The 114,940-nt window shown below is 49.2% G+C and overlaps 2 protein-coding genes and 1 non-coding gene across 5 annotated transcripts; 1 reads left to right on the plus strand and 2 right to left on the minus strand.

Annotated features, from left to right (window-relative positions):
* Positions 1-1,047: 1,047 nt before the first annotated feature.
* Positions 1,048-31,388, minus strand: SDR42E2 (short chain dehydrogenase/reductase family 42E, member 2). Its single transcript, XM_047780333.1, has 12 exons — positions 31,055-31,388; positions 28,185-28,988; positions 27,332-27,427; positions 24,866-24,923; positions 24,035-24,153; positions 23,286-23,361; positions 15,960-16,042; positions 13,417-13,554; positions 12,837-12,902; positions 9,572-9,635; positions 6,310-6,383; positions 1,048-2,325 (listed from the first exon to the last, which is right to left on the minus strand). Exons 2-12 carry the CDS (start codon positions 28,950-28,952, stop codon positions 2,086-2,088), a joined length of 1,782 nt encoding a protein of 593 aa, XP_047636289.1. The 5' UTR covers positions 28,953-28,988; positions 31,055-31,388; the 3' UTR covers positions 1,048-2,085.
* Positions 31,389-35,479: 4,091 nt separating this feature from the next.
* On the minus strand, positions 35,480-104,419 carry VWA3A (von Willebrand factor A domain containing 3A). Of its 3 annotated transcripts, XM_047780334.1 has the most exons (35): positions 104,287-104,418; positions 103,201-103,285; positions 100,052-100,139; positions 99,042-99,165; positions 93,688-93,812; positions 93,514-93,591; positions 90,807-90,861; positions 86,929-87,027; positions 85,222-85,328; positions 80,084-80,209; positions 79,674-79,782; positions 79,385-79,450; positions 76,417-76,542; positions 73,326-73,461; positions 73,114-73,217; positions 70,377-70,457; positions 69,579-69,673; positions 67,472-67,591; positions 62,224-62,298; positions 61,882-62,026; positions 59,871-60,066; positions 57,410-57,480; positions 54,096-54,248; positions 52,591-52,681; positions 50,887-50,997; positions 50,237-50,334; positions 48,866-49,015; positions 46,673-46,781; positions 45,574-45,718; positions 43,905-44,049; positions 42,760-42,911; positions 40,526-40,649; positions 37,273-37,370; positions 37,054-37,116; positions 35,480-36,225 (listed from the first exon to the last, which is right to left on the minus strand). In XM_047780334.1, the coding sequence occupies exons 3-34, from the start codon at positions 100,111-100,113 to the stop codon at positions 37,068-37,070; spliced, it is 3,525 nt and encodes a 1,174-aa protein (XP_047636290.1). In that variant the 5' UTR covers positions 100,114-100,139; positions 103,201-103,285; positions 104,287-104,418; the 3' UTR covers positions 35,480-36,225; positions 37,054-37,067. The 3 variants fall into 3 exon arrangements, with proteins under 3 accessions (XP_047636290.1, XP_047636291.1, XP_047636292.1); XM_047780335.1 differs by lacking the exon at positions 79,385-79,450 and having other exon boundaries at positions 104,287-104,419; XM_047780336.1 differs by lacking the exons at positions 40,526-40,649; positions 42,760-42,911.
* On the plus strand, positions 63,672-63,773 carry LOC125128508 (U6 spliceosomal RNA). The gene has a single exon (XR_007135221.1). It is a non-coding gene; the product is annotated as a U6 spliceosomal RNA (small nuclear RNA).
* Positions 104,420-114,940: the final 10,521 nt, after the last annotated feature.

The following is a 114,940-nucleotide window of genomic DNA, read 5'->3' on the forward strand; positions in this document are numbered from 1 at the left end:
TTTTAGGGCCACACTCGTGGCATATGGAGATTCCCAGGCTAAGGGTCCAACTGATTGGAGCTGTAGCTGCCACTGCCAGCCTACACCACAGCCAGAGCAATGCAGGATCCGAGCCACGTCTGCGACCTACACCACAGCTCATGGCAACGCTGGATCCTTAACCCACTGAGCAAGGCCACGGATCAAATCTGCATCCTTGTGGATGCTAGTCAGATTCATTAACCACTGAGCCACGACGGGAACTCCCACAAAGTTTCTTTCTTTTTTTTTTTTTCTACCAAGTTTAATTGTTCAGCATAGAACACACCTGGCCATGGCCACCTTGGGCCTAATTAACACATTTGTTCCTATCACAGGTTTCTTTAAGCCTGTGAGTTTCCTTCTCTGTTAGGATCCATGGTTTTATCAACCAGTTCCACGTGTTCACATGATGATATACACGCCGACGTAATTACACACTAGTATTTTAGTATCCACAGTTGATACCAAGACCATAGGAAGGCACTGTTTCTGTGGCAAGCAGGGCTGGATTAAGAAATTTTATGGTTTCAACATTAAAGATTATCTGCTGGCCCCCTCATTAACAAACAGAAGCAATACTAAACCATAAAATATCACCAAGAAATTTCTAATAATTCCCATTATAACTATATTGGTACTTTTTCTTTCAAGAGATCCAATTCTTTTCTAAAAAGGTCTTTTTTTGAGATTTAATTGATATGCAACATTAGTTTCAGGTGTACAACACAATTTTTCCCTCCATGTACATCTTGTAAAATGATTACAATGTCTAGTTAGCTTTCATCACCTCGCAAAGTTGCAATTATGTTTCTTGTGATAAAAACTCAAGATCTACTTTCAGCAACTTTCGTATATACAGTACAGTATTATTAGCTATAATGACCAGGCTGTACATTATACCCCTATGATTTATTTACTGAAGTGGAAGTTTGTATCTTTTGACCACCCTAAAAATTCTCCCCTTTAAAATGATTTTTATTTTTTTCCATTATAGCTGATTTACAGTCAATTTCACCCAGTCACACATACATATATACTCTTTTTTCTCACATTATCTTGCTTTTTTCCCTCTTTTCTGATGTCCCTTCTAGTACCGAAGTCTGTGCTTACTAATCCCCAGACTCATATACGGGAAGCCCAAAAAGGCCAAGTTGGGCTGGGCAGAAGCCTGGTTCTCAGGTATCCTTCCAACCCCGGTTATAAACGCATGAGACTGCATGAGTGAGCGAACCCAAGACATAAGCATAGCAGTGGATCAAACGCAATGCTCCGAGAATGGGTCTAATCCAAGATCCCGAGACTATCTCAGGACAAGCCCAGAGAAACTCAGGCAGATCTCAGGACAAGCCCCAAGAGCTAGGGCAGTGAAGAAGCTCGGTGTCCCTAGAAAGAGAGCAGTGAGAGAAAACTTGCAAAGTTAGCCTAGCCTGCAGAAGCCGCGGCAGCCGGGACGCAAGAACTCACCCAGGAGGTGTGGCCGGAGGGGGTGGAGCCATAAGGGAGGGGCGTGGCTAGGGCCGAAACTCAAGTAGGCGAGCGGAAGGACCCAACCAAGAGGAAGGGGTTAAGCCAGTTTCCAAAGCAGAAGCCAAGGGACGGCGGGAGGGGGCTCAGATGTGTTGGCAGAGCTAGGAAGAGGGCGGAGCCAGAGTGGGGGTGAACCCGGGGTCGGGGCACACCTGGGCAGGGACGCGGAGAAGGCCTAGAAGGCAGAGGAGGCTATGAGGCTAGGAACTTCTCCTTGGCATCTCAACCAGGCCAGAGGGAAACCAAGACACGGGCCAGGGCAGACCAAGGCTCGGAGGTTAGGAGGGAAACCCAGACGCGGGGGGCGTGACCACGGCTCCAAAGGCGGGGCATGGGCCGGTCAAAGCCCAGTGGGCGTGACAGGGGCGGGGTCAGAACGCGGGGGGCGGGGACAATACCCAGGAAGTGGAGCCGGGGCAGAGGGCTGGGCGGGGACCAGTCCAGGACTCGGGGGCGGGCTCAAATCTCGGGGGCTGAGTAGGGCTGGATCCAGGTCGCCAAGATGAGGCAGGGGCAAGGACAGGCCGGCGACGACGATCAGACAACGGACGGCTGCAGGGCCAGGAAGTGCAGGGCCAGGGCGAGCAGGCCGAGGAGCAGCAGCAGCCCAAGCAGCAGCCGCAGGAGCGTCCTCGCCGTAGAGCTGTGGGTCCGCCCGGCCGTGGATTGCACGTATCGGTCCACCACGTCGGCGAAGCTGAACTTGTCCGGCGCGTAGCCAAGCTGGGCGCGGGCCTTGGCGATCTGGAAGGTGTGCGTCACGGTCACGCTGCGCACCTGCGGGGAGAGGCGGGACAGCGGGGGGGCGGGACTAATGGGCCTCTGAAGCAAGTTCCACCTTGCTTCACGAGAAGGCACGAGAGCCGTGAGATTTCCCTTAGTCTCACAGCGATTTAAAAGGACCCCGGAGCTGGCCCTCATCAGGGAGGACCTCTTTTCTATCACCTGCATTTTCCTTGAGGGCGCTGCCTGCAAAATGCCTTTTCTATATCTTCCCAGCCTACTGAACTCCTCGGTATCCCCAAAGGAAAGGCTCCACTCTGTACTCCCCTCCCCCTGCCTAGCAGGATGCTGGGGCTCTGGAGGCCCTCTAAGCATTCGGTCTGCGGTGCAGCTTTCCGGTAAAATGTCTCCAGGAAACGCCCTTGGCTTTTCAGCCCATAGCCCCAGACCAGTCTGGCCAGTCAGGCCCCAGGGTGCAACCTTTTCGCCCTCGCTGAGAAGAATTCAAAGAGCGGAAATGGTTACTCTGCAGGGTTTGAGCTGCGTTTTCCGCTGCCAGATGGCCTGAGGCCCACAGGCTTCAAAGGTAGTACTTGCGCCTGGAGTGGGCTACATCCTTTCTGGGCCGTATCTCATTTACTTTTGTGAAGTGGTACAGAGAGGTTAAGTGACTTGCCCAGGGTCCCACAGAGGAGTCAGATTCGAGTCCATGCCCATCCCTGCTATGTTGGAACTGGGAAGGATACCCTCCTACCAGTTTCATCAGTTTCATTTCTTCCCTTGTTCCTCAGCCAGACACTGGGAAGGAGTCACTAGCTGCTAGATTCTCCCATGGCCCTGAAACAGCCCCTGGGGTTGGATGCTTGTATGGGAGAGAAAAGGAGTGGAAAGTTCTTGTTCCTTTTAGCCTCAGTAAGTTCAGGGCTTTGGAGGTTCAGCTGTAAACTAGAAATGCAGGGTCCTAGGACACAGTGTTTTCAGAGCTCAGGCTTAGATGTCACCTTCTTTGGGAAGCCTCCCTAACTATCTCCGAATTAGTTTCAGTGGCATATGGAGGTTCCCAGGCTAGGATAGGAATAGGAGCTGAGCTGTAGCTGCTGGCTTACGCCACAACCACAGCAACGCCAGATCTGAGCAGCATCTGTGACCTACACTACAGCTCACGGCAACGCTGGATCCTTAACTCACTAAGCAAGGCCAGGCATCGAACCTGCATCCTCATGGATACTAGTCAGATTTATTTCTGCTGAGCCATGATAGGAACTCCTCCCCTTCTGTATATTCTGAAGTTCTTCATAAATTCCCCCAGTACAGCCCAGAATGATAGTGTGTTGAATTTCCCAGTGACTGGACTGTCTTCCCCTTTGGACTGTGAGATCATTGGGGTAAGGGCTGTCTTGCCTCCATTCCTCAGCACAATGCCTGGCACAGAGTAGATACATACATACACTGAAAAAAAGGCTATGAAGACAAACTGTGGAAGTCTGGCTGCTATGTCAGAGGCTGACCAGCAGAGGGCTCCTGAGCCACAGTGCCCAGAAACTTCGCAGCTAGTTAGGGATTCTCTGACGGTGCATTGCACAAGAAAACTCCTAAGTGACAGGAGAGGGGTGCCGACCACAATTCAGCAGCACCTTGGCAGCTCTATCTTATGTATGATTCCTGACATTTTACAAGCTACTAGTTAAGTTCGCAATCATTTAGGTCTGGGTTCAAATCTCAGTGCTGCTACATCAGTACATGGTCATGGTCAGGTTATTTCAACCCACGTGTTTCATTTCCTCCTCTGTACGTGGAGGTGGTAAGAGAACGGACAGTGTACAGGAGTCATGAAGATTAAATGAAATAAACACAGTGCCTGGCATTTCCTCACCACTCAATAGATGAGTGTGAAGCCAATTCCAGAATGGTGGGACCTGGGACAAGTCACTGACTTTTCTAGTGCTCAGTTTCTCACCATTCAACGAGATCATAAGCTTTTTGCCCTTCCTAACTTAGCAGAGCATCAGGGAGAAGCCCCATCAGAGAGGGGATTAGAAGGGTTTTGCAAATAACACCAAACACCACTTGTTTTCCTGTCTACAATCTGCATGGAAACATCCTCTCTTTGAAACTGTATTTGCAAATGGAAAACTGTCATTATTACTTGAGAACAGTGTTTGAACACACTAGGTACTTAATATAAACTTATTTACTTACTTTTTTTTTGTCTTTTTTCAGGGTCACACCTGCGGCATATGGAGGTTCCCAGGCTAGGGGTCCAATCAGAGCTACAGCTGCTGGCCTACACCAGAGCCACAGCAACGCCGGATCTGAGCCGCGTCTGCAACCTACACCACAGCCTACGACAACGCCAGATCCTCAACCCACTAAGTAAGGCCAGGGATCGAACCCGCAATCTCGTGGTTCCTAGTCGGATTCGTTTCCGCTGTGCCACGATGGGAACTCCAATATAAAATTATTTAGTGAGCAGGATCTGTGAGCCTAGACCCAACAGGTTGTGTTGTGTGTGTGTGTGGTTGGGTGTGGTGACATTCTAAAAAGTGAATATCACTGAACTTGCCTTTGGGAGCTTCCCGTCTGGCTGGGAAGACGAGCTGCTTGTGAATGAAATGACAGTGATGAGCTTATACATGGAATCTAAAATAGGACACATATGGGAGTTCCTATGTTGGCTCAGAGGAAAACGAATCTGACTAACATCCTCGAGGATGCAGGTTCCATCTCTGGCCTCGCTCAGGTGGGTTAAGGATCTAGCACTGCCATGAGCTGTGGTGTAGGCTGCAGAGGTGGCTTAGATCCCAAGTTGCTGAGGCTGTGGTGTAGGCCAGCAGCTATAGCTCTGATTCGACCCCTAGTCTGGGAACCTCTGTATGCTGGGGCTATGACCCTAAAAAGACAAAATAATAATAATCTAAAATAGGACACAGATGAACCTATTTACAAAACAGAAGAAAACAGAGAACAGATTTGTGGTTGCCAAGAGAGAGGGGAGGAGGGATGATGCAAACTATTTTCTATAGGATGGATACACAACAAGGTCGCACTGCGTAGCACAGGAAACTATAGTCAATGTCCTGTGATCAACCATAATGGAAAAGAATTTGAAAAAGAATGTATAACTAAATCACTTTGCTGTGCAGCAGAAATGATCACATTCTAAATCAACTATACTTAATAAAATTTTTTTAAAAAGGACTTCCCATCGTGGCTCCGTGGGTTAAGGACCCAACACAGTGTCTGTGAAAATGCAGGCTCAATCTCTGACCTCGCTCAGGGAGTTAAGGATCCAGCATTGCTGCCAGCTGCAGCCAAGGTTGCGGATGGGCTCAGATCCAGCGCAGGAAGGCAAGTGAGGGGCACCAGGGCCCAGGGGCTCCCCTCACGGCAGCCTACTTACCTCGCTTCGGTGTTGCTGTGGCTGTGGCACAGGCTGGCAGCTGCAGCTCCGGTTCGACCTTTAGCAAGGGAACTTCCATATGCTGCAGGTGTGGCCATAAAAAGAAAAAAAAAAGGAGTTCCCGTCGTGGCGCAGTGGTTAACGAATACGACTAGGAACCATGAGGTCGCAGGTTCGATCCCTGGCCTTGCTCAGTGGGTTAAGGATCTGGTGTTGCTGTGAGCTGTGGTGTAGGTTACAGATGCAGCTCGGATCCCACGTTGCTGTGGCTGTGGTGTAGGCCATGGGGTACAGCTCCGATTGGACCCCTAGCCTGGGAACCTCCATATGCCGCAGGAGCGGGCTTAGAAAAGGCCAAAAAAAAAAAAAGAAAGAGATGACAGGGATGAGGGATGGGTTTGGAGCTGTCACCCTTCAGACCCAGAGAGCACAGCCTAAAGAAAAGACAAGCTGAGAGATGTTATAAAGCATCTGGTATGAGTGCGGGGGTCCCCATGGGAGGTTCTGAAACCTCTGACAAGCATCCAGTTACTGTGTCAAAAGGTGAGGGGCTATGACCATGGGGGAGTGGAGAAGGCGCAGGAAGGTAATCGAGGGGCACCAGGGCCCAGGGGCTCCCCTTGCGGCAGCCCACTTACCTCGCTCCGGGTGAGCAGCGGTGGGAGGCTACAGATGGGCCTCAGGGCCAGATGCAAATACTCCATCACTGTGGCTGTGTGGGGAGAGAGGGTCAGTGACCAGGAGGTCTGCACTATGCAAACTCCAGGGACACTCTCAGGGACAAATCAGTTGGGGGCATCATTTGCTTTGCCAGGGGGACTCTCCACTTTGCAAACATTTCCTGTCCTTGGATTCCTTTAAATCAGCAGTTCTCAGCACACCCTGGGGTGTCCTGTCTGCCAGCCACATGCATCACAAAGAACTTGTTCTTTATATTAAAGGGCTGACATTTTAAAATAAATTCAGGAGTTCCCTTTGTGGCTCAGTGAAAACGAATCTGACTAGTATCCATGAGGATGCAGGTTTGATCCCCGGCCTTGCAGGGGCCTATCCTGTCCCTGGCTGGTTAAGGATCCCGCATCGCCCTGAGCTATGGTGTAGGTTGCAGACGTGGCTTGGATCTGGCGTTGCTGTGGCCGTGGTGTAGGCCGGCAGCTGCAGCTCCCATTGGACCCCTAGCCTGGGAACTTCCATATGCTGCACGTGCAGACCTAAAAAGACAAAAATAAATAAATAAAATAAATTCATAGTCACTCATGATGGAGCAGGATAATGTGAGAAAAAAGAACGTACACATGTATGTATAACTGGGTCCCCTTGCTGTACAGTAGAAATTGACAGAACACTGTAAACCAGCTATAGTGGAAGAAATAAAAATTATTAAAAAAAATTAGGAGTTCCCGTCGTGGCACAGTGGTTAACGAATCCAACTAGGAACCATGAGGTTGCTGGTTCGGTCCCTGCCCTTGCTCAGTGGGTTAACGATCCGGCGTTGCCGTGAGCTGTGGTGTAGGTCGCAGATGCGGCTCGGATCCTGCGTTGCTGTGGCTCTGACGTAGGCCGGTGGCTACAGCTCCGATTCAACCCCTAGCCTGGGAACCTCCATATGCCGCAGGAGCGGCCCAAAGAAATAGCAAAAAGACCAAAAAAAAAAAAATTAAAATCAATAAAATAAATTCAGATTCACAGTGATTTCTATAATCATGTCTCTCATTCACTTCTACTTCGAGATGCTCTCTTAAGTCAGAGAGAAAAGCCGCTGGGGCCGTGAAGCTGTACACTGGATCACTTTTTTTTTTTTTTTTTTGCCTCGCCTGCGGCACGTGAAAGTTCCCAGATCAGGGATTAAACCCAAGCCACAGCAGTAACAATGCTGGATCTTTAACCTGCTGAGCCACCAGGGAATTCCTGGACAACAGGTTTCTTTTTCTTTTTCTTTTTTTTTCTTTTTTTTGGCTGCCCTATGACATCTGGAGTTCCCTGGGCTAGGGGACAGATCCAAGCCATAGCTGGACCTATGGTACATCTGTGACAATGCTGGATCCTTTAACACACTGTGCTAAACCAGGGATCAGACCTGCGTCCTGGTGTGCAGATCCCGCTGCACCACAGTGGGAACTTCTGGACCAGTTTTTGTTTGTTTGTTTGTTTGTTTTTTGTATTTTTTTGTATTTTAGGGCCTCACCTGCAGCATAGAGAAGTTCAGGGCCAGGGGTTGAATTGGAGCTGCAGCTGCCCACTGACACCACAGCCACAGCAACGCAGGATCCAAGCTGCATCTGCAACCTACACTGCCGCTCACGGCAACGCCGCTGGATTGTTAACCTACTGAGCAAGGCCAGGGACTGAACCCACATCCTTATGCATACTAGTTGGGTTCGCTTCCACTGAGCCACAATGGCAGCTCCTGGACCACTTTTTAAAATGCTCCTGCTTCTCCCATTTACTTGCTTCCCCGGAAGCTGAAGCAGTTGACCTGGGGTGTGGCTGTATTTTTATATTTTAAAAGCTCCCAGGTGATTCCAATGAGCAGCCCAGGTTAAGCGGCACTGAGTTATAGTTTGCTCCCAGGGAACTGAGAATTTGTAGATAATCCTCCAAAGCTGCCAGAGCCTCTGGCTGATCTTTTCTCAGCTGGGGGTCAGGGAGTGTCAATCATGGTGGCCATGCTGTGCACCAGAAGTCATCCTGCATGGGCACCCTGAGGGACAAAAGTTTGCAACCCCTGCTTCCTTCCTTGTTTGCTTTTCAGGGCTGCACCCGAGGCATATGCACGTTCCCAGGCTAGGGGTCGAATTGGAACTGCACCTACCAGACTATACCACAGCCACAGCAACACCAGATCAGAGCTGTGTCTGTGACCTACACCACAGCTGGTGGCAATGCCAGATCCCCCACCCACTGAGCACGGCCAGGGATCGAACCCGCATCCTCACAGATACTAGCTGGATTTGTTTCAGCTCAGCCACAATGAGAACTCCCTGAACTCCTGCTTTAACTGGCAGGGATCAATGCATTTAAAATGCACGATTCAGGAGCTCCCTGGTGGTTCAGCAGGTTAAGAACCTGGTGTTGTCTTAGCTGTGGTGCCTGTTCGATCCCTGGTCCAGGACTTTCTGAGTGCCACAGGCACGCAGATATACCTTTATCAAGAGATTTATCCTATCCAGCTAAGGTTTCCCAGGAACACAGCTATCTGTGACTTGGGACCACCTGTCCCTTCAGGCAGACTATCACTCCATGCCCGCAGGAGTCAGCCAAGCCCAGAGTAAATTCTGCCTCTTTCTTTGTCTCCTATCTGTCTTTCTCACTGTGGCTCCATAGGTTTCAGAGGTTCAGTTGCCTCATCTTTACAATCACACCCACTTTGCAAACAAACAGGATACAGATTAAACAGGGCCAGAACTAGGTCAAGGAGAGTGAGGTACCTTGGGTGCAATTTTTTTTTTTGTCTTTCATCCTTTTAGGGTTGCATCCGCAGCATATGGAGGTTCCTAGGCTAGGTGTCTAATCGGAGCTGTAGCTGCCGGCCTAAACCAGAGCCACAGCAATGCCAGATTTGAGCTGTGTCTGCGACCTACACCACAGCTCACGGCAACACCGTATCCCTAATCCACTGAGCGAGACCAGGGATTGAACCTGTGTCCTCATAGATGCTAGTCAGATTCGTTTCTGCTGAGCCATGACAGGAAGCCCTTGGGTGCAAAATTTAAGGAGGCACTTGCTCTCAGGGCTGGGCAAGACTGGGCTTGGAGCATTGACTCCTAAGAGTGAGGAGTTCCTTCAATTTTGTGTCTGCAGTGCCTCACCTCAACCAGGTCCTGGCCCTGGGCTTACAACGAGACAGTGTATGTACACCTGGCACATAGAGGGTTTTCATGCACACCCTGCTTTCCTTACCTGACAGGTAAACCCAGGAAGTAGGCACCTGGATCCAGGGCTGGCTGTGACCCAGTTTCTCAAACTGCAAGGAAACATGGTTTGAGGGAGGACAGGTCCTTCAGGGGCTGGTGTGGAAAACCACAGGCTGCCTTCATCCCGAGGCCAGCGGAGGCGCCTCTTGACCCCTCCTCACCTGCCCACCCAAGGGGGCAGACCCCACAGCCAGCCCCAATTTAGGCCAGTCTGTAAATGAAATCCACACCATGACCTGGAAAACTCAAGTAGGAATTGACTACATAGGGTGGGTTTTAAACTTGGGATCATTCTCAGCCTTCAGTTATTTTATTTTTTTGATAGGCAAGAAGTAGATTTATTGGAGTTCCTGTGGTGGCTTAGTGGTTAACGAATCCAACTAGGAACCATGAGGTTGCAGGTTTGATCCCTGGCCTTGCTCAGTGGGTTAAGGATCCGGCATTGCCATGAGCTGTGGCATAGGCCGGCAGCTACAGCTCCAATTAGACCCCTAGCCTCGGGACTTCCATAAGCCAAGGGTGCAGACCTTTAAAAAAAAAAAAAAAAGAAGCAGATTTATTAAGATAGGACACTTGTGAGAGGTGCAAGCAGGTAGGCATGGAAGCTCTGCCTAGTTATTTTTTTTTTTTTAAGCAATTTTTTTCTGTCTTTTTATTTATTTATTTATGTTGTCTTTTCTAGGGCCACACCCGAGGCATATGGAAGTTCCTGGGCTAGGAGTCCATTCGGAGCTAAAGCCGCCAGCCACAGCAACTTGGGATCTGAGGTGTGTCTGTGACCTACACCACAGCTCACGGCAACACCAGAGCCTTAACCCACTGAGTGAGGCCAGGGATCGAACCCGCAACCTCATGGTTCCTAGTGGGATTCATTAACCACCGCACCACGATGGGAACTCCTTTTTTCTGTCTTTTTAGGGTTGAACTTTTGGCATATGGAGGTTCCCAGGCTATGGGTTGAGTGGGAGCTACAGCTGCTGGCATACACCACAGCCACAGCAACACCAGATCTGAGGCTCGTCTGCAGCTTACATCACAGCTCATGGCAGTGCTGGATCCTTACCCACTGAGCAAGGCCAGGGATTGAACCCACATCCTCATGGGTACTACTCAAAAAGACATGGAGTTCTCATTGAAGCTCAGCAGATTAAGGACCCGACTTGTCTCTGAAGATGCTGTAAGGTTAAATCCCTGGCCTTATTCAGTGGGTTCAAGATATGACATTGCCACAAGCTCATGGCGTAGGTTGCAGCTGAAGCTCTAATCCAATCCCTGGTGGTTGCAGCAGTAAAAAGGAAAAAAATAAATAAAACAAGTGCTGACAAGTATGTGGAGAAACTGGAAGCTTCTTCCATTGCTGATGGGAGGGTAAAATAGTGCAGCTATTTTTTTTTTTTTTTGTCTTTTTGCCATTTCTTGGGCCGCTTCCATGGCATATGGAGGTTCCCAGGCTAGGGGTCTAATTGGAACTGTAGCCTCCGGCCTACACCACAGCCACAGCAACTCGGGATCCGAGCTGCGTCTGCGACCTACACCACAGTTCATGGCAATGCCGGATCCTTCACCTGCTGAGCAAGGCCAGGGATCGAACCCACAACCTCATGGTTCCTACTTGGATTCCTTAACCACTGAGCCACAACAGGAACTCCAAAAAACCCTCATTTCTATCAACTGATGAATAGGTTAACAAAATGTCATATATCCTTTTGGGGCAATAAAAAAAAAAATGAAGTACTGACATGCCACATGCCACAACATGGGTGAAACTTGCAAACATCAGGCTTAATGAAAGAACCTAACACAAAGGGCTCATGTTGTATTATTCTATTTTTAGGAAATGTCTAGAACAGGCAAATCTATAGAAGCAGGACGTGGACGAGTGGTTGGAGTTGGACGGGTGAGAGGTAAATAGAAGTGACAGCTAAAGGGTATGATTTGGGGGGTTCTTTTTTGGGTGGGTGATGAAATGTTCTACTATGTGTAATGGTGATGGTTGCAAAACTTTCTTTTTTTGGCCACATCCTCCCTCGGCATGCAGAAATTCCCAGGCCAGGGATGGAACCACACCATAGCAGTGACAACGTGGGGTCCTTAACCTGCTGTGCCACAAGGGAACGCCACACAGCTCTTAATATACTAAACAAGTCAATGACTTGAATTTCCCCTTGTGGAGCAGGGGAAACAAATCTGACTAGGAACCATGAGGTTTCGGGTTCAAACCCTGGCCTCACTCAGTGAGTTAAGAATCCCGTGTTGCCGTGAGCTGTGGTGTAGGTTGCAGATGTGGCTTGGAGCCAGCATTGCTGTGGCTGTGGTGTAGGCCGGCAGCTACAGCTCCAATTAGACCCCCGGCCTGGGAACCTCCATATGCCTCAGGTGCAGCCCTAGAAAGCAAAACAAACAAACAAACAAAAATCATTGACTGGCATGTTTTCTTTTTTTTTTTGCCTTTTTTGTCTTTTTTGCTATTTTTTCTGCCGCTGCCGCGGCATATGGAGGTTCCCAGGCTAGGTAGGGGTCTAATCGGAGCTGTAGCCACCGGCCTACGCCAGAGCCACAGCAACGCGGGATCCGAGCCGTGTCTACAACCTACACCACAGCTCACGGCAACACCGGATCGTTAACCCACTGAGCAAGGGCAGGGACCGAACCAGCAACCTCATGGTTCCTAGTCGGATTCGTTAACCACTGCGCCACGACGGGAACTCCCAACTTGCATGTTTTCAATAGGTGAGTTGTATGGTCTATAAAACATCTCAATAAAACTGTAAAAAATTGACATGCAAGGGCCTGAATGCTCACGATGGATGCTCCAATGTGGGGCTTCTGGTCGACCCCTTCCAGGCAGGCCTGGCCTGAGACAGGGTCTGTAGGCTGTTGGGAGAGGCGGCCAGGGCTCTCGGAGGGGCTGCATTGAAGACATCCAAGGGCCAACACTTCTCCATGGGCTTTGTCTACGTGCTACTTACTTCGTTCAGGGCCACAAGCAAAACTCCAGAGAGTAAGAAGTCACATACATTGGGACACAGGCTTGGAGGGACTATGGCAAAGTGAGGAAGCTCACGGCCCCCCAAAGGGGCAGCCATGACCCAGCTCCAGCCAGTTCCAATGTCACCTGGTAGACAGTGTTGCCACTGCAGGTCTTTAATGGGAAATCTGGGTTTTTTTGGAAGCAAGAAAGGGGTGACAGGCAGAGAAGACATGGGGATCCCCAAATTCTCACTTGTCGGGGGCAGTGTCTGGGCACCTACCAGTGGGGCCATCCACTCGAAGAGGTTGACGCTTTCCCCGTCATTGATGTAGTACGCCTGCCCACTCTGGGGGGAGACCCGGGGAGGGGAATGGTCAGGCACACACCCACCGTCCGACCCCCACTGGCTCAGATGGCTTCCAGGAGCCGCCCCGACTCCTTCGTTCTCCTGAGCAGCCCTGGGAACAGACCTGGACAAGCCTCTTTGACCTCTAGGTCTGCCACATGGGCCCGCTGTGTGCCCTTGATGGAGTCTGGGAAATGGGAGGATAATAACAGGGCCTCCCCTTGGGCTGCTGTACAGATGGAGCGTGACAGTACAATGCTTAGCCTTTGGCGACGGTCATTGCGGAATCAACAACACCGACCTCACAGGGTCATTTCCAGGAGCTAATGATGCTCTGAAAGGACCACCCCCAACCCCCACCCCCCAGCTCCCCTGGGCCCACAGTCCCGCTAGGCAACTTGGGGAGACACACTGCGTGTGTGTGTGTGTGTGTGTGTGTGTCTGCGCGCGCGAGCACATGCACCAGGGGACGGGGGGCAGGCCTGCAGCCCTCGGGAAAGGTGGGGGGACTCACGGCCACGTAGCCCTTGGCAGCGGTGAGGGCCTCAGCAGCCAGCACGTGGGCCTGCGCCAGATTGCGCACGTGGACCCAGTTCATCCGTGTCCTGCGGTCCCCGAATCGGAACATGAACAGCCTCTTCTTGATGTGGCCCTGGTGGGGGGGGGGAGAGACACAGACCAAGCGGGGGGGGGGGCGCTTTATTTTATTTATTTTGGTCTTTTTTTTTGTCTTTTTAGGGCTGCACCCGCGGCATATGGAGGTTCCCAGGCTAGGGGTCCAACCAGAGCTACACCTGCTGGCCTACACCACAGCTACAGCAATGAGGGATCCAAGCCGAGTCTGCGATCTACACCACGTTCATGGCAATGTCGGATCCTTAACCCACTGAGCAAGGCCAGGGATCGAACCTGGAACCTCAAGGTTCCTAGTCGGATTTGTTTCTGCTGCACCACGATGGGAACTCCATTATTTTTTTTTCTTTTTGTCTTTTCAGGGCTGCATGGGGGCTTATGGAGCTTCCTAGACTAGGGGGTCCAATCAGAGCTGTAGCCGCTGGCCTACACCAGAGCTACAGCAACACGGGATCCAGCTGTGTCTGCGACCTACACCACAGCTCACGGCAATTCCGGATCCTTAACCCACTAAGTGAGGCCAGGGATTGAACCCGTGTCTTCATGGATACTAGTCAGGTTGGCTAACTGCTGAGCCATGATGGGAACTCCTGGGAGTGGCTTTAAATTCCATGTAGCTCCAGGCCAGAGGCATCTATCCCAGCCCCATGGATGGGATCAGATGCCTTCCCCACATTCCCCCCTTGCTTGCCGAACAGACAAGGTAGATTGATCCTGTCCTCATTCCCATTTGGTCGCTTCTCCCTCCCTAAGCCCACAGCACCAGGGCTCAGGCCCAATCCTGCAGCCACCTTCGGCTCTCCCATCCCTCACGCTCCACACCCAGCCCATCAGCAAACCCGGTGTCTCGGCTACTAATCTTCCACACCTCACTACCCTGACCACTGCCCGCCTCTCTCACCTGGACGCCAAAACAGCCTCCTAACTTGTCCCATTTCCACCCTTAGCTCAGTGGGCTGTTCCATTCAGCCAGGGGATCCTTTCAAATCCTTTCAAGTCAGAACACGTATCCCCTGTTCAGAATTTTCTGGGGCGCCCATCCCACCAGCTGGATGGCCGAGGAGGCCCTCTGCTCCCGACGCAGTTACCCTCTGCCTTGTGTCCCACCGACCCCTTTGCTCACTTAGCTCCAGCCACTCAGCCTCTTCCATAGAACGTGCCAGCAGGTTCCCACCTTGGAGCGCTGTTTTATTTATTTTTATTTTTTATTTTTTGAGGGCCACGCCCACGGCATATGGAAGTTCCCAGGCTAGGGGTCAAATCGGAGCTACAGCTGCCGGCCTAGACCACAGCCACAGCCAGCGCCAGATCTGAGCCATGTCTGTGACCTACACCACAGCTCATGATCCTTGACCCATTGAGCGAGCCAGGGAGCTCATGGAAATGCCAGCTCCTTGACCCGCTGAGTGAGGCCAGGGATTGAACCCACATCCTCATGGATACTAGTCAGATTCATTTTCTCTAAGCCACAACAGGAACCCCCCACCTTAGGGCTTTGGACTAGCCATTCCTCTGCCTGCAGGGCTCTCCCTCCAGCTACGTGCGTGATGCAACTGGGTGCCTCTTTCCAGGTGATGCTTGAAGTCCTTGCTTGAAGAGGCTCCCCTGACTGCCTGCACCCCCTGCTACCTCTCCCCACGCCACTTTTCCTCTTCCGCCACAGTCTCTGGGGCTTTTGAACACCCCTTGCCGTGTACCATGTTTATTACCTCTCTCCTCCCATGCAAATATATACCCCGCAGGGGCAGGAATCATCTGTTTTGTTCATGGAATCCTCCCCAAACCTGTAACGATTTTTCATTTCCAGGTTTGTGCCCAAGCTGTCTGCTCTACTTGGACCCCCTTCTCACTATCACCCCATTTCCTTGGTTAGTTTCTTCTCTATCCAAACAGCACAGGCATCACTTCTTCCAGGAAGCCCTCCTGGACCTTCCCCTGCCAGGCCCTCTGTGCTATGCTCCCATCTTCCCCCTTCTTCCCTCTACATAGCCCTTAGCATCCTGAACCTATGGCTATGGTGTCTGTCTCCCTGACCAGGCTGGGAGGAATTCGAAGACAGGATCTAGAATCCCCTGTAGTTAGATCCTGGCACGCGGTCTTCCCTGGGGAGAGGGTTTCTGGATGAAGACTCTGGCGCCAGCAGGATGAGATGAGATGGCCCATCCTTAGGGAGCCTACATCTGAGCAGGGCAATAGTTTCCTCTGCCTGTTTGGGGTCACAGCTCCATGTCTCCTTGACCAGTACCCAGGCCTGGCTGGCACAGGCTGAGAGCCCTGTCCCTGCTGGGCCTGATGGGGGCATGAGTTCTCCCAGAACTGAGGGTCCCCAACTCGGGACACTGCCCCACGACTGACATGTCCCCATTCACACACATATCAGCCAGGCTCCTCCCGTGCCTCTGGCCTGGGGCTGGGTCAACATACCGCCACGCGGGGCAGGTGCCTCTGTTCTTCAGGGCCATAGATGCCCGGGGGCCGGAGCACACAGGTCCGCAGAACGCCTCCTCCTATAACACAGCAGAGGGCGGTCAGGGGCCTGGGGAGGGGAGCAGGGAGAGGGACAGAAAGGCTGTCCACCTCTCCTGTTCCTCACCCGGACAGGTCCTAGGCATTTCCTCATTCCATGAATGACTCTCTCAGGCAATCAGTCATTCAACAAGCACTATTCAGAATCATCTCCCCCACTCCCACCCTGCAGCACTGGGCCCTGGGATGGATGCCGTGAAGAATCAAAGAGTGATGAGGAAGTGGTCCCTGCCTTCAGGATGCTCACAGGCAAGACCTAGACGCAGCCCATGAGGGTTTAACCAGCACTTGATGGACATAATCTCCTTCGACTCCCATGAGAGTCCTGTGGTGCCCATTTTACAGATGCACACAGACCCACAGGCCCTCGTGCCAATAGCTGTAGTTCCCTCCTTTTCCTGGTTATCAGGTAAGGACCATGATGGCTCTCAGAGAGGTCCTACTATGTGCTTGGCACTCTGGTCAACCTGGAATTTTGCCTTCAAGGCAACCCTAAGAGGTGGGAGCTGTTATCATCCCTGCTTTATGGATAAAAGAACCAAGGCTCAGAGAAGGGCTATGATTGGCCTAAGGGCACACAGCTCAGCCTAGTGGAGCTGAGATGGGACCAAAGCCCAGGCTCTTTGCTTTGATGCCTTGGGTGATAGACTACTAACAAAAAGACCCTTAGCTCTCTCAGCCTTGGTCTCCTCACCTGGAAAATGGGTGCTCTGTAACTGGCAGGAGCAGCTATACTTTCCAGAAAGCAACGGGGAAAGGAAAGGATAAGAGTCATCAGTGTGAGAGCTGGGGTCTGTTCCCCTGACTCTCCCTGCTCTGTGCCAGAGTCCCCAGACCAAGACAGAGCTTGCTCCGGGGCTTCCCAAATTCCCTGCTGAGGGGCCCCCACAAGTGGCAGTGGGAGCATGTCTCCCCCAGGAATCTGTGGTTACAACCTGGAAGGCTGCTCCAAATATATTCCTTTTAAGCCTGAAGAGAGCCTGCCAAAGTTTTTGGAGTTCCCATTGCAGGTCAATGGGTTAAGAACTGGACATAGCATCTGTGAGGATGCAGGATCCATCTCTGGCCTCACTCAGTGGGTTAAGCATCTGGTGTTGCCACAAGCTATGGCAGAGGTGGAAGATGCAGTTTGGATCCTGAGTTGCTGTGGCTGCGGTGTGGGCTGGCAGCTGCAGCTCTGATTTGACTCCTAGTCTGGGAACTTCCATATGCTGTGGGGGAAGCCCTAAAAAAAAAGGAAAAAAAGAAAAAACGCCTACAAATTTTTCAATTTATTCTCATAATCCATTTGTGTTTAAGATTAAAAAAAAATTTTTAGGAGTTCCCGTCATGGCTGAGTGGTTAAGGAATCCGACTAGGAACCATGAGATTGTGGGTTCGATCCCTGGCCTTGCTCAGTGAGTTAAGGATCCGGCGTTGCCATGAGCTGTCGTGTAGGTTGCAGATGTGGCTCAGATCCCGTGTTGCTGTGGCTCCGGTGTAGGCCGGCGGCTACAGCTTCGATTCGACCCCCTAGCCTGGGAACCTCCATATGCTGTGGGAGCGGCCCAAGAAATGGCAAAAAAGACAAAATAAATAAATAAATAGTAGGGGGTTTTTCATTTGTTTTGTTTTTGTTTGTTTCCTGTTTTGGGTTTTTTTTTTTTCTTTCCTGGCCTTGCGCATGGCATGTGGCAGTTCCTGGGCTGGGTATTGAACCCATGCCACAGCAGGGACCCAAGCCATTTTAGTGACAATGCTGGATCCTTAACCTGCTGTGCCACAAGGGAAAGCCAAGATTACATTTTTAAAAAGCTACTACGTGTAAATTATTTGACTCTCAACCCCAGCTCCTTAGCGGAGGTGGCGCCTCCTAGAAGACATCCTCTCTCCTAAGGCTCAGGCCCGCCACGTGGCAATGCTCCCAGCTTGGGCTCCCCAGAGTGTGTGTCATCCTCTGAGCCCAGAAGCTCACCTTCCTTTGGGGACCCTCTTCCCGTCTGCACCTGGTCTGGGGAGGGGGGAGCTGTCAGTCTAGATGCACCCCTCTCCCTGAGGTGGCAGCCACGGGACCCAAGCTGGGCCAAGGCCATGTTCCCATGCAGGAATGTGACTCTGAGTGTCACTGAATCTAAAATCCTAGGAGGGGGGCTCACCCCGAGGGACTGATCACAGTTCCTGCCTCCCAGGTCCCTGGAGCTGCCCCGCCTCTGTCCTTTTAAGCCCTGATGGTCATTTTTCTGGAATCTATGTCTAGAAGCTATCCCACATCCTTCCAGCATAAATTCCTCTTTCTCCATAAATTAGGCAAGACTGGCGTCTCTGGGCTTCAGCCAAATGCCCTGTTTCCTTTATGAGGACGTCCAGGGCCAAGCCTAAGGCTGAGGTGGCCAAGGTGGATTTAGTGGCAGAGGCCAGGGAGGCTTCGGAGGGCGGAGAGGCTTCCAAGGAAGCAGGGAAGGAGGAGGAGACCACAAGCCACAAGCCAAGAAGATGGGGGAGTTCCTGTTGTGGCTCAGTGGTAATGAACCCGACTAGGATCCATGAGGACATGGGTTCAATCCCTGGCCTCACTCGGTGGGTTAAGGATCCAGCATTGCTCTGAGCTGTGGTGTGGGCTGGTGGCTACCGCTCTGCTTTGACCCCTGACTTCCATTTGAAAGAAAGGACTCTGGGGTTTTTACTCTGTTACCTGATTAATGACCGAGCCTTTTGAGGACATTCCAAAACAGTATAGAGCCCTGTGGCCTACTTGGAAATCTGTATAGATAACATTTCAAGGGAGATAATCCTATTGGTTTTGACTAAATTTTGTTTGTTTGTTTTGCTTTTTAGGGCCGCACCGTGGCATATGGAGGTTCCCAGGCTAGGGGTCTCATCAGAGCTACAGCTATCAGCCTACACCACAGCCACAGCAACGAGGGATCCAAGCCGTGTCTGCGACCTAGGCCACAGCTCATGGCAATGCCAGATCCTTAACCCAGTGAGCAAGGCCAGGGATCGAACCCGCAACCTCATGGTTCCTAGTCCGATTTGCTTCTGCTGTGCCACCGTGGGAACTTTTTGACTGAATATTTATATAAACTTTTTTAAGAGATGAGCGATACAGCTAACCCTTATCTGTAAGTTTTGAATGTATGCTGTTTCTTCCCGTGTACAAAACCATTTTCCTACGGAAACAAACAACGAGGCCCAGTGTAGTGGATTGAACAGTGGCACCCTGAAAATATCCATCCACGTCCTGGAACCTGGGGACACTACCGTCTTTGGAAAAGGGGTCTTTGCAGATGTAATTAAGGATCTAAAAATAAGATGAAAAAGAAGTAAATAAAAATAAAAATGAGGAGTTCCCATCATGGTGCAGCATAAATGAATCTGACTAGGAACCATGAGGTTGCAGGTTTGATCCCTGGCCTTGCTCAGTGGGTTAAGGATGCAACGTCACTGTGAGCTGTGGCGTAGGTCGCAGACGTGGCTTGGATCCTGCGTTGCTGTGGCTCTGGTGTAGGCTGACAGCTGTAGCTCCGATTCAACCCCTAGCCTGGGAATCTCCATATGCCGAGGGTGCGGCCCTAAAAAGCAAACTAAAATAAAATAAAATATAAAAATGAGAGGAGCTTGGATTATCCAGACGAGCTCTAAATCCAATGTCAGGTATCCATATAAGAGGCCCACTGGGAAGACACACCTGGAGAAGGAAAGGCCAGGTAAAGACAGAGTCAGAGACTAGAGCGATGCAACCACACACTGAGAAAGGACCCCAAGCTTCTGAGGCCGCCAGAAGCTGGAAGAGTCGAGGAAGGTCTTTCCCTCTCCCCTTGCGCTTTTGGAGGCAGCGCAACCCCAGTGCCTCTCTGATTTCAGACATCTGTCTGTGAACTGCAGGAATTGCCAGAGAAGAAATTCCTATTGTTTTAAGCCACCAGGTTTATGGTCATTGTCCGGGTGGCCTCAGGACACGAACACACCCAGAGACAGGAGGATACAAGGTGTTCACACTGAGTTGGGGTCTGCATGTCTAAGGACTCTGCTCCAGGCACCAGGGTGCTCCAGGCCAGGTTAAAGGCAGAGCCTCAAGGACCAGCTAGATAGTAGAGACTGGAAGTCACCCAGGGTGACAGGGGCTCGACTCCTGGAAAGCAGGTATCAGGTGCACTTTCCTGTAAACAGCCTGCAGCTAATTGTAAACTCTGGGTCCCCTGGGCAGGGAGGTGGGGCTGGGGGTGGGGGAGGGAGGGTTGGTTGGGCTGCAGCTGACACTGGCCAGTGGGGCACTGGGCAGCCATGTCCCAGAGGGGCTGGGCCCAGGGTATCCATGACTCTCCTGACCAGGGAAAGCTGGGGATGCTTGTATAAATAATTCTCAGCCAGAGGATTAGGTGTCTGGCTTGCAGGCTGCTGGCCCAGCCAGGGGAGGCCGTGGTAGAGAAGAGAATTCAACTGCACGGGGTCAAGCTCCTGGGAAACACAGCTGGATGTTCCCATTGGGATGAGAGGTCCAGGTATAGACAGCCCCAGGGTGAGGGGCTGGGATGGGGAGGATTCTAGAGAAAAGAATTCACGCTCAGAGAACTATCAAGCCAGGGCTACAGGGCAGCACAATGGGTAAACCGGAGAGCTCCGGAGTTAGACTCCCCTAGGGGGTAGGGGGTTTTCAAATTCCACCTCTGCTACCTCATAGCTGTGTGACCTTGAGCTAAGTCAGTTACCCTCTCAGCCTCAGTTTTCTCTCCTGTAAATTTGGGATTTTCATTTCAAGCAAGCTTTGCTCTCCTAATCCACTTGGCTCTGGAGTTTAGACAGTGAGAAATCAAGTTTTCTGATTCTTTTTAGTTTCTTTTTTTTTTCTTTTTAGGGCCACATCTGCAACATATGGAAATTCTCAGGCTAGAGGTTGAATCAGAGCTGCAGCTGCCAGTCTACACCACAGCCACAGCAATGCCCAGCAACGCCAGATCCAAACTGCATCTGTAACCTACAACTGCAGGTCACAGCAACGCCAGATCCCTAACCCACTGAGCAGGGCCAGGGATCTAAACGGCATCCTCGTGGATACTAGCCGGGTTTGTAACCACTGAGCCACAGTGGGATCTCCTGATTCTTTTTAGTGTTTGAATTTCAGCAAACAGTGATAATTTGGATAGCAAGGAATTTATCTGAATCTATTTGATTCCTGAGTTTGGAAAGCAATGGTAGGTAAGGTTCTCACCTCATATGGACGCTGTGAAGAGTTATTGAGAGTTTTGCATGTAAAACTAGCACATAAAATAGGTCTTGCCATGTAATCAGCACTTAATAAACACCATTTATTTGTGTGGTTTTTTTTTGGGATTGAACCCACACCACAGCAGTGACAACTCCAGTCTTTAACCTGCTAGGCCACCAGGGAACTCCCCCCATACTTTTTTTTTGTTTTTTTGTTTTTAACAATACTCATCATTATTTTATTCTCACTCCAGCTCTTCGAGGTAAATTCCAATACCCACATTTTATTTTTTCTAAATTAAAGTATAGTTGATTTACAATGTTGTGCCAATTTCTGCTGTACAGCATAGGGACCCAGTCATAGGGTGTGTGTGTGTGTGTGTGTGTGTATACACATTCCTTTTCTCATATTATCTTCCATCATGTTCTATCCCAAGAGACTGGATATAGTTCCCTGAGTTGTACAGCAGGACCTCATTGCTTATTCATTCAAAATGTAATAGTTGGCATCTACTAACCCCAAACTCCCAGTCCAACCCATTTCCTTCCCCCTCCCCTTTGGCAACCACAAGCCTGCTCTCTGTGTCTGTGAGTCTGTTTCTGTTTTGTAGATGGATCCTATTTTCATGGATGAAAAATCTCAGACTAGGAGAGAATAAGGACACTGACCATGATCACATAGTTAAGAGGTGGTGGGGCCTGGATTTGAACTCAGTTCAGTCTGATGCCAGTACGTGGATGCCTAGCCACTGTGCCATGCTGCCACCTGTCCCTAGTCTACGATTATTTCTTTTTTTTGGGGGGGGGAGCTTTTTGCTTTTCTAGGGCTGCACCCACAGCATGTGGAGATTCCCAGGCTAGGGGTCTAATCGGAGCTACAGCTGCCACCCTATGCCACAGCCACAGCAACGCAGGATCCCTAACCCACTGAGTGAGGCCAGGGATCAAACCCGCAACCTCATGGTTCCTCGTGGGATTCATTAACCACCGAGCCATGACGGGAACTCCTAATTATTTCTTCTTCTTCTTCTTTTTTTTTTTTTTTCAAATGAGAGTTTCACTGTTCATTTCAGGTTCTCTCTCTCTCTCTCTCTTTTTATTTATTTATTTTTATTTTTTTATTTTTTTTTATTTTTATTTTTTTTGTCTTTTCGCCATTTCTTGGGCCGCTCGCATGGCATATGGAGGTTCCCAGGCTAGGGGTCGAATCGGAGCTGTAGCTGCCAGCCTACGCCAGAGCCACAGCAACACAGGATCCGAGCCGAGTCTGCAACCTACACCACAGCTCACGGCAACACCGGATCCTTAACCCACTGAGCAAGGGCAGGGACCGAACCCGAAACCTCATGGTTCTTAGTCGGATTTGTTAACCACTGCGCCAGGACGGGAACTCCTCTCTCTCTTTTTTTAATGAGAGTTTCAATGTTTATTTCAGGTTCTCTCTCTTTTTTTTTTTCTTGTTGTATTTTTTTCTTTTTTGCCACAGAGGCAGTATGTGGGAATTCCTGGGCCAGGGATTGAACCTACCCCTCACAGCAGCAACCAGAGCCATAGCAGTGAGAACGCAGGAGCCTCAACTGGCGAGGCCATCAGAGAACTCCCTGATTATTTCTGTCAATACAGGAAGAAGAAGCAATCCAGGCCAATTTTTCTGGGAGTTCCTGAAGGGCCCCTTACTTGCATGGCCCTTCCAAAGTGCTATATACCTCACTGCATATTCATACATCTGTACTCTTACATAGAGAGGGTCCCCCAAACTGGAGCCCCTTCTATGTGGCAGAAAAGAGAGCCAGACTTGGGCTGACCCATGCACTGCGACGGCAGAGATGGGGCCTGATGGTTTCCAGGCTGTATCCCTGGCGGGGGTGGGGGTGCTCAGAAGTAGTGGGATGAAGAATGTCCAAGGCCGAGGGGAAATGTCCTTTGGAAGGAAGCTGGGCCTTAGCAACATATCAGCTCAAAGCTAGAATCATGCACATGCCTCAGGGAGGCAGCAGGGGACATGCACACTGGCTGTGAGCCAGGCGCCCCAGTACCTACCTGGGAGAGGTGTCCCGTTGGCCATGAGGGTCAACTGGTCGGCGATGGCTTTGGTTCGGGAGTAGTGGTCCATGTGCTGCAGAGGACAGGGAGAACAGAGCCACCAGATGGGGGTCAGGGACATTGTCAGCAATGCCTGCCCAGCCCACCTGGCCCCAGGGCTGCACCTTTGTTTCAGACCACGTGGGGGTTCACTGCTGGGATCCCCACTGAGAAATAGCCACGTCCTGAACATCACTACCCCTCCTCTCCCTTTGGGTGGGAGCCACAGGGATAGAGAAGAGAGTTCAGAGCAGCAACAACAACCAGAGGCTCTTTGATTCGCCAGCTGCAATGCCTGCTCCGGGATGTGGATGCTGGATGCACGTCCGGTGGGTTGTTTACATGTCATCCTTTAATGCTCACATGGCATTTTCATATCCATCATCTCGCTTCCGGCTCTCCACGTCCCCATTGGGTGGTGTCATCACACCCAGCCAAAGAAGGAGAGCCTCCAAGCAGATTTGCTCAGGGGGGCCCCCAGTAGGAAGTGGCTTTGCCGGCTCAAGGCCAGGTCTGTGTGATTTCAAAGACCCTGCTGGCAAGACCGTCCAAAAGACAAGAGGCTTATGCCACCCGGTTTTGGGGACTCTTTCTTTCTGGGTCTCACCATGAGTGGTGAGGTCGACCTTGGCTCCGCCCAGCCCTACCCTCTGGACTGCGGGTCCCAGGTCCATGGGCCCCACCCACCTCTCCCGGGAGCCAGGTACCTTCTCCAGTGGGACATATGGCACAGAGTCCTCATCGCCCTGTTCTATGGGCTTTCCGCCAAACACGACATTGACGGAGCTGGTGTAGATGAGCCTTGGAACCCGCCGGCGGACGCAAACTGCAGCGACAGGTCACAGGGCAACACACACACACACACACACACACACACACACACACACACACACACACGGAGCTGATGTGAGCAGGAGGCTGGCTGAGGAGGTGCCCAGAGGGACCTCCTTGGGTGAATCCTCCTCCCAGCCTCCAGCCACACATCCTGGGTCTGCAGGGAAGGGCATCCTTCCCTTAACTTGGGCAGGGGTCAGGTCCCTGCTCCGTGGACCCCTGGGGGCCCAGCTGGCTCCCTCTTCCTTCTCAGTGTGGCTGTGGCCCCTGGACTACTTTGCCAGGGCCAGGTCTGAAGAGGTCTCACTCAGTGGGGACAGAGAGAAAACACATTCTAGAATCAGAGAGACAGACGGGATGCAGGACAAGGCAGGACATGCCCAGAGAGCCCAGATGGGGGGTATTCTATGGTGGCGCTTCGGCAGCTTTTCTTGCTCCCAACCCCTAAGCCCTCTGTGCAAACTCCGCTCCCAGTGTGTTTAGACATGGGGAGGCCACGTTGAGCCACCCATGCAGGGGCCTGGGCAGGCCTGCAGAATGGGAAGGATGTGCTGTCCCCAGGCCCTCTGCTGGGGAGGGCAGGGGGGAGGGCAGGAGCCTCCTGCCTCTGTCCCCCTGCCCTGTCCCCCAGAGCTGGGGCCAGGGCAGGAGTGGGAGAGGGACAGCAAAGCACACGGCAGGTCACACTCCCGCTGAGCGCCTACCATCAATCACTAGTTTGGTGCCTCCGACATTTATAGACTCAATCTGCTCTTTTTGCAGCTAAAAGACAAGACGGGGATTGGGAGAGTTGGGGTGCTGTCTCATGCCTTGGTGCTGAGGCTGTGAGCCTGGGTTTGGGTGGGGAAGGACGGGGGCTGCAGCTCAGAGCTGGGGACCCCAAAGGGCCCCTAGGCAGTGCAGGGTGGCCCTCGGCTCCTCTCTGCTACCATCTACCTGGGCCAGCCGGGGAGGTTCCATCCCCCATCTGGCCGTCCACTCCCTCATCGGAAAGTGAGGGCAAACCCCTTGGTGGGCCGGCAGGATTGAATAAGCCCCATGGGAGGACCTGGGAAAGGGCTTGACCCAGAAAAGAGACTCATATGTGTTGGATTGTTTCCTTGCTTGGGAAGAAGTCTCAGCTGCCTCATCTGTGAGACGGACACAGTAAATACTGTCTCTACCCAAGCCAGGGGCTGGGTGTGAAAAATAAAAACAACTAGGTTACAGGGAGAGCTGCTTCTGCATCAGAGACAGGGCAAAGCCTTTACATCTCACTTAATTTCTACAACCACATGAGGAGGTGGGCTCCATATTGATTTTTCTTTTTCTTTTTTTTCGTCTGTCTTTTTAGGGCCACACCCGCAGCATATGGAGGTTCCCAGGCTAGTGGGGTCTAATTGGAGCTGTAGCTGCTGGCCTACACCACAGCCACAGCAACACAGCATCTGAACTGCGTCTGCGACCTATACCACAGCTCACAGCAACACCGGATCCTTAATGCACTGAACAAGGCCAGGGATCGAACCTGGGACCTCATGGTTCCTAGTGGGATTCGTTTCCGCTGTGCCATGATGGGAACTCCTCTTTCTCTTTTTGTGGCCACAACCTGGACATATGGAAGTTCCTGGGTTAGAGGTCAAATTGGAGCTGCAGCTGCCAGCCTACTCCACAGCCACAGCAACACCGGATCCCAGCTGCATCTATGACCTACACTGAGACTTGAGGCAACACCAGATCCTTAAGCCACTGAGCAAAGCCAAGGATTGAACCTGCATCCTCATGGATACAATGTTTGGTTCTTTTTTTTTTTTTCTTTTTGTCTTATCTAGGGTCACTCTCGTGGCACATGGAGATTCCCAGGCTAGGGGTCTAATTGAGCTATAGCCACTGGCCTACGCCAGAGCCACAGCAACACGGATCCGAGCCGCGTCTGCAACCTACACCACAGCTCACAGCAACGCCGGATCCTTAACCCACTGAGCAAGGCCAGGGATGGAACCCGCAACCTCTTGGTTTCTAGTCAGATTCGTTAACCACTGTGCCACGACGGGAACTCCTACGATGTTAGGTTCTTAACCCACTGAGCCGCAATGGGAACTCCCCTATCGATTTCTAAACTATTTATTCTTGTTGTGGCTGTTTTTGTTTGACAGGTAATATAAGCACAAGGTTAAAAATAACACAAAACCGTGAAATGGGTATTCGGTGAAGAGGAAAATTTCCTTCCCCTCCTGATTCCAAGTCCCTCTTTTTCCTGCCCAGACATAACCACTGTTACCAGTCTCTGGATTTCTAGAGATAATCTGCACAACTTAACATCAGCACATATGATTTGTGACTGTATGGCTTTTTAAAAAGAAACAAAACAGTGCCAAACACTGTTTTTACACATTGGAAACTGTTCTGTTCTGGGCACATACTGAGTTACCTCGGGCTTTGGAATGGCTGCATAGAATTTCACTGTTGAGCTATATCACAATTTATTTAAAGAGTTCTCAACTGATGGGCATTTAGGTTATTTCCTGTCTTGTTATTCAAAACACTGCTGCAGGAGTTCCTGCCATGGCTCAGCGGTTAACGAATCTGAATTAGCATCCATGAGGACATAGGTTCCATCCCTGGCCTCACTCAGTGGGTTAAGGATTCGGCGTTGCCGTGAGCTGTGGTGTAAGTCGCAGATGTGGCTCAGATCCCGCATTGCTGTGGCTCTGGTGTAGACTGGCAGCTGCAGCTCTGATTGGACCCCTAGCCTGGGAAGCTCCATAGGCTGCTGGTGTGGCCCTAAAAAGCAAAAACAAAAAAACAAACAAACAAGAAACAAACCCACACCAAAACACTGCTGCATATATCTAAGTAAGTATAATTTCTGATTCAAAGGGTATTGTATGCTTTGATAGATACTGTTCCCTGTTCTCTGGAGAGGCTGTGACATGAGTACTAGTAGTGTCCTCAGGTTATAGATGAAGGAATGGAGGCTCAGAGAGGATAAGTTAACTTGTCCTAGTCACACAGCTAGAAAACAGCAGAACTGGCATTTGGTCTCACGGATGCAAATCGCAGGTGGGGTGTAGCCCCAATCCTTCTGGAGTAGTTGAAGAGAAGTAACGAACATGTGGGCATGAGGGGGGTGGGCAGAGCCGGGACCTGAACCCCACTCTAACTCCAGGCGCTGTGTGTGAGGGGCTCACCTTCTCAGCTCCCGACATTCCGTAGGAGGCCACGTGGAAGACACAGTCCACCCCTTCAAAGGCTCGGTGCAGGGCTTCTGCATCTCGGACATCAGCCTGAAACAGGGACGGAGGAGATGGTGGACACGGAGGTAGGAGGTCTGGGTCCAAGGCAATCCGAGGGAATGGCACCTGGCCAGGTCCCTGAGCCCTACCACCTCCCCTGGGCCCAGCATCCGCAGGGCCAGGATGGGCTATGGGGCAGGATTTACTACGAGTTCCCACTGGGCAGCATCATCAGTCCCATTTACTGAGCTAAGTCACAGAGGCTGTGCTCAGCCTTTTACATGCACTGACTCCTCAACTTCACACTGGACCCTTGTGTTTTTAAATTTTTTTTATTTATACCCATGGCATATGGAGATTCCCAGGCTAGGGGTCAAATCGGAGCTACAGATGCTGGCCTACACCACAGCCACAGCAACATGGGATCAGAGCCGCGTCTGCGACCTACACCACAGCTCACGGCAACGCCGGATCCTTAACCCACCGAGCAAGGGCAGGGATCGAACCCACAACCTCATGGGCCCTCATCAGATTCGTTTCTGCTGTGCCACGATGGGAAGTCCCACACAGGACCCTTGTGAAGGAGATACTGTTAGTTCGGTGGCTGGAGACACGAGGCTCAGAGGGGTGGTGCCCTGCGGCCATGGCTGCTCAGCTGGGAGCTGGAGTTGGGGCTTAAACAGTTTGACATCAGAGCCTGTGCTCTTCAGCACCAGCCACTGGTTGGTTACACACCAGACAATGTCCCCTGACTTCCACCACCAGCCTGCCCTCCCCCCAAGTCCCCCCAAGAGCTTTCTCACCACACCTGGATGAACTCGGTGCCTGGGCACAGCTCCCACTGGGGTCTGCAGAGGTCGAGCAGGATGACAGAAATGCCGCTCTTAGCTAAGCTGGAACCCAGGGTAAAGCCCAGGTAGCCTCCTCCTCCAGTCACCAGAACCTTCTGCCTGGAGGCCAGCACAGGTGTCACCTGAGTCTTCTGCTGTGGTGCTGGTGTCGGGGCTGTTATTGGCTCACTGGGTTCGTGCCCAGTCCCTGATCCCCGTCTGGGCCCAGGTAAGGGTGCAGCTCCAGAAGCAGGTACTGACCCAGCTGCTGGCCCAGGCCCCACAGCCAGACTGGGTCCTGGAGCAGGACCAGGCCCTGGCCCCAGCCCAAGCCCTGACACTGCTCCAGGCCCTGGCCCAGGTCCTGAAGCAGCACCAGGCCTTGATCCAGGTTCTAGAGCCACACCAGGCCCAGGCCCAGGCCCAGGCCCTGGAACAGTACCAGGCCCCAGAATAGCACCAGAACCTATGCCGGGGCCTGGAATAGTACCAGGCCCGGATCCAGGACCTGACACAGAACCAGGCCCCAGCCCAGGTCTGGACACAGCAACAGGCCCTGGTCCAGGTTCTAGAACCACACCAGGCCCCAGCGCAGGTCTGGACACAGCACCAGGTCCCAGCCTAGGCTCTGACTCAGGTCTGGGGGCCGAGACCTTGCCCCGGGCCTGGCAGACAGGGCAGCTCAGCTCCCCCTGCCCTGCAGCTTTGCAGGCCTCTGGGGAGGAGCCTGCTGGAGTGGGCTTCATCTTCTACTCAGCCATGGGGGCCCAGGATCTGTCCACCTGCAGGGAAAAATAAAAGAATGGATGTTGTAGAGTTGCTCAAGTCACGTGGATGATTAGATCCCTGGGGTCTTGGGGGAACGTCTGGTGGGAATTAGAGACCCTCTGAGTTCCCACTGTCTCTCTCCCTTTCAGAATCTTGAGAACTTCCAAGGTGGCTGCCGCCTTCCTCAGAGAGAGTCAGAGACAAGGCGGCCAGATTTTGGGTTTCATAGCTAGAGAAACCAACGCCCAAAGTCACACTGCCTGGCTGAGATTTACCCCAAGCATTCCTGACTGCTATACCAGCTCCTTAAAATCCAGGTTCCCATGCAGCACCAGAGGGCGACAGAACAAATCATGCCAAGGGGAACCCCACTTGACTTGGGGGTGGGGGGTAGTGGTGACTGCTTTCTGACAGGGAAATGGGGAGGGCTTCCTGGAGGAGGAGGAGAGAAGGACGAACAGGAGGAGGCAGAGGAGGAGAAGAATCCACAGGGCCCTGGAAACTTGCACAAGTGCCGTACCACCTCTGCCCTGGCCTCTGCCGCCTCTGGCTCTCCCAGGTCTGCCAGCAGTGCAGGTGGCTACCCAAGCCCACTGTGGGCTTCAAGACCTGGGCCTTGGGGGCCAGCCCTGAGGATCCTGTCTTCCTCACTGCAGACTTAAAGCAGGCCAGGCTGGCAGCCACTGTCACCATCATCTCACCTACTACCTCTTGCTCTATCTGAGGACAAGGCTGGGCCATTATCATCAGTAATAGCGGCATCTGTGTACGGTGGGCCTACTGTGTGCCAGGCTGAATGGATGCAGAGATAGGTAAACTCTGCCCTGTGTGACACATAGTGACTGTGAAAAAGAACAGGTGTAACTGAGAGACTGAATGACTGAGGAAGGAGCTCCCAGAGGTGTTGCTGGTGGTGGTTACGGGGACAGATAGAGGGTATCTTTTAGTCTCCTCTGTCACCGCCCTGCTCACCAAAGGTCTCAGTAGGGGATTCAGTCATGCCCTGTACAAGCACTAGCACTCAGGTTTACCCGGGAGGGGAGACACCCCAGATCTCAGTCAACACAGGAGGTAAATCTAACTCCCCCATTGGGAGGGACGATTGCAACCCCAAGGTGGAACCATCCATCCAAGCCCATGGGACTCTGTCCAGGGGGAAGAGTCTGTGGCACCAGAGCTGTCTTTTTTTTTTTTTTTTTTTCCCTTGTCTTTAAAGACTGCACCCACGGCTATGGAGGTTTCCAGGTTAGGGGGTTGAATCGGAGCTGTAGCTACTGTAGCCTACAGGATCCAAGCCGTGTCTGCAACATATATCACAGCTCACAACCAACATCCTTAATCCACTGAGCAGGGCCAGGGGTCAAACGCACGCAAGGATACTAGTCAAGGTTCATTAATCACTGAACCACCACAGGAACTCCCTAGAGCTGTCCTATCCTCATGAGGATACTTTCTGTGTCAAAGGCTGGGACCCTGCCTCAGGTCTCATTTGCTGGGTTTGCCCTTGGGCAAGGAGGTCTTTATGACCTCACCGTCTCAGTATCCACTGCTGTCAAATGGACCCACAAAACCCTGGCTGCCCGGTCCAGCTCACAGGTGGGTCCTGACCCTTGGCACGCATGCTCCAGAAGGGCCTGGATCACTGTAGTATCCGTGGACCCAGACCTGCGCTTGGCACAAAGCAGGCTGTCAGCAAACAGCCGCTGAATGAATGAAACCACTCAGAGCCAATGGGTACTTGCACTCGTCTGAGCCCAGGCGGAGCCGCAGTTAATCCCCCTGCCAGTCTTGTGCAGCAAGGCTACAGTTCCCAACATCCGGGGAGGGAGACTGAGGCTCAGAGAACATTTACCAGTTCTGATGGCGTCTCAGTGAGTGGCTAGGCCTGGATCCAGGTCGCCTGGGACCCAAAGCGTGGTTCCGTGAAAGAGCGTCAGGAACTACCCCGGGCGCGACCTCCTCTCGCGGGCGGCAGGACCGGGCCCCCCACTCCGAGAGCGAAGGGCCAGGCAGCTCGAGGACCGGTCCCCCTGCTTCCTCCCGCCCCGCGTCCGCCACCCCGCGCCCCGGCTGCACTCACCCGGCCCGGCTCCAGCGGCGCTACGTGCTCCCGGAGCGACGGTCTGTCTCCGCTCGGAGCCCAGCGCAGCCCGGCCGCCGCCTCGGGGCGGGGCCGCCGCCGCCTCGGGGCTCCGGGACCGCCCCACGCCCGCCCAGCGCCGTTTTCCTCGGTCCCCGTCGCCCTTCAAGCGTCGTCTCTAACGTGAGGACCTGCAGGCTCTTACAGAGGGGAAACTGAGGCCGGTCCAAGTGTGACATGGGTCGCGATGCTGATGGGGAAAGGGTCCAAGTCCTAGCCCGCATAGATGGCCTAGAACCCCAAGGAACTGTCTTTCTTTCTATACCCACCTATCCATCCATGTCCTCTCTTTAAAAAAAAAAAAAAAAAATTAATGTTCTGTCAATTTCTGCTGTACAGCAAAGTGACCCAGTCTCTCTCTCACACATATTCTGTTTCTCACATTATCCTCCCTCATGTTCCACTTATATCTGGAATCTAACCCTTGGCACAAACGAAGCTATCTACAGAAACAAACTCATGGACATGGAGAATAGCCCTGTGGTTGGGATCCACGTCCTCTCTCACACGGTCCTGTCTGTTCAGCCTGCCTCCTGCCTTCTTTCCTCCTGCCTTCCTTCCCTCCCACTTTCCTCCCTTTGATCTATTCACTATCCACCTATTTTTTCATCCATCTCTTTGTCTATTTATCTATCCTTCCACCAATTTTAAACTCTTTCTTGTCCATTCATCTGCTCATCCATCATTCGGTCTTTCCAGTTATCCATTCAGCCTTTCATCCATCCAATTCGCTCCATATATTTCTCTCCTCCCTTCCACTACCCAGCCATCTACCTGGCTTTCTTGCATCCTTCCACCCACTTCTGGGTTATTCATTATTCTCCAGGGCCATCATTCCACATTTAATCGGTGATTCTGCAGTGCTGTCCTTTCCCTTGCATAGGGGGCATCCACATGGATCACACCATCCCTGGAAAACTCATTCGAAAGTGGCAGGAGCAGAGGGGCTGGGATGCACCCAAGAGCGGGCACCACTGCTGTAGCAGAGCTATGGGAGCTGTGCTCCCAGACTCAGAGCATCAAGGGCTGGTTACTTTGGTTTAAAGAAGGCTGCTAGAGGAGTTCCCATCATAGCGCAGCGGAAACAAATCCAACTAGGAACCAAGAGGTTGTGGGTTGGATCCCTGGCCTCGTTCAGTGGGTTAAGGATCTGGCGTTGCCGTGAGCTGTGGTGTAGGTAGCAGACGAGGCTTGGATCCTGTGTGGCTGTGGCATAGGCTGGCAGCTGTAGCTCTGAATGGACCCCTAGCCTGGGAACTTTATATGCTGAGGGTGCAGCCCTAAAAAGAAAAAAAAAAAAAAGAAAGAAAGAAAGAAAGAAAAGAAAAAGAAAAAGAAGGCTATTAGAAAGACTTCACCTGTATGAATGTTCTCTGTGGGAATAGGTGGGTGTGAGAAAGAGAAAAAACTTAAGCCAGCATATGCTATGTGCCAGGTGGTAAGGTATTTTGCTTAAGTCTGTTTTAGCCCAAATTTAGAGACAGTCAAACTGGTCCAGAGAGATGAAAAGGGGCTCAAGAGCGTAGCAGGCGGCCATGGGGTCAGCCCTGTTTCTAAATCTTGTCCCTGCCACTTTCTTGTTGTGCATTTGAGCAGCTCCAAGGCTCAGTTTCCTCCTCCATAATCCAGAAGTGGTGGGTACCAGTTACACTGTTGTGAGGCTGGTGGCTAACAAGGTACCATATGCAGAATGCTGAGTATGGCGCCTGCCCACTTGGCATGCAACCAATGGTAGCTGTTATCATTAGATAAGAAATAGGGATTCAAACCCAGGTCCTGTGCTTCGCTGCTTTGCAAATCATGTCTCTGGGCTGTCTTAGTCACAAAGACCAGCCTCTTCCTCTCCCACCAGCAGGGCCAGAGGATCCACGGTCCCCAGGCCCAGCTGGCTGGTGTCGTCCTGCTAGGAGAAGCCTAGTTTACAACACAACTGTTGTAAGTTAAATGGTGGCCTCCCCCGACCCCCCACAAATTCATATGTTGACCTAACCCCAGGACCTCATCACATGACCCAAGTTGGAAACAGTGTCGTTACAGATGTAATTAAAGATAGAGGGACCAGGGGGAGTTCCAGTCATGGCTCAGTGGTTAACAAACCCGACTAGTATCCATGAGGATGCAGGTTTGATCCCTGGTCTTGCTCAGTGGGTTGAGGATCTATCATTGCCATGACCTGTGGTGTGGGTCGCAAATGCGGCTCAGATCTGGCATTCCTGTGGCTGTGGTATAGGCCGGCGGCTACAGCTCCGATTGGACCCGGAGCCTGGAAACCTCCATATGCCGCGGGTGTGGGCCCTAAAAAGACAAAAAAAAAAAAAAGTTACCAGGGATTGAACCTGTGCCACAGCAGGAACCCCAGTTGCTGTAGTGACACCACCAGATCTTTAACGCACCTGGGAACTCCCTAAATGTTCTTGTATGTGTCTTTTCTCAAATATGTGCACTCATTTCTTTTGGAGCAGAATTGCTGGCAGAGAGAAAGCATATTAGAGTAGGGCCCTTATAAAAAGGGGAAAGGTGGACCCAGACATCGTGCCAAGACTGGACATACGATGCCACAAGCCAAGGAACTGCTAGGTGCCAGGAGAAAGGCTGTGAACAGATCCCTACCAGTGCATTCAGAGGGAGCACGGCCCTGCTGGCTCCTTGATCTCAGACTTCCAGCCTCCAGAACTGGAGACGCTTCTGTTGTTTCAGCCACTCAGTCTCTTGCACTTTGTTATGACAGCTTGAGCAAAGTAAAGCAGCGACCACAGGCCATTTTCTCTGGGTGTAGAGACAGGATGCAGAGGGCAGCTGTCCAGAACAGGGACCAGACTGAGATCCACTGTGGTAAGGGCTGTGGTTCCTCTGTCTCCCTGGGCCAGTAGCCCCAGCTTGTCAGGCCTTAGTAAACTGTGTGTGCGTGTTTAACAATTTGATGGATTTTTACTCATGCAGACATCGATGTAACCACCAACCAGACCCAGACCGGTTCGAGCGTGCCCAGATGCCCCCAGAGTGGCCTCCACCCACAAAGTAACCAGTCTTCTCTCATCGACAGCAACAATGATAGTTTTGCCTATTCTGGAACTTCATATACATGAGTTTACACGTATATTCTCTTTTGTGTCTGGTTATTGTTCATAAGATTGATACATCTTGTTGAGCATAGTTGTAGTTCATTCTTTTCTTTTCTTTTGTCTTTTTAGGGCCACATCCGTGGCATATGGTGGTTCCCAGGCTAGGGGTCTAATTGGAGCTGTAGCTGCTGGCCTACACCACAGCCACAGCAACATCAGATCCAAGCCATATCTGTGACCTACATCACAGCTCACAGCAATGCCGGAAATCCTTAACCCACTGAGTGAGGCCAGAGATCGAACCTGCGTCCTCATGGCGGCTAGTTAGATTCGTTTCCGCTGAGCCACGATGGGAGCTCCTGTAGTTCATTCTTTTTAAGTTCATGCATAGTAGTCCATGGCACAAATACGTCACAATTTATTTGTCCATTCTACCAAGTAGTTTCCAATCTCTGGCTATTACGAATAAAGCTGCTATAAACATTTTTTTTTCCCATGCCCCCAGCATTCAGGAGTTCCAGGGCCAGGGATTGAACCTGTGTCACAGCAAAGACCCGAGCTGCTGCAGTGACAACACCAGATCTTTAACCCACCACACACCTGGGAACTCCCTAAATGTTCTTGTAGGTGTCTTTTGTCAAACATGTGCACTCATTTCTTTTGGAGGGGAACTGCTGGCAGAGAGAAAGTAATGTTTTACGTTAGTGAAAACTGCCAGTTTTCCAAAGTGGTCGGACCAATTTATACTGTCCCCACCCCCACCCCAGCAATGTGTGAAAGTTCCAATTTCTCCCTACCTCGATATTGTCGGTCTTTATTTTTAGCCATTCTGATGGGCGTATAGTGGTATCTCATTGTGGTTTAATTTGCATTTCACTGATTGATAGTGTTGTTGAGCCATATACACCCACGTTCATATACTTATTGTTCATTTCTTTTGTCCACTTAAGTTAGGATATTTTTCTTTTTCTGATTGATTTTGGAGTTCATCATATATCTAGATATGAGTCTTTTAATAAAGTTTTTTGGGGGGAATAGTTCTCTTGTGGTGTAGCAGGTTAAGGATCTGGCATTGTCACCGTAGCAGCTTGGGTCACTGCTCTGGCACAGGTTCCACCGCTGGCCCCAGAACTTCGGTATGCCTGGAGGGCTTCCATGACACAGGTCCTGGGGCCAGGGATCAAACCCGTGCCACAGCAGTGCCCCAGGCCACAGCAGTGACAACGCTGGATCCTTGACCCACAGAGGTACCAGGCAACCTGATAAAGTTTTATCTCACCAAAAATGTACACATACACACACACCAATGATCACAGCAGTTTAAAAATAACTTTGATTCTACTAATGAAATACAGTTGTTCTGGTTTTAGGAATGACTCCAGGTAACGTATTACATGATGTGTTCATTTCATATGTGCACAGTGGGGTGGCCCAACAGATCCAGCTTGACTTCCACATGCTTGAGCCAAGCATTCGCTCTGGACCAGGCTGCAGAGCCGACTTCAGTTCAGTTTGGTTGAACGGGGGGTGGGGAGGGTGAGGCTCACTTGTTCTTCTTCTTCCTCCAAGATGGTGCATCTGCGTTGCCTCCGTGGACCGGGGTGGTGGGAAATACACAGCAAGAGGACCAGAGCAGAAACAATGCCGCCTGACTGGTCTCCAGAGCTGAAGCTTCAGAACGAAGCTTATGCCCACTGTTTACTACGTGTCTGCCACATGGCAGGCTCTGGGGACCTAGAGAGGGTTAAGACACCAGCCTCATCCCTCAGGGAGCTCAGGCTCAAGGAGAAGAGTAAGATGAGGGAGCAAGGAAGCATGACACGGAGTGCTGAGTGCAGATAGTGTCACCTCTATAAAGAGGGATGTGAAGTCAGGATGCTGTGGGGTTAAAGCTGGAGGCCACCACTCTTGATGGGTCATAGGTGGAGCTGATGCCATCTGCACTGTGTCTCGATGGATGAGGAGGAGTCGCCAGGCAGAGGGTGGCAGAAGGACATTCCATGCAAAGGGGCTTGGTGCAGGACTTCTTGGCGAGTGACAGTCATGTGACTGGAATGTGGGGTGTGTTGGGGACGGGGTGGGAATGTTAGGGTGGACCCAGGGATAGAAAGCCTTCTCTCCCTCAGCTCCCAGGGAGCCCTGGTGTCTGGGATCGTGCTGATCCATGAGTTACTTTCCAGGGCACCCTGTCCTCAGGGCCAACATGTGCTCAGTGTGTGGTTCTCTGTAGGACAGCTCTTCAATTTATTTTAATTTTCTTTTTAAAGGCAGCAACCCAGGCTAGGGGTCAAATCAGAGCTGCAGCTGCTGGCCTATGCCACAGCCACAGCAATGCCAGCTCTGAGCTGCATCTGCAACCTACACCACAGCTCACGGCAACACCAGATCCTTCACCCACTGAGCGGAGCCAGGGATTGAACCCGAAACTTCAGGGACACTGCTATGTTGTGCTCTTAACCCACCGAGGCAAAATGGGAACTCCGGTCTTTCTTTTTTTTCTTTCTTTCTTTTTTTTTTTTTTTGCTACTTTAGGGCTGCACCCTCCCAGGCTAGGGGTCGAATCGGAGCTGCAGCCGCTGGCCTACCCCACAGCCAAAGCAACACAGGATCCAAGCCACATCTGCGACCTACACCACAGCTCAGAGCAACGCCAGATCCTTAAGCCACTAAGCGAGGCCAGGGATGGCACCTGCATCCTCATGGATCCTCGTTGGGCTCGTTAACCACTGCGCCAAAACGGGAACTCCACCCTGGCCTCTCTATTCAGAGGAAGCATTGTTTCTGACCCCTCCCTGCAGTCACTACTGTCCACAAAACAGAGCGTGTTGCCTGGCCCCTGACAGGCACTCAGAAGGTGAGTCCATCCCCTCCCCTTACCTGAAAGCACGTCTCTAAAAAGGAGCAACCTTTGGCTCGGTGTTTTTCTTCTGGAGCTGGGACCTAGTGAACGGGAAATGCAGGAAGATGGTCACCTGTCTGGCCCCGGGCGGGGGAAAAGCAGGGCAGGAACTCTTGGAGCCAGGGTGCTGATGAGGCCCAGAGCCTGGGTGGGCTGGAGCCACACAGCAGGTGGGAGAGGCTGCTTGAAGGGCGTACCTGAAGGACTGGGCCTGCCAGAGGAAGCTTCTAGCCTTGGTGATCTCCTGGGCCAATCTCCTTAAATCATCTCCTTCAAATAGTGGCAACGCAGGATCCTTGAAAAGGGGAAATGAGTGTGAAGTGAGGTCCATGAAGTGACGGGATGGGACCTGAAAAACCCAAAATCTCAGAAAAAGAATGTTAGAGTGCATTCAATGTAGCCTTCCACCCAGGGCAGGAAATCCGTGGGCCTCAGCTTGCATGCTTCCAGGGACAGGGAGCTCACCACCTGTCAAGGCCAGGCGTTCCACACATGGGACCCTCTACAATCAGGTGCCCGAGAATCAGTGTAGGGAAGGGGCAGTGCAAACCAAGAGGGGCTCTAGACCTCACTGACATCAACCCCTCTCTGTGGAGTAGAACAGTAGTGGTATATATATATGCCCCTTACCTCGCTGGTAGTCAGTGGAACCTATCCAGCCCCTTCTCTATTTCTTCCAGGAAAACAGAGCTTCACAGACATGCTTTTTTCTTATGTTAACTAATGAAATTCCAGAGCTTCGCTCAAAAGTAACAAGTTCTGGAGTTCCCGTCATGGAGCAGTGGTTAACGAATCTGACTAGGAACCATGAGGTTGCGGGTTCGATCCCTGGCCTCGTTCAGTGGGTTAAGGATCTGGCAATGCCGTGAGCTGTGGTGTAGGCTGCAGATGCAGCTCGGATCCCGTGTTGCTGTGGCTCTGGCGTAGGCCGGTGGCTACAGCTCTGATTAGACCCCTAGCCTGGGAACCTCCATATGCAGCGGGAGTGGTCCAAGAAGTAGCAAAAAAAAACCCCCAAAAAAAACCAAAAAAAAAAAAGTAACAAGTTCTTACCCAGAGAACTCTATCCAGTGGTCTGTAATAATATGTGTGGGAGGGAGTTCCCTTTGTGGCTCAGTGGTTAACAAACCCAACGAGGATCCATGAGGACAAGACCTTGCTCAGTGGGTTAAGGATCTGGCATTGCTGTGGCTGTGGTGTAGGCTGGCAGCTGCAGCTCGAACTCGACCCCCAGCCTAGGAACTTCCATATGCTGCAGGTACGGCCCCCAAAAGCAAATAATAATAATAATGATAATAATAATAATAATAAATGTGGGCAGAGAACTTGAAAGAGAATGCACGTGTGTATATGTACAGCATATACTGAGTCACTTTGTTGTACAGCAGAAATGATCACAACCTCGTAAATCAACTATACTTCAATAAAGCATAAAAAAAAAACAAAAAAATAGGAGTTCCCATCATGGCTCAGTGGTAACAAACCCAGCTAGTTTCCATGATGATGCATGTTTGATCCCTGGCTTCGATCAGTGGTTAAGGATTTGGCATTGCCGTGAGCTGCGGTGTAGATAACAGATGACGCTGGGATCTGGTGTTGCTGTGGCTGCGGCTGGCAGCTGCAGCTCCATTTCCTGGCCTGGGATCTTCCATATGTCATGTGTGGGGCATAAAAAAGACAAAAAAAAAAAAAAGTACAACTAGCAAGAGAATCTAAGCAAGAGATGAGGCTGTTTCCTCTCCCCAAGAGTAGTAGTGGCAGGGGTGCCACTCAGCACCTGGAAACTATGCCAAGAATCTGAGTTGATAAGATCTTACTTAGAACCTTTCCGTTATTGTCAAGTTTGATTTCCTGTGTAATAAGGATATGGGTGGATATGCATTATTTTCACTTGTTCTGATAATATTTGCCCCAAAGCAGTTACTTGCATAAATTATTCAAAGCAATTGACTTCAAAAATTACACCATGTCCTGTGACAGTAAACTTTAACATCCAAAAAAAAAAAAATCTAAAACTCTGGTTTGGTTACCTTACTGGGTGATTTGCTGCCCTGGAAATGTCATACCTGACAGCAGCACATTTCTAGAAGGTATGAACGTGTACATAATTTTTCCATCAGATTGTAAGATCTTACCCCACATGCTTGATGGAACCTATGACTTTATTAAATTTCTTTCTTTCTTTTTTTTTTTTTGCTTTTTAGGGTCATACCCATGGCATATGGAAATTCCCAGGCCAGGGGTCAAATTGGAGTGACAGCTGCCAACCTATGCCACAGCCACAGCAATGTGGGGTCTAAGCCTTGTCTGCAACCTACACCACAGCTCATGGCAAGGCTGGATCCTTAACTCACAGAGCAGGGCCAGGGATTGAACCCTCATCCTCATGGATAACTAGTCAGATTTATTTCTGCTGAGCCTCGACAGGAACTCCCAGATTTTTTTTTTGTCTTTTTTTTGTCTTTTTTGTTGTTGTTGTTGTTGCTATTTCTTGGGCCGCTCCCGCGGCATATGGAGGTCCCCAGGCTAGGGGTCTAATCGGAGCTGTAGCCACCGGCCTACGCCAGAGCCATAGCAACGCAGGATCCGAGCTGCGTCTGCAACCTACACCACAGCTCATGGCAACGCCGGATCGTTAACCCACTGAGCAAGGGCAGGGACCGAACCCGCAACCTCATGGTTCCTAGTCGGATTCGTTAACCACTGCGCCACGACGGGAACTCCCCAGATTTATTTCTTAACAGATCATCTGGATATCTGTGCATCAGTAACGTTAAGGAGAGGAGACAGAAATATGCAGGAATTAAAGCATGGAATTTAGGAGCATGGGTGTCTGGGCTCCAGCTTTACCATTTACTCTGACTTTAAGTGTATTCCTGTTCACTCATCTGTTAAATGGGTATAATAACGACTGGCAGGATTAAAAGAGGGAATTTACATAAAGCAACACGTAGCATGTAGTAAGTGCTCTGTGAATGTGAATCATCTTATTATTTTTTTAATTTTTATTTTATGGCTGCACCTGTGGCATATGGAGGTTCCCAGGCTAGGGGTCGAATTGGAGCTGCAGCTGCTGGGCCTACACCACAGCCACAGCAACACTGGATCCGAGCCGCATCTGCAACCTACACCTCAGCTCACAGCAATGCCAGATCCTTACACCACTGAGGGAGGCCAGGGATTGAACCTGCATCCTCACAGAGACAATGTCATTGGGTCCTTAACCTGCTGAGCCACAACAGGAACTCCTGAATGTGAAGTGTTCTATTATTAAATTACACCCCTAACCCTGCTCCTTCCCCAACCTTGAGGAGAGGCAGCCTGAACCCTCTTTAGTCAATATTTTGTCTTACAAGAGAAGCAGAGTTCTTGTCAGTCTGGAGATATTTGTCATGTGTCAGCCTGCTGACATTTATTGAGCAGACATCACTCAGGAGCTCCACGACCTACCCTTTGGTGAATGAAGCCCCTGGTCAGCAGGCCGTGCATTTTGAAGAGCGTGTCCTCACCTGCGGGGCAGTGATAGCGCCCCCCAGTGAGGGAGGCCAGATCTCGCAGGAAGTTAACCGCCGCCCTGTGGGGAGGAGCACAGGACTGAGGCCAGGCCCACCGCGTTCGCTGGGTACCTCCAGCCCCTGCGGGGAGTCAGGTCAAGTAGGGCAAGGGGCCTCGGACCCTGGGGATCTGTGCCATTGGGGTCACTTGGCATCAACAAACCCATTCTCCCAGCTGGTTTTGGGTGGCGGTGGCTGCTGCTGGTGAGTAAGAGGGATGCACTGTCTTAGGGTTGAGGTAGGAGCTGGATGGGCCCCTGGGCTGAGAACAGCTGGGACTTGGGCCAAGTAACCTGGGCTTTGTTTCTCTCTGACACGTCAAGGAAAAAGTTAGTTGAAGGAGCTGAGCTCTGCTGGCATAGAGGGATGAGATTGTGAGAATGGCGGGGGAGAAGGAGGGAGAGGCTGGAGCAATGAGATTTCAAGTGGAGTTTGTTGTCCAGCGGAGTGGTGGGGAGCTCTGAGCAGGCGAGACATGGGCTCCGCCGCCACAGGTGGGCGCTAGGTTTTTTATAGACAGAGGTTGTTGTGTGGAGCCCTGTGGTCTGAGGCCTCGGGGCTGTCTTGTCTTTGGGAACACATCTGCTGCCCAGGCCTCTTGGACAAGAAGGAATCTGTGTGCTTTGAGGCCTTGTTTCATTTTCCACCTAAGAAAGATGACCACTTGCATCACTCCTGGGGGCAAGGAGACCTCCCCAATTACACATGTGCAGTAAGATTCCTAGGGGTCAGAAAGAAAGGGGGCGCCAGGCCATAGCAAGTCCTGACACTGTCCCGGCATCCTTTGCTCTGGAAGCCACCTTTGTCAAAAGATGCACGTGCACATTGGGGAGGGTCCTATGTCCAGTCAGGTGTGAGAATTAAAAGAAGATAATTGGCTAAAGAGGAACAGAGACCCAGAAGAACAGGCCTGTATAAGTGACATAAATCACCTCTCTGGAGTGCTCCCGACTCGGGGGGCGGGGGGGGGGGGCGGCGCGCCTGCACCCGCACTCCTCTTTAGGGTGTGTATTGATGCTTTGCTTTTTTTTTTTTTTTTTGTCATTTCGCCTTTTCTGGGGCTGCTCCCGTGGCATATGGAGGTTCCCAGGCTAGGGGTCTAGGGGTCTAATCGGAGCTGTAGCTACTGGCCTATGACAGAGCCACAGCAATGAGGGACCTGAGCTGCATCTGCAACCTACACCGCAGCTCACAGCAATGCCAGATCCTTAATCCACTGAATGAGGCCAGGGACTGAACCCACAACCTCATGGTTCCTAGTCGGATTCATTAATGATGGGAACTCCTTACTGCTTTGCTTCTGATTTTAATAAATAAACCACCTCTCCAGTGCTCTCCTACATGTTGTACTGTGACTGTAACAGTAAACTTTCTGTTTTTACAAGTCTTTGCCTCCTAGACACATGCTTGCTTTCAGCAGGAGGCAAGAAGCAGGGCCATTCTGCTTTTGGCCTTGAGCTGGTCTCGTGGCCAAGATTCCTGGTTTTCACCCAGGCTGCCCAGGTTCAATTCCTGAGCAGAGAATTAAGATCTCATTCCAAGCCATTCCTCACTGCTGTCTCTCCGAGGTCGGGGTCACCATTTAACCTGGACCCCTCAAAGCATGTGGCCCCCCTGTTTAACTGGACAGCTATCCCGTGCCAACTATGTGTCTGGCCTGGCTGGGACATGGTGCGACCTTTAAGGAGCTCATGGTTTAGACAGAGAGATTAAACATGCATGCAAGTCATCCATCACGGTTGTGCCAATGAAATTTTTTTTTTTGAAGGAGCTGAATCTCTCTTGCCTAACACATTTTCTATGGTGATCATTTATAAAAGTAACTCTACGTTAAACCTTTTCCCTCTAAATATTCACAAATATGCCCCCAAGAAAGATGAAGCCAGAGAACACAGTGCGCGATAGTGAGAATCGGTGCAGATCTGTTTCCACGCTGGAGGAAGTCGGGCAGGCGGAGGTACAGAAGTCGGGGGGGGGGGGCTCCCCAGAACAGTGCCTGCCCAGGCCCTCCCACCTGCTGACCCAGGAGGCCTCAGGCCCTGGAGGGCTCAGCATCTGAGTCCCTGGATTGGCTGAGGATCGGCCTCAGACATGTGGCCGTGGGGAAGGCATGTCACTCGGCCGCCCCACCTGTCCGAGCAGCTCAGGGAGATAGCGTGTACTTTCACGTTGTTTTTCTCCTTGAGTCTTTGGACTTCCCTGAGAATAAGCCTGCGGCTTGTGTCTGGCTTGCCGTCGGTCAGGAGATACAGTGCTTCCACATCAGGAAAACTGAAAGCTTTCTGAAAGAGCACATAGATTGTCGAGCTCAGGGGAGGGGCCATCCAGGACAGGCAGAAACCGCCGACCTGCTGTCCCCAAGGGCAAAGTCTGGGTCCCATTGACGTGCCATTATGACTGAGAGCCTCCCCCTCTCAGCCTGTGACAGACCAGGACGCTGCTGAGGTTTGGGAGATGAGCATAGCCCACTCCCCAGCTGGTTAACCCCAAGCAAGTCACTTAACCTCTCTGGGCCTCTGTATCCTCATCTATAAAGTGAGAACAGGAGTTCCTGTGGTGGCGCAGGGGAAACGAATCTGATTAGTATCCGTGAGGACTTGGGTTCCATCCCTGTCCTTGCTAGGTGGGTTGGGGATCTAGCATTGCCGTGAGCTGTGGTGTAGGTGGCAGATGTGGCTCAGATCTTGAGTTGCTGTGCCTGTGGCATAGGCTGGCAGCTGGGGCTCCGATCTGACCCTGAGCCTGGGAACGTCCATATGCTGCAGGTGCGGCCCTAAAAAGCAAAATAAATACATAAATATTTAAAAATTTTTTAAAAAGTGAGAACAGCAAGAATCTCCTTCTCATTGGGTTGGTGGAAAGATGAAGTGATTTAATACTTAATAAATTCTAAAGTGCACTTTGTTGGAGTTCCCATCGTGGCTCAGTGGTTAACGAATCTGACTAGGAACCATGAGGTTGTGGGTTCGATCCCTGGCCTCGCTCAGTGGGTTAAGGATCCAGCGTTGCCACGAGCTGTGGTGTAGGTTGCAGACTTGGCTCAGATCCTGCATTGCTATGGCTGTGGTGTAGGCCAGCAGCTACAGCTCCAATTAGACCCCTAGCCTGGGAACCTCCATATGCCGTGGGTGCAGACCTAGAAAAGGCAATCAATCAATCAATCAATCAAGTGCACTTTGTACACTCTGTTGTATCCCATCCGTATAACAGCAGGATAGGGGTGATGGTATTTCTGCTTTACTGCCGGGTCAGGCGGGGTGGGGTGGGGAACTTACCAGTAATGCCTGCAAGACGGAGGTGCTCCCCTGAGCATGCAGGTGCGTCACCCACTGCATAGCCTCGTGACAGGCTGCGTCTGTGGTTTCCACCAGAGTGTCCTGCCATGCCTGCAGGCCTTCTGCAAAGCTGAGCAGGTTAAAACTAGGGAGAGGGAAGGAGTGGGCGGAAGAGCAGAGGAGTAAGAGATTGGTTAGAACATGTCAGTCTCTACTGACCTCAGGGGAAATAACCTACGCCCCCTGAAGATCCTACCGCAAGCTCCCCACCCCGCCCCCCGAACTCTGACCACCTGGGAATGAGAAAGCACACGGTGAAGATGCTGGATGCAGACAGAATTAGATTTAAATCCTACCCCAGGAGTTCCCGCTGTGGCTGAGTGCTAACAAACCCAACTGGTATCCATGAGTATATGGGTTCGATTCCTGGCCTCGCTCAGTGGGTTAAGGTTCTGGCATTGCCATGAGCTGCAGTGTAGGTTGCAGTTGTGGCTGGGACCCCACGTTGCTGTGGCTGTGGTGTAGGCTGGCAGCTACAGCTCTGATTGGACCCCTAGCCTGGGAACTTCCACATGGTGTGGGTGCAGCCCTAAAGAGGCAAAAAAATAAAAGAATAAATTCCACCCCAGTCACTTACTGGTTTTGGGATCTTGGGCAAATTATTTAACTTCTCTATAGCCCTTGTTTCCTTTTCTGAAGAATAGGAATAAGAATAGGATTGTGGTGTGGACTGAATGACAGTATGCATGCAAAGTGCTTGGCACAAAGAAACTTCTTTATAAATGTCTGGGGTTTTTTTTGTTTTTTGTTTTTTTGTTTTTAATGGCTGCACCCACTGCATATGGATGTTCCCAGGCCAGGGATCAACTCTGAGCTGCAGGTGCAACCTAGGCAACAGCTGTAGCAACCCACTGCAGGATCCTTTAACCCACTGAGCAGGGCAGGGGATCAAACTCTTGCTTCTGTAGCAACCCAAGCTTCTGCAGTTGGATTCTTAACCCACTGCACCACTGTAGGAACTCCAATGTCTGCTCTTTTTAATATTAAGGCAAGAATAAGTCCCAGCCTAGGACCAGAGTCTCCTGCTGTTTCCTCAGGGTCAACCCTTCTGGGTAGAGAAAACAAACCACCCCAAAACTCTCTTTAAAAAAAAAAATCACAATCAATTTGGAGTTCCCGTCATGGCTCAGTGGTTAATGAACCCGACTAGGAACCATGAAGTTGCGGGATCGATCCCTGGCCTCACTCAGTGAGTTAAGGATCCGGCATTGACGTGAACTGTAGTGTAGGTCACAGACCCAGCTCAGATCCCTCATTGGCTGTGGCTGTGGTGTAGGCCAGTAGCTGTAGCTCCGATTGGATTCCTAGCCTGGGAACCTCCATATGCTGCTGGTGCGGGCCTAAGACGACAAAAGACAAAAAAAAAATTGAAATCCACAATTCAAGGCCCCCTGGTGGTTCCTTGGATCTGCTTGCAGTTGTCCCTGGACCTGATGGATTTCTAAAAAACGCTTTACTTTGGCTGCAGAAGGCAATGTTCTCTCCTGCTAGCCAGAAGCCTCCAGGCCTTTTGGAACTGGGGAGGGGGACGGGGTCCTGGCCAGGGAAGCCTAAGGGACTACCCTTTGGAGCTTCCTGACTCCCACCCTCCCTCACCCCTGCCTCATACCTGTCACAGTGCTTCCGCAGCTGTTCCCAGATGAGCAGAGTGAGCTCCGTCTTCACCTGCTGCAGGTAGGGGCCCATGGATCCCGACGTGTCCAGCAGGATGCACACTTTGCTCTCCAAAATGGCACCGAACAGCCGGCGGCTCCCTGCTCGGGGTGAGGGTGGGGGCAGAGGCAGGGGAGGCGTGAGGGCACCTTTCCTCACTGAGGCCATCAAATACAAGGTCTGCAACACCCATTTGTCTGCCTGATCACTGATCAGATGTGAATTCACCAAGAGATGCCTCTGTGGTGTTGCCAGAGGGGTCTGTCCAGGGGCAGAGCTGGTCGGTGGTCTGGGCTCTGGGAGGTCAAGGTTTCCGTGGGGGCTCTGCCTGTGATGACTTGTCCTAGTGATTAAACGGCCCTGGGCTTGAGTTTCCTCATCCCTAAAGTTAAGGGATTGGGTATGGCGGTGTCTGTATTGTCTGGGGCTGGAAACAAAGTTATAGAGCATATGGAGTCCTGTTGACTGGCCAATAGAAATCGAGTGAGGGAGGTCCCATTGTGGCGCAGTGGAAATGAAACCGACTAGGAACCATGAGGTTGCGAGTTCGATCCCTGGCTTTGCTTAGTGGGTTAAGGATCCTGCGTTGGTGTGCCTGTGGCGTAGGCTGGGAGCTGTAGCCCTAATTAGACCCCTAGTCTGGGAACCTCCATGTGCCACGGGTGCGGCCCCAGAAAGACAAAAAAAAAAAAAAAAAGAAGATCAGAGGTTGCTTCTCACCAGGAGCCCCTCCCATCGCTACCTTCATGGACCAGCTCCACAGGCCCCATCAACACTAAACTGAGGCTCCTGCTGAGCAGCCCCTGTCACACCTGGGAGGCGGGTGTGGGAGACGGCCTGGCAGAGCTGCCCGGACAGGCCAGCTTCTCTCGGGTGCTCTGGCCCATGCGCCACCTCCCCGTCACCTGTCCCCTGCCTGACCTCCGAACCCAGCAATCATGTTGCCTCCCATGGGTGACAGTTTGTGAGTGCCTGGCCTGGGAAGGTGGGTCTGGGGTCCCTGGGTTGCCCTTCCCCTTGTGCCCTCCGCCCTCCAGGATAGCAGGCAGGCTCACCGGACAGCAGCCACTGCAGCCTCTGGACGTAGCGTCGCATCACCCTCTCCAGGCATGTGATGTACACTTCGAGTTCCCTGGGCGTGCACTGAATGTGTCTCACCATGCCCTGGACCCAGTGAGCAAAGGCAAATTTCCCCCCATCAGCTATTTCTTTTTTTTTTTTTTTGTCTTTTTGCCATTTCTTGGGCCGCTCCTGCGGCATATGGAGGTTCCCAAGCTAGGGGTCGAATCAGAGCTACAGCTGCCGGCCTATGCCACAGCCACACCACATCCACATGCCAATGCCAGATCCCAGCCGAGTCTGGGACCTACTTCACAGCTCACAGCAACGGCTGGATCCTTAACCCAGCAAGCGAGGCCAGGGATCAAACATGCATTCTCATGGACAGTAGCCAGGTTCATTATCACTGAGCCAGGACAGGAACTCCCCTTTTTTTTTTTTTTTGGCTGTCCCCATAGCATATGAAAATTCCCGGGCCAAGGACCAAACCTTTGCCACAGCAGTGACAGCACTGGATCCGTATCTGCTGCATCACAAGAGTATTCCTCAAAACACTTTAAGGGTATTTTTGTTTGTTTAAAAGTTTTTTTTTTTTAATTGAACTACCAAATGCATGATTCTGGGAAGGTGTGGGAGGATTGGGATGATGGTTTTGTGGCAAATGTGGTCACTGTAATGATATAAACACAGTATCTAAATTTTAAGTAGAAAACCCTCAAGACTTTACCGTTGTGGCTCAGTGGTTAACGAATCCGACTAGGAACCATGAGGTTGTGTGTTCAATCCCTGGCCTTGCTCAGTGAGTTAAGGATCTGGTGTTGCTGTGAGCGGTGGTGTAGGTTAGAGACACAGCTTGGATCCTGCACTGCTGTGGCTCTGGCGTAGGCCAGCGGCTACGGCTCCAATTAGACCGCTCGCCTGGGAACCTCCATAAGCCGTGGGAGCAGCTCTAGAAAAGACAAAAAAAAAAAAAACAAACCCTTAATGGTAGGATGGGATATTTATAAATTTCAAACGAAAGGATAACCTGGAAGTTCCCGCTGTGGCTTAGCAGTTAACCTGAGAATGTGGGTTTGATCCCTGGCCTCATTCAGTTGGGTTAAGGATCTGGAGTTGCTGTGAGCTGTGGTGTAGGCCACAGACAAGGCTTGGTTATGGTGTTGCTGTGGCTGTGGAGTAGGCTGGCAGCTGCAGCTCTGTTTGATCCCTGGACTGGTAACTTCCATATGCCATGGGTATGGCCCTAAAAAGCAAAAAAAAAAAAAAAAGAATAGAATGGATGAAAAAAAAAAAAAAGGATGGAAGGGGGAGAAGCATGATTAAGCTCCCATAAAATTTTTCTGGTAGATAATTTTAAATTTCGTGGCAATTTTTAGTTTTATTTTGTCCCCTAATGGTGACAATGTCACATCAAAGGGCAAGGAGAGAAAATGGGGTCTTTTTTTGAAGCATGGTTAGATTTTTGTTTTATACTAAATTTACTTGTTCCAGTGTCAAAGCAATAAAAAAAAATGACCTCAAAACTAGAAAACAGAGAAGAAATGCCCCTCACCTCCTGTCATAACCCCTGTTCCCAGCCATCTCAACAGAACCACCATCCGCACTGAGGGACAGTGTTCTTACTGGTAAATATTCCAGCCACTGCCCTATGTTCTCAACAACTGGTTCTAATCCTCACTCCAGGAGTTCCTGTTGTGGCTCAGAGGTTAAGGAACCCAACTAGCATCCATGAGGATGTGGGTTCGATCCCTGGCCTCACTCAGTGGGTTAGGGATCCGGTGTTGCCATGAGCTGTGGGGTAGGTCGTAGACATGGCTGGGATCCTGCAATGCTGTGGCTGTGGCATAGGCTGGCAGCTACAGCGCCAATTTGATTCCTAGCCAGGGAACCTCCATGTGCTATGGGTGCAGCCCTAAAAAAAAAAAAAAAAAAAAAAAAAGAAGACAAAAAAAAATTTCTCACTCCAATGAGTCCCTCTAACCATCAGGTACTCTGAGGGGCTGACTTTCTTCCAACAAGATTCTGCATCTCCTATTGCCTTAGGGCAGCCCCTCTTTGGGGGATGGAGTTCTGAGAAGCAGGAACAGAAGTGGGAGGGGTACATTTATATGTAGTTTTCCCCAACACACTTGGCCATTGGTGCCTGAGAAGAGGCAGGAGCTGGGAGAGAAAATACGATCTTGACTTACATTGACCTCTATGCTGGGGACCACACTGCAGTGTTTGGCTGAGGCCGAGGCTGAGGCCGACGTCTGTATTGACTTTTGATGAATGCATCTGGGACCCAAGTATCTGGAGATCTCCATCTTCAGTCTTTTTAGACCATAATTTGCTACCCACTTTGGAATAAAGGAAAAACTGTTATCTTAGGTAATTCAGGCTTAATTGAACAATTGACTCATTTATTAAAATCTTTTTTTTTTTCTTTTTAGGACCATCTGCGGCATATGGAAGTTCCCAGGCTAGGGGTCCAATGGGAGCTGCAGCTGCAGGCCTACGCCACAGCCATGCCAACCCAGCTAGCAGCAATGCCTGATTCTTAACCCACCGAGCAAGGCGAGGGATTGAACCCACATCCTCATGGATACTAGTTGGATTCTTAACCTGCTGAGCCATAATGGCTCATGTTTTAAGATTTAAGATTCTTTAATACAAGAATCTGTCTTGCATTTGAAATGTGGGGCTCCTAGGTCCTCACTGAGCCTCCGTCACATGCAAATTCCTGCCCTAATGCTGGGGAGAGATGCACGAGAAATACAGAGAATGGGGAGCAAAATTTATTAAGCACTTACTATTCTCTAGTCTGGGGGACACTGTTGCTTCCCCAATTTCCATTTCGACTCTCTCCCACGACATCTGCATGGAAACCCTGATTGGTCTAAAGTTTAGACTCTAAACAAATTAGGATAAGTCTCACTCTCCTTGTCACAATGAAAAGTACAAGAATGGGTGGGTTTAAAGCAATCAGAACACAGCATCCAGGAGAGGGCCAATCAGAATCAAGCTCAGACTTCTTTGACTTGTTGTGGGAAGAAAAGACATTCTATCTTCTGGATCTGAACCAGAAAAGGGGTTTTTGCAGCATGTGTCCAAAAGGATCTGATACCACTTAAGTACTTGACACAAAATATACTTCAATTAATCAGCAATCCTATTAAGGTACAATTATCTTCATTTTGTAAACAAAGACTGAGTGACTTACCCAAGGTCACCCAGCTAGGAAGTGGCAGAACGAGGTTCCCATGTGGTTCTATTTAATCCTTATCCTGACTCTTTTTTTCTCTCTCTCTCTCTCTTTTTTTCTTTTGGCCATGCATGTGGCATGAGGAAGTTCTGGGCAGGGGATCAAACCCTCGCCATAGCAGTGACCCAAGCTGCTGCAGTGACAATGCTTGGTCCTTAACCCATTGCACCACACGGGAACTCCATTATTCCTGATGCTTTAAACAGTCCTTTTAAGCAGGTCTGGCCTCAACTCCAAGTATGCCCACCTTCCTAGAAATACGGTGGGTGGAAGAATTATTGCCTGGGGGCTTTTGCTGGTGACCACAGCGTAGTACCTCTTGGCTTGAGCAGACTCTGTTCTTCCTGGGCAATGCAATAGAAGAGCTAGTCCTTCTTAGGCCTCTCCCTTGAGGGTATTTCCTGTACACAAAACCTGGGAGAAAGAGTAGAGTTACCTGGGGCCATTTTCTTACTCCCACAGTTCCCTTTCTCGTCTCAGTTTCTCTGTCAATCAAGTCAGCTGTAACATTCCTCAAGTGCAATTTGCTGAGAGATAGGAGGGAGGCTGTTGGATGGATCTGGGGAGGCACCCTGGGCCCTCCCTTCTCCATACGACAGGAAGCTGGCACTGGGACCTGTGCCACTTTGCAGCCATCGGGCTGGCCTGGGGGACTCATCTCCACTCCCTTCCCGGTGGGTCTGAGACCGCGCTGCTCATGGACAGAGTGGGAGTGCTGAGCCCAGGCACCTGGGGAGATCTCTGATACCAACCCTTGCCTGCGTCAAGACTTTGCAAGCTCATTTCCCTGGGCTGGGAGACCTGAGCGATTTGAGGACAGGCCTGCTGGGGGGTGGGAGTGGGGGCGGGGCATGGCTGCCCATGACCTGTGACAGCTGGAGTGTCTCCTTCCCTCAGGGCCCAATGACCTTCCAGGTCCCACAGGACGAGGGGGCTGTCTGGACACTTGTGTAGCCTCCAACTTACCCACATTATTCCCCGTCTCTGTATAAAACAGCGAGAGAGATGTCTCTGTGTCCCTTGATTTGGTCTTCCTCCTCTGCTCTGCAGTTCCTTCTTTCACTGGCTGGGCGGCAGCTAAAGGACATTTGGCCTGTTGGCTGGAGCAGCCTCAAGGGTTTATGTGGTAAAGTCATAACGCTTGGCTTAGGGACGTATCAACTTCCGCTACGCTCTGTCCGCCCCCCACTTCTTTTAAGGCTCAGCCCTAAAAAAGCATATGAAATTTCCCAGGCTAGGGGTTGAATCGAAGCTGTAGCCACCTGCCTATGCCACAGCCACAGCCACACAGGATCCGAGCTGCATCTGCCACCTACACCATAGCCCATGGCAACACTGGATTCTTAAGCCACCGAGCAAGGCCAGAGATGGAACCCCCACCCTCCTGGATTTCTGCTGGGCCACAATGGGAACTCCGCTCTGCCCTTGAAATGGGCTTTCAAAGTGGCTTTGAGGTCCTTTGGGACCACCCAGGTCCTCTGGCCTCAGCTGGAACTGTAAAGCTAGAGCAGCGAATATTTGCCAGGCTTGGTGTGAAGTGCTCCCTGAAACCTGTCTTGTTTTATCCTCAGAGTCTCCTAGGTTACAGATGAGATAAATGGAACTCAGAGCCAGTAAGAAGCAGAGCAGATTCCACCCAGGTCTTGCTGAGTGGAACCCTTCCAGAACTCTGCTCTGAATCACTCTGCTATGTCTTTGACATTTGAAGTAAGAGACATGGTCTTAGGTTCTATGGGCTGAGTATTTTCATAAAAGTACTGGTGCCCTGTCATGATTGGCTGGCACCAGATAATCTCCTTAGCTCCTCTGAGTCAGAATTTCTTCATCAGTAAAATGGGGGAACTAATATACTCCCTACCCTATAGGACTTTTTTTTTTTTTGGTGTTTTTTTGTCTTTTTAGGGCCATACCCTTGGCATGTGGATGTTCCCAGGCTTGGGGTTGAATCAGAGCTGTAGCCACTGGCCTACACCACAGCCACAGCAATGCCAGATCCAAGCTGTGTCTGCAACCTACGCCACAGTTCACGGCAACACCCGATCCTTAGGCCACTGATCAAGGCCAGGGATTGAACCTGCGTCCTCATGGATGCTAGTCAGATTCATTTCCACTGAGCTGTGTCAGGAACTCCCGGGATTTTTTTTTTAAGGTTTACTTTTTTGGCTGCTTCTGAAAGGGATTGAACCCACGGCACTGCAGCAACCAGAGTCACAGCAGTAACAACACTGGATCCTTAACCCACTGAGCTATCACGGAACTCCATATAGGACTTTATTTTTTATGACACCTGCAGCATGTGGAAGTTTCCAAGCTAATGGTTGACTCAGAGGTGCAGGTGCCAGCCTACACCATAGCCACAGCCACAGCAATGCCAAATCCAGGCTGCGTCTGTAACCTACATTGCAGCTCGCAGCAATGCCAGATCCTTAACCCACTGGGCAAGGCCAGAGATTGAACTCCCATCCTCATGGATACTAGTCAGGTTCCTAACCCACTAAGCCACAATGAGAACTTCCCCACAGAGGACTTTAAACGGGACAATCGTAGCAGAAGGGCTGGCGCATGATCCCGAGATTCATGACCATTCGTCACTGTAGTTTTTACTGTCATCACTAATCCACGTCTCAGCCACGCTTGTCCACCCCTCCACCCACCGTGGCCATGCCTTACCTGGGAGGATGCCCGCTTTGCCACTGAGTGGACGCCATAGTAGAGTTTTCAAGGGGGGACTCTTCTCTCTGTCAGAAGCATCCTTAATGCTCTGGAAAACAGGCGGTCTTTCCCATCACAGGCCCGTTCTCTGCGGCAGGCAGTACCCCAGTCACCCCAGCCTCAACCTGCCAAGTAGGGGCCTTTGCAGGGAGTAGCCTAAGAAAGCTGACTTCTCTCACACTTGTCCCATCTCCTGTAGCAGATACGGAGAGGATGCTGGGTTTTGAGGCGAAAAAATGTGTGTGTGTGTGTGTGTGTGTGTGTGTGTGGTGTGGTGTGTTACGAGAGGAGGCCTGCTAAGACAACTGTGGGGATTTGCCAGAACTTTCTTCACCAGTTATCCACTCCACTCCTCTTCCAAGTGGACTGGAATTTCTTGGCCTCCAGCGTGACAAGCAACCCCTCAGGGAACTTCTGCACCCTACCAGGCACCTCAATTTTAAGGGAGTGATTCCTCCATTCCTGGAATGTGGTGACAGTTAAAGTTACCCAGAGCCCTGGACCAGCTGAGGAGACCTCTGGGTGATCGGCTATGAAAACGCCAGGAGCTGGCACCCTCCTCCTGTGTCAGGAGGCCCCTCAGAGGCCCTGGTGCAGCCCAAGCCTCCTCGTGCTGAACCAGCTCAGGGACCACTGAAGGTCCAGGCAGCAGACCCCAAGATTCTGGGGTTTTCCCTCAGAATTTGGGAAGACAGGAGGGGGCCACGGCTCTGGGCCAGCTCCTGAAAGCTGGTGGATCTGCAAACGAGGGCAGTGCCTGTGTGGACAGAATCTTCTGGAAGTGCAGCCCCAGAGAAGGATGGATTTCTTCATTCTGAAAATGTGCTGTGTTCACCAGGGTCTGTCTGTTGGTAAAACACAGAACAGCTCTCAGGTCTGACTGCCCCTTCTGCCCACAAGCACTGTGAGTCTGGGGTCTTCCCCCAGATGCACTTCTAGAGGCCCCTTCTGATTGCTAAGGGGTGTTTTATGCAGCACAGATGTGACAGGCTGTGAATGGGGATTGCGCCCCCGCCCCCTGGCAGGCATGGGGCCACCCTCCGGCTCCTACTAGGCCCCTGGAAACCTCGGGCAGCAGCAGCAAGAGCCCATGAGATGCTCCAACGCCCTAATTCCTTTGCCCCTGAGAACCCCTCCAGCATGAAGCTCCTGCCTTACAACCATGGTGGGTAGCAGTGGGTACCAAGCCCATGGAGTCCTTGGTACCACAAAGCTGGAACAGCCAGGCAGAGCCAAAGGGGTGGGGGGCGGCCACAAGGCCCCAGAACTGAGAAGCAACCACACCCCCACCCCGTCGCTTCTCCTTGGAGGTCAGGGACACTGATCACCCAGGACCCCCCGCCCTGCGCCCCCACCCGTCTGGGGTCTGGGGGCCTGGCCCAGGCCACTTCAAGACCCAGGAAAGACGAGGAGACAAGGTGGAAACAAAATCCTCTGTGTGTTATTCGGGAGGGGAGTCAAACCATTCTGGCCACGGAAGGCACTGTGGCTCTGGGGGAACAGAGCTTCCTGGGTGGACTTCTTGGCTTGAGCGTCTTCGGCTTTTCTCTCCGGAGGGCATTGCTGTCCTGTTTTTTCCCAGACTGGTTCTTCAGGGAGGACACGAGCAAGGCGCACTGCAGCGAGGGTGAGGAGGATTAGCAGTGACCGGCAGCCGGTCTCCACCGCGGGGGGCGCTCGCGCATGCGCACGCGCAAACGCACACATATGCCTGCAGCAGGTGCGACCAGGGCCCCTGGGCTCTTCCTTCTGTCCCTAGAGGGCTGCCTGCGGCTGACAGCGCTGTGGATCAAGCCTATGAATAGTAAGTACCAAGGCTGGAGGGCCTGGGATGCATCAAACGTTGGGCTACTTAGTGTCTGGGAGTCTCAAACCCCCTTGCCAACAAGACATGCAACTACACCACCAGGGCAAGGGCTATCTCATCCCCATTTTATGGGTGAGGAAACCAAAGCTTACAAACTCAAAGGACTTGCCCAAGGCCACACTATGACCATGGAGAGTGACTCGATCCCAGGTGGGCCTTGTTCCAAAGCCAGTGCTCTCTCCATATGTGGACTCAGCATCTCTCCACATATGGCGCTCAGCTCACCATGTGCCCAAAGCTGACTCCAGATGCTGGCAGAATAGTGGTGTAATACTTGATTCCTGTGCCTACATGTTTCACAACTGCCTGACAGCTTCTCCAATAATCATGCTCAATCAAAGCACTAGAAGACACCACTCGAATGAAAATAATATCATGCAAAGAATGGGTTGAACCATTATTGCCCATTAACACCTTGTAAATGAGTTTTACCAGATGAAGGAAGAGGACAAATATGTACCTGATAAGCAGTTTTAAAAAGCCCCAAAGGAGTTCCTGCCATGACTCAGTGGTAACAAAACCAACTAGTATCCAAGAGGACTTAGCCTTGCCTAGTGGGTTAAGGATCCAGCGTTGCTGTGAGCTGCAGTGTAGGTCGAAGACCCAGCCTGGATCCCAAGTTGCTGTGGCTGTGGTGCAGGCTGGCAGCTGCAGCTCTGATTGGACCCCTAGCCTGGGACCCTCCATATACTGCAGGTGTGGCCCTAAAAAGACTAAAATAAAATAATTAAAAGCACCGAAGAGAGGCCCTTTCTGGGAGGAAAATTAAGGCACGGACCTGCCAATCTGTGGCCCTGCACCCCAATGTAGTCAGGGAGATGGCGGTCTTGACAGTGGTGGTGATTGAAATGTGTCAGCATAGTCTCCCCATCTTTTTTTTTCCTTTTTTTTTTTTGACTCTGGTCCTTTTAGGGTCACACCAGCAGCATATGGAGGTTCCCAGGCTAGGGGTCAAGTTGGAGCTGTAACTGCTGGCCTACGCCAGAGCCACAGCAACGCGGGATCCGAGCCGTATCTGCAACCTACACCACAGCTCACGGCAACGCCAGATCCTTAACCCCACTGAGTGAGGCCAGGGATCGAACCCGCAACCTCACGGTTCCTAGGCAGATTCATTAACCACTGAGCCACGACGGGAACTCCATAGTCTCCCCATCTTGGCCATGGTCACTTCTGTGCTCTTGGTCCACCCTCACGTCTTGAATGCCCTGCACCTCTATCTCCAGCCTTCCTCTTTATCCGCCTGCCTGAAGGACACTCCCACACATTATCTCACAGGCCCCACAAACTCACCTTTGTTCTTGGCCCACCCTCCCTGAAGCCACTCCTGTTTTCTCTTCCCCAGCAAGGAACGTGGGAGTCACTCTGGGATTCTTCTTCTTCCTCAGCCCATACATTCAATCAGCCACAAGTGTGGTTAATTCTATCTTAAAGATGTGTTCTCATGTCTGTTCCCTTACTTCCATTCTCATTGCTCCTCTCTCATCTCGCCTTGAACCACTCGCCTCCCTTCTCTGAGGAGGTGACATTTTAGCAAACGTTGAATAATAAGGAGCAATCCATTGATGACCTGGGAGGGGAATGGCTGGCCAAGGAAATAGCAGGTGCAAAGGCCCTGAGTTTAGCAAGGAGCATGATGTGTTCAAGGATGTACAGGCCAGGATGAAAAGCACATGGACCTGAAACCAAGGACTTACAGGAAACTCTCCCGTTTCATTGGAAGCCTTGGGTGTCTGTGGATCAGCACAGAAAGCAGGAAGCTGATGTGGGGTGAGTTGCGTCCCCCCAAAAGACATGCTGAAATCCAAGCCCCAGGTACCCCTGAACGTGACCTTACTTGGAAACAGGGCCTTTGTGGATGTAATTAAGGTGTAAGTAAATGAGATCATACTGGAAATGTGGGGCCTTCATCAGTACAACGGGTGTCTTTATAAGAGGAGAAGGGACACAGGTGCACTTGCAGGAGGAGAGCCATGTGGAGATGGAGGCGGGACCTGGAATTGTGCTGCCACAAGCTGAGGAATGCCAAGGGTTGCTGGGGGCCAGGACCCCCTCCTGGACCAAACTTAGTCATAGTTCTCTGACCCTCTTTCTGACGAGGCTTCCACTTTAGCCTTCGGAGCCCAGTTTTAGCAAAGAATCCTGTTAAGCCTGTTTAGCAAGAAACTTCCTACCCTTGACATCTAACCAGGTTCCTCTTAGTAACTTTCCACTCATTGACCCTCTCACTCTGCTCGTTGGCAGTAAATCCCCAGCTCTCTCTGCTATGCAATCAGAGCCGAGTTCAATTTCTCTCCCCATTGCAATTGTTTTCAATAATGTCCTCCTTTGCCTTTTTTTTTTTTTTTTTTTTTTTGCTTTTTAGGGCCACACTTGTGGCATATAGAGGTTCCCAGGCCAGGGGCCAAATCAGAGCTGTAACTGCCAAGCCTACACCACAGCCACAGCAACACCAGATCCTTAACCCACTGAGCAAGGCCAGGGATCGAACCTGCATCTAATGGATTCTAGCAGGGTTCGTTACCACTGAGCCACAACGGGAACTCCTTCTTTGTCATTTTTGATTCTTTCTTTCTTCGGCTGCACCTGCAGCATGTGGAAGTTTCTGGACCAGGGACTGAACCCCAGCAGTGATAATGCCGGATCTTTAACCCACTGAGCCAGCAGGGAACTCCTTCCTTGCCATTTTTAACAAGCACCCAATGCAATTTCACCACCAGAAAGAAGGATTCTCCTGAGAACTTGCGGGGGGGGGGGCCATGGCTCTTTTGACACTTTGATTTTAGACTTCTGGAACCATGAGAAAATCCGTGTCATTTTAAGAAACCCAGTTTGTGGTACTTTATAGGGCAGCCCTAGGACCCTAATGGAGAAGGCGGTGTAATCATTTGCTCCACACGTAAGGCATACCTTTTGGGAATAGCTGAGGGCCTTTTTCATCTCAGACATGATGGCATTGATGTCATCACTCTCATAAATACCTGGAAACAAAGCACAGCATGAGCGTGGAGAAGGGGTGAAATTCCTGGCAAGCATTCATATCTGTAAACACAGGCCGTGTGGACATAACCTGCCCAAGGGACAGGATGGGGTGCTAAGGGGCTGAGCTGACCAGCCCCCTTGCTGGTAAAGGCAGGTACAGTGAGGATACCAAGAGTGGGGCTGGCCTTGGGACCTAGCACCCTGGTACCCAGCCAAGGGCTCTCACCCACAGGAAGAGCAGGTCAGGGAAAAGGGCCTGCTCCTCCAGTGAATAAAAAGATCCACCTTGGGGTCCTTTAAAGGGGCTAAGTCTTTAGGGAATATTGGTGACTCACTTGGGAGGCCCTAGAGTGTAATGACTAAGAAGACAGACTCTGTAGGTGGGGTGCCTGGTTCAACTCCTGGTTCCACCACTTACTACCTCTGTACTTTGGGCTCTGTGTCTCGGCTTCCCCATCTGTAAAATGGGAATAATAATAACCCACATCATAGGCTTATTGTAGGAATGAATCACAATGTACATAAAATGCTTAGCAACTTGGCTGGCCAATAGTAGCTATTCTATATGTATTTGCTATTATGAATAATAATCACCAGAGTTCCTGTCATGGCTCAGTGGTTAACGAACCTGACTAGCATCCATGAGGATATGAGTTCGATCCCTGGCCTCACTCAGTGGGTTAAGAATCCAGCATTGCCGTGAGCTGTGGTGTAGGTCGCAGGTGAGGCTTGGATCCTCCCTTGCTGTGGCTGTGGTGTAGGCTGGCAGTTGTAGCTCCAACTTGACCCCTAGCCTGGGAACCTCCATATGCCATAGGTGTGGCCCCAGAAAGAAAATTTATGAGACTACTGACAACAAATACTAATATTTTTTAAATGAAGTATTAAAATAATCATATAACTATTTAGGGGAGGAAAATACATTCTCCTCTACCCTCCTAGATTCTTCAGCTGAGAGAGCCTTGGAAATTAAACTGAAAAAAGACAAATTTGCAAGAGAAAAACAGAGTTCATTCATGTGTGCAGTGTGCATACACAGGGGAGAAACAGTAATGAAAAACTCAGAGGGAGTGGTTAGAACTTGGGGCTTAAGTAGAACCTCTCTTTTTTTTTTCTTTTTTTCTTTTTTCGGCCTCGCCTGTGGCATGTGGAAGTTCCGAGGCCAGGGATCGAATCTGCGCCACAGCAGCAACCTGAGCCACTGCAGTGACAGCCCTGGATCCTGAACCCACTGTGCCATAAGATGCTTATATAGCATCTTAACAAAGAACAAGCATTTGTAGAGAAATGACAAGACAAAGGAAAGGGGTCTGGGCTTTTAGGCGAGGTGGGAAAGTAAATACATGGGGGGAACTAATGGAAGATAAATATTTTAGTTAAGGGTTGTTATGTAGATTCCTCTTGGTGCCATTAAAAGCCCAGAGTTGTCTCCAGTAATTAAGTCTAAGAAGCATCCTCCTCTTCCTGGCACAGGAGAGGGAGACACTTTTACAAACAGAAATTTATGCCCTGCTTTTAGGTAAACTGGGGTCGGGGGAACAAAGATGTTTTTTGGCATCTGCTGTTTTACTTTTCTTTTTTCTTTTTTTTTTTTTCTTTTCTTATTTATTTATTTATTTTTAGGGCTGTGCCTATGGCCTACGGAAATTCCCAGGATAGGGGCGAATCAGAGCTGCAGCTGCAGGCCTATACCACAGCCACAGCAACACCAGATCTGAGCAGCCTCTGCAGCCTAGCCAAAGCTTGTGGCAATGCAAGATCTTTAACCTGCTGAGCAAGGCCAGGGATTGAACCCACATCCTCATGGAGACAGTGTCGGGTCCTTAATCCACTGAACCAGTACGGGAACTCCCCTAAAATATTTTTAAGTAGTTTTATTTATTTACTTGAAAACAACTGTGGCAAGATATAGATAACATAAACTGTACCATTTTAACCATTTTACATGTACTGTTCAATGGCACAGCCATCACCACCATTGAGCTCCAGAATAGCACTTTTACATTTCAAATGTGATTTTTTTTTTTTTGTCTTTGGTCCTTTTAGGGCTGCACCCGCAGCACATGGAGGTTCCCAGGCTAGGGGTCTAATCGGAGCTGTAGCCACCTGCCTCCGCCAGAGCCACAGTAACGCGGGATCCGAGCCACGTCTGCAACCTACACCACAGCTCATGGCAACACCAGATCCTTAACCCACTGAGCGAGGCCAGGAACTGAACCCAAAACCTCATGGATCCTGGTCGCATTCATTTCTGCTGCACCAGGATAGGAACTCCTCAAATGTGATTTTTCACGTCACTTTTCCAGAACGGTCCATGGCATGGGGACCTATGTCGGTACTGACATAACTGGAAAGAAAAAAGTGGAAGGACCAGCCAACACACACCCACCTGTGTCTCCAAACCAGTGGAAGCGGCCACCAGCAGCCCGGGTGACTTCCCGGTAGGCGGCGGCCGTGTCGCTGCGGCTGGCATAGCAGGCGGGCGGTGTGGTGTCCATCTGTGCCTCGCCCACGTAGAAGAGACACGCGTTCAGCTGGAAGTCGCAGCCCGCGAAGGCCTCCGCCACGTAGGCGCTGAGCATGCGCTGTGGGGAGAGGGCGAGGAGGGCCCCACACCTGAGGATTCTGGGAGCCGCTGGTCTGCGCTCAGTTCAGCCTCATCGCTTTCTTTCTTTCTTTTTTTCTTTTCCTTTATTTTTAGGGCTGCACTGGCGGCATATGGAGGTTCCCCGCCTAGGGGTCCAAACAGAGCTGCAGCCGCCAGCCTACACCCCAGCCACAGCAACACAGGATCCGAGCCGCCTCTGCGACCTACACCCCAGCTCACGGCAACACCGGATCCTTAACCCACTGAGCAAGGCCAGGAATCGAACCTGCATCCTCATGGATACTAGTTGGGTTCTTTTTTTTTGTTTTGCATTTATTTATTTATTTATTTATTTAGTCTTTTTGCTATTTCTTTGGGCCGCTCCCGCGGCATATGGAGGTTCCCAGGCTAGGGGTCCAATCGGAGGTGTACCCACCGGCCTACGCCAGAGCTACAGCAATGCAGGATCCGAGCCGCGTCTGCAACCTACACCACAGCTCACGGCAACGCCGGATCGTTAACCAACTGAGCAAGGGCAGGGACCGAACCTGCAACCTCATGGTTCCTAGTCAGATTGGTTAACCACTGCGCCACGACGGGAACTCCCTAGTTGGGTTCTTAACCCACTGAGCCACAAAAGGAACTCCTCTTTTCTTTTGTTGTTGTTGTTTTGGCTGCACCTGTGGCATGTCGAAGATCCTAGGTCAGGAATTGAACTCATACCACAGCCGTGGTCCACTTCCACGGCCTTGCACAGGGCATTGAGGACATTCCTGCTTCCCTGACACCGCAGGCTCAGGACCCATCTGGGAGGCAGGGAGGGCCAAGCTGAGGGTGCTTAACAACTAGGCCACCAGAGAACTCCCCTAATCACTTTCCTGAGGACATACCGTGTACCCTGTCTGGTATGTGGCACTAGGATGGAAAGATGAAAAGGCCTCTGTCAATTTCTCTGTCTTCACAGGGTGTGGCGGGTGAGGTGGCCTGAGAGCCCACTGACACCAGCTGTGGCCTGTAGACCAGCAGCCTCGACATCCCCTGGGAGTTTGTTAGAAATGCAGATTCTGGAGTTCCCGTCGTGGCGCAGTGGTTAACGAATCCGACTAGGAATCATGAGGTTGCGGGTTCAGTCCCTGCCCTTGCTCAGTGGGTTAACGATCCGGCGTTGCCGTGAGCTGTGGTGTAGGTTGCAGATGCGGCTCGGATCCCTCGTTGCTGTGGCTCTGGTGTAGGCCGGTGGCTACAGCTCCGATTGGACCCCTAGCCTGGGAATCTCCATATGCTGCGGGAGCGGCCCAAGAAATAGCCAAAAGACAAAAAAAAAAAAAGAAATGCAGATTCTCAGGGCCCAGGTTTAGACCTTTGGATCCAGGTTTAATAACACCTGCATTTTTTAATTTTTTTTATTTATTTATTTTTTTGCTCTTAAGGGCCATACCCTCAGCACATGGAGGTTCCTGGGCTAGGGGTCCAATCAGAACTACAGCTGCTGGCCTACACCACAGCCACAGCAACGCCAGATCTGAGCCGCATCTGGGACCTGTAGCACAGCTAACGGAAATGCCAGATCCTTAACCCACTGAGTGAGGCCGGGGATTGAACCTGCATCCTCATGGATACTACTCAGATTCGTTTCCACTGCGCCACAGCGGGACCTCCCAACACCTGCATTTTAACATCCCCAGGTGATTCTTCTGCACAATAAAGTCTAGACTGGAAAAATCACGCTGGAGAAACCAGTTGCCCAGCACCCACCCCGGGGAAGATGTGGGATCAGGAAGGCTAAGGGGTGCCCAGGATGTGACCGACTCACCACGTCCTGGTCGGGGATGCCCCCCGTGAAGAGATAGATGCCCTGTGATTGCTGTTTGTCTTTGTCCTTGAAGTCCACTTCCACCGCCTTGCGCAGGGCACTGAGGACATTCCTGCTTCCCTGACACCGCAGGCTCAGGACCCATCTGGGAGGCAGGGAGGGCCAAGCTGAGGGTGCCATCCAGAGGTCCCAGAGCAGGGGGTGGGGGGAAGGCCTTGGAAGGTGACCGTTTTCCAATCCATGCCTGCCTCTATCGGAGGGCAAAGATTCCAGAAAGCGCTCCTTCCTGGAGGAGAGAGGGTCAGAGCAAAGAGCTGCCCTCAGACACAGGGGGCCACCTACCGCCAGGCGCTTTGTAAGTTGTCGTGGCTCGCAGCAACCATCTCGGGCCTCCAACTTTCAATTGTGCTTCCGAACCTTGGAGCGAAGGAAAAAGAGGACTTGTTCTTCGGGGGAAACATGCCCCATAAATGTGCCCCAGCTTTTTGGGCTCCCCAGGATTTTAGCGGAGGGCAAATTCCCAAAATGTTAGGATGACCCTGGCCCAGGCCAGCCTTGAGACTTCCCTGCTGGTCATGCCATGTCCCCCTATATTCACCGTGTGAGCAGAACAGGGACCCTCAGCTGAGCACAGACCAGGACCAGTTGTGCCAGACTTCCCTCCTGATGGGCTGAGGGTTACCCCTCATCTCCCTTCTCTCGGTGAACCTCCTCATCCTCCAGAGAAGGAGGCCGTCTCCCTTTTCAGCTCCCCCAGCCCTGATTCAGCCTCATGACACAGCTTTCACTCTGTACTCTGGCTCTTCTTTTGAATACGCATCAGCTCATTTTCCGCATGAAACAGAATCTAAATCCTTGAGAAGAGGATTTATCCCGTTTATCAAAGAAAAGGCAAGAGCAGTTCCTCCACCTGGGCTCTTGACGTCCCCACCGCCAATCTCTTCTGAGACCTTGTCCTACAGTGACCTCCTCCCACACAGGTGCCCAATGTCACTTCCCTCATCCCTGTTGCCTCTCTTAAACATAACTGCCTCGTCTACCAGGGCCCACTCCACTCTACTAGCTACTTCTTCTTTTTTTTTTTTTCTTTTTAGGGCCGCACCCGTGGCATATGGAAGTTCCCAGGCTAGGGGTCCAATCGGAGTTACAACTGCCGGCCTACACCACAGCCACTGCAATGCGGGATCCGAGCCACCTCTGCAACCTACACCACAGCTCAGGCAATGCCAAATCCTTAACCCACTGAGCGAGGCCAGGGATCAAACCTGAAACCTCATGGTTCCTAGCCGGATTCATTTCCACTTTGCCACGATGGGAACTCCTCCCTCATTCTTTTGAATAGTTGCATAGAATTTTAATGCCAGCATTATTTTAACCAATTTCCTTTTTTTTTTGTCTTTTTCTAGGGCTGTACCCACGACATATGGAGGTTCCTGGGCTAGGGGTCTAATTGGAACTGTGGCCACAGGCCTGCACCAGAACCACAGCAACGCCAGATCCGAGCCGTGCCTGTGACCTACACCACAGTTCACAGCAACGCCAGATCCTTAACCCACTAGGTGAGGCCAGGGATCGAACCTGCAACCTTGTGGTTCCTAGTCGGGTTCGATAACCACTGAGCCAAAGCAGGAACTCCAATTCCCTAATTTTTTTTCTAGGTTTGCCAACTCCTAGAACTCTGCATCGAAAAGCCCTTCGAGGTTATCTTTACACATTAATCTGAGCATTTCCTTTGAGTAATCCATTAAGGTTTAATTGAAGGAACAGAGAATATACACTTAAAAGACTTAGTGCTCGCTTTGGTAGCGCGTATATTAAAATTGGAACAATACAGAGAAGATTAGCCCCTGGGCAAGGATGATACAGACATTCATGAGGCATTCCTTTTTTTATTTTATTTTTTTTGGCTGCCCCCATGGTACGTGGAAGGGATCAAACCCTTGCCACCGCAGCGACCCGAGCCACAGCAGTGACAATGCCAGAGCCCCAACCCGCTGTGCCACCAGAGAACACTAAGAGTTCCATATTTCGAAAAAGAAAATTACACATAAAGGCTATACCAAACTACACTTCCACTGATATCTTTCTAAGCGTGCCCTTTCCATCAAAGTATCATCGGCACTGGGCCTCATCCCTCTTTTAAATATTGGCCAAACTCAAAACATGGTATTTCGTTGTCCTCTCGGGGAGCTCCATGGCCAGATTCAGGGGGTTCCTTCACTCTTCCCTTTCCTTCTTTGCTTCTGCAGCCTCCAAATCTGTTTCTTTTTAAGAGCCCCCCCCTTCCCTTGGGAAATGGGAAGCACCTTTCTCTCCTGGTTTTCTTCTCTCTCAGGCTGCTCCTCTCTCGGTTCTCTGGTGCATCCCTTCCTCTGCCCACCCTCCAAACGGCAGTTCCTCCCAAGTTCTGTCCTTGGTTGTTGCCTCTCCCCCTTTCATATCTACCCAGGTGCAACCCACGTCCTCCCCTGCCTTCCACCGAAAGGCCAATGGCTCACAAAGCCCAGAGGTCCTGGCTGGCACTCCTTACTGGAGCTCCCAACAGGACCATCTCCAAACTCTTTTTTTTTTTTGTCTTTTTGCTATTTTTTGGGCAGCTCCTGGGGCATATGGAGGTTCCCAGGCTAGGGGTCTAATTGGAGCCGTAGCCACCAGCCTACGCCAGAGCCACAGCAACACGGAATCCGAGCCGTGTCTGCAACCTACACCACAGCTCACGGCAACGCCGGATCCTTAACCCACTGAGCGAGGCCAGGGACTGAACCCGCAACCTCATGGTTCCTAGTCGGATTCGTTAACCACTGCACCACGACGGGAACGCCACCATCTCTAAACTCTTGAGAAGCTCACACTCTCTGTGTTTATCTTTCACTTCCCAGCTCTGTCCTACCTGGTACATCTTCTCCTCACCATCCCTGCATCCCCTACAGCCACGCAGTGACCACAGCCTGTGGATTCTACCTCCCGGCGCTGCTCATAGGCATCCCTTTCTTTCATTCTGCTGCCTTGGCTCAAGCCCACTCTGTACTCCACACCATACTATACTATATACAATCTCTACCGCTATGTTCCTAGGGGAATGGGACTGGTGAATCTTCTAGTTGAGCAACATGGGACAAGGACATACAAAGCATTGCTGACCAAGGACTGACTACTCTGCCTGCTCACATCAATCCGTGCCCTTGGCAGGGTGGTTGCACCGCTTATCTGGACAGGAGACGCGGAGAGGAGACACATACCCCTTGGCCCTCCCCACACGTTGTTCCTGCCACAGTTCTCCCACCACCAGCCCTTTATAAACAGAGTGCCTGCTCATAGTCGATGCTGATTCCCCCTGAGCTCAGCTCGTCCATTTCAGATGCCCTAATAAATCTCTCCAGCTTTAATGGCTTGGCCTTGTGCATTCCTCCCTTGGCAAACCTAACATGTACTATACCTCCACACTATACTATACTATTCTACATATACTCTATATTATACTATATACATTCTATACTCTATACTATATATACGCTATGCTCATCTAACCTGTCTCCTTCTCTCTACTATTACACCCCTTCAGCTCATCCTTCAGCTCGTGGCCTGAGTGTTTCAAGATAGTTACCTCACTTAAAATCCTTCCAGACTTACATGTCCTATAGTATAACCCCCCCCCCCCCAGCATGGCCTGTGTAAATCCTCCATCATCGAATGTTTTATTTTGTCACGTTCCATCTCTCCCTCTCACTCCCTATCCACACTGATGGTCCCCCAAAGTCCTGTGGTATGTTACACCTCTGGGCCTCCGCACGTGCTGTTCCCTGTACCTGGAACACCCTTTCTTCCCGTTTCCCCATCACTCCCATGTGCTGGGCAAACACCTACGCATTTGTCAGAACTCAGGGAAAGGGTCACTTCCTCTGCAAAGATTTCCTGACCTCATTCTACCCAGTGGAATGGACTGACCTTGCCTTTGACCCCTCACAGTCCCATATCCCGCCTTCTAATTACTTCCTCAGAAAACATTTAATAGCACTTATATGTGAACATACTGGAGTTCGCATCATGGCGCAGTGGAAACGAATCCGACTAGGAACCATGAGGTTTCGGGTTCGATTCCTGGCCTCACTCAGTGGGTTAAGGATCCGGTGTTGCTGTGAGCTGTGGTGGAGGTCACAGATGCGGCTCGGATCCCGTGTTGCTGTGGCTGTGGTGTAGGCAACTCCGATTCGACCCCTAGCCTGGGAACCTCCATATGCCGAGGGAGCAACCCTAGAAAAGGCGAAAAGACAAAAAAATAAAAATTAAAAAAAAAAACACCTGCCTCCCACTACTAGGCCATAAATTCCTTGAGGACAGGTATTGTTTTAATTTCTGTATCCCTAATGCCTAGAATATAAGGATGGTGCACGGCAGGCTTTTAATAAAATTTGTTGAATGAAATGAATTGATGGATGGATGAGTGAATAAAAATATTGTCCAAAATGCTTCTCTAAGCATTTTTTCTCTAATTTATTAGGGAATGATTAGGCTCTGGTGTAGTTTAATATAAAATTAGTAACTGCTGACTATTTAGGTTTAGAACACTCCCTATTTTATGTGCATTTGGGTAAAAAAGGTTTAAATATATAATTATATATAATTATAAATTAAAATTGTATGTACCTATGTATATAGAACTATAACTTAAATATATATAGTATGATATATAGGTTTTATATAATAAATTTATAGTTAAATAACACTCCAAATTAAAATTTAAAGTTTATACTTAAAATTTATGTATAAAATTATACATAATTTAAATACATATGGTTATGTAGTTGTAATTAATTAATTTTCCTTTTAGGGATGCACTTGTTGCATATGGAAGTTCTCAGGCTAGGGGTCGAATCAGAACTGCAGCTGGGACCTATGCCATGGCCACAGCAATGCTGAATCCAAGCCACATCTGTGACCTACGCTGTAGCTTGTGGCACCACGGGATCCTTAACCCACTAATCAAGGCCAGGGATCAAACCCACATCCCCATGGAATGCCCAGTTTTAATTTACATGATATATAAATTATAATGATAATAAATAATGGGAACTCCTGGTTTGAGGTTATATACACTTACAGATAATTTTTAAATACCTAGTTTTATATAATTAAATCATATCATGTCAAAAAACTATATAAATACATATAGCTATATATAATATATAACTCTATATAGCTACACCTACATATATTAAAATTTATACCCGGAATTCTAAATGCTTGAAACACTGTGGCCTGCTAGAACTGAGCTGGAAACCAAGCCTGGGGGCGCTTCTTTTTCTCTTTTGTGTTTATTGGCTAGGAAGCCAAATGGGGCAATGGGCTGAGTTACTTGATCTTGGCTGATCGAGCAGTGTGTTTTGGGGCCGCTTATCACCTTGGCCCCTGCGGGACTGTCCTGCCACCCTTTAATTATTCAATGCCCCAAATAAGATCCTGCAAATCAGATAAGCTGAGGGCCACCCTCGGAGGCCGGGTTGCTCATACATCCGTGGTCCAGCCGGAAGCCTCAGCCCAGGGATGGCGTCCCGGGCCCCTGCCCTCCCCACCCCAGGAGGGGGGCGCATACGCAATGATGTTGAAACCGTCCTTGTTGGACAGTTGCTCCTCCAGCAGAAGTCGCAGGGAGTGCTGGATATGAATAATGTACACGGAACTGGTCACCGAGATATCGAGCAGCACAACCACCCTAAAAAGAAACACAAGCTTTAAGAGGAGAACCGAATCGCTCAGCTAATGTGTATTTTGTTCCATTTTACTATTTAACGTTTTTTCCAGGAGCGTTTTGCCTGCCAGATTCACAGCGGGCCAGATCTTCTCCATGGTTTGAGGTCAGCACAGGTGGAATGACAACAGTAGCCTTGGGCAGGGGTGGGGTCAGGGAACTGTCTCTCCAGGAGGGTCTGTCATGGAATAAAGCCTCAGAGCAGAGAGGGCCTCAGGGCAGGGCTGCACCCCTTGATTATCATACGTTTCCTTGGTTTAAATCCCATTAAATATCATTCAATATTATTATCAGTTGGGGTGTTTTAAATCACATTCAACATCATTCAATATTATTGTCAGCTGGGGTCTGTGAAGAGCGAACTGAAGCAAGCCCAGCAAGTGAGATGGGGGAATTAGGTATAAATGGGCCTCTGGGGAAATGTTTCTTTTTATTTTCTCTCTCCGTCTTACGACCTCCAGCACCACTCAGCCTTTCCTACTTCAAATCTTATATTCCCATCTCCTTCCCCCCATTCTCATTTGAGGACAACTATGGGTAGCAAAAGAAAATCCACTGGATATAGAGTCAGGAGACCTGGGTTCAAGTCCCCCTTCCTGTGTGGCCTCAGGCAAGTCGCAATACCTCTCTGATCCTTGGCATAATAACTATAAACCATTTATAATAAGACTCATCATAGGGTTGCTTTGAAAATTAAATGATATAATAAATGAGTAGTTTTACTAAATATAATACTTGGTAAGTGGTAATGCATCAAATTAGCTATGGAATAATGATGGTTACAATGGATACCTATCGTTTCTCCCTACTGAGCATCCATGACTTCTCATGGCAGGCTCTTGATCTTTTGAGGGGTGGGGGGGGTCATCTCTGTCTCTAACAATCTTTTTTTTTTTTCTTTTTTGGCTGCCCCACAGCATTTGGAGTTCCCGGGCCAGAGATCAGATCTGAGTCACAGTTGTGATCTTCGCCGCTGCAGCAATGCCAGATCCTTTAACCCAGTGTGCCAGCCAAGGGGTCAAACCTGTGTCCCGGTGATACAGAGACGCTGCCAATCCTCCTGTGCCCCAGCAAGAACAGTCCGTTTGAGTTGGGTGGAGCTTTAAGCTTTAAGAGTGGCCATTTGAGCCCAGGCAATCAGAATATCAAACCCTCCTGGCCTAAGTGGGCTATTGCTCGTGCATGGGCCCGCTCCCCCTGCCCCAGGAGTGCTAACCTGGCAAAAAGTAAGTTAGGAGCTTTGGGTGGCTGTCTTGTCACCTGGAAGGATAAGCTGGCCTGAAAACAAAGCCAACAGAGAAGAAAAACAGAGCTAAGGGAAGGAGAGAGATTCCTGACATGCATGAACCTCTGGATCAAGCCATACCTGAAGCCACCTATCGAATCGACTCTAGAATTTTCAGTTGCCTTAACCAGACTCCCCTGATTTGTGTAAGGCAGTTTGTACTTTGTTTCTGTTGCTTTTTTTTTTTTTTTTGGTCTTTTTGCCATTTCTTGGGCGGCTCCTGCGGCATATGGAGGTTCCCAGGCTAGGGGTCCAATCGGAGCTGTAGCCACCAGCCTATGCCAGAGCCACAGCAATGGGAGATCCAAGCCGTGTCTGCAACCTACACCACAGCTCACGGCAACGCTGGATCCTTTAACCCACTGAGCAATGCCAGGGACCGAATCCGCAACCTCATGGTTCTTAGTTGGATTCGTTAACCACTGCACCACGATGGGAACTCCTGTTTCTGTTGCTTTTTAATAGTAAGAATCCTGAGTCACAGAGTGATGCTACTATTGATATTCAGGGTGATGGTGGCGACTTTTTCCTCCAGGGGTTCTGCTGAGTGATTACTTAACCTAAATGATGGTTTCTCATGCTACCAACAGGAACTCATGAACTGGATGACTGCTGTGTCACACACAAGACCCACGAAGGACAAGAACACTACTTGGGGGAAGGTACCTTTTTTCACAGACGGTGCCCCAGATTCTTCTGCTGGCCAGGGAGAGCCACTCAATCCGTCTCTCATACATCCGCATGGCTCTGCTGAGCTGTTTCTGCAAACTCATGGGCCCCACACAGTGAGTGACTGAGCAGAGGATGGCGGATTAAGGGGTGTATGGGGAGAGGGATGGATCCCACCTGGTTTCTTCCTCTTTTTTTTTTTTTTTTTCTTTTTAAGCCTGGGCCCCACCTGCAGCATATGGAAATTCCCAGGCTAGGGGTTGAACAGGAGCTGCAGTTGCTGGCCTATGCCACAGCCACAGCCATACCAGATCCGAGCTGCCTCTGTGACCTATGCCACAGCTTGCAGCATTGCCGGATCCCTAACCCGAGCGAGGCTGGGGATCGAACTCGAATCCTCATGGACACGTATGTTGGGTTCTTAACCAGGTGAGCCCCAACAGGAACTCCCCAACTTGGCTTCTGAAAATGGTGTTTCAAGGCAGCGGGTACAAACATTCCACTAAAGCATGGATGCATCTGCCACAAGACCAGGAAGGGAAGAGTCAAAGTATGTCATTGCCTCGAATGGGGAGGAGGTGAACTTGACCCAAAAGATTAGAGGCTGGGGTTTGAGGCATCCAGGCCCCTGCTTGGGGAGGAGGTAGAGAAAGCTCCGGAGGGGCCTGTGGGTGGAGCACAGTCTCTGTGTACAAGCAGGAGTGCAGTCAGGGGCCTGGGGTCTCCACATTGCATGCTGCCTTTCCCCCCCCCCCCCCCCCCCCGCCCCGTCCCCTCCCTGCAGCTGCCACTGACCTGATACTCGTACAGGAAAGGCAGGTCCACGTGGATATTCTTCACTGTCCCGTCATGCCATTCAAACTGCACCATTGCCTTCTGCCCTCAAGTGTGGCCAGGAGGGGAAAGGGTGAACAGAAGCTCAGGTGGGGAAGAATTTTAAGTTTAAGTTGAGCTGGGGACTATTCACAATAGCCAAGACATGGAAACAACCTAAATGTCCATGACAAAGGATTGGATTAGGAAGATGTGGTGCATGTAAACAATGGAATACTACTCGGCCATAAAAAAGAACAAAATAATGCCATTTGCAGCAACATGGATGGAACTAGAGGCTCTCATACTGAGTGAAGTACGTCAGAAAGAGAAAGACAGATACCATATGATATCACTCATATCTGGTATCTAATATACAGCACAAATGAACCTTTTCACAGAAAAGAAAATCATGGACTTGGAGAACAGACTTGTGGTTGCCAAGGGGCAGGGGGAGGGAGTTGGATGGATTGGAAGCTTGGGGTTCATAGATGCAGACTATTGCCTTTGCAATGGATAAGCAATGAGATCCTGCTGTGTAGCACTGGGAACTACATCTAGTCACTTATGATGGAGACTGATAATGTGAGAAAAAAGAATGTATACATGTTTGTATAACTGGGTCACCATGCTGAGCAGTAGAAAACTGAGGAGTTCCCATCGTGGTGCAGCAGAAACGAATCCGACTAGGAACCATGCATGAGGTTGCGGGTTCGATCCCTGGCCTCGCTCAGCGGGTTAAGGAGCCAGTGTTGCTGTGAGCTGTGGTGTAGGTCGCAGATGCAGCTAGAATCTGGCATTGCTGTGGCTCTGGCGTAGGCCAGTAGCTGTAGCTCCGATTAGACCCCTAGCCTGGGAACCTCCATGTGCTGCAGGTGCGGCCCTATAAAGACAAAAGACAAAAAATAAAAAAATAAAAAAAAATTGACAGAATACTGTAAACCAGCTCTCATGGAAAAAAATAAAAATCATTATATAAAAATAAGTAAATAAGTAAATTGAGCACTAGGCTCTCCAAATCAGAGGCAATAGAGGGAAATGGGCCCGTGGCACATCTGGGGGCAGGTCAGGCCCCTTCCCCACCTACCCAGCCAGGCCCTTGCCTTGTCCAGAGCTGGCAGGCAAGGGCCTTCAGGATACGGTCCCCTGAATAAAATGTGCCTGATGGCAAGGCAGCTCCCTTCTCAGGAGGCTCTTCCGAACATCAGAGTCTTTATTACAAGATATGGTTGGCGGTTTGGTAATAGCTGAGTTGGAGACCTTAAAAGTACTAGCTATGGGTTCTTAGGTTTGGGAACCCAGATAAGCCTTGGCAGACACTCTGAAAGTCAGGTCTGTTCATTTTGTTCTTTTGTCCTCCACCAAGCTGTCATATCTGTATCTCTAACAATCACGCCATCCACTTAGTCGGCCACCCCTGGGCTGCTGGAATCAGACATCCCCACACTCGTCCTTTTCTTCCCTTCTTCCATCTTTCCACGGATCTTTCTTTTTTCTTTTTTTTTGTATTTTCTAGGGCCGCACCCGCGGCATATGGAGGTTCCCAGGCTAGGGGTCTAATCAGAGCTGTAGCCTCCAGCCTATGCCAGAGCCACAGCAACGTGGGATCTGTGACGAGCACCACAGCTCACGGCCATACCAGATCCTTAACCCACTGAGTGAGGCCAGGGATCGAACCCGCAACCTCATGGTTCCTAGTCGGATTTATTAACCACTGAGCCACGACGGGAACTCCACGGATCATTCTATTCACCCCTTATTCCTTCCTTCCATTTCTCCATCCTATCCGGTCATCCATCCTTCTGTCTGTTCACATATCCATCCACTCATCTATCTTTTCACCTTCATCACCATGTCAAAGCATTTCCATTGGGGCTCAGTGGTAACAAACCCAACTAGGATCCACAGAGGACGCAGGTTTGATCCCCAGGCAGTGCAGTGGGTTAAGGATGCAGCGTTGCCCGTTCCCAGATCAGGGACTGAATCTGAGCCGCAGCTGCAGCAACACCAGATCCTTTAAACCACAGCACCAGGCTGAGGAGCAGCCCCTCGCCTTCACAGTGACCCAAGCCACTGAAGTTGGATTCTTAATCCACTGTGCCACACTGGGAACTCCAAGAGTTTTTTCTTTTAAAGGGCTCTCTCTGGTGGGGATTGGACAGGTAACAAATAAAAAAAATTAAGAAATAAAAAAAAAAATAGCATGTCATGGGAGCACAGCAGAGGTCCATACGAGGTACGATGAGGCCACAGAGAGAGTGTGTTCTGAGTGGAATGGAAGAAAACCTTCATGGATGAGGTGCGGGGCCCAGCCTGCTCCCTCTTACCCCAGTTTCCCAAGTTTCATTCTCATGTCTTGGAAAAACAAGAGTTAGGAGTTCCCGTCGTGGCTCAGCAGAAACAAATCTGATGAGCATCCATGAGGATGCAGGTTTGATCTCTGGCCTTGCTCAGTGGGTTAAGGATTCCGAATTGCTGTGGCTGTGGCGTAGGCCAGCAGCTGTAGCTCCGACTGGACCCCTAGCCTGGGAACCTCCATATGCCATAGATGTGGCCCTAAAAAAAGACAAACAGTAGTTAGAGTAGATGTGATGAGAGTTCTAGAGTCCTGCTTGGAAAGCCAGCATCCCACCCCAGGCCCTCAGGCCCCTTTTATTTCCTGAACATTTCAGAAAGGAAATGCCCTGAAAGACTGGGCAGGATGCTGAGTCTAGGTTACCTCGTGGATAGTGGATGATACTGTTTTCTGAAGAATAGGCACGAATTCCTCCACTGGAGAGAAAGCATTGGGTGCCAGAACCTGATAAAGGCTTAGCTTCTTGGCTGTAAAAATAAGCAGTGGGTTTGAGGCCCTCCTCATGCGGCCCCCGAGGATTTGTGCCTTTTGGTCAGTCACCCGAGCTCGGGATTCTGCCTTCTTTGGGGATTTACCTTTTAGGCTATTGGTCTTTAGCCACTCTGCAGAAGTCTTGTCCAAGTCTGGGAACGCAATCGTGAGGGGGTCTTCATGCTTCGGGGGTTTAGGCAGAAGACTCATGAGAGGCCTTTTTGCAATCTCTGTGGAAATCTAAATTTTAAAAAAATTTTTCATTTTTAATGTAGACAAAGTTACCATCTTTTCCTTTACATTTTGCACGTTTTATAGCTTTTTCTTCCTTTTTTTTTTTTTTTCTTTTCTAGGGCCGCACCCATGGCATCTGGAGGTTCCCAGGCTAGGGGTCTAATTGGAGCTACAGCTGCCGGCCTACACCACAGCCACAGCCACACCAGATCCAAGCCATGTCTGCGACCTACACCACAGCTCATGGCAATGCCGGATCCTTAACCCACTGAGCGGGGCCAGGGATTGAACCCGCAACCTCCTGGTTCCTAGTCCGATTCATTAACCACTGCGCCACGATGGGAACTCCCTGGAAATCTAAATTGAAAATGAAAAATCATCATTACATGATCATATTTTAGGGCTGGAAAGTTCACAGTCTTCCCCACCCAGGGGAACATCTTAAAAACATTACCTGGCAAATTAAAGGCAGTCTGCCTTTCCCTCCCATCATCCCTATGGCCTTCTCTGGAGATTTCTGGAATTTTCAGAAGAGAGATGTCTCCAGCAACTGATGTCTTCTTTCATTTATCCATCCTCCTCACCCCTCCTCACTTTTTTTTTGTCTTTTGTCTTTTTTTAGGGCCGCACTTGCAGCATATGAAGGGTCCCAGGCTAGGGGTTGAATCAGAACTACAGCTGCCGGCCTGCACCAGAGCCACAGCAAGGCAGGAACCGAGCCGTGTCTGTACTGACACCACAGCTCACGGCAATGCTGGATCCTTAACCCATTGAGTGAGGCCAGGGATTGAACCCGCAACCTCGTGGTTCTCAGTCGGATTCATTTCCACTGCACCACGATGGGAACTCCAACCCCTTCCCCCTCTTATCATTAAGAGCAACACCATGGACTCCAAGATGTCAGGTGGCCCCTCTGTGACCCAAAACATAAGGCTCCTGGGAACTAAAAAGTAACTCCTACACCAAATCACTTATAGAACCCTGAAGCAGCCCAGACTCCCTTGCCCACTTTTACAACTGAAAACTTCAGGTTCTGAGAAGTTAAATCACATAGATCAAGTATGAGGAAAACAGGAGTTCCCGTCATGGCACAGTGGTTAACGAATCCGACTAGGAACCATGAGGTTGCAGGTTCAATCCCTGGCCTTGCTCAGTGGGTTAAGGATCCAGTGTGGCCATGAGCTGTGGTGTAGGTTGCAGATGTGACTTGGATCCCGCATTGCTGTGCCTGTGGTGTAGGCCGATGGCTGCAGCTCCAATTGGACCCTTAGCCTGGGAACCTCCATATGCTGCAGGAGTGGCCCAAAAAATGGCAAAAAGACAAAACGAAACAAAAAACAAAAAAAAAAGTATGAGGAAAACAGAGAACAGCACTTCCCAAACTGTGGACATTTGAGCAACACCTTCATAAATTTGCTATACATGAGTGTCACTTAAAAAAACACACACAAAAACAACAATCCAATTGAAAATGGACAGGGGAGTTCCCGTCGTGGCACAGCAGAAACGAATCTGACTAGGAACCATGAGGTTGCCAGTTCAATCCCTGGCCTTGTTCAGTGGGCTAAGGATCTGGTGTGGCCATGAGCTGTGGTGTAGGTCGCAGACATGGCTTGGATCTGGCATTGCTGTGGCTGTGGTGTAGGCCAGTAACTGTAGCTCAGATTGGACCCCAGCCTGGGAACCTCCATATGCCTCGGTGCAGCCCTTAAAAAAAAAAAAAAAAAAAAAAAGAAAGAAAGAAAAAAGAAAAATGGGCGGAAGACCTAAATAGACATTGCTCCAAAGAAGACATACAGATGAAGAGTAGGCACATGAAAAGATGCTCAACATCATTAATTATTAGAGAAATTCAAATCAAAACTACAATGAGATACCACCTGACACTGATCAGAATGGCCCATCATGAACAAGTCAACAAATAACAAATGCTGGAGAGGGTGTGGAGAAAGGGAACCCTCCTACACTGTTGGTGGGCATGTAAATTGGTACAGTCACTATGAAAAACAGTATGGAGGATCCTCAGAAAACTAAATATAGAACTACCATATGATCCAGCAATCCAACTCCTGGCCATATATCTGAACAAAACTTTCATTCAAAAGGATAATGTACCCCTATGTTCATAGCAGCACTGTTCACAATAGCCAAGACATGGAAGCAACTAAATGCCCATTGACAGATGAATGAATTAAGAAGATGTGGTACACAATGGAATACTACTCAGCTGTAAAAAAGAATGAAATAATGCCATTTGTAGCAACATGAATACGACTAGAGATTATCCTACTAAGTGAAATAAGTCAGAAAGAGAAAGACAAATACCATATGTTGTAATTTCTATGTAGAACCTAAATTATGGCACACGGAATTCCCATCGTAGCTCAGCAGAATTGAATCTTACTAGCATCCATGAGGATGCAGGTTCGATCCCTGGCCTCACTCAGTGGGTTGCCAAGAGCTGTGCTGTAGGTCGAAGACACAGCTCGGACCTGGCATTGCTGTGACTCTGGTGTAGGCCGGCAGCAACAGCTCTGATTAGACCCCTAGCCTGGGAACCTCCATATGCCACAGGTGAGGCCCTAAAAGAAAGACAAAAGACAAAAAAAAAAAAGGATGTATATACACGTATGACTGAGTCATTTTGCTGTGCAGCAGAAATTGGCACAACATTGTAAATCAACTATACTTTAATTAAAAAGAAAAAAAAAAGAAAAGAAAGAAAGAAAATCTACCAGGATCTTTCTGGCACAACGGGAGGCCAGGGCAACTCAGAGCTGTGGGGGCATCGGGGGATGGGGTCTCACCTTCTTCCACTTTCCAAATAGGAGGGTGGGTGGTGTGGGGTAGGGCTGGGGTGGCCTGGCAGCTGTGCCCTTGAGTGAGAGGTGAGACAGGAGAGCACAGAGAGGCCAGCTGGGTGCCCCTAGAAGATCCGAGCCTGGGATTCTGACCACCTACCTCCTGCATTGCACCTGTGGGCTCCTCGCAGGAGGGGCTCTGATGCAGAGCTTGGACATGGCCCTGAAGGCTCTGGGCCTTCCGGATTTCTGCCAAGAGCGCATCCACCTCCTGGCTGCTGCAGACCTGTGTGTGAGGGGGTGCAATCAGTCATTCAGAAGTCACCTGGCTACCAGCAGTGGCCAAGGCGGGAAAGGACAGGCACACACATCAATCCCTAAGGGGAGTGGCAGACTCTTCAAAGCAGACCTTACAAACAGGGGTCTACGTGCAGGAGAGAGCCTGGGAACATCATGTGTTACATTTCACAGTACTGGCCTGCAGTCTTATTTATTTATTTAGTCTTTTTAGGGCTTGCACTGTATATGGAGGTTCCCAGGCTAGGGGTCCAATCAGAGCTACAGCAGCCGGCTGACACCATGGCCACAGCAACGCAGGATCCGAGTCTGTGACCTATACCACAGCTCATGGCAACACGGGATCCTTAACCCACTGAGCGAGGCTGGGGATCAAACGTGTGTCCTCATGGATGCTAGTCAGATTTGTTTCTGCTGAGCCATGATGGGAACTCCTGGCCTGCAGTCTTTGAAACAACTGAAGTCTGTCTAACCTTAAAAATGTGAAGAAACAGTAGTTCCCGTTGTGGCGCAGTGGTTAACGAATCCGACTAGGAACCATGAGGTTGCGGGTTCGGTCCCTGCCCTTGCTCAGTGGGTTAAGGATCCGGCGTTGCCGTGAGCTGTGGTGTAGGTTGCAGACGCGGCTCGAATCCCGCGTTGCTGTGGCTCTGGCGTAGGCCGGTGGCTACAGCTCCGATTCAACCCCTAGCCTGGGAACCTCCATATGCCGCGGGAGCGGCCCAAGAAATAGCAACAACAACAACAACAAAAGACAAAAGACAAAAAGACAAAAAAAAAAATGTGAAGAAACAAACAAGAGAGTTCCCATTGTGGCTCAGTGGCTTAAGAACCCGACATGGTGTCCATGAGGATGCGGCTTCCATCTCTGGCCTTGCTCCATGGGTTAAGGATGTGGCATTGTTGCAAGATGCTGCTGGATCTTGTGTGGCTGTGGCTGTGACATAGGCCGGCAGCTGCAGCTCTGATTCGACCCCTAGCCCAGGAACGTCCATAGGCCACAGATGTGGCCCTGAAAATAAAAAAAAGAGAATAGATTGCTCGGGGTCTCTGAGGGACAGGTCCATCTGGGAGAGACAGAGCTTTGGTGGGTGCGGAGTGAGGTGGAGCAACTGGATGGAAACTCAGGGTTCTACTGGCCAGGCTTTAAAAGACTTCTTCAGAGAGAGCTCGCTGTGTTTGGCTATATCTTGCTTTATTTTTCACGTTCCATTTGGTTTTGTTTCTCAAACCTGAAATCTGGGCTTCAGGTGAGGGGTGAAAAATGCTTATTCATTTGTAAATCAAAAGAAGCTGGCGTGAAATCTGGTGCAGATGAAGACAGCACTAGGTTTACAAGGGCCATCCCACTCTCCTGGGTTACTGTCTGCTCCTGTTTTGTTTTGTTTTGTTTTTGTCTTTTTGCCTTTTCTAGGGCCACTCCCCCGGCATATAGAGGTTCCCAGGCTAGGGGTCTAATAGGAGCTGTAGCTGCTGGCCTACGCCAGAGTCACAGCCATGCCAGATCCGAGCCACGCCTACAACCTACACCCCAGCTCACGGCAATGCTGGATCATTAACCCACTGAGCAAGGCCAGGGATCGAACCTGCAACCTCACGGTTCCTAGTCGGATTCGTTAATCACTGAGCCACGACGGGAACTCCCTTTTTTTTTTTTGGGGGGGGGGGTCTTTTGCTCCTGTTTTGTTTCAACATTTCCTTCTGGATAGGATCTCCTGCACACTACATAGTTCCCTGGGATTTTCTTTAAAGATGCCTCATTAACACTGTACAAAATGAGCAAAGCTTATCTTGTTTTTTTTTTTTTTCCTAATGGGGCCATAAATAAATCTGTTTCTTCAGTTCAGCCATTGAAATACTTGGAGAAAACATTTAAAGTGACAAACTGGCAGTACGTATGTATGCTTTAAGCTTTTACTCTGTGTTTTGTTTTGTTTTGTTTTTGCTTTTTAGGGCCGCATCAGAGGCACATGGAGGTTCCCAGGATAGGAGCTGAATCGGAGCTCCAGCTGCCAGCCTCCACCACAGCCACAGCAACACCAGATCCGAGCTACGTCTGCGACCTACACCACAGCTCTCGACAACGCTGGATTCCCCCAACCCACTGAGTGAGGCCAGGGATCGAACCCGGAACCTTATGGTTCCTAGTTGGATTCGTTTTCACTGTGCCTCGATGGGAACTCCTACTCCGTGTTGTTTAACTTGTTATAGTCTCACAATGGATCCCAATATTTTACAGATGAGGGAACGAGGCTCAGAGCAATTGGAAACCTGCCCACATGCTAAAAGGGAAGGCAAACAGATGTAACACTAGGTAGACCCAGCTGGCAAATGGCAGATTAAAACATTGCTCCCAGGTTTTTCTCTAGCTCTTTCTCTTATTCCATGTTGCCTAGAAACCAGACCAAAGTTCTGTCCTTCAAGAGCTTTTAACGTGGAGAAGCCCAAAGATATGCCTAAAACCATTGTACGTAGTGAAAAGTGCCAAGAGTTGGCCAGATGGCAAGTTGTATAAATTCACACAATGTTATGCGTCAATTGCATCTCAGTAAAGCCAGAAAAACTCAGATAAATAAAAAGCTTCTACCTGCTCACCGGTATGCAATCAACTCATCATACACACAATAGGAGGCTCCCTTGGGACTCACGCTGTTCCTATTCTTCCCATATATTCCTTTTAACCTGATTTTACCTGGGTACGCTGGCTGCATTGGGGGTGCAGGCAGCAAGAATACACACAGCATAGTCTGTCTGGCCCAGATTCCCTGGGCACAACCCTGGAGGCAGATGGGGACAGGAGGAGGGGGCATTGTGTTGGCCCAGGGGCTTACCTCTGTCTCTGGGCTATAGCAGTGGTAGCAGCCCCCAAGAGCTTCTGCGAGGTTCTTCAGAACAGCCTGCGGGGGTGGTGACAGGGTCAGCCCTCTCTAGGGCAGTGCCAGTCCTCTGCAAGCTTCTTCCCTGACTGAGCCTCCCGACTGTCCAAGCTTCCCGACTAACCAACGGGAGAACGGGGTACCAGGAGGGCTGTGTCCTGGTCTGCAGCCCGGGGGCCTCAAAGACCGGCCCGGCTCACTCCGGCCAATCCAAGGGGAGCCTTGGAGAATCTCGGCTACTTACAAGGGGCACCTGATCATCGCATTTGTAGGTGATGATGTGGGTGATGAGGTCCCTTCCCACGGTGGCCTGTTGGATGTAGTCGGACAGGATTTCGGAAGGCTGATCTGGGCTGGGCAGAAGAAGAGAAGCGGGTACCCCCCCATGAGACCCATGCCCGGCAAAATGGTAACTCCCAAGGAATACCTACCAAATCTCACCAACCACCTGCATCCCAGGTCACCTGTGTAAGACGCAGGGCGGAGTGGACTGAGGCCTGGCCACCCTGGGCCAGCATCTGTGAACAGATGGCCTGTGAACACAGCCCTTCTCTCCAGTGTATGTGGAGAGTCAGGCTTGACCGTCTTTTCTCGAACAATGGTTTGGTTCCCCTTTCCTATGTCCCAGTTATCTGCTTAGGAAAAGGGACCTACCAGCTTCCCATTATGGTCACCAGAGAATTCAGTCCCTTCAGAGCAAAGATTTTCTTCAGGGCTTGTAGCAGGTTGCTGCCTCCATCAGGTTGTAGCTTCTTCACCCAGAGCTTGAGTTCCTGGAGGCTAGAGGGGATCACGGTACTCTTACGAGATGCCAGGCCCAGGACAGATGCAAGCTTGTTTCAGCTTGACAGTCATTCTTTGAGATGGAGAATTCCCACTGTGGCACAGTGGGTTAATGATCCTGCGTGCCTCTGTGGCATGGCTGGTTTGATCCCTGTCCTGGGAACTTCCATATGCTATGGGTGTGGGGGAAAAAGAAAGAAAGGAAGGAAGGAAGGAAGAAAGATCAAGCATGTTTAAAAAAAGAAAGACTCAGAGAAGTGTGTCTAGGGAGAGAGGCCTCCAGGTATAGGATATCCACAGTTGAGGTTAACCAACCTTGGAGTTCCCATCGTGGTGCAGCAGAAACAAAACCGACTAGGAACCATGAGGTTGCAAGTTCGATCCTTGGCCTTGTCCAGTGGAGTAAGGATCCAGCATTGCTGTGAGCTGTGGTATAGGTTGAAGACACTGCTTGGATCCCATGTTACTACGGTTGTGGCATAGGCCAGCAGCTGTAGCTCCAATTAGACCCCTAGCCTGGGAACCTCCATATGCTGCAGGTGTGGCCCTGGAAAAGGCAAAAAGACAAAAAAAAAAAAGAAAGAAAATTAATCAACCTTAAAAAACCTCCATTCTTTGGAGTTCCCGTCGTGGCTCAGCAGTTAACAAACCTGACTAGCATCCATGAGGATGTGGGTTTGATCCCTGACCTCACTCAGTGGGTTAAGGATCTGGCATTGCCGTGAGCTGTGGTGTAGGCTCAGATCTAGCATTGCTGTGGCTCTGGCACAGGCCAGCGGCTACAGCTCCGATTGGACCCCTGGCTTGGGAACCTCCATATGCCATGAGAGCAGCCCTAAAAAAACAAAAAAACAAAATTCTTTGAGGCGATCCCTTTATTCCCATTTTACAGATGAGGAAACTGAGGCTCAGAGTTTGGACCTGCCCAAGGTGATGCTCTAAGCAACAGGCAACACTGAGACTGCAAACCAGGTGTAACTCTAGGACTTGAGCTTCTAGCGACTCTGCTATGTGGGGGTCTGGGGCTAAGCTCCTTTCCTTCTAGCTCTCTAGGGAGGTAGACTTCAGCCTGAATGAAGCATGGAGTTAATCCCGTAACCCTCAGAGGCCTCCAAGAGAAGGCAGTGAGGCTGCGTGGCTACATCCCATGTGGACTGGGGTACACACCATTCACAACAGGAAAAACGACTCAGCACAGAGTTTTCTTGGTTAAGTGTCTCATGTGTCACTGATGAGAAAGCTCTGCTCTATCCATTTCTCTTTCAGTCTGATGCTTCAAAAAGACTCAGTCCTTTACCAGTAAGTCTGTCTTCATTATTATGACTGTTGTCTTATTTATTTACGGCCATGCCCAGGGCATGCAGAAGCTCCTGGACCAGGGATCAAACCCGTGCCACAGCTGTAACCAGAGCCCATAGCAGTGACAATGCTGGATCCTTAACCCCCTGAGCCACCAGGGAACTCCTGTTGTATCTCCCTTTTAAACATAGAGAACAGGAGTTCCCGTCGTGGCACAGTGGTTAATGAATCCGACTAGGAACCATGAGGTTGTGGGTTTGATACCTGGCCTTGCTCAGTGGGTTAACGATCTGGCATTGCCGTGAGCTGTGGTGTAGGTCGCAGACGAGGCTCGGATCCCGAGTTTCTGTGGCTCTGGCTTAAGCTGGCGGCTACAGCTCTGATTCGACCCCTAGCCTGGGAACCTCCGTATGCCGTGGGAGTGGCCTAAGAAATGGCAAAAGAGACAAAAAATAAAAAAATGAACAAAGAGAACAAATGCCATGCCTGGTGCCTTCTCTAACCAATAGGTTTCAGCTGGGGTTAAATGTTGTTTTGTCTGCTTTCATTCTATTTATTTATTTATTTATTTTTCTCTCTTTTTAGGGCTGCACCTACGGCATATGGAAGTTCCCAGGCTGGGGGCTGAATCAGAGCTGCATCTGCTGGCCTACCCCACAGCCACAGCAATGCCAGATCTGAGTCACATCTGTGACCTACACCACAGCTCACGGCGACACAGGATCCTTAACCCACTGAACGAGGCCAGGGATTGAACATTCGTTCTCATGGATGCTAGTCGGTGTCATTACCTCTGAACCATGACGAGAACTCCCATTCTATTTATTTTTATGGTGACTTTCTAATTACGGCAAATGACACAGGTTTCTCCATTATGGTATTGATAGTTTCCTTCAAAATAAATATAGCATTGGTATTTAAAAAATCAGTAATTGTACAGGTGGCACAGAGTAAATAGAAGCCCAGGTGACAGGAATATGAAAAAAAAAAATCACAAGGGAATCCAGGAATAACTGGTACTGAGGATTTCTTGGCTAGAGGTTTCAAGGAGACCTCCACTCTGACAGATCAGATGGAAATCACAGTAAAAAAACAAAAACAAAAAAACACTCTTAGCCGTTGAGTACCCGCCCCATGCCAAGCACTTATTTTTCAGTCATCTTCACCATAACTCCGTGAGAAGAAGGTATACGTGCCTCATTCTGCTAATGAGAGAGTTAACCTGTCAAAATCCCCCGTAACTGGCAGAGCCAGAATTCAAAGCCTGAGCTATCAGACTCTGTACCTATTCACAAAGAGGAGTTCCTCTTGGGAGTTCCCTTCGTGGCTCAGTGGGTTAATGAATCTGACTAGGATCCATGAGGATGCGGGTTAAAGATCTGGCCTTGCTCAGTGGGTTAAGGATCTGGTGTTGCCGTGAGCTGTGGTGTAGGTTGCAGACATGGCTTGGATCTGGCATTGCTGTGGCTGTAGTGTAGGCCGGCAGCTTCAGTTCCAATTGGACTCCTAGCCTGGGAACCTGTGCCTCGGGTGTGGCCCTAAAAGACAAAAAGACCAAAAAAAAAAAAAAGTACATGTGAAGTGCCAGGCATGGCATCTAACACATGGTAGCTATTCCCTTCCTAGAAAAGAGCTGTCTGCTTACCTAAGTAGAAATTCTTACCTACTTTCCCCCTTTTTCCATAACCCTCCCAAAAAAACCCTCCAAGCTAGAAACTCCCCAATATAAGGAACTAGTTAAATAGATTACAGTATATCTATACAGTGGAATGTTATGCAGCTATTAAAAAGAATGAGGTAGATCTCTGTGTACGGAGAGAAAATAACATTCAAGATTAGTTGCATACTATTCACAATAGCTGAGACATGGAAGCAACCTACATGTCCATCTACAGATAAATAGATGAAGAAGCTGTGGTACATATACACAGTGGAATACTACTCAGTCATTAAAAAGAATAAAATAATGCCATTTGTAGCAACTGGGATACAAGTCAAGATTCTCATACTAAGTGAAGTAAGTCAGAAAGAGAAAGACAAATACCATATGATATCCCTTCTATGTGGAATCTAAAATATGGCACAAACGAACCTATCTACAGAACAGAAACAGCCTCACGGACACGAACAGACTTATGGTTGCCAAGGGGGAGGGGGAGTGGAAGGGGGAGGGAGTGGGATGGACGGGGAGTTTGGGGTTAGTAAATGCAAACTACTACATTTAGAAAGAATAAGCAATGAGGTCCTGCTGTGTAGCACAGGGAACTATATCCAGTCTCTTGGGATAGAACATAATGAAAGATAATATGAGAAAAAGAACATATATACATATGTATGACTGGGTCACTTTGCTATACAGCAGAAATTGGTACAACACTGTAAATCAATTATACTTTAAATAAAAAATTCTTTAATTTTTGGAGTTCCCATTGTGGCTCAGTGGTTACTGAATCCGACCAGGAACCACGAGGTTTCGGGTTCAATCCCTGGCCTTGCTCAGTGGGTTAAGGAGCTGGCATTGCCGTGAGCTGTGGTATAGGTGGCAGACGAGGCTCGGATCCCGAGTTGCTGTGGCTCTGGCGTATTCCGGCGGCTGCAGCTCCAATTAGACCCCTAGCCTGGGAACCTCCATGTGCCATGGGAACGGCCCAAGAAATGGCAAAAAGACAAAAAAAAAAAAATTCTTTAACTTTTTAAACAAGAAGATGAGTAGCAAAGTCAAGATGCAGAACAGTGTAATACGCTCCTGATTATGTTTAAATAAAAGATGATAAACACACAGATGCAGGTCGGTGCAAAGACTGGAAGTAGAAGAAACTGTTATTGGGAGCTGAGAGGGGAGCTAGGGGCAGAGGGACACTCATGTGCTATTATTTATCCTTTCATGCTGCTTGAATTTTTGAAAATGAACAATTTCATAATAATAAAACTATCTGTACTAGTTTTCTGGGTAAAAAAATGATGCCTGGAGTTCCCGTCATGGCTCAGTGGTTAACGAATCCGACTAGGAACCATGAGGTTGTGGGTTCGATTCCTGCCCTCGCTCAGTGGGTTAACGATCTGGCATTGCCGTGAGCTGTGGTGTAGGTCCCAGACGCGGCTTGGATCCGGCGTTGCTGTGGCTCTGGTGTAGGCCGGCGGCTACAGCTCCGATTCGACCCCTAGCCTGGGAACCTCCATATGCCGCGAGAGCGGCCCAAGAAATGGCAAAAAGACCAAAAAAAAAAAAAAAATGATGCCTGGTCTTTACCTTTTGTGGTGTTTGTGAGGTTGACCACTTTTCCAAAGGTTACTGGCTCCCTGTGTTTCTGCTTTTTGTGAATCGTCTCTTTGTACTCACTGATCTGTTGGGCCTTGGGTTTGCACTTTATTTATTTATTGCTTTTTAGGGCTGCACCCGGGGCACATGGAGGTTCCCAGGCTAGGGGTCAAATCAAAGCTACAGCTACCAGCCTGCCCCACAGCCACAGCAACGCCAGATCCCAGCCACTTCTGCAACCTACACCACAGCTCCTGGCAACGCCGGATCCTTCACCCACTAAGCGAGGCCAGGGATCGAACCTGCAACCTCATGGTTCCTAGTTGGATTCTTTTCTGCTGCATCACGCCGGGAACTCCCTTGGGTTTGCACTTTAATCGTGCAATAAAGACCCTGTCATGGAGGAAAATGACCAGATAAACACCCGGGCCAAGGCTGGGCAATCACTCACGTGGAGGCGCTGACGTCCACGGGGTCGGGCCAGAGGGCGCTGGTGGTGGTGCCGAAAGACAGGATATACAGCTTCTCCTTGTGGCTCAGCTGCTCGTCAATGAGGCTCTGGTGGACAAAAGGACATCACTGGCTCTCAGGGCCACAGACCTCTCACACCGCGGCTGGCCCTCTGGGCTCGGATGTGAGCTGTGCTGAAACACGGTTGCTTGAGGCTCAGCTTAGTGGCCCCAAGGGGGCAATTGCTTGCTGCCCATGTAGTCTCGGGGTGCAGGAGGCACAACCTAGCTCTCATCGCAGCCTGTCCCTGGCTGTACCTGGTGAGGGCGGGCCCTGGGCCAGCTGAGGCGCGTGTGTGCCCTCACCATCCCTGACTGCAGACCCACGTCCCTCCTGAAGCAGCTCCTTAGGGGACCCTTGGGCCATGGGTGTGGGTGGGATGAGCAGCCACCTCCATGTGCTCTGGGGTTGGACCCTAGGTGCTGAACTGTGGCACCCAGGGAAGAAGAGGACACGGGTCGGGACCATGGTTTCTGTCCAGGATGTGTGAGCTGGGATGGAGAGATGGATGGAGCACCAGCCTATTGGATGCTCCCTGGCTCAGCCTGGTGAATATCCAACAGTAAGAGAATCCCTCCCCCTTCTCGGCCAGCTAGAAACTTCACTGCCACAGCCAACACAAGTATTGCTCTCGCTAGTACTGGAGCAGCCCACCCAGGGCCCTGGGGACCAGTCATGAGGGGGACCCTGAATACCTGCTGAGACCAGGAACAGGGGACAGGACTGGCCCATGTTGATCCCTCTAAAAGGTCCTTGTTTTGGCTGCTGAGGTTCTCTTCAAAGCGCTACAGTTTCCCCAAAGAAGCACTTCACGGAGGCCTTTTTCCATGCTCCACTCACCACTTCACTTGCGTGAACCCCTTTTGTCCCCTGGCAAATCCTTGGGGTGTCAACTGTTATCATCTCCACTTTATTTTTTTATTTTTTATTTTTTTGTCTTTTGTCTTTTCAGGGCCACACCTGCAGCATAGGGAGGTTCCCAGGCTAGGGGTCCAGTTGGAGCTACAGCTGCCAGCCTACACCACAGCCACAGCAACGCAGGATCCGGGCCGCGTCTTCCACCTACACCACATCTCATGGCAACGCTGGATCCTTAACTCACTGAGCAAGGCCAGGATTGAACCCATAACCTCATGGTTCCTAGTTGGGTTCGTTAACCCCTGAGCCACTACGGGAACTCCTTCCCCACTTTAAAGATAAGGTGACACCATCACACAGAAATGGCAGAGGGGCCTGGGATTTGATCATAGGAGTCTTAGCTTCTCGGTTAGTGACCTGCCAGAGCAACCAGAATGGTTCCTCTGTCTGGAAAAGGCCAGAAGCCTGGGCTGTGCTGGAGTCAGCCCAACTGATGGCCATCTCCAGGCTGTCTTTCCAGGGACCCCGAGCCCTGGAGCAAAGTCAAGCTCAGAGGAGCTGCTATGGTGTGAATACCAGAAGCTCACACTGAGACAGAGAATGACTCTGAGGCCGGGTTTCCCAGACCTCAACATATTTTTTTTTTTTAAACTGTAGGTGCTAATTAAGTGTGAATTGCGCTTTGCAAAACACTCTCTCGCCTTCGCTGTCAACAAAGTCGGTTAGCAAGCTTACAAGGGGAGGGTGTGCCGGTGGGGGTGGTTTCAGGGACTTTGTGCCAGAGACTTACCAGGAGGTCCTTTTGGAACTCCTCTTTCTGAGGGCCACGGCTGACGGCTGACACATCCACGAGGATGCCGACTCGGGCCCCCTTGATGAGGCCAAACGCCTAAAACCAAAGAGGGCAGGGTGGAGACAAGCCCCACAGCTCTGTGCCTCCCCAAACCTTTCGCTGAGCTGCTCTGAGGAGCAGAAGTTCAAGGAGTCCTTGACCCCAATGAGAAGCTGCAGAAGGAAGACCCATTTTATAGAGGAAAGAGCAAATTCCAGACTCCTGGCTTTCTCTCTGGGCATGATCTGCTCCTATTTCTGGCAGTTCTATGTAAAAGTTTCCCCCCTCCAGGGAGTTCCTTTGTAGCTCAGTGGTTAATGAATCTGACTAGGAACCATGAGATTGCGGGTTTGATCCCTGACCTCACTCAGTGGGAGAAGGATCCGGTGCTGCTGTGAGCTGTGGTATAGGTTGCAGATGTGGCTTGGATCCTGCTCTGCTCTGGCTGTGGTGTAGGCCGGCGGCTACAGCTCCGATTCAACCCCTAGCCTGGGAACCTCCATATGCCGAGGAAGCGGCCCAAAGAAATAGCAAAAAGACAAAAATAATAAATAAAAATAAATAAATAAATAAAAGTTTCCCCCTCCGATTGGACCCCTAGCCTGGGAACCTCCATATGCCGTGTGCACGGCCCTAAAGAGACAAACAAAAAAAAAAGTTTCCCCCTTAATATTTACTATCCACTCCTATAAAGTCATACATGTTCATTAAAGAAAATTTGGAGATTGTAGAAAAGCCTCCTTTGTAAGACATAAAGTCTGACGTCTAATTGCATCATCATTATTATTATTTCATTATTATTATTATTACTATTATTATCATTATTACTTCATTTCTCCCAATGAAAGGCAGAGGTGTTGAGTTCTGCAGTGGTATTTCTTCGCGTTTCTAATTATGTTTCTAGCAGCTATTTCTAGCTACGTGTCAATGCTGTTTGATTCAGCACATAACATTCATCCTGCTAATAGCTGCAAGGCAAATTGGAATTTTCATTCATATGAAATTGATAGTTCTCTAGGGCAGTAGGTTTCCATTGGATGCTTTTGGCCTTTAAATTCTGCTTTATTGGGTACTTAAGTTAGGTTCCTCTTCGAACCTATTCCTTGCTCCATGTTCCCCACCTGGGTACATGGCATTGAACATTCACCGCCAGGCACTCTGGCCCACATCGACCCAACCCATTGGCAAATCCTGCCGGCTCTGCCTTCAAAGCTCAACCCGAATCTATCAGTTCTCATCCCATCCCCCAACCCAGCACTTAAATCTGAGCCACCATCCCTGCCTCCTAGTCTTTGTTCCCTACAGTCAGTTTATGAAGCATTTACAGTGGTCTTTTTGCAACTTAAGGACTGACTCATGTCACTTCTCTGCTTAAAACTCTCACCTTTGAAATACAGTCTGAGGGAGTTCCCGTTGTGGCGCAGCGGTTAACGAATCTGACTAGGAACCATGAGGTTGCGGGTTCGGTCCCTGCCCTTGCTCAGTGGGTTAATGATCCGGCGTTGCCGTGAGCTGTGGTGTAGGTTGCAGACGCGGCTCAGATCCTGCGTTGCTGTGGCTCTGGCGTAGGCTGGCAGCTACAGCTCTGATTAGACCCCTAGCCTGGGAACCTCCATATGCCACGGGAGCAGCCCAAGAAATAGCAAGAAAAAAAAAAAAAAAGAAATACTGTCTGAACCCTGCAAGGTCTGCTGTTCTGCACCTGAATCTAACCTCATCTCCTCCACTCTCCACACTGCTCTGCTAGCTCCGGGCAGCTACCCCGCCTGCTGGCTGCTTCTGGAACAGGTCAAGCTTGTTCCTGCCCCAGAGCCTTTGCATGTGCTGTTTCCTCTTCCTTTGAGCTCTGCAGGGCTCCCTCCCTCACTTCCTTTAGGTGTTCAATGTCTCCTCCTTAACCATTCTGTTTATTTTTTTTATTTTTTATTTTTTTGTCTTTTTAGAGCCGCACCTGCAGCATATGGAGGTTCCCAGACCGGGGAGGGGGGGGCGAATCAGAGCTGTAGCTGCTGGCCTACACCACAGCCACAGCAATGCCAGATCCTTAACCCACTGAGCGAGGCCAGGGATTGAACCTGCGTCCTCCTGGATGCTAGTCAGGTTTCTTAGCGCTGAGCCACGACAGGAATTCCCAACCATTCTATTTAAATAGCGCCCCTTCGATCTCACTCTCAGTTCCCTCACTCTGCTTTACTTTTCTTTGTAGCACCATCACCAACTGACTTTGCATATGATTTGTTGATTTATTCATTAAACAATCCTGGGATAGGGCTTGCTCTGTAATCACCTAATCGATGTGTGTTGAATTCATCACCCAGATGAAGTAAGTAGGAAGCGTCCCAAAACATTGCCAATTTTCAGGGACCAGAGGAGTTCCAATTTGAGTCCAGTCCTGTCCTTTTAACATTCAAGAAATCTGACTTTAGAACCTTTGTCATTGAACATATGCATTCCTTGAAACCTAGCCGTTGAAATTCTAGAAATGTATCCCCTAGAAATAATAGGAAAAGTACATAAGAGGGAATTGGAGCCTAGTGGTACCAGAGGGTCCAACTTTTCAAGAGAATATTGAAAGCAGACAGAAAAGTGAGATGTCAGGATTTTAAAATCTTGGCAACTCAAGGGGGAAACGTGGGGAAAAGAGAGAAATGGGGAGTTTGGGACTGACATATACAACGACTATGTATAGACTAGATAACAAGGACCTACTGTATAGCACAGGGAACCCTGCTCAATATTCTGTAATAACCTAGATGGGAAAAGAACCTGAAAAATGTGTTTACGTATATATATTTCTCCTTGCTATACACCTGAAACTAGCACAATATTATAAATCTCCAATATAATTCAAAAAAATAAAATCTTAGTTACTAATTCAAAAACATTTTTCTTTTTTTATGGCTGCACCTGTGGCATTTGGAAGTTCCAGGCTAGGGGTCAAATTGGAGCTGTAGCCACCAGCCTACACCACAGCCACAGCAACATTAGATTAGAGTGGCGTCTGTGACCTACACCACAGCTCACAGCAATACAGGATCCTTAACCCACTGAGCAAGGTCAGGGATGGAACCCTCATCCTCACAGAGACTACACTGGGTCCTTAACCCACTGAGCCACAATGGGAACTCCTCAAGAAATATTTAAAACCATGGGGGCCAAGAAAAATATGGTTGTTGGGCCAGATTTGCCTGAGTGCCTCCACTTTATAACCCTCGCTTTTACCTTCTGCTTATATGGAAACAGACACCCAGAGAAGTGAGGCCACTTGGCCACGGCCTTGCTGACAGAAGAGTCAGGAACTGGGCCCAGTGACGGACTATGCATTACCCCAGGTGTCCCAGAATCCAGAGGATTCATGAGCTGAGTTACAGGTGATTGCCTCCCTGGAATCCAGTTGGGGTCTGTCAGAAAGGGGTAGTGGACAACCTAAATGTCCACTGACAGATGAATGGATTAAGAAGATGTGGTACATATACATAGTGGAATACTACTCAGCCATAAAAAAAGAACAAAATAGGAGTTCCCATCATGGTGCAGTGGAAACGAATCTGACTATAAACCATGAGGTTTCAGGTTCGATCCCTGGCCTTGCTTAGTGGGTTAAGGATCTGGCATTGCCGTGAGCTGTAGTGTAGGTCGCAGATGCAGCTCAGATCCCACTTTGCTGTGGTCCTGGCATAGGCCAGCGGCTAAAGCTCCAATTGGACCCCTAGCCTGAGAACCTCCATATGCCATGAGTGCAGCCCTAGAAAAGACAAAAAGAACAAAAACAAACAAAAAACCGAATACAGACAGAATGCATGAAAGGGGAAAATTATGAAATCTATGTCTGTTACCTTCTTGCTGTTTTCTGTGAGCCACTGAATTCTCCGTTGGTAGAGTTCAATAGCTCTGTCAAAACACCAGAAAGACTTGTCACCCGAGGTCAGCTTCATCACTGAGCAACAGCCATTTACATACATGGAAGAAAAACGCAGGTGGGAATATTTTTTCTTTTCATGCGTCTAAGGCATTGGGAGAAATCTCCTTACATACAAAGGGAAAACGCCTTACATTATATTATTTTGGGAGAATATAAGGGGAAAACTCTCTCTTCTAGCAAAGAGAAAACTGAAGGCATGTGTTTGCCGGGGTAGCGAATAGAGGGGTTGTGACAGGGATCCAGCATGCGGATGGTGCCCTTGGGGATGGCGATGAGCGTTACAAGTGGCTGTGGTTTGGTGGAACTAGGAGTGGCCTTTAAAGGAGGGCTGGTCTCTGGAAGAAGGTGGAAGAACATTCTTGCCCTTCCCAAATCTGTGTCTTTTCAGACAAATTTTCTAGGCAACTGGACGTGGTCATAAATGCACAGATGAGGAGACTCAGCCGCAGTTTCTCAGTGGATTGATGAACACACAGCTTAGTTTTTGAAAAGTAAGTGGTCAGGGAGTTCCTGTTGTGGCTCAGCGGAAACGAACCTGATGAGCATCCATGAGGACTCAGGTTCGATCCCTGGCCTCGCTCAGTGGGTTAAGGATCCAGCGTGGCCATGTTGCTGTGGTTGTGGCATAGGCTGGCAGCCACAGCTCTGATTGGACCCCTAGCCTGGGAACTTCCATGTGCTGTGGGTGCAGCCCTAAAAAAGACTGAAAAAAAAAAGAAAAAAGAGAAAAAAAGAAAAGTGCCCAGAGGAGTTTCTTGAGCTTCCCCTTAATTGCAAACCAGTCCAATGGCTGTTTGGAAACTAGCCTGTCACAGGTGCTCACGTTAAGGACCCAGTCGTGTGAGTTTAACTGAATTGGCCTCATTGAGGCTGGCTGGGTTTGGGGGCCCAGAAAAGGGCAAGGAAAGCCTCTGGATATGAACTCACAGGCAGGGGGCAGAGTCACAAGGTAGGTGTGAGTTGGGATGCAGGTAAAACTCCATAAAGAGGAGTTCCCGCCGTGGCGCAGTGGTTAACGAATTCGACTAGGAACCATGAGGTTGCAGGTTCGATCCCTGGCCTTGCTCAGTGGGTTAAGGATCCGGCAATGCCGTGAGCTGTGGTGTAGGTCGTAGATGCGGCTCGGATCCTGTGTTGCTGTGGCTCTGGCGTAGGTCAGTGGCTACAGCTCTGATTAGACCCCTAGCCTGGGAATCTCCATATGCCTCGGAAGTGGCCCTAGAAACGGCAAAAAGATAAAAACAAAAAAAAACAAAACAAAAAAAACAACCCTCTATAAAGAGACTCGCTTGTCTCTGAGATCCAGCTCTGCCATTGACTAGCTGTGTGACCCTGGACAGGTGTGGTAAAGTCTCTGAGCCCCAGTTTCATCACCTCCAGCATAAAGGTAATAATAAGACTCTGTCCAAGTCCATTTGCCAAGAGTCAGTTTATTGAAAGCTAATTCTCTGCAAATCAATGTGCCAAATGACCAATCAACTGAATAGACCTGAACTTCCTTAAAAGGCTGGATTCACAGCTAAAACCAATCTGCCAAAAGATGGCAGGATTGTTTAGAATCTGTGGAACCTTGCAACCCAAGAAACTTGACCATAAAAGTTCCAGTTAAAATGTTTTGATACATTTGGCAAATTGGCCATCGAGCAACTGACTCTTGGTTAACCGGCTTGAGAGTAACACTCTATTTTGAGTGGTTGTGAGAATTAAATAAGATAACGTGTGCAGCTCTTTGCACAATTCCTGACACATTCATAAATGTTGGCGATTAATTCTTATTCTACCCTTTTAAGAAACCTCAGGCAAGCAGTAATCATGGCCTATTGATTGCTGCACAGGAATGGTGCTGTTAAAATCTGCTTTGGGGAGTTCCCATTATGACACAGCAGAAATGAATCTGACTAGGAACCATGAGGTTGCGGGTTTGATCCCTGGCCTCGCTCAGTGGGTTACAGATCCAGCATTGCCATAAGCTGTGGTGTAGGTCAAAGATGTGGCTCAGACCTGGTGTGGCTGTGGCTGTGGCATAGGCCAGCATCTGCAGCTCAGATTCGACCCCTAGCCTGGGAACCTTCATATGCCACAGGTGCATCCCTACATAAAAAAGCAAAAAAAAAAAAATCGGGTTTGGAAGTGGGGAAGCCTGAATATTTTTGACACAACTTTTGCAAAAATATGAACTTAACCAATTTGTCATTGAAACCAGTCACTCTTAACCATTGCACATTGGACGAGATTGTGAGGTTTTATGTGTTCATCCAAAGGGACCGTGGACTTTAATTTTTTTTTTTTTTTGGCTGCACCCATGGCATGTGGAAGTTCCTAGGCCAGGGCATGAACCCATGCCACAGCAGGGACCTCAGCTTCTGCAGTGACAACACCAGGTCCTTAACCTGCTGTGCCACAAGGGAACTCCAAAGGGACCATGGATTTTAAAAGGCTGAGAAAAACTGGTCGGGTTGAGAAAAGAAGAAACGGTGGCTAGAAGTAGAACGAGTCCCACCCAAATTCCCACAGAGACTGTCCTTTGAACAAAGTCATTTTCCAGCTGCTGAGACAGCCTGAAACGAAGGTGATTCTAAGAGCTCTGGGATTATGGGAAGGATAATGAGAAACAGACTTACTTAGAAAGCTTGGATTCGAACCGGTGGATGGTCTCAGAGGAGACGTACATTTTCCTCGTGACCTGGCTGCCCTCCTCCCTGAAGAAGCAAAGTCATACAAAAGGGTCTCTTGGGCTCAGGGGCCCGAGTATGTCATTGCAGGCTTGGGGACAAGGGGCATGGCTTCAGACTTACAGCACGGCTGTGCCCTGGCTTAGCAGCTCAGCCAAGGTGAGTTTCTCGGACTTTAAGCTGTGCCTTAGAAGCCAATCTTCTGAGTCCTCCCAGGCTGAGGGCTGGGTCTCCTCCTCCTGCAGCCTCTGTAGGACAAGAAGCCGGAGTCAAACAGAAAACAGTGGAAAGAGAGAGTGAGGCTGAAGATGCCTTGTGTTCCTACCACATGGACCCCCCCACCCGCCGCCCCCAGGGGTGCCAGCCCTGATGAATGCTCCCTGAGATAGGTCTGTCCAAGGGCTCACCTGGCTGAGGGAACAGACAAATGCAGACACCTGTGCTCCGGGCCAGCTGCCCCAGAAATGCCCATTCCCAACCCCCACCTCCTCTCTGAATGTGTCTGGATGATTCACCACTCACCACGTACTTTCTTGTGAGATACTGAATACAAGACAGCAGCCAGACCTTGTGTGACCACAGAACTCTGACCCACAACCTCTGTGGCAACCATTCCTCGAAGCCAAACCATCACCTCTGCAGCAACTGGACCAGGAGGTTAGGACTGGCAGTGACTGCCAGCTTTCCTTTTTTTTTTTTTTTTGGTCTTTTTTGACTTTTCTAGGGCTGCACCCGCCACATATGGAGGTTCCCAGGCTAGGGGTCCAATCGGAGCTGTGGCTGCTGGCCTACCCCACAGCCACAGCAATGCAGGATCCGAGCCGCATCTGCGACTGACACCACAGCCCACGGCAATGCCGGATCCTTAATCCCCTGAACAAGACCAGGGATCAAACTTGCATCCACATGAATGTTAGTCAGATTTGCTTCAGGTGAGCCACAACAGGAACGTCCCCATTTTTTTTTTTTTTTTAATCTCTTTCCAGGTCAGGACCAACCAGAGAAAGCCAAATATGTTCCCAAACCAATTATAGGAGATGCCTGGCTTCTAGTTGGCTGGCCTTTGGCTTCTGAGGGCCAATGCCCTTCTTCAGGGCTCACCTGGAAATTTTCTGATTTTTCTCTCTAAAGCGTTCCTAGTCCCCTGCCTGCCTCTGAGTCTCTGCCAAATGCATGTGGTGGTAGTGGCCTCTGCTGCCATAGCAAGATCAGAAAAAGTGCCTCTGTTCTCATTTATGTCATCTTTTTTTTCCCTTCTTTTCTTGGCCGCCTGGCGGCCTATTGAGCTCCCGGGCCAGGGATCAGATCCAAGCGGTTGTTGCAACCTATGCAGAAGCTGCAACAAGGTCGGATCCTTAACTCACTGTGCCGGGCTGGGGATTGAACCTGTGTCCCAGTGCTCCAGAGATGCTGCCGATCCCCTTGCACCACAGCACAAGCCCTCCTTCGTGTCTTCTTTATTTCCATATTTGCATTCTTGGTATCTTTTCAGGTACATGAATTCTGCCTTCCTCTCAGTCTGAGGGATCCTCCACAAACATTTGTTGACTGATGAACGAGGGAGTGGGTTTTCCAGAAACAGGCACAGTGGGTAAACGTTTTAGAGGAAGAATTTCTGGAGTTCCCGTTGTGGCTCAGTGGTTAACGAATCCAACTAGGAACCATGAGGTTGCGGGTTCGGTCCCTGCCCTTGCTCAGTGGGTTGAGAATCCGGCATTGCCGTGAGCTGTGGTGTAGGTTGCAGACACGGCTCGGATTCCGTGTTGCTGTGGCTCTGGTGTAGGCTGGTGGCTACGGCTCCGATTAGATCCCTAGCCTGGGAACCTCCATGTGCCACGGGAGTAGCCCAAGAAATGGCAAAAAGACAAAAAAAAAAAGAAAGAAAAAAAATAGAAGAATGTCCTAGCCATCACAGCAGTGCTATAGCTGTGGACAAGCCCCCTTGACTGTGCCTACTGACCCCCCTGCTGTCCCTTACAGAGTGCTAAGCTCAAGACGTGGGTGGTGGCCCTGGTGGAGGAACTGAAGTGGTTCATGGCAAACATTCGGCACTGATGGTACACATGGGAGCTGGCCTGAGGCTCTGTTCCAACCTTGCCTGTCAGAGCCCTGCTTTGAATGAGGCACTGTCCCTGGTGCTTGGCCCCAGTGTGAACAAGATAGAAATATTCCCGGGGAGTTCCCGTTGTGGCTCAGTGGGTAACCAATCTGACTAGCATCTATGAGGATGCAGGTTCGATCCCTGGCCTCGCTCAGTGGGTTAAGGTCCAGCATTGCCATGAGCTGTGGTGTAGGTCGCAGATGCGGCTCGGATCCTGCATTGCTGTAGCTGTGGTGTAGGCCGGTGGCTACAGCTCCGATTAGACCCCTAGCCTGGGAACCTCCATATGCCGTGGGTGTGGCCCTAGAAAGACATAAAAAAAAAAGAATCAGGGGTTCTGCAGGAGCTTCAGATATGGATGGCTTCCTTGTGGCTGGGGTTGGCCATGACTCAAGGTGTAGAACAGCATCTTAAGCAGAGGCCAGTTCCGTCCCATAGTGAGAGAAACCTTCCTGCAGCATCAGATGGCTGTGGAAAGAGCCTGTTTAGCCTTTACCCCATCTAGACCCAAAGTTGGCCTTGCCCATCTCCTGTGCACCTGCCTGAAGTTTGAGTGGGTACCACTTGGGCTTGTATTTGACAGGTTCTCACTGTCGAGGGTGAGGTGGTGGACAAGGGGTTGAAGCTACCTGCTACGGCTGACTGAGCTGCAGTAGACAGGATGAGATCAGGTAGAGGCTTCAGAAGGAGAAAAGGACAGAGGAAGAAAGGGAGGGAAGAAGGGAGCACAGTCCCGGGCTCCCCACTCACTAGCTTTGTGATGCGAGACAAGTCAAGTGGGTTGCTCTTTCTTCACCTGTCAGATGGGTTCATGACCCTGAGATCTAGCACATGGCCTTGCGTGCTACTGCATCAACCATTCTTTTTGTTTGTTTGTTTGTTTGTTTGTTTTTTTGCCATTTCTTGGGCCACTCTGGTGGCATATGGAGGTCGAATCGGAGCTATAGCTGCCAGCCTATGCCAGAGCCACAGCAACGCGGGATCCGAGCCGCGTCTGCGACCTACACCACAGCTCACAGTAATGCCAGATCCTTAACCCACTGAGCAAGGGCAGGGATCAAACCCACACCCTCATGGTTCCTAGTCGGATTCGTTAACCACTGTGCCACGAAGGGAACTCCTGCATCAACCATTCTTAACAACAACCCTCACTTCCCTTTCAGGTTTGGTCACAAATCAAAGGTAACAAACAAAGACAATGAAAATAAATGCCACTCTCACATCCAGCTAGAGCGTATGGGACACCTTACGTTCAGTGCCTGAGCTCTGCTCACCCTCGGTTTCCAAAGGGAATTCACAAGTGTGGAAGAAGTGTGAAAAACACTCATCATTAGAGCAAACGCTTAAGTAGCACTTACGAAGTGTCAAGCACTTTCCATCTATTCACTCACTTACATCCACAAAAGAGGTTTCGGCATCAACCTCATTTTACGGACAAGGAAACTGAAGTATTGAGAATGAAGTAATTTGTCTAAAGTGACGCGGCTAGTAAGTGGTGGAGCTGGGTTTCAAACCCAAGCAATATAGCTTGAGTCATGCTTGTAACTGCAAGTCTATCGTGCCTTTGTTTGTTTGTTTGTTTACTTATACAGCCAAACGGGCAGCATAGGGGAGTTTCCGGGCCAGAAACAGAGCTGCAGCTGTGGCCTACACCACAGCCACAGCAACACTGGATCTTGAGCCACATGCAGCAATGCCGGATCCTTAATCCACTAAGCCATGCCAGGGATCCAACCCGCATCCTCACATGGTACTTAACCTGCTGAGTCACAATGGGGAACTGTTATATGGCCTTAAAACGCCACCAAACTATGACTACATGAAGGATTGCATGAGAACTGACTGAAAAGACAAATTCCTCATTCTGTGATTTTATGCTAATCAACATCCTGTCCTTGGAAGGGCTCCGCCAGGTAGTCTTAGCCCCAACCCCACACCTAGGAAAACGCTGCTCTGCGTTATATGAACACTAGATGTCGCTCTTCTCATCTTTCAAGACAACCACCTCCCGGGTTGGGATCCCTGAGATTGGCAGACTTGTAATTCACCTTTCTTCCATTTTACTTGCTTTTTAAATGATCCATCATGTTTTAGGATGTGGATTTTGTATTAGTAATAGTTGAAGAGCTATCATTAAATGCAGTATAGATTTTGACTGTAGGACGTACTGATTGGATACTGAAGGATATAAGATCCTTGGGTGGGAACAGTCCTTTTTCCTCTTTCCCGCTGGTATTCTTTTGTGAGGTAAAAGAGGTCCTAGGTGGAGCTGGTAAATGTAGGAGTGGTCCCTGTACACCTGGAGAGTCATATATTTGCTAAGAAATTAGGTGAAATAAAGATGCATAGCATCAGCTTCTGAAGTCATGGAAAGAATCCTTCTGAATCTCCAGATTCTATTGACATTTGCTCATTTCCTTTCACTTAAACTTGCTCTTTCATAAGTGCCAGTACAAAAGACAACTGTTTTCCTGATTGTTTAATTTCCAGCATCAAAATGATGTTGCTTTTGATGGATGGTCATTTTATTTATTTATTTATTTTGTCTTTTGTCCTTTAGGGCTGCACCTGTGGCGTATGGAGGTTCCCAGGCTAGGGGTTGAATTGGAGCTGTAGCTGCCGGCCTACACCACAGCCACGGCAACCCGGGATCCGAGCCGCGTCTGTGACCTACACCACAGCTCACAGCAACGCCGGATCCTTAACACACTGAGCAAGGCCAGGAATCGAACCTGTGTCGTCATAGATAACTAGTCAGGTTTGTGGACCACTGAGCCACGACGGGAACTCCCTGATGATCATTTTAAAGGATCATCTTTGACTCTAGTATAGAATAGACGGGTGGTAATGGGCCAGGCTCACACCAACAACCCCAGTGACAACAGTTTCTACGGTTGAATGAATTTTGAATTCTGGACAATCACCACGGGAAGACAGCTCACTGACACCCTGGGAGCCTAAAACCATGGTTCTGGCTTTTTTTCTAGCAGGTGATTCTACTGCATACCTCTCTTGCTCCAACAGCACTGCATGATACTGATTTTTGGATCTAGGTTTTAAGGAATCCTAGAAGAAAGACACATCTCAGGAAGGGGAGTTTTGGGGTTAAACGAGCCTTCAAGCTTTGATAACACGGACAGAGTTTTCACATGCCCCTGTGTATTTAATGATATAGCCAAGAAGTCTATATAATTTCTATACACAGTGTAGAGATTCTTCAGTCATTTCTAAAGGCAGGGGATTACAGGTGAATTCTTATTAATCTTTTTCAGTCCTGAGATGCTCTGTGAGGAAAAAAGCATCCAGAGTTTCACACATTCTGCCTTCCCTAAGATTGGTAAGCACTGCCACTCTGTTAAAGCACTATAGTTTTTACCAGTAGGTCCTGTGTCTGGTTAACATGTGTAACCAGTAGTCCATTGTCTAGACTTTGGCCAAGTCCACTGATATTCCTCTGGTTCAGTTGCTTCTTTGGTTCTCTGTCATTGTTTCTCTTCATGCTACAAAAGAAAAAGTGATTTTTTTTCTTTTTTTTTTTTAATTATACTTGATTTACAATGTTGTGCCAATTTCTGTTGCACAGCAAAGTGACCCAATCATACACATATATACACTCCTTTTCTTATAATATCTTCCATCAATACCTAGCCCAAGAGACTGGATATAATTCCCTGTGCTCTACAGCAGGACCTCCTTCTTCTCCATTCTAGCTTTTTTTTTTTTTTTTGGTCTTTTTGCCTTTTTTAGTGCTGCTCTTGCAGCACATGGAGGTTCCCAGGCTAGGGGCCGAATCGGAGCTATGGCCACCAGCCTACGCCAGAACCACAGCAACGCAGGATCCAAGCTGTGCCTGCGACCTACCCCACAGCTCACGGCAACGCCGGATCCTTAACCCACGGAGCAAGGCCAGGGACCGAACCCGCAACCTCACGGTTCCTAGTTGGATTTGTTAACCACTGCGCCACAACGGGAACTCCATCCATTTTAAATGTAATAGTTTGCAGCTACTAACCCCCAAACTCCCAGTCCATCTGGTTCCCTCCTCCTCCCCCTTAGCAACCACAGGTCTGTTCTGTATGCCAGACAAAGTAATTGGATTCCTGCTCCAGCACCAGACAGTGACTCCACGCTCTCAGAAACATTTTGTAAAATTTCTGTGCAGCAATTGGGATTAATTCCTGTGCTGAACCTGATAAGATGTTGGACTCCGGGTTCATAAGACATTTTTTCCTTTTGTTCTGGTAGTTAGATAACTGAAGCTCTCGGCTATAAGGTGACAGAATGACCATTTACCCAATTTCAATTCAAAGCAAGTATTTCCCGCTCAACTCCCATGAACAAAATATTATTGTTGTTTTCATTTGAAAAATCAGAGAAGATGCTTACCAGTGCTTTTCCAGAAACGTATTTTCTTGACCATGGAAGATATGACTAGTTTGTGTGGCCATTATACAAATACCCAGTGCTTATCTTCCTAGGGAGAAGCACACCAGAAAAGATAAGGATACGTCTGGCATATAGACAACAGTCTTGGAAGGTATCTATATTCAGCTCAATGCTTCTTTTTTCATTTTTATTTTACTTATTTATTTTTTAAGCCTGCACCCGTGGCATAGGGAGGTTCCCAGGCTAGGGGTCCAATCAGAGCTACAGCCACCAGCCTACGCCACAGCCACAGCAACTTGGGATCCGAGCCATGTCTGTGACCTACACCACAGCTCACAGCAACACCAGATCCTTAACCCACTGAGTGAGGCCAGGGATCAAACCTGCATCCTTATGGATACCAGTCGGGTTCATTACTGCTCAGCCATGATGGGAACTCCCAGAGTGATCCTTCAAAGACTCAGATCCAGGGTCACACCCCCTCTTCTCCCTCCTGCTTAAAAATGTTCAAGGTCTTCCCTTTATTTCAAGCATAAAGACTAAGATCCTTACCATGGCATCTGAGGCTCGCATGCTCTGGCTGCGGTCCACCTGCCTCTCCAGCGTTCCCGTCCCTTACCGCTCACTGCTTCTGCGTTCCACAGCCCTCACCTTCTGTTCCAGAAAGGCCCTACCTTTCCTTTGATCACAGGGCCTTCCGCCTGCTGGCTTTGCCCTCCCCTCCCCCAACCACTCATCCTTGACCTTTCAGCTCAAATGTCACTTCCTTGGGGAAGTCCTCCCCACCATCCCACCCTATTTCAGGTGTGTTTGTGTTATGTAAACCATCGTAATGCTCCTTTCTTTCAGAGTCCTTAATTTAGAATAAAACATTCATTTGCTTAAATTTTTCATGTGTGTGTGTGTATGTGTTCTTTTAGGGCCGCACCCACGGTATATGGATGTTCCCAGGCTAGGGGTCTAATTGGAGCTGTAGCTGCTGGCCTACCCCACAGCAACACCAGATCTGAGCCACGTCTGCCACCTACAGCACAGCTCACGGCAACGCCGGATCTTTTTTTTTTTTTTTTGTCTTTTTGCATTTCTTTGGGCCGCTCCCGCGGCATATGGAGGTTCCCAGGCTAGGGGTCGAATCGGAGCCATAGCCACCAGCCTACGCCAGAGCCACAGCAAGGCGGGATCTGAGCCGCGTCTGCAACCTACACCACTGCTCACGGCAACACCGGATCGTTAACCCACTGAGCAAGGCCAGGGATCGAACCCGCAACCTCATGGTTCCTAGTTGGATTTGTTTCCGCTGCACCACGATGAGAACTCCCATTTGTGTGATTTTTAAAAATTGGCATCTATCTCCCATTAGACTGTAAGTGGCGTGAGCGCAGGGACTGCCAGACAGTAACTACTCTGAGGAGGGAGGTAAAGGGAGAGGAGGAAGTTGAGTTTACTGATCCCGTGAGAACCGATTTCATTTTCTGCTCTTGGGTTCCGTGCGAGAGTTGTGCCTTGTAATTCCCTCCCTTTCTACTTAAGCTACCTCACTGAGGTTTCTGTTACTTGCACCCAAAAAAACATCGGTGAAAACACCAGTGAGAAACTCCAAACTGGGTTGCAGCTTGGGCACTGGCATGTGTGTTCTTATGAAACCATTAAATCCAATAACCTAATGATGGTTCCATAACATGCTTTTCTCTTTCGGGGTCTTTAAACTTTTATTTAGAGGAGCGTTCTTTTCTGGGAAGGGCCAAGATAATGTGGCAATATCTCAAAGAAACAAAGGGTTTAATTCAGTCTTCTATTGCTGGGAGACTCTCATGGCAGAGATTGTTGGACTAGAAATGCCTCAGGAACACTAAATGCCCCGTGATGGTTCAGGTTTTGCTTTTCAGCAAGTGATGAACAGCTTAATGAATTCAGAGGCTTATACGACTGGACTCTAGGGTGACTTGTGTGGGCCAGAGGAGGGGGGTTGGGGCCACAGAAAACTAACAAAACTACGTGATGGGCTAGAAAGAGCGCTAGACCTTTGATTTCTCCCTCTGCAGAAAGGCATGGGGATAATTATCACTGCCCTGCCTACTTCCACTCCGTTGTTAAGAGGATCGCATGACATTGAGAACGTACAAGAGGGGGTTCCCGTCGTGGCTCAGTGATTAACGAACCCTACTAGGATCCGTGAGGCTGCAGGTTCGATCCCTGGCCTCACTCGGTGGGTTAAGGATCTGGTGTTGCTGTGAGCTGTGGTGTAGGTCACAGACATGGCTCGGATCCCAAGTTGCTGTGGCTGTGGCGTAGGCTGGTGGCTGTAGCTCTGATTGGACCCCTAGCCTGGGAACCTCCATGTGCGGCAGGCGTGGCCCTAAAAAGACAAAAGGTTAATAAAAAAAAAAAAAAGAGAGAGAGAGAGAATGTACAAGAGCTTTGTAAAATACAAGGTACTATAGGAATGTAGAAGACCATTAAAAAAATCTGCTGCATCTCTAAGCATGTTGACATATGACGCTTAAGCCATCATTCATTTGATGTACATTTATAGGGTGCCTCCTGGGTGCCAGGGAGAGCTGGGGCTGGCAAGGCAGAATGGGACAGACCACAGCCCTTACCCTCAGGCCTTTGCTAAATGAAACCTTATCGAGAGGTCTTCTTTGATCACCTCATTCCAGCCTGTACCACCCTTGCCAACCTGTTTTGTTTTCTTTCTTCTTCTCCCCCCCCCCTTTTTTTTTTTTGCTTTTTAGGGCTGCACCCATGGTATAGGGAGGTTCCCAGGCCAGGGGTCGAATCAGAGGTACAGCTGCCAGCCTACGCCACAGCCACAGCAATGCAGGATCCTTAACCCATTGAGTGAGGCCATGGATCAAACCTGCAACCTCGTGGTTCCTAGTCAGATTCACTTCCGCTGCACCACAATGGGAACTCCCCAGTTTTGTTTTCTTTGTAGCAAGTTCCCTCATCGGATGATCTAGCTTCCCCCCCATTCTGCCCCACCCATCAATCACAGAAGAAAGATCTATGAGGGCAGGGACTTAGGTTCACTGCTGGAATCGTTTTGTGGAATCATTGCCCATCACATAGTAGCTGCTCCAAAAACATTTGTTGAATAAATGTACTCAGGGCAGTTCCAGATTTTAGACAAAAAGGGGCCACATTACCTTGGGAGACTGGTCACAGGAGGGGAAGAGAATGTGCAGACTTGTCCTTAGGTGATGCCCTCTTGCCAAAGGGAGAAAGGTGGTCCTGATCAGTAGATGAAAGAAAACCTTCAGCTAACTTCCTAGTGGGCTGACAGCTGGATCTAAATACCCAGAAAAAAGCCACCCCCCAGGATTTGCACTTTTTTTAAATGAATTTTTTACTGTTGTTTTCCCCAAGGGTTGCATTTTTAACTACCTAATAACCTCTACTCTTGCCCCCATCCAATTCATTGTACAATCTGCTGCCAGAATGATTTTTCTCTTTCTTTTTTCTTTTTTGGCCGCCCCTCAGCATGTGGAGTTCCTGGGCCAGGGATCAGATCTGAGCCGCAGTTGCGACCTACCCTGCAGCAGCTGCAGCAAAGCCGCATCCTTTCACCCACTGCACCAGACTGGGGATCAAATCTGCATCCTGGCGCTGCAGAGACGCCATGGATCCCATTGCGCCATGGTGGGAACTCCCTGGTTCATTTTACAATCTGCTGCCAGGATGATTTTTCTGATATGCAGCATCGTTCATATTACTGCTTGTTTAGAACTCTGCCATGGCTCCTTCGTGCCGTGGGCCAGCAAGTCAAACCTTGAGAAGGCTTTTCATTCCTTTTAGATCTACTCTTTCTTACCTCCCCATCTTTCATTCGCTCCCACACCCTGGTAACCTCTACCTACACACACCTGCTAATTCATACCCTTCTTTGGTCAAGTTGGACCTACTCTGCCCCTTTTGTTTGATAGGAAAACCCAGGAAGTCGTTCCTGAACCCCCATTGGCGGCTCTGCAAATTCCACGGAGGAAATCATTTCCCCCTCTGGCTGTCTCATATACCAAGTTGTCGTGGTCCTTCTCCAGAGTGGCCCCCTCATTTCCTTGTCTATGGGTGTTACCCCACCCCCGGAGCACCTAGCACAATGCCTGGCACGTACGGAACAGGTGCTTAAGACCCAGGCTCCCTAAATCTTTCTCCCTCAGTCCGGAGCTTAGCATCTGGGCTTCCTCCACCCTCTCTCCTAGCACCCTCTTCACCCTTGTGACACTCAACCTCACCTGCATTTCTCCATTTATTTCTCCATATTTGGGAGAAGGGCCCCTGGCCATCCCAGGACTCTGCTTTTCCTGCTTCCCACTTCTGGTTCCTCCAAGCTCCTCCAGGCAACTTAACAAAGAAACTTGCCCTGCGGGAAGTGTTAGCTGGTCTCCAAGGTAACAGACTGCACCACTGCAGCTTGAGGCAGGGACAGGGAAAAATCTTCCTTACCCCTGGGGAAGAAATTATCACTCTGTTGTTAATAACAACCTCTCCCTGGGCACCCTGTTTTCTCCACCCCCACTAAAGCCTGGGAGCAGGATTTGGGCCTCTTCTGCATTTTTAGAACCTTTAGATCTGCCGAAAACTGTGGTTTAGACCAGTAGAGCCCTGATGCCTGCTGTCTTCCTCAGGTAGGAAATTAAGAAAGAGAGCAGAGAACTTGTGACATGCATAAAAGGTGGTAACCTCCTCTTCCTCTGCAAATTCCCTGGGGTTCCCCCAAACACCCTCCCTGGGAGAGGTCTGGCAGTCTTCACTGCTACCAGGTCCAGCCTCGCCCATACCTGGCTAATACAGCAGTAGGCTCGGTGACCTCTTAGCATCCGAGGAAATCTTCTACTGCAGTGGTTCCCAAACCCAGGTCCTTCGGCATCATCTGGGTTATTTGCTAAGAAAACATACATACCGTCCAACCTGGGAGACAGATATAGAACTGCAGCAAAGTGTGAGAACATGAAATCTTTAACAATGGCCCTGGGTGATTATGATGTAACCAGCCTTTAGCCCACAGCTGGGGACCTTTCCAACTCCGTCTTCAATGGAAATCAGGAATGATGAAGTCACATATTCAATGTCAACCAGCGTGTAGTGGCTAAAGGATCTGCACTTTGTTTGCTTTTGTTTTTATCCAGGTCATGTCTCAAATCACAATCTTCACTTTCTGAACTTTTTTTTTCTTTTTTTTTTGTCTTTTTGCCTTTTCTAGGGCTGCTCCCGTGACATATGGAGGTTCCCAGGCTAGGGGTCGAATCAGAGCTGTAGTCACCGGCCTACGCCAGAGCCACAGCAACGGTGGATCTGAGCCACGTCTGCAACCTACACCACAGCTCACGGCAACGCCGGATCCTTAACCCACTGAGCAAGGGCAGGGACCGAACCCGCAACCTCATGGTTCCTAGTCGGATTCGTTAACCACTGTGCCACAACGGGAACTCCTGAACTTTCCATTTTATAACTTAGAACATATGCTCCCCATGGTAGTGACTCTATGGTAAAGAACCCCTTCAGAGGCTGACCCTAGTAGTGGCTCCTAGAGGTCGGATCCGAATAGTCTTGGGTTGAGAGGAGCATATGTAAATCATGGCATTTTGTCAACACCCACAAGACAGGAGAGGAGGGAGATCAGAAAGAGGGAGGGAAGTCAGAAGAGGAAGGAGTCCCAGGAGGCTGAGAGCAACCCACCCAAGGCCACTCTGAACAAAGGGTGAAGGTCCTTGCGGCCACCTTACTGGAAATCCTGGGTGGAAGGGGCCAGCTAGCTTTGAGACAGTATTTTTGGAGACAGAGGGGACCCAGACAGATATCTTACCACCCTCACAATTTCCTTTGCTCTTGGATACACGCATTTTCAACGTTTTGCAAGAAGTAAAACCCAGAGTTGAAAAGTTCATTGTTACTTCTTTTTTTTCCTTGAGCTTCCATGGCACATATGCTGGATATATCTGTGTGCCAGACGGATAAAACAGAGTATGATTTTCAGGTGTATGATCAGCCAAGAAGAAAGTTCTATGTGAGTACCATCTTTCTCAGCTCTCCTCAGACTGTTTGTAGCTCATGACTGGCCCCATGTAGGAGCTGGAGGTCAACAGAAATTTCCTTTCCTCTTACCTTAGGTTCTCGGGACCTGAGCAGGGTCAACTTACCTATGGTCTTTATTTAGGAGCTCTAGCCTGTTCTCATTACCCCACATATATTTGCTATGGTTTGAATGTTTGTGTCCCCCCAAATTCATGTTGAAAACCTAACCCCTAAAGTATTAGGAGTTGGGGTCTTCGGGAGGTGATTAAGTCATGGGAGTATTTTGAATAGGATTAGTGCCTTTAAAAAAGAGGGCTGACAGAGGACCCCCCCCCCAGCCTCCTTCCACCTTGTGAGGATGTAAGAAATATGCAACCTGGAAGGGGGCCCTTGCCTGGCAATGCTGGTACCCTGATCTTGAACTTCCAGCTCCAGAACTGATACTCTTTTAAAAAGTGATGTTGTAGAAAACACTGTTTTACATCTTAAGTTCACACAGCAAGCTCATGTAGTGGCAAAACTTGAACTGGCACGAGGCTATTTTCAGTCTTTATTCCATTTCATGTGAATATTTAGATGTTTTGTAATTTGGAAGGCTGCCTCATTCTCTGATGGGGGGATGTTACATAATATGGAATCATTTCACTGATTTTTGTTGTTGTTGTTCTTTTTGCTTTTTAGGGCCAACCCCGTGGCATATGGAGGTTCCCTGGCTGGGGGTCAAATCGGAGCTGTGGCTGGCAGCGTACACCACAGCCACAGCAGCAAGGGATCTGAGCCGTGTCTGCAACCTACACCACAGCTCACGGCAACGCCAGATCCTTAACCCACTGAGCGAGGCCAAGGATCAAACCTCTGTCCTCATGGTTGCTAGTCAGATTCGTTCACTACTGAGCCACGATGGGAACTCCTCATTGATATTTTAAATCTGAAAAAAATTGAATTCAAAAGCTCTTTTAGTTTTTGGATAAATACTGTAGTGATGCGCCATACTTAGTCTCTATAATCCTCATGTGTTGAAATGAGCAGATAGTGGTGACTCTGATGGTTTTATTTTCAGCATCCCAAACTCTTTTTTTTAAAAAAAATTGATGTGTAATTGACATATAACAGATTAGTTTCAGCTGTACAACAAAATATGTATAATGATCATCACAATAAATCTAAGTAGCATCTGGTTAAATGTTTTTTTAAGAAGCCTCCTAAGTCTGCGGTATTTTGCTACAGCAGTCCAAACAGACTAAGACAATATTATTATGTGATATATTTCTTTAAATTAATTTTTTTGGTCTTTTTAGGGCCACACCCACAGCATATGGAGGTTCCCATGCTAGGGGGCCAGCTGGAGCTATAGCCACTGGCCTACGCCACAGCCACAGCAACGTGGGATCTGAGCCGCATCTTCTACCTACACCGCAGCTCACAGCAATGCCAGATCCTTAACCCACTGAGGGAGGCCAGGGATCAAACCTGCATCCTCATGGATGCTAGTCAGATTTGTTTCCACTGAGCCACGACGGGAACTCCTCGATACTAATTTGTATTTTACTTTCCTTCCTCCATTTCAAGCCGTAGCAGGTGATTTTGTTGGGTTAAGCATTGTCCAGAAGTCAACAGTTTTTTTCTGTCTTTTGTAAAAGTCTGGGCTACCTGAAAGATCAAAGGGACATTCCCAAGCATGGGAGCTGAGTGAGGTGTTCAATTGTCAAGAGGAAAGGGGGAATGTATAAAGATTTTTTTTCAGTTAAAAGAAACAAAAACCCAATTCAAACTGGCCTGAGGAAAAAAGGGAGTTTACTTGTGCTAATACCAAAAAAAAAAAAAAAAAAAAACCCAGCAATAATTCTGGCCTCAGGCATGGCTTGACCCAAAGGCTAAAATGATATTAACAGGAGCTCCCGTCATGGCGCAGTGGTTAAAGAATCTGACTAGGAACCATGAGGTTGCGGGTTCAATCCCTGGCCTTGCTCAGTGGGTTAAGGATCCGGTGTTGCCGTGAGCTGTGGTGTAGGTTGCAGACGAGGCTTGGATCTTGCATTGCTGTGGCTGTGGTGTAGGCTGGCAGCTACAGCTCCGATTCTACCCCTAGCCTAGGAACCTCCATACACCGCAGGAGCGGCCCAAGAAATGGCAAAAAGACAAAAAAATAAAATAAAATAAAATAAAATAAAATGATGTTAACAGAGAATCTGTCTCCGTTTCCTAGCTTCTTTTCTTCTGTGATGACTTATTCTTAGGGAAGCTCTTCTTGAGTGGTTGGCAAACCTGGGACACTAAGTTCTCCCCTCAGTGGCTTTTTGCACCTTAGGGGCAGGAGAACGACTCTTTCCCAGGATTTCCAGCAAAGTCCCAGGCTTGGCTTGGTCACAGGAAATACTCTTTCCTGAACTCATCTCTCAGAACTATGACTCTGATTGGCCAGACCTGGCTTCCGTTATCTAGTCCTGGAGCCAGGGCTGAAATCAGCCCCGTGAAAAGTCGTTTTTGTTGTTATTTTGTTTTGCTTTTTCACCAAAGAAAGGGACGCGGGTACTAGGCAAACGTGACTCTGAGGAAAGCCAGAGGGGAGAGAATCGTCCCCAGATAAACAGACAAGAAATCAGATCTGAAAATCAGAGGCTCAGCGGAAGGGGGGAACTGCCTAGTGATTGGTAGCAACACTGGTGAGATGGCAAGACCTTAGAGGAGATGGGTCCTTGGTACATCCCCGGGGAGAAAGTCCAGAGCCAGAGGGATTCCCAGCTACGCCAAGGACGGGATTGGATACAGCAGAACTCCTGTACCATTCAGTCTGGAACAGTTGATGTTTCAGCAGCAATGACGATAGACAGGTGACCAATGACTGGAGGGAGATTTCTTTTTTTTTTTTTTGTCTTTTTGCCTTTTCCAGGGCCACTCCCGAGGCAATATGGGGGTCCCGGGCTAGGGGCTCTAATTGGAGCTGTAGCTGCTTGCCTACACCAGAGCCACAGCAACGTGGGATCCAAGCCGCGTCTGCAACCTACACCACAGCTCACAGCAACACCGGATCCTTAACCCACTGAGCGAGGCCAGGGATCGAACCTGCAACCTCACGGTTCCTAGTCGGATTCATTAACCACTGCGCCACGACGGGAACTCCCAGGAGGGAGCTTTCTAAAGTTTGAGCTGTGGAGCCCAAGCCTAGGGTAGCCGCAATGGCCAACAGATTTCCTACCAACGAGGGAGAAGGGATCTAGTTGATTTTTACAAGTACTACAGGGAGGTTAGGGGATAGTGACTTTGGGAAAATTTCTCTGGTGCTCCATTCTCAAAAGGGTTCTGATGAAACCAATGGGTAACATGAGAAAACACACAAATCAAGGAAGGAAGCACTATAAAATACCACTTAGCTGTGGTTGCAGAAAGCTTGACGATGAGCAGGGAGTGATGGAAGATTAAACACAATAACTTACAGAATTTTCTTTCAACAAAATATGTGATGATCACAAGTTGTTCCCAAGTCGGGACTACCTTTTATAGTTATTTACATTCCACATCCAGAAGAAGCAAACCATAGATTTAGCCGCTTATGTCTGAGCCAAAGAATCATGCAACTGGGACAAGCTATTTTTATTTCTTTTAGACTAGCCAAACTGGTAATGTGGGGCAGCAGAAGTAGTCCTAGATTTGAAGTCAGGGAACTTAGGTTTTGAAACCCAGATTCACCAATGGAACTGTGGGTAAATTGTTGACTCCTCTGATTTTTAGTTTTGTCGTCTCTAGAGGGCTGTCTCCTGCTTCACAGGAGTATTAATTAAGAGGACACGTGGAAAAACACAACATGAATTTAATGTTGCTTCCTCTGAACTCTCACCAATGCCACTACTTCTTAAAAAAAATATGAAATGCCATAATAGAGTAGTTGATAGACTTCAGTTAGAATGTCAGGTTATTGATATTTGGGAAGTTTCTATTCTCTAAGGACTAAGTTCACAGCAGCATTATTTGTAATAGAAAAAACTGGAAACAAATGTACCACAGGGGAACAGAAAAACATACCTATATCTATACAGTGTGTGTATAGAGATATCTATCTATACTATATAGTCATTAAAAATGAAGGATATTCATCATAAATTAAGAAAGTAGTGGGAGCAGTTATGTATAATATGATCTTGTGGGAGTTCCCATCGTGGCGCAGCCGAAACAAATCCGACTAGGAATCACGAGGTTGCGGGTTTGATCCCCGGCCTCGCTCAGTGGGTTGGGGATCCGGCGTTGCTATGAGCTGTGGGGTAGGTCGCAGATGTGGCTTGGGTCCCGCCTTGCTGTGGCTGTGGTGCATGCTGAAAGCTACAGCTCTGATTAGGCCCCTAGCCTGGGAATGTCCATATGCCATGGGTGCAGCCCTACGAAGACAAAAAGACAAAAAAAAAATATATATATATATATATATATGATCTTGCTTTTGTTAAATCAATTGAACAGGACACGATCATATGTGTGTAAACACATCATACACACACACACACACACTGTAATGATGGCAATATGTCTGAAAGAATACCTAGTAAACTGTTAACAGTAGAAATCTCTGTAAGGTGGATTATGGGGGAGGGAGCCTTTTAATTTCCTATACTCATTAAAGAATTTGCAGACACGTCGGAGTTCCCATCGTGGCTCAGTGGTTGATGAATCCGACTAGGAACCATGAGGTTGCGGGTTTGACCCCTGGCCTTGCTCAGTGGGTTAAGGATCCCGTGTTGCTGTGGCTGTGGAGTAGGCCGGTGGCTACAGCTCCAATTGGGCCCCTAGCCTGAGAACCTCCATATGCCCTAGAAACAACAAAAAGAAAAAAAAAAAATTTTACAGACACGTGTTCCTGTTTAAAAAAATTATTTTGTCCCAGTTTAGGGTTAAGGTAATTTCCTTCTCCACAAGAGCACGGAGGGCAAAAAAAAAAAAAGTTACTGATGACCCTGAACGCAGAAATGAGGTCAGGTATTTGAGTGGCGTGTGACTGTGGGAGGGACTGCACCACACAAGCCACCTTGTGTAGATGTGTAGAAGATGAGGTCGTAAAAAACCTTCTTAGAAATGTGGGTCATTTTTTCCCCTCGAGTGATTTACCATGGTGAGTGGAAGAGGTTTTCCTTTGATGGTTCTTCAACTGCATGTGTATTTTGCCATAGAGAACAAACCAGTGTCAAAGAATGAGTTTTAATTTTTATTTAAGGAAATACTCAAATCATCTTATAAAATTAAATATTTAAACACAAGGAGTGCCAGAGTCATGACACAGTATCTACATTCTGACTTGCCCTGACACATAATAAACAGGGATTGATTTAATAGTGACCAAACACATTGGCAATTATCTACCAGTGCCAGAAGATGACCAGTCGGGGATAACCACATCTAAAATGAAACCAAATCCTTGAGTCTACTTCTTTTTTTTTTTCTCTTTTCTTTTTTTCTTTAAGGGCCGCACCTGTGGCATATGGAGGTTCCCAGGCTAGGGGTTGAATCAGTGCTGTAGCCACTAGCCTATACCACAGCCACAGCAACGCCAGATCCAAGCCGCATCTGGGACCTACACCACAGCATATGGCAATACCAGATCCTTAACCGACTGAACAAGGCCTGCATCCTCACGGATGCTAGTCAGATTCGTTTCTGCTGAGCCACGACGGGAACTCTGAGTCTACTTCTGTTAATAGAAATAATTAAAGTCATCTTGGCAGAACCAAGTTTTGCAAAACATACCAAATGTATGGACGGCTTCAGAAGGGAGAACTCACTGGCTTGAAAAAGCTTCCAGAGAGTTCTCTCAGGATCAACAGGGTGCTTGCATCATCCTAGTCCTCTGTATAAGTATCAATATTAGAGCACCGGGAGTTCACCAATAAATGGGTTTGAGTCCAGAGAAATCCTAAGGAGATTGGTGAGACCGGCATATGATACAGTCAAATTCTTAATGGTAAAATAACTACTCTTACTTACAAAGGCTGATCTAAGCAAGTCTCTGCTTTCAAGAAAAGTTTCACTGAAAACAATCCTGGCAGAGAAGTGACTGGGCCTTTCAAATCTCCAGGAAATAGTTTTATTGTTCCTTTATAACCTAGCCCCAAATTGAATCATGATGACCCATGTTTCAATCACTGTCAGATCTCTATGGCCTGTAAGAAAGCCACATTCCTTGAATTCAAGAGTTTATGATCTAGCTATAGAGAAGTATTTAATAACAGCAGCAAGTAATATATGCATGCTTACTATGTGCCATGAACTTTCCATGTTTTATCTCATTTAAACCAACAATAACGCTATGGGTAGGTACTATTAGGCCAGACCTACAGATGAGAAAACCAAGATGCACAGAGGTGAAGTGATGTATTAAGTGATTCACTGTGGAACTGAGACTTGAATCCAGGCAGTCAATTCCCCGATAGTAAGTACCGTTACAGAGGTACAAGCACAAGGGAAACAAAGCACCAAGTAATAGGTGCATTTCAAGTGCAGAAGGGATCTGGGAAGCTGCAGGGAGGAGTCATCCAGGCACAGCTACAAGAGAGCACCGTGTAGTGAAGGAATGGAGAATAGGCTGGTTTGTCAGTAAAAAGTGAATGGAATGGGAAATAAGACTGGGAGATAGCCTGAAGCTAGATCAGGAAGCGCTTTCGTTGTGCTAAAGAAGTTTGGACTTCATTCTATAGACTACGGGCATGATGGGAACTCTCATAGAGAAATGAAGTTTTTTATGTTAAGGTTATTTTGGCAGAAATGATTTCAATGAAATCAAGCAGATGCAGATTCGTTGAAGAAAAACCGGTTCAAGTGGCTACAGAAGTGGAGCATCTGGCCTAGGTCAACACTTGTCCCAAGGCCTACTGGTCAACTCATTTTTTTCCCTGCGTTAAGTGTTCTGCCGAGGCCTAGATGTGTGACTTTGGAAAAGTTAATAAGCCTTTGAGTCTTTGATTTCTTCATTTGGAAAATGGGAACACTGGGCATGCTCTTTTAGGTTTCCTCCAGCTCTGAAATCTTATTAAGAGTTTCATGAAAAATTTCTTCTTGAAATGTAATCTTAGGTGGTCTTAGTCTTTGGAATTGGGGCTGATTTGTAGAAACTTTGCTTGAAAATATCATCGTGGTGGTTTTTTTTTCCTGCTTAGATTTTTTTTTTAATCTTACATATATATATATATATATATATATATATATATATATAGCATTATGCTTTCTATCTTTAATACCATTTATAAATAACTACTTTTATTTTGTTGCTGCAAAACTGTGACCCAGAAGAGTTAGTTGACTTGGCATAAAAGGAACGCAGTCCTCTAGTCTTCTTGTTTTTCCTGTGGTCTTCTCATACAGTGATTAGAATAGAGTGGATGGAAGACTAAGTCAAAATAGAGTATTTTTTTTAAACTCATTATTTTTAAAGCCAGTCTGTTGCCATTTCCTGCAGTGCTACCAAAGAGGAGGAAAAAGTGCTTTCCTCTTCTTAGAAGTTCAGTATTAAGTTTACCATTACAATTTCTAGTTGATCTATTCATTACTGTTTATAGAAAAGAACTCTTCAAATGCCTCTAATATGTTATAAAATCAGAGTAAGATTTGAACGGTGTAAAGGTAGTGGAAAATTAACTCATCACTGTTTGCCTGGAACTTCTGCAGTTACAGTGCTAAAAGTCTCATGCCCTAGGAAACCCTTCAGTTTCAGGCAAGCCAGGATGGTTGGTCACCCTAAGATGCCCTTGAGGAGTTCCCACTGTGGCACAGTGAGTTAAGAATCAGACTACAGTGCCTCAGGTTTGATCCCTGGCGCAAGGGGCTAAAGGATTCGGTGTTGTTGCAGCTGAGGTTCGGATTCAATCCCTGGCCCGGGGAACTTCCATGCAACCACACACTCATACACACAAAGATGCCCTTAAGATGAAGAAGAACCACCAAATCCCACCTTGTCTTAACCTCCCAATTCCACATGAGGCTCCTAAGAGGTCACATAAAGAAGAAACAGCCGCAAAGAGTAAACACAGTATTTTATTTGATTACTAGTTATTATTAGGCTGGGGTTGTTCCTTTTTTTTTTTTTTCAAATATGGATTGTTTATTTGTGATATTTTCCACTTAATATATTGGGATCATGAACACGAGTGACTGAAACACCCGAAAGTGGGCTAGCTGCAATACTCCTAGAGACTTCTTTACAGTAAAGCTGCGATGGGGCATAGTTAGGTCAAGAGACCAAAGGCCTCTATTCTGCTCCTTCAACACAAATTTTAAAATCTTACAAGCTGAGAGCCTCTGGTCTTCAATAAATATAAACAGAAGACTGAAACAACGATGAAAGGGCTTAGGTCGATGTGCGAGGAAAGAAGAAAAGGAAGACGACTGGCTTTGGCGGCCTTGGCTCAGTAGCTCTCCCCTAGTCCAGGGAAATATGACACAAAAGAGTGCCACATCTGCATGCTTAGCACCTCCTCTTATTGGTAAACACAGCCTAATCCATGCTTGGCAATCTCAATGGCATCTTTTCCCTAGTGGGCAGCCAGGAGTGAGGGCGGAGGAACAGGGGGGAGAACCACCCCCAGCACAATGCTAACCACAAAACCAAACCGAGGGGCTTCGAAGTGCCACTGTGTGAGTATGTGAGACCTCTGTGAGACGTCAAATTTTGAAATATATTTTAAAATTCAAAGCTGACTTCAAAGTAATGGAAGGCTTTTTAGTTTCTTTAGTAGACAATTTATTTTGATAAACTTGCTCAATAACAAAAATACAAGTGAAGAAAATTATGTTCATTTTATACAGTTTGTATTAACAATTTTGTTTTGAAACTATTAATTGAAAAATGTTATAACCAATTAGAAAACAATTCTTCATAAAGTTTGGGGTAATATACAGGCC

The sequence above is a fragment of the Phacochoerus africanus genome, chromosome 5 (genome assembly GCF_016906955.1).
Source record: "Phacochoerus africanus isolate WHEZ1 chromosome 5, ROS_Pafr_v1, whole genome shotgun sequence".
NCBI lineage: Eukaryota > Metazoa > Chordata > Mammalia > Artiodactyla > Suidae > Phacochoerus > Phacochoerus africanus.

Excerpts from the sequence above, each read along its gene's own strand:
- SDR42E2 (XM_047780333.1), bottom strand. The coding sequence starts at position 28,952 with ATGAAGCCCACTCCAGCAGGCTCCTCCCCAGAGGCCTGCAAAGCTGCA. Across the intron at positions 12,903-13,416 it reads CTGCCAAGGGCTACGTGGCC|AGTGGGCAGGCGTACTACAT; the intron begins GTGAGTCCCCCC and ends GTCTCCCCCCAG. Across the intron at positions 9,636-12,836 it reads TCGAGTGGATGGCCCCACTG|TTTGAGAAACTGGGTCACAG; the intron begins GTAGGTGCCCAG and ends GTTTCCTTGCAG.
- VWA3A (XM_047780334.1), bottom strand. The coding sequence starts at position 100,113 with ATGGCCACACAAACTAGTCATATCTTCCATGGTCAAGAAAATACGTTT. Across the intron at positions 79,783-80,083 it reads GTGACCATAATGGGAAGCTG|CCCAGATCAGCCTTCCGAAA; the intron begins GTAGGTCCCTTT and ends TCTTCTGCCCAG. Across the intron at positions 49,016-50,236 it reads GAGTCTGCTCAAGCCAAGAG|TGGGTAGCAAATTATGGTCT; the intron begins GTACTACGCTGT and ends TTTATTCCAAAG.